This window comes from Mytilus edulis, chromosome 5, assembly GCF_963676685.1.
Source record: "Mytilus edulis chromosome 5, xbMytEdul2.2, whole genome shotgun sequence".
In the NCBI taxonomy this organism is placed as follows: Eukaryota; Metazoa; Mollusca; class Bivalvia; order Mytilida; family Mytilidae; genus Mytilus; species Mytilus edulis.
The window spans coordinates 16,650,505-16,770,120 of record NC_092348.1 but is presented as its reverse complement, the minus strand read 5'-3'; the positions used below and the strand labels follow the sequence as shown (position 1 = coordinate 16,770,120).

General features: G+C 33.2%; 7 protein-coding genes across 7 annotated transcripts; 1 reads left to right on the top strand and 6 right to left on the bottom strand.

Annotated features, from left to right (window-relative positions):
• Nucleotides 1-7,799: 7,799 nt before the first annotated feature.
• Nucleotides 7,800-24,759, top strand: LOC139523100 (uncharacterized). The gene is made up of 6 exons (XM_071316865.1): nt 7,800-8,124; nt 15,264-15,554; nt 20,627-20,956; nt 21,826-21,939; nt 23,687-23,763; nt 24,636-24,759. The coding sequence occupies exons 1-6, from the start codon at nt 7,836-7,838 to the stop codon at nt 24,732-24,734; spliced, it is 1,200 nt and encodes a 399-aa protein (XP_071172966.1). The 5' UTR covers nt 7,800-7,835; the 3' UTR covers nt 24,735-24,759.
• Nucleotides 24,760-42,109: 17,350 nt separating this feature from the next.
• On the bottom strand, nt 42,110-46,940 carry LOC139523099 (uncharacterized). The gene is made up of 3 exons (XM_071316864.1): nt 46,025-46,940; nt 43,867-44,050; nt 42,110-42,372 (listed from the first exon to the last, which is right to left on the bottom strand). The coding sequence occupies exon 1, from the start codon at nt 46,803-46,805 to the stop codon at nt 46,056-46,058; it is 750 nt and encodes a 249-aa protein (XP_071172965.1). The 5' UTR covers nt 46,806-46,940; the 3' UTR covers nt 42,110-42,372; nt 43,867-44,050; nt 46,025-46,055.
• LOC139524963 (integrase/recombinase xerD homolog) lies at nt 42,813-43,757 on the bottom strand. The gene has a single exon (XM_071320137.1). It carries the CDS (start codon nt 43,755-43,757, stop codon nt 42,813-42,815), a length of 945 nt encoding a protein of 314 aa, XP_071176238.1.
• LOC139524962 (uncharacterized) lies at nt 43,995-44,828 on the bottom strand. The gene is made up of 2 exons (XM_071320136.1): nt 44,330-44,828; nt 43,995-44,050 (listed from the first exon to the last, which is right to left on the bottom strand). Exons 1-2 carry the CDS (start codon nt 44,826-44,828, stop codon nt 43,995-43,997), a joined length of 555 nt encoding a protein of 184 aa, XP_071176237.1.
• A 30,443-nt stretch (nt 46,941-77,383) lies between the features above and the next one.
• On the bottom strand, nt 77,384-82,916 carry LOC139523098 (putative tyrosinase-like protein tyr-1). The gene is made up of 4 exons (XM_071316863.1): nt 82,831-82,916; nt 82,046-82,465; nt 80,270-80,388; nt 77,384-78,295 (listed from the first exon to the last, which is right to left on the bottom strand). Exons 2-4 carry the CDS (start codon nt 82,451-82,453, stop codon nt 77,419-77,421), a joined length of 1,404 nt encoding a protein of 467 aa, XP_071172964.1. The 5' UTR covers nt 82,454-82,465; nt 82,831-82,916; the 3' UTR covers nt 77,384-77,418.
• A 15,548-nt stretch (nt 82,917-98,464) lies between these two features.
• LOC139523113 (toll-like receptor 4) lies at nt 98,465-101,282 on the bottom strand. Its single transcript, XM_071316894.1, has one exon. The coding sequence runs from the start codon at nt 101,203-101,205 to the stop codon at nt 98,623-98,625; it is 2,583 nt and encodes an 860-aa protein (XP_071172995.1). The 5' UTR covers nt 101,206-101,282; the 3' UTR covers nt 98,465-98,622.
• Nucleotides 101,283-108,979: 7,697 nt separating this feature from the next.
• Nucleotides 108,980-118,738, bottom strand: LOC139523112 (perlucin-like protein). The gene is made up of 5 exons (XM_071316893.1): nt 118,633-118,738; nt 116,562-116,653; nt 111,418-111,511; nt 109,953-110,157; nt 108,980-109,464 (listed from the first exon to the last, which is right to left on the bottom strand). The coding sequence occupies exons 1-5, from the start codon at nt 118,688-118,690 to the stop codon at nt 109,425-109,427; spliced, it is 489 nt and encodes a 162-aa protein (XP_071172994.1). The 5' UTR covers nt 118,691-118,738; the 3' UTR covers nt 108,980-109,424.
• Nucleotides 118,739-119,616: the final 878 nt, after the last annotated feature.

Genomic DNA, 119,616 nt, shown 5'->3' with positions numbered 1-119,616 from the left:
GGTTTGAGAACTTCCCCACAGGTAAAAATTAAAGTGAGCATTTTTAATTGACATAGACATTAGATGGACAATAGATACATGACAATAATTGGTTATTTAAACTGTGTACCTGAGTGGACCATATCAAGGTAAACTCAACTGTTTGTTAATTTTATCATCTTCTGCAGAGACGAAAAAAAAGTGTACGGCAAAATCCAGTTAAGTTATGAATTTTCTAAATCATACAATGCATTTGAATTCTATTTATCTAGGGCATGCTATGCCTTAAAACTTTTCCAGATGCACAGGTTTGCCTGTACTCAGAAACAATTTTAAGGTGAAAATACGGCCATTTTAGCCATAAGGTCCACATGAACCTTAACTGTTGATTTGGCGGTTTATAGTAGTAAAACGAGAGAAAACATGCTTGTATAAAGATGTTCAAGAATTCAACACATTATTATTCAGATTATCTATAACTTAAATCAAACAGGCATTACATCAGTTTGGTTCTTGTTACCTTATTTTTCTGGGTGTGTAATATAAAGTACACACACACGACACATGTATCTTTGCTTCAGTTTTGTTTATCTTTTTTAAATCACAGTGTTTGTCTTGTTAGAATAGAAATAATTCATGTAAGCCAAAGATTTGTTTTAATACTTTTTCACATGGCCAGGAACATTAATTTTTATGCAATAATATCAAACTATACTATTTTCACTGCTTCAAAAGTGCATTTTGACAAATAGAAGATCTTGGATAATTCTTGAGATCATTATATTGGTATATTCAAAATATGAATTATCGAACAAAAAAAGCCAAACTCAGACAAGAAATCAGAGCTATGAATAGGAAGATCTTTTCTCAGTCTCAAATTATTCTTTTGTTTATTCTCTGCAAACATACACCTAGTCAGGAGCCTCTGAGCTTTGTTAGTCTTTTATGTTTTTTTTTAAATTGAAGTTCATTTATATTTTTAGGAGTTGAGTGTGACGTCCATTTTCACTGAACTAATATAAATTTATGTTGAGGAGCCAGCTCCGCCTCAGGATGTAGGATTTTCTAGCTGTGTTGGTGACCCATTGATGACATTCGGCTTTGTTTTAACTGTTTGGTCGAGTTGTTGACTTTTAGACACACTACCCATTCCATTCTGTATTTATCAAAACAATATTTATATTTGCAAGCCAGTGTTTATATTTAATCTGTATCTTTACTTGAATTGCTTGCATTATTTTAATGGCTTATAAAACATTTAAAAAAACTATTGCCTCAATTTTTTTTAAAGAAAAATTTCTAAAGAATAAATATAGAAACACAAACACAAAAAAGGAAAAGCTCACGTTGCTACAGTCTAAGTGAAGTGAACTTAATAGAAGCATTTCATATATCAGACTATGCGTTATGCATATGCAGTGTGGGATTTGCCCATTGTTATTGGTTACTATAGTTGCTTACATCCACGTCATTTGAAGTCTGGTAAAACGTTATCCTATTGGCTATCATACCCAATCTTCTTATTTTAAAATATACCTTTACATAATAGAATAAAATGCTTCTCTGAGCGCAGCCTGATACGACAGCAGAGGTCATACTCTCAATAGTTGGGGCAAATTTGGACACACTATTCATGCTTGATACTGTCTGAATTTGGACTGTGATCAAATTTTTAACATAATTGTTTCTGACAAAAAATAAATGTGGTCAAAGATCTTATAAATCTATTGCACAAACTGTGCAATTGAAGATTTTCAAATATTTGAAACATTTTCAAAACAAATATAAATACCTTCAATAAATTGCCCCCCCCCCCCACTACCACCCCCATCCCCCCCCAAAAAAAATATTGAAATTCCGGTGAAGCAATAACCCCAAAACTCGAAGATTGCTTGTTTTTGGCCCCATTTGGACCCTTAATTCCTAATTTTTACCCCAATTACCCCTATAAAGAATTCCAACCTTCTACTTGTAGTATTAAAAATTGTGGTACAATTTCAGAGCAATCGAAATAGTTATACACAAGTTTTTATCCTGAAACTAGAAAAAACGCCTGTTTGGGCCCTATTTGGGCCCTTATTCCCAAAATCAATCCCAGTCTTCCATTTGTGGTATTGAACCTTCTTAAAAAATGTTCATAGAGATCCTTTCACTTAAACTAAAGTTATTTTCCGGAAACCAATGTGTCTTCGGACGACGACGCAGACGACGACGACATCATACCATTATACGATCCCTAAAAGAAATTTGCGGTCGTATAAAAATGTTTTTAATCAATATCTAATTCTACGAAATTGAATGCATTTCGTTAAGCTGTTCACTTGTTTTGTACTAGATCAATCCGCATGGTTAAATTTATTCAGTTTTTCCTATAATATTGTTATATTTTCGGAAGATTTGCAGTGTTATTCCTGAACATTTGAGCAATAGTCAAAATATTACAAAATGCTTTAAGCGATTTTCAAATGCGTTTCTGAATAGTTACGTTTTATTCTGTAATATAAAGATAAGAAGTATATCATTTGATTGCTTATGAGACAACTATCCCTGATACCAAAAGAAGTAGATGTTAGCAACTTTAGTTTACCTTCAGCTATAAGAAAACTCCAAAATGTATGAAAAGCTATGAAACAACGACATGAAAAAATTAATGTAACAATTCAATCGAGAAACCTTTCCGCCTTCTTTATGTACAATAAAATAAACGACAAGCAACTATGAGAGATAGCGACAAGCGACAACAACAGAAAACAGGCTCCTGGTATGGGTTAAGAACATACAAAATGTAGCGTGGTAAAACATGGTAGGGAGTGATCAACCCTAGTTCGAACCTAGGACAGAATAGTACCTGCTCAACATAAGGACAAAATATAATAATGCGTTAAAAAAGATGGTTTTAAGCAAAGGGTATAAAGAGTGCATCTAAGTTTAAATAGTAACAAAGTGTTCAATATTTTTTAAGATTTGTTTCTGAATAGTTCAGTAGCAAATTGTCGTTCTGTTAAGACAGCTATATACATTATGTTTAAACAGTAAAGCAGTGTTCAAAAAGTAATAAAGATATTGGTATTATATTTTCACATTTTGTTTAAAATGTTTCCAGCTTCAAGTCTAAACTGTTCAGCACTGTCTTAACTTTACAGATTTGAAAATATGATTAGAACTTGTAGTAAGGTAACAAATAAATGAGAAGAAGAATAGACAATGACAATCATTTTCATGTTGCTAATTTTCTTAAATTATTGATATTGATTGGAAGAGAAAAAACGGTACAATCACAAAACGTTATTAACACGGACAGGCATTTTAAGATAAGTTAACTTCAAATTCTAACGTCCTTCAAACGCTTTGAGTACACACCCGTGTTAAAATATAAATATATTCTCTTGGCTGTTCCGATTGTACTCCCATGTCATATGATTTTTTATGAATGAGCTACTCGACGTCATGAAACCATGACGTCAGAACATCAGCATTTTACGGGAAAATACATGCTTGTAAAACCGAAAATCATCACAAACAAGAAAACGTAAACAAATGATGATAAAATATGTTATATAAGCCATTTGTGTATACCTATAAGACACATAAAGTACAATTGTCATTTAGATTCATCCAAACCTATCTAAATAATTACTGTAAATAGTTTAAGCATGTCATTTATTCAGTTTGTTCCGTTCTTTTACGTCAATTTAATAGTGCGTTTATTTATGGGAACGGCTAATAATGCCTTCACCCAGAGCTCTTCGATTCAAAACAATTGCCGTATTTGTCCTATTAGAATCGAAAAAAATTACTCCGGGTAAAATATTTGTCATAAAGGGCAAACCCGTGGTAAAATCACGCTATATTCAAGCCCCCATTAATTATTTCTTAGGTAAACAACTATTGCATATAACTGATCTATTAAAAACAAGTGTCATGCTTGTTTAAAACGTAAAATATTTAGTGTCAAATTTATTTCTCTACTTTCCAACACTGACAGTGAAAACTAAAACAAAAAAAAAGTAACTTTTTCATGTATTATCTAAGAGTTTGAATAAAAATGTTCGTTTAACATGCGGATCTTTGGATTTGATCTTTTTATTAAACTAAAAACATATGATATCAAACATTAGGGCAGTGATCACATGCTGTATCAATATTATGTTTGTGAACTAATTAAATGAAAGCAGCACATGAATACAAAATGTGTTCTCCGATTTTTGAATGGTTTTTATTTCTACATGATATTTTGTATTAAAACAAGAAAATAGCATTCAATTACAAGTGTTGTTCCAGTAAATGTTTGTTAAGCAATAGTTGTTTACCATTGTTCATAAATTGATTAAGAATATACACGAGGAACAAACAAAGAGAATAACAAATTCATTACAACAAATTATAGCAACGAAGAAATGGTTACATGCTGTTATAAAATATCTTTCGCGATAACAACAAATTATCGGGCTATTGAAAATAATTCTTGATTTAGGTCTGATCTCTTTCTGTTATTTTGCATAAACAAATGTAGTTTCGAGTTTGGTAAACTCAAAATTAGGTATTAAAGTTCATAGAGAGGAATCAAGTGTATGGAATATTCAAAACCTAATTAATTCCGCACTCACATATCATCAAAATGACTGAAATACGGAAGAGTTCTGCGTGCAATAACACTTTATTAGTTTCCACTTTAATGTTATTTTCATATTTGCAAGACTCCACTCAGTGTTATGAATATTTCATCTCGTTTTCGTACTATAAAGTTCTAAACATAACAAATACCAATAAGAATACCAATAGATAAAATTCCTCTTGACTACGAAAGAACTACCGTAACACTTAATAAACCACTACATATGGAGATGTATGTTGGTTTGTTAGTTAAGGGGTTCGAAAGGTGTCTTTTTCATTCATCTTAAGAACTTTAATAAATTGATTCAATAGCTTGAACTAATTTATTTCAAGGTCAGTACTTGTGTAAAAACGTGAGAATAAATATAGTTCGTTCGTTTTTCATTCATTGATTTCAAGTATTGTTTGATTATAAAACAATTGGTATGTAATTTAGAATCAATACCCTTTCATTTACAGGATTATTAACATGATAATGCAATGTAATTTGCTGGACATGTAAGAAGAAAATAGATACGATGGGCGGATTAAAAACACAGAAGTTAAGGAAAAAGCACATTCGTGTCCAAAAGGAAAAAGACAAAACGAAAAAAACAACAATATACTGGAAACGAATTAGACAAAACCATACCCGCTAAAACGGATGTTAAATCAAATGCACTGGATGATAACTCAAGAGTAATTTTTTAAGATTCAGAAATAAAAGCTTTTATTGGTCGAAAAGACCTCATAGAAATAATCTATGTTAAAATCTTGAAATCAAGAGCATCGAATTTTTTTTATTTTTTTTTAAAGACGCTAATATTTACTTAGTCAGTGGTATATCACGCTCTCATATGATTTTTATGAACTTTGGAAACTTTCACTCTTGCATGAAAGGTTCGATACATCAATAGTATTTCCACAATGTATTTACAAAGTAGTCGACCATTCGTTGTTTGCTTTCATTTACTTGCACACCTTCCTTTACATCAGCAATGAATGATATACTTGTTTCATATTTCTTTTTTTTTTTTAAATCATTCTGTCAATTTACCATTTGTTTTCATTTGTTTCCATTTTAGATTAGTATTCAGTGTCAAATCTTTACATGAGAAATTGTTAAGTGCCTATATTTTATACTTCAATAAAGATCCCAATGGGCATTCAAACTCATAAGTCGAAAAGAAACTGACAACGTCATGCATGAAAAAAAAGACCAACAGACAAACAAGAGTACACAAAACACAACATAGAAAATTAAAGACTGAGTAAGACGAACCCAACAATAAACTTGGAGTGATCCCATGTACTCCGGAAGGTCCAGCAGTTCCTGCTCCACTTATGGCAAACGTGATGCTCGTGGTAATACAAACCCGGTGATCGTTCTAATTCGGTAAGTCACTTTCGTGGAAAGGTGGTTACTAGAAGTTACGTTAACTGGAACATATTCGTTTTTATCTGCGAAAAAGTCAAACCACTCGTGATGGCGTTCCTCAAACTTGCAAAGGGATAATTTCAATTTCACCACTTGGAACTATTGGTTTGAAATCTTTCATGGAAGCAGTAACTCTTAATCAAGGAAATTATGATAGGAAGTACAAGCCCGAGAAAATCGTATCAACTTGGAGATATATACTCCATATACAGATGCTGCTGGAATGTTGCTACATAGAAATAGAGAGTTCATTATTTGGAAGCTGAAATAATCTCTTTTGTCGTAAAGTTTAGTTGTCCACCAACCCTCATTGTCAATTCATAGATGTAAGTCAATATATGAGGCAAACTTATCTGTATCTGTTGTATCCCTTATCTCTAGTTCAACATAGTCACCAAATTTTGAATTATTTAGTGAGAGAACATCGTCTATATAGCGGAAATTAAATTTAAATGACATTGTTAACTTCTTAATGTCCTACGTTTATAAACATTATAGAAAAAAACTCCGTTGGTGCTTACATAACATCCAGAATAATTTAAAATTGTTGAATTGCTTGAATTTAGATTTATTCATCGTAGTCTAGAAAATCTGAAAAGCTTTTCTTTCCCAATGCAGGGTACACGTGAATGAAATAACTTTTGAAGAATCTACTTTTGAATAATTTATCGTTAATTCTATGAAATATCGCAATTACTTAGGGACGTTGTTATTTTTGTATTATAAATGGTTTTTTTCTTCAATATTTACAATGGTAACTATGTTTATTTTGTTCATGTTGTTTTCAACCGACCCTCATTGGTAATTTTTAGATGTAAGTGAAGATATGAAGCAAACATGTACATTATCTACTATGTCCTTTAATCAAACTCAATGGAACAGCATAACAATCACACTACAGAAAATTAATAGCAAGTTTTCCAATTCGTGATAAATGCAGATAAATCGTAAAAAGAAACTTCCTAACCAAAGCTTTAAACTAAAGTCATTTTTTTAATAGTGTTAACATTTATAATGAAAACCCGAGGAACTATTTGACAGAAATTGCAGCCCAGACTCCTACGCATTGTGTATTGATGTAAAAATGTACCGCTTCAACGTACTGGTGAAATACATGCAATTGTCTTAAAGTATAATTTTCAAACAGGTTACATAACTCTAGTGCTTAGGTATTATCATCATACTAGTTTAGAATGTAATGTCATTATTCTTATCTCCAAGAAGTTATTAAAATCCTTGAGAGAGAAATACTAATTTGATTTAATTATTATCGGTCAATTAGTTCTTTCAAACGTAAACTATTCAGGCATTTTCGAATAATTCCACATATTTCTGGTTTTTTAGGGGTGTCATATATACGCAATCGACAGGAAATGAAAAATACTTGCGGAAGAAATTAAAAAAATTTATACACTTTATTTGAAAATCAATTAGTCATTTACATTCTATTGAGGTCATTTTTTTTATGTTCCTTATATAAGTAACTTTTATGTATACAGTTCATAACATTGTTTAATATTTACAATGCAGGCGATTATTCTACTTATATGTTTGTGTAAAGGTTTGTAGAATTTGTCAATCTTGTGTAGGTAAAAGAGACAAAACTAAGTATGCTTTTCAATTTTTATTTTTTTTTACAATTTACAAGTTAAATGTTTAATTTCTCCTTTCAGGCTTTTTTTTTTCCTCGTTTGTTATGGTAGCATTTGAAAATTGAACTCTGTGAAATAATTTTGTTTTCTTGATACAAAGAGTTAAAACGAATTGTATGTATTCTTTTGTAGTATCAGCAATATGTGCAAACGATAACACACAGTGCAAGAAGATGAATAAAACAATTAAGTCATTGGTTTCAAAAGTTCGATCCACAATAGTTTTAAAATGTCCTGTCAGCCAACAGCATGAACAGTTGACGTACCTTTGGGAAAATGGAGAAACTGCTATAGCAGACGGAGAAACAATAAACCCAAAGTTTAAAAACTTGAAAAAGTTTACTGTTACTCGCACCCTTCGAGAATACAATTTAAAAATATCTAATATCTCGACAGCTGATGGTGGGGAATACTGTTGCGAAAAAAAATGTTCCCAGTATTGCGTACAGTTATCTGTAAAAGGTAATGATATTATATATCTTTGTTCTTTGTTCTTCTATTTTGTTTGCTTGTGGATTTTTTTATTTTTTTAGGGAACATGATCTATAGAAAATCTCGTTTTACCAACAGTAAACATTGCAAGTCATTTTTTGAATAAATTAAAAACTGTTTCCAACTTTAAAATAATTAAAGGTGGACATCTGTATTCATTTGTTTCATAAAAAGGATGTATTTTGAACCTTGAATATATTTCACTTTTATATCTTTCGGTTGTTATATAATTGTTTTAAACCCTCAATCATTTTTACATCTATGGCATTTTATATTTTTCATGCAGCCTATATAGCTAATGAATGTAAATACAAATTCCCACACAAAGATTTTATAAAAATAAAAGATGCGGTATGATTGCAAATGAGACAACTCGCAACAAGTGACCAACTGACATAGAAATAAATTAAAGGTCACCGTATAGCCTTCAAGAATGAGCAACACTCATTTCGCATAGTCGGCTATAAAAGGCCTCAAATGACAAATTTAAAACAATTCAAACGAGAAAACTAATAGTCTGATTGAAGTACAAAAGAATAAACGAAAAATAAATACAGTTACAAACGACAACCACTAACAGACTCCCGAATTGGGACAGGCACATAATTTGTACTTCTCTTTGTGTGGTCTTTTGTGTACTTGTGTCTACTATTTTCCTTCTACCGAACGAATTGTGTTTCTATTTTAGAAGAATAGGAATATGTGAAATGATTGACAATGCGTTTAATCAAAAATATGATAAGCTATCCAACGTATATTAGCATAAAAAAAACATTTTATATTTGACTCCCTTTACATGCAATATCATGAGAATGAGTTAGATTTTCTCAATGACTCGGGAACAAAAAAACTGTAAATTTGACCATTTATATCATTTTTTTAATATATCTTAGTTTGTAACACACTGAGACATTATTGTTATCTTGGTCTTTTTAGGTTTGTTTTAGCTTTAATTTTCAGAAAATGTTTTGATAAGATTATCAAAATATTAACAAAATATGCTTCCATACAATTCATTTGAAGAACAGATATTGGTAAAAATATATCTACATAAAACCACGTACACGTTTAAAGTGATATGCATTCTCAACCTGTCTATTATTGACAGAAGATAAAAAGATACCAAATTGTCAAAAAAAACATTGGTCGAATAAAAAATCCCCGTCAGAAATTTCATGAAAACAAGAAATGCCCCGAAAACACTATCCAGATAACTAAAGATTGAGCAATACGAACTCCAGCAATAACCGGCTATAGAATAAGATGCCGCCAAATTATAAGCAGTCCAAGTCCACTAATGGTGTCTGTCTTGTTACTTATGACATTTCAAAATTCTTTAACGACATTCTTCTTTTCATTTAAAAATAAAACCATTTTCAATCTCCAATAAGTCATAGAATAAACCTGATTGAACTGAAATTGCAACGTCATTTTATTTGTTCGTGCTGCTCGCTAAGAAATGAAATGAAATCACTCTTAAAGTAAATTAACATGTCTCTAAAAAAAAAGATGTGGTATGATTGCCAATGAGACAATTCTCCACAAGAGACCAAATGACACAGAAATTAACAACTATAGGTCACCGTACGGCCTTCAATAATGAACAAAGCCCATACCGCATAATCAGCTATAAAAGGCCACGAAATGACAATGTATAACAATTCAAACGAGAAATCTAATGGCTTACTTTTTTTCAAAAAATGAACGAAAAACAATAATGTAACACATAAACAAACAACAAACACTGAATTACAGGGTCCTAAGTTGGGACAGGCACATACACACAGAATGTGGCGGTGTTAAACATGTTAGCGGGATCCCAACCCTCCCCATAACCTGGGACAGTGGTGTAATAGTACAACATAAGAACGAACAATAAAAATCAGTTGAAAAAGGCTTAACTCATCAGATGAATACAAATACAAATACTATACAGAGTAGAGTGGCCGGGTACTTTTACACCCCAACAACAATAAGACACTAAGTACTCGCTGTTACTGACAGCTAGTTCAAAGCCATTAACAATTAGTAAGAAAACATGCATCTAAGACTAAATCATCAATCAGTACACAACCAACGTCCAATGGATTTAGTGTAAAGACGTCATAAAAAGTCAGAGACAAACATGACCTTGTTCAATATCAAGATACAGGTATCGACATATTGTAGATCCATGAATGTGTCTATGTATATTACAATAATATTTAGTTTACTTTAAATTTACTGATAAAAAAGTCAATAGTAATACCCACAAAAAAAACTATTCAATGATCCAATTACAGTGTTGAACTGGTAACCTTTAAAAATAAGTTTATTTAAATAATCTTTAGAAAATAGTAAAACACAAAAATACTGAACTCAGAGGAAAATGAAATCGGAAAGTCCCTAATCAAATGGCAAATTCAAATGACAAAACACATCAAAAACGAATGGACAAAAACTGTCATATTCCCGACTTGGAACAGGCATTTTCAAATGTAGAAAATGGTGGATAAAACTTGGTTTTATAGCGCTAAACCTCTTACTTTGTACAACAGTCTGGTCAAATTTAAATAAGTTAACCACGATCGTTTCTAAATTTCCCGGCATGGTTATCAACATTTCTGTTATAATGAGGATGTGCTATCCCGTTTGAAAAAAGTTTTCTACAGGTTCAACCAAACTTCAAAACCAATGAAGAATTTAGTAAAGGTTTTATATAATTTGTGTTTCTTAATCGTGAAACGGTCAATTTTCTATGCGATTCACCACATCTAAATGGATGTCTTAGATCTACTACAAACTGCAAAAGATCCAAATATTTCTTTCAGAATCGAAATAATTCTTTCATGTCAGGCTATACTAATTCTAACATGATTAAGCATTTCATTTAGCAACATTTTACAACTCTCCTTGATGCTTCTGCATAATTTGGATACCCACTTTAGGGGGAAATTTAAACAAGTACGGTAAGCTTAAGGTAACATATGTTTTACTTTTACGTTTTTTTTTTCAACTGTGACTGTTTTTTATTGACGTTCTACGTACATTCAGGTCACTAGATACACGAATTTGAGCTGAAGCGGTAAGTTTGTTCTACACAGCTCAAAAAGCTCAACAGTGAATTATTAAGTAATTTAAGTCTTTCAGTTACATTTCAGCCTTATCCACTTCGGTAAATGCAGCATGGTTCACACTCTGTCTGAAATGCTATTGAACTATACTGAATTGACTGTTAGCTATTTGTCGGAACAGTACTGAATTGACTGCTAGCTATTTGTCGGAACAGTACTGAATTGACGGCTAGCGACTTGTCGGAACAGTACTGAATTGACTCCTAGCCATTTGTCGGAACAGTACTGAATTGACTCCTAGCTATTTGTTGGAACGGTACTGAATTGACTGCTAGCTATTTGTCGGAACAGTGCTGAATTGACTGCTAGCGATGTGTCACAACAGTACTGAATTGACGGCTAGCGATGTGTCGGAACAGTACTGAATTGACTGCTAGCGATGCGTCCGAACAGTACTGAATTGACGGCTAGCGATGTGTCGTAACAGTTCTGAATTGACGGCTAGCGATGTGTCGGAACAGTACTGAATTGACGGCTAGCGATGTGTCGGAACAGTACTGAATTGACTGCTAGCGATGTGTCGAAACAGTACTGAATTGACTCCTAGCCATTTGTCGGAACAGTACTGAATTGACGGCTAGCGATGTGTCGGAACAGTACTGAACTGACTTCTAGCAATTTATCGAAACAGTACTGAATTGACTGCTAGCGATTTATCGGAACAGTACTGAATTGACTGCTAGCGATTTATCGGAACAGTGCTGAATTGACTGCTAGCGATGTGTCGGAACAGTACTGAATTGACGGCTAGCGATGTGTCGGAACAGTACTGAATTGACGGCTAGCGATGTGTCGGAACAGTACTGAATTGACGGCTAACGATGTGTCGGAACAGTACTGAATTGACTGCTAGCGATGTGTCGGAACAGTACTGAATTATTCCTAGTCATTTGTCGGAACAGTACTGAATTGACAGCTAGTGATGTGTCGGAACAGTACTGAACTGACTGCTAGCGATTTATCGGAACAGTACTGAATTGACTGCTAGCAATTTATCAAAACAGTACTGAAATGACGGCTAGCGATGTGTCGGAACAGTACTGAACTGACTGCTAGCGATTTATCGGAACAGTACTGAATTGACTGCTAGCAATTTATCGAAACAGTACTGAATTGACTGCTAGCGATTTATCGGAACAGTACTGAATTGACTGCTAGCGATTTATTGGAACAGTGCTGAATTGACTGCTAGCGATGTGTCGGAACAGTACTGAATTGACGGCTAGCGATGTGTCGGAACAGTACTGAATTGACGGCTAACGATGTGTCGGAACAGTACTGAATTGACTGCTAGCGATGTGTCGGAACAGTACTGAATTGACTCCTAGTCATTTGTCGGAACAGTACTGAATTGACAGCTAGCGATGTGTCGGAACAGTACTGAACTGACTGCTAGCGATTTATCGGAACAGTACTAAATTGACTGCTAGCAATTTATCGAAACAGTACTGAAATGACTGCTAGCGATTTATCAGAACAGTGCTGAATTGACTGCTAGCGATTTATCGGAACAGTACTGAATTGACTGCTAGCAATTTATCGAAACAGTACTGAAATGACTGCTAGCGATTTATCGGAACAGTACTGAATTGACTGCTAGCAATTTATCGAAACAGTACTGAAATGACTGCTAGCGATTTATCGGAACAGTACTGAATTGACTGCTAGCGATTTATCGGAACAGTGCTGAATTGACTGCTAGCGATGTGTCGGAACAGTACTGAATTGGATGCTAGCAATTTGTCTGAAACATTGCAGAATTTACCGCAGTGACTAAGAGTCTGAACATAATAAATAATTCGTGGATCAGACTTTAAGATTTAAATTCATTAAAAGCGGTTTCAAATTGGTATTTTCGTATTGTTAAAACCCAATGATATATATAGGAAAAAAATCATGTTTTCACTTATAACTAAGGAAACAAAAAATGTAATTTTTTTTGTGTGGTATTATCATTAGAGGAAATGATTAATGCTTTCAATAATTGTATAATTTAGCCAATTTGATTTCTCTCATACATAATGTGTCGACTTCCAAAACGAAATTGCAGAGTCTCCTTAACTAGACCTGATAAAATACTGAGATTAAGATTTCCTATTCGCGCTGTTAGGTGTATTCTTGTCTTTCTTTTTTGCTTACGTACTTGTTCGGGAGAGTCAGATTTCGACAATTTTTCTATATATATATATATTTATTGATTATAGTGATTTTTTATTTTAATGGTGAATTTTTTTGACTTGTATGTTTTTTACGGGATATATTTGAAATTTTTATAGAATTTTAAGCTTTTAAGTGTCTCATAAGTCGTTATTATGGCTGGATATTGATTGTTTTATGTGTATATATTTTGTATAATTTTTGTAATGTTGCTTATATTTATGTCAATCAATATGTGACACTTTAATAAACTATTTACTTACTTACTTTAAATGCCATTTTGTTTTTCTTTGTTGATATACATTTGTTGTTTTATAACGATTTTTCTATAACATAATGTTGATTGCTGTATCAAAGTTTTGGATAATTTTACCAATTATGTTTGTTTTGTTCACACATTGTTATACCCCATGCCATATTTGCGTCGGTATAATGTTTTTGATCAGTCCGTCAGTCCTGTTTTTGTCATCACAACTCCTCTGAAACTACACAACTAGATTTCATGCAACTTTGTAGATAATAAGGACCTAATATGGAGGTGTGCATATCCACAAGAAATTATTATTAGTTGACTTTTGGAGGACATAGAAATCTAATGCGGGGTTGTTTTTTTTTTTTGCCATTTGATTTGGGACTTTTCAATTTGAGTTTTCATTTGAGTAGGGTATTTTTGTGATTTTTCTTTTTTCAATCAAAGATTGGTGAAGAAGCCTGATCTTGAATTTCATACCTTCAAAATTACCAACCCAAAACACGAAACCAGTACTTTTAAATTTAACAATTTGAAAATTACACTTAACATAACTGGAGAGTATTTGTTAGCAGAAATAGAAAAAACTGTTCAAGAAGGGTTTTTCAGAAAACTGTATTATCAATTTTCACTAAAATTTCTACACATAGTTTACGCTAGCATGTCGTGTTTACGAAATTATATCTTCCTGCTCAATCTTACTTGCAAAAAGAAAACAGCTCGCATTCGGTCCTTTTTTGTAATACCACTTCCGAGAAACCGAGTATCCTAATTTTACTAGTATAATCTTGAAAGAGGTACTCTCAAGACCTACTCTATTCATTATCGTAGAAATCACGTACTAATTATTGCAAAATTCAAAACGGATTTTTTTTGCCACAAAAGCGTTAAACCCAACAGCACTGAAGGAATAGTACTCAAAACGTTTGTTTGTACTTTCATTGTATTTAAATTATCAAATCTGTTTAATGTCTTTGCTTTTGATATAAGCTAATCAACCGTTAAGGATCGAAGTGTCTACCAAGAGGGAAACAGAAAACCTCTATCTATATAGATAGACCCTTTCACTGCCATAACTATTAAATACCTTGTCTAAAACAATGTATGCATACAATGCTTTAAAGGTAGAAGGCAAAGTTATACCGGTCATTTATATCTTGTTTCCAACGAAATATTCAATGAGCCATATATCTAAATACTCATATAATATAAAGGTAAACTAGGAGATAACCGAAATGTATTTTAAGCTTAAACATAGACCAGGCTCATAATAAAATTCAATTGTCCCATTCTAATGCATTATCACAGTCATTACTTTGATGTAAAAAAAAAATCATATATCAAAAGTTCCGAGAAACCGAGTAGCTTAATTTTACTAGTATAATCTTGAAAGAGGTGCTCTCAAGAACTATTCTATTCATTATCGTAGAAATCACGTACTAATTATTGCAGAATTCAAAATGACAGCTGCCTTAGTTACAGTGAAGTAAAACGGGTAGTGTACACCTTTAAAATATATGATGTTATTGAATAAAAAAAAAAGTTCTCACAAACGAATTTCATTAGAATATACTTTATTTTTTATGCAGAGGTACCAGTAGTTTCTGTTATTCAGCTTGATGATGGCTCCTTGTTGTGCAATGCAAGTGGTTTTCCAGATAATTATAGCTTTTCTAGATGGGAGCACAAATCGCTAACGGGGAAACACTTGAGATATCTAAAGGGCACCAAAAATGCAATCCTAAACTTTGACACTTTGGAGGGAAACAATGGACTTATGTACAATTTGGACGGGATATATGTTTGCCAAATTGGTAATCGAATGAATGACCATGATGAAGGCAACTTTCAAAGTGGGTTTGCAAGTGTCATGTTTAAAGGTAAAAACAGGCCGTTAAGATAAGCATTTTTTGTTTGCATTTGTTCTAACATTTTTTTAAACTTTTACTAAAATAATCATTTGAAAGTTCAAAAATAGATCTTTGCACTTGTTTGACTTCAGCTGGATGTCATTCGTCAATTTTTCAGTGATACCCATGGAACGCCATAGCTGTCTTTAGTTGTTCATATTTAGTATATGCTGTGATCATTTAATTATTTTCAGCGGTTTTTCTCGATTATGAGTGCCCATTTCATTATGTTCAGTAGTATAAAAATTATGTTGAGCAGTATTAAACATCATGATGATCAATAGAATAATCATTATATTGTGCAGATCTGGTATTATATTCAGCACTTTAATCAATATACTTAGCAGTTTAGGCTTTATGTTCAGTAGGTAAATTATTTTATTGAGTAGATTTGTCTTTATATTCAGTACTTTTGAAAATATCTTCTGTCAACATATTTTTATATTATGTAGATTTCTCATTATGTTTACTACAGAAACCGAAATATTCAGTGGTCAAACACACTTTATAATCAGTACTGTTATCATTATGTCGAGTGAAATAAATATTATGTTCTGTACTCATCATTATGTTCTGTAAAATAAATATTATGTTCAGTACAAAAAACTTTATGATCAGTGGTCAAAATGTTTTATGTTTCGTTCAAAAAATATTATACTAGGTGGTTAATTAATTATATTCAGTACTTTTTTCATTATGTGGTGGTGGTAGACTTCCGAAAATAACCGAAAACATATGAAGCCGGACAATTTTTTCGGATTTATTTTCATACTGTCAACATGTCGTCTGCTATACAACGTGCTCCTGCAGAACTTAATCTGCAAATCTTTCAAAAGTTTACAGATGAGAGGATAGAGGATGACACTTTTCAGCACCTGACTGATCAAGACTTGATCAGACTAGGTGTTGAAACTATTGGTGATAGAATAAAATTGAGGGAAGCGATGAAAAAGACTCTGTGACTAAATGACACAGAAATTAACAACTATAGGTCATCATAATGCCCCCAATAATTAGAAAAGCCCCCGCATAGTCAGCTATACAAGAGGATGGAAAGATACCAAAGGGAGAGTCCCCGAAATACTGTGTGGCAGACAGTGGTATTAATTAACTATTAGCTCCATTGGTAACACTTCATATTTAATGTATTTCATTGTTAAATAATTTACATGAAGGGTAATAAGTATATATTTGTTAATTGCATAGCTTTTGCTATTTGAATTCATTGGTTAAAGATATTTATTTATATTGTAAAGTTTAATATTTGCATCGTCGCAAAATCTTTGGTTACCCTCTTTGGATATATTCAGTGAGAAACTTATATATTTTATAGATCCCAACTTAGATTAATAAGATACCGGCCGTGGAAGGGCTGAACAGTCAGACAAGGTTGATATAAACTTCTATTTGTTGGAAGAATAAAATGTGGAATTATATGAGGACTGACATTGCAAGCCAATCACTCCATCTCCCATGAAATAAGCGCAAACTACATGGCTTGTAATAAGGGTGAATTGAAGTATGGACTGCTCTATTTCTACTTTCAAACGTTGGCCACGATGTTCTTACATCACGGCGTTACACTTAAAATGCGGCGTCGAAGAGGGTGTTTGATTTCGATTAATTTTTGCAAGTTTTATTCGGTTTTTTATATTGTTGGTTGATTCTGGTTCTGTTCGTTTTGTGATGTCATTTTATCAAAAATTACGTCGAGTTGTGGAAATCGATTTAATAATGTTTACCCTAACACTGATCATAAAGTTGTTTGTACTGACCATAATATTTATTTTACAGATGAGAACATAATGATCAGTCTACAGAACATAATATTTATTTCGCTCAACATAATAATAACAGTACTGATTATAAAGTGTGTAATTATTGGGGGCATTATGATGACCTATAGTTGTTAATTTCTGTGTCATTTAGTCACAGAGTCTTTTTCATCGCTTCCCTCAATTTTATTCTATCGCCAATAGTTTCAACACCTAGTCTGATCAAGTCTTGATCAGTCAGGTGCTGAAAAGTGTCATCCTCTATCCTCTCATCTTTAAACTTTTGAAAGATTTGCAGATTAAGTTCTGCAGGAGCACGTTGTATAGCAGACGACATGTTGACAGTATGAAAATAAACCCGAAAAAATTGTCCGGCTTCGTATGTTTTCAGTTATTTTCGGAAGTCTACCACCACCACATAATGAAAAAAGTACTGAATATAATTGATTAACCACCTAGTATAATAGTTTTTGAACCAAACATAAAACATTTTGACCACTGATCATAAAGTTTTTTGTACTGAGCATAATATTTATTTTACAGAACATAATGATCAGTACAGAACATAATATTTATTTCACTCGACATAATGATACCAGTACTGATTATAAAGTGTGTTTGACCACTGAATATTTCGGTTTCTGTAGTAAACATGATGAGAAATCTATATAATATCAAAATGTGTTGACAGATGATATTTTCAAAAGTATATAAAGACAAAGTATATAAAGACAAATCTGCTCAATAGAATAATTTACCTACTGAACATAAAGCCAAAACTGCTAAGTATATTGATTAAAGTGCTGAATATAATACCAGATCTGCACAATATAATGATTATTCTACTGATCATTATGATGTTACTGCTCAACATAATTGTTATACTACTGAACATAATGAAAAGGGCACTCATAATCGAGAAAACAAACCGCTTAAAATAATAAAAATGATCACAGCATATACTAAATATGAACAACGGAAGACAGCTATGGCGTTCATTAGATACCGTTTCCAAACAATATGTAATGAATGTATTATTATGACTGAATACATATTGACATTCCCTTTTGATGGTATCAGTTGGTTCAGTTATCCAAGTGAATGTTACTAACTACTCATAAGGTACACATTGTTTTTTTTAATCCACACAAAAAGGAGCTTTAAAATTGACTAGAAACCATGATTGTTGCCGAACACTGACAGAATTACAAACCTGAATCACCTTAAACATATCGAGAAAGTGAATATAGTGTATAAGCTACAAATTATCGATAAGTTCGGCGAAATAACAGTAAGCTTTGAGGAATTATATTTTTTTGTCTTTACATATAGACCAGAGTCTATTTTAACTGATACATAATTATGTTTACTAAAATAGAATCTTTTTTAGAACACATCCAACAGCTTAAAAAGTATTGATAAACACGTCGATGATTCAAAAAAATATATAATATAAAGCAAAAACGACAATAAACGAAGTACATGATCCTGACTTGGGACAGACACATGCAGAATGTATTGCATTGATACAGTAGAAAAGGATCGAGAAATCTTACACTATCGGCACTGGTTTTACAGTCACATTTCAAATCCTAAATCGAACTCAAAGTTAGGATGCCCGATGTTTTCGATTTTTTTCATTGGAACTAGTCTTTTGTCAAAAAAATATGTTCTTAAATCCTAACATTAACTTTGTGTCAGTGCTATGTTGACGACAGAAGTATGTTGTCATGAAAATATGAAAGTGATAAGCCAGTGACTGGGCTTGTGCTTGACTTTTCGCTTGAGCCGGATGATCAATGATAATCTGTTTATCGCTAATTTACCTTTACTATGAAGACGTTGTTGATGTCAATGACAACGCACGTGCTCTCTTAGTTTCTACGCTCAGAAAGGAAATTATCAGTCAGTAAGATAAAAGGAAAATTTCGTAAAATAGCGATAACGTAAAATATAACGATTCCTACACAACATATGTAGTGACATTATGCGTTTGTTAATCGATTTGTAAACACTTTCTTTACGGATTAATCAAAGGTTTTGATTTTTACAGTACAATTTGTAGCAAAAGAAAACAAAAGAACGACCAAACAAAATTAAACAAAGTAAAGCCGAAATACTCATCTGAATTAGACTACTGGTAGTATCCGTGTGCTATACAATAGTGAACATGCTTTAGGTTTATTTCGAGTTAAACTTCAGTGTATCGATGGATCACGTTGCTATTGTAAAAGGTTTAGATATAAAATTCATTTGCTTCTTTTGATGCAGAACGCTAAAATTAATATTGGTTTTCCCACAATTAAAGTAGTATAGAATGATTTTGATAGAAAAAAAGGTCATTGTTCAATGAATTAGCCATTTAACAAATTAAGATAAAGTTAAGTTTCTTTAACAAATTTCTCATTATAACTTTAAATTAAAGAAATAGTATAAATGACACGTGGCTCTGCAGTAAATTTTGAACTTAAGATCAAAGTTATATCTTCGAACTTTAAAGATCTTTAAATTTTGACAAAAAAATAGGTATTTCCCATGACCATAACAATATCGTTGTGAGTACAGCAGACTTCAAACCTTTTTAAACAAACACAAGCATGGTTTCTTTGTTTGCTTATTTGTTAGGGTCTACTTCGAATACGTTACAAAACTCTTGTCCGTAATTTCATGTGTGGAGTGAAATTTTTGTTGAATATTATATATTTTATCTGTGCTGGAAATGTGTTTCGGATTTCCTTATTAGTTTTTACCATGTAATTTCTATTAAAATAAAACCTATAATCTAAAATTACAAAGTGACAGCAACAATAGTCATTTAATAAAGTGGAAAATGACTCCCACAATACAAAAATGTGCAAGTAATCTCAGTTATAGTTGGTTCAACGTACAATACGCAATACATTTTTGCAGCAGATTAAAATGAATGATGTTTGTTTTATTCAATTTCTTAATGATCGTCAACATTTTAGCCTCAGCATAACACAAACTTTGTAAACCCTCGCTCAAATTGTTTCAATTTGATGTTATCATAATATCAAGGTAAACATTTACCCTCGTTGGGTCAGTTTGATTACTTTTGTGATAATTGTAGATCTATTGTAGAATTCTATGTAAAATTCATTCGTAACTTTTATAGATTCGGAACAATCAAAATACCTTGACATAATTCATGGAAAATTTACTATTTGAACTGCAATCAAAATATGATTATAATCAATTGTAAACTTATTTTTCTAAATATATATTGTCAAATTTCATTCAAAATAGGAAAGCCAGAATGTCTTGGTAAAACTGTAGAAACTACTCAAACAGATGGTTCTATCAAATTACAAGTCGATGTTTACAGTTCAAGCAAGATAACTTGCAACTTGATGGATTCGGAAGAGGACTTGCCTGTAAAACAGTCACCAAAACACAAAGTAACAATAACTGAAAGTCAAACAATGGTAGAAATGTATAATCATCATGTACGCCTGAATTCAACCAAAATCATTTTGGAGATTTCTGACGTTGGTCAGCAAGAGGCGAGAAGCTATAGATTTGAAGTGTCTAATAAACATGGGACAAGTTACTGTACAGTAGTATTACCAGAAAGACGTAAGTGCATTCATATAGACATAAAATGATAATCTCAACAATCATTTAAGATTTCTTTCCTGCAATGTCTTATACGGATTACGCTCTGATTGAATATATTACAATTACTTTACTGATCCACTTAAACGAGTCACCATTGAACTTCAGTAAAGACAGTTATTAAGAGAGGTTGAAATACAAACATTAATTTCCGCATATAAAATTTTAATGTTAATTGAAACTAATCGTCATGTTACAATGATTAGTTAACACTTGAAACGATGTATTTTTACGTGAGCATGACTATAATATTATTCTTCCGCTGTATTGATTATCAGCTTTGTGTGTGGTAAATCAATTTGTAAATATTCTTACGCATGAAAACCAAAGGAACATATATAAAATGACATTATTACAGTTATAAAAAGGTTTTAAACGTCAAGGTTGTTTAAAGACAATAAAGGTTATCTTTTCCGAACAAAAGATTAAGCTAGTACCAACCTCCACTTGTATTTTAAGAGAAAAAAAACTGATCTACAATTGACAGATTTGTTTAATTCTTTTATCTTACAAACTGTCGGAAAAGATTATTTCTATGTTTATTGTCGATTGGTTTATATGTCAAGCCTTTTCGAACTAATTTTTATAGGTCGCTCTTATGATGTGCTGTAATATCAACTGAAACTACAGTGCCAAAAGTACCAAACTTTCATTAAATGTTTTTATGGACTGTACGCAGGGATGAAATTGCAGTCTGTGGCATATGTCTAAAAACTAAAGCTGCACAAAACACCAAAAACATTTCATCTAATACTAATCGATCAAAAATGATTACTTATATATGATAAATTTTTCCATAAACTTTTATAATTTATGATATATTTTTAAAGGAAAAGGAAGTTGGAACCTCAACACAGTTAAATTAGCTATACTATCATGTGGAAGTGCTGGTTTTTTATTGTTGATTATTGCTATTGTTTTGATGAAAATTGGAAAACACAGAGGTAGGTGGTATCCATAAGCATTCATTTGTATTCTCATTTAGCATTACAAGCATTTATTTGTTGTTTTTTGTTACAATTATTTGTCCGTTGAAGCATATGTGCACTAAAAGACATAAAAAAAAACTTAGAACTAGATGTATTGATAGAAAAACTTATAAAACAATGGTTGTATTTTGTGTTCCCGACATTCATCTGTTTCTTTTATTAGACTGTGTATAGAATACCCCGGCAAAAACTGTTTAAATTTGAATGTATTCAATATCAAGTGCTTGATTTGAGCCCGATTTGAACAACGTAGTAAACAACAGCTGTATAACTTCGGAAGACCGGATAGATATTCCAGCATCAAGAATGACCTTTTAAATGTTTTAAGTTCAATTTAACCCGTTGAAATACAAAATGAACACAAAAAGACCCATTGAAAACCAATGTCTCTTAAAATACATATTTAATCGTCTAGATTTTTAGGATTGATTTAGTTATATTATTTATTTGTAATATATAATTATAGCCCTGATCGCCAATAGAAAACGTAAACGAATATGACACGATGACCGATAACCGTAAACGGAGATATGATCCATTATCAATCTTCACTGATTCGAACATAAAGGACTGTAAAAACCAAGACGCATTATCTAATTTTACTGAATCTCAATCATTGAATGCAAACAAATTCTATTTAATCAGATCGTAAAAGTAAAATCATCCGTTCAAGTTTGACAGTTGTCCATTTAGACAATATTCAAAGTAACAGACATGTGTTACCCTATACCATAATTATTTTCCTAATTATATAGACAGCCCCACATATCTCTATTTATTTAAACTCAAATTAGTTGTCAGTGTATCATTTACATGTATATAGAATGATTGTAATGTTTAAACATGTGTGCATTCACACTTTGATAACGTTGAAACATTAATTCACCTACTACAAAGAGCTTATAGTTTGAAGCAATTCAAAAATGTGTCTGTATATAGTGTGAACATATTAAATTGAGAATGGAAGTGGGTAAAATGTCAAAGAGACAACAACCCGACCAAAGAGCAGATAACAACCGAAGGCCAACAATGGGTCTTTAACGCAGCGAGAACATCCCGCACCCAAAGCTGGGCCACTGAATTAAAAAGGTGTACTAGTCATACTAAACTCTTAAACATAAAAATGAACTAAAATTAAAAAACATACAAGACTTACAAAGGCCAGAGTACGTCTGAGATATTGCAGACAATCTCTGTGCCCTGTAATTTTATGAATTTGATGTTCGAATTTTTGTTTTTAACATAGCTATCGATATTTAAGTGAAGGGACGGGAGTTCGAAAAAAGACTGGCTTTCAATAAATGTCCACGGTCAGGACACTCGTCATTTTTTGTTTCAGTCATTCCTCTATGTTTTTGTTATTGGGAGGATTTTATATTGATCGTAAATTTTTGATTTTTTTTTCCTGTTTAATTTATTCATATCTTTTATAAACTCGCTTTGTAAGTTTTTGGACACTTGTCTTTGATTGCAAACTGTAATTTGTAATCCCCTCTAGTTACTTTTTTAGATAGTTTAGTTACCAGGTGTGTACCTTACATTCCCCTCTATTTATATTTGTTACATGTGCTCCTGTCAAAACGTCATAATACCGATAATAAAAATTATTTAAGACAATTGTTTTACAATGAAGAAAAAAATCCTCCTATATCTTATGATAGTGTCTATCAATTTAATTAATTAAACAATTATCTTTTTTAAGTTTCAAAGAAAACACAAAAGAGAGAAAACATATGCTACCACAGACATGAGAAACAGTTCAATACATATTCCATGGCGGTACGTACTAAAGTTTTATTAAAAGCATATCAATATAATAACTGTTGACTTCGCATTTGAAGAAGTGTGATTATACATATACATGTATGAAGAATATAATATCATAATGTTAAACAAGATTTTTTTAAGCAGTATTTAAGCAAGGTTGAAAAATAGGCAGAGAAGACACCGAGCGCGTATAAAAACCCATAATATAAATTAAAAAAACAGACAACAGCATAGCCAAATGCAAAACGTCCTTCAAAACAACGGTCAATAAAACACTTAGACCATAGTTCTAATTCCACAAACAATTACAAAACTTTGATTTTTTTATACTACTGATGATGTTCTACTCAGGAATAGATAACCTTAGCTGTATTTGGCAAAACCTTTAGGAGTTTTTTACTCCTCAATGCTTTTCAACTTCGTACTTTATTTTGCCTTTCAACAATTTTTTATTCGAGCGTCACTAATGAGTCTTTTGTAGAGGAAACGTGTGTCTGGCGCAATTATAAATTTATAATCGTGAGTTTATTTAGACCCGTCGTCTTACCGACAAGTAAAAATCTAATGCTAATTCGGAAGTAAAATAATAAAAATACCGACCTCTGAGGAAAATTCAAACCGGAAAGTCCCTAATCAAATAGCAAAATCAAAAGATCACACTTATCAAACGAATGGATAGCAACTGTCATATTCCTGACTCGGTACAGTCATTTTCTTATGTAGACAATTATTGATTAAACCCTTACCGATCGGGATTACAAACCAGTCAAGGTAGTTGAACACCACTAGTTGGGATTAAATCTGGTGTTATAGCTAGCTGGACCTCTCCCTTGTTTGACAAAGAATGTCAGTTTTTTTTAAATATCAACATTATTTATTTTCAGAGAATGAGAAATGAGGTATTCGAAGAGGTGACACTCAACATGGATGAACGTGACAAGGGAAAACGATTTACAGTATGTTCTGTAATACAAGACGTTTAGCAGTGACACATAATAGACTTAAAACTTACTTTAAATAAAGCTAATGATAACAATGACCACTGCCCTTTCCTCGATCTTGATATCTATATCATAAACGGGAAGCTTAATACAAAAATTTATGATAAAAGAGATGATTTTTCATTTCCTATTGTTAATTATCCATTTTTAGATGGTGACGTTCCCTTGTCACCATCTTATGGTGTTTATATATCTCAACTTGTACGATTCGCTCGTGTATGTAACAATGTATTAGATTTTAGCGAGAGAAATTTATGTATTACTGAAAAATTATTACACCAGGGTTTTCGATATCACAAACTGGTCAAAACATTTACTAAATTTTATCACCGGTATAAGGAAATAATTCGTAAATATAACTCAACATGCAGACATCTTATACGTTCAGGTATTTCACATCCAAAATTTTATGGAAATATTCTTTATAAAGCACAAAAATGTCAGTATTCTCCTCAGAAACTAACAAAACCTTTAAATAGACTTATTAAAAGGGGATATAGTTACGATACTGTTGTCAGGTCATTAAAGATTGCATATTTTGGCTTTAACATTGATTCACTGATAGGGTCTTTGCATCGGAACTAAACACATTTATTTCTAAAAAAACAGTTGTTGGCATGACACGGGTTATGTTCTTCTCATATATTTTATGATAGTATGATACTAAACCCCTAACGGGAGGGATTGTACCTGATATTCATATGATGAAGACATAATCTTTCAATCAGTTTAATTGAGGTCTGGAGCTGGCATGTCAGTTAACTGCTAGTAGTCTGTTGTTATTTATGTATTATTGTCATTTTATTTATTTTCTTTTGTTACATCTTTTGACATCAGACTCGGACTTCTCTTGAACTGAATTTTAATGTGCGTATTGTTATTGTTTTACTTTTCTACATTGGCTAGAGGTATAGGGGGAGGGTTGAGATCTCATAAACATGTTTAACCCCGCCGCAATTTTGCGCCTGTCCCAAGTCAGGAGCCTCTGGCCTTTGTTAGTCTTGTATGATTTTAAATTTTAGTTTCTTGTGTATAATTCGGAGTTTAGTATGACGTCCATTATCACTGTACTATTATGCATATTTTAGGGGCCAGCTGAAGGACACCTACGGGTGCGGGAATTCTCGCTACATTGAAGACCCATTGGTTGCCTTCGGCTGTTGTTTGCTCTATGGTCGGGTGGTTGTCGCTTTGACATATTCACCATTTCCTTTCTCAATTTTATTAAAACAACTCAAACTTCGTTTGGTTTTCACCAGATTCAAGGATATAAATATTGTTTTATCTTAATTCAAGGATATTATTTTTATTTTTATCTTTATTCAATTCTTCAACATATATATACAACAGATATATTACATATTACACAAAAATATCACAAGGCAATGTTTTTAAGTATAATGACATATATAATCAGCACAATAATCAGAAATTAAATGTTATGACACCTTCGGTTTCTTGTACCAGAATATATTATTCTTTAAAAAGTGTTTCTCAAAAACATTTCTCATACATCTTGCATCACACAAATATTCATACAGGTAAGTTATATAATGTTTTACAGTGTATTTAAATAGTCTAATAAGATCAACATTACTGTTTAAATTTTTTAGTAAATTCCTTTTTCTGAAGATACAATATCTCGCTATAGACAACATGAAATTGACAAATTTTTGGATTACAAAATAAGGGTTGATCGTATACATTTGCAGTGCTAAGATCAAATTCAATATCATCTCTTAAGAGATCTAAACCTTTAAACATTTCTTTGTAACATTAGGAACACACTTCAAGTTTTACATGAATAATATTTCTTCTGATAAGTTCATATTTAAAATTTTTGAAATAAAATATTTAAATGTAGACTTCCATAGCACTTTATAATACTGTCCAAAAACCTGGCCAAAAACTTCAATCTAAATGCATACATATTTGATTGAATATCAGGTAACTGTAAACCTCCATTTCACTTTGTTGTTTCTCCATTAAGCAACATATTCAGGTATATATGGAAGTTTTTAACGACCTTGACTGGCTATACAGCCCTTGCACGGTCGGTAATATTCAGGTATATATATATGGAAGTTTTTAACGACCTTGACTGGCTATACAGCCCTTGCACGGTCGGTATATTCAGGTATATATATATCTGGTGGTGTTTAACGACCTTGACTGGCTATACAGCCCTCGCACGGTCCGGTAGATAGGATGTCTTCCTTTATATTGGATTTAGAAATACCAGAAAACATGGTCTACATCTTTAATAGAATGTGCAAATTTTGAGAGTAGTAGGAAATTCATGTGTAAGAACTTTCATTTCAATATAGAAAATGACATGTTTTATAATATCCATGGTTGTATTTTACAAAAAACAGAAACTTTTGTTTGATTATTTGTTTTCCAATTTTGCTACATAAGGGGAGGCAACTCAAATGCAAGGGCAGATAATTCAGATAAAAGTATTTTTTACAATGGAATGTGTGATGAACATACCTATTTTATTATGTAGCAAAAAAAAACGGGTCCAGTGACCCTATTTTTTTCTTTTTCTTAACCGAAAGTATACTATTAAAGCTATCTTCACATATTTTATCTCAAAATTATATGGTGTAGTTTATTTTTATTATAGTTTATCATTTCCTATCATGATTTTCTTGATAGAGGTTTGCTGCTCACAAGGAAGCTATTAAACCAAGAGTTCCAAATGGTGAAGTTGAAATCATCCCTTCGTAAATTTTACGGACGCCATCACGAGTTGGTTGACCGTTATGGAATAACCGTTTCACAAATGATATCGGATATGTTCCTTACGTCGTAACTACAATCCCCTTCCCTTTCATGAATATGACCTACCGAATTAGACTATTTACCGGATTTGTAATCACTTAAGCAACACGACGGGTGCCACATGTGGAGCAGGATCTGCTTACCCTTCCGGAGCACCTGAGATCACCCCTAGTTTTTGGTGGGGTTCGTGTTGTTTATTCTTTAGTTTTCTATGTTGTGTCGTGTGTACTATTGTTTTTCTGTTTGTCTTTTTTATTTTTAGCCATGGCGTTGTCAGTTTGTTTTAGATTTATGAGTTTGACTGTCCCTTTGGTATCTTTCGTCCCTCTTTTATGCTTTATTGCAGAAAATGGGGTTTTCCATGCATAATCTATACAAAATTTGGCAATTTGTAACACTGTGTAGCGTGAAAATAAGCCCCGTGACACATTCTTTTTATTATTTATTTTTAAAAAGCATGAAATTAACTACATTTTACATTTTTGCAAATTATTAAAAACAAAATCTACGGATTATAATTTAGATACCCTATAAATCTTTAAAAAAAAAAAAAAAAAAAAAAAAAAAAAAGAAAAGGATATTACATCAATAACTCAGATGTGGCAGCAAGTTTCATATTCATCTTTACCTGCAGTTATCTTGTTGTACAAATTAATAACTTGGTTCAGTATTCAAATAGTTCCTCATGTTTATAAATTCATTCACAGTCCATCCTGTACAGATGTGTATACTTTATGACCATAGCAGTTATTGAATTGTCACTTAAAGTTCATTTATTTATTTTCTAATAAAAATAAAAATGATTCAGTTGACAATAATGAAATTTTTGGACCCGCCCATAGTAGAGAGATAGAACCACTTTGTTTTCCCCGTCAGTGAGTCTCTCGGTGTTGTAGTTAACAATAAGTATAAATGTATTTATTAAAGAGAATGAAAACGGTGAATATGTCAACCCGACCAAAGAGCAAAAGCAGCCTAAGGCCACAAATGGGTCTTCACTGCAGCGAGAAATTCCAACTCTTCAAGAGTGGCTTCAGCTGGACCGAGAACACAAATGTATGCTACATGTAGTTCGGTGAAATTGACACCACACTAATCTCGAAAACATACAAAGAAAAAAATCATTTCAACTATGTTGAACAAAGCGGAATAACTCATAGCTTACACAATACCGTATCCTTATTTATCCTGCAATTGGGTGTCCTACTATACAGATACAGCCCTACAGATATCGCTATATACTATACAGATATCGCTTTAAAGCTCCATCCACTGTCGGACTGAGTATTGTTTGAACCTGTATGACCTCAGAATGTGTATTCAAGTTGCATTCCAATGACGATGACAATTGTCGACTTCAAAACTTGAATGTGTATGATTGTTACAAAATCAACCATGTCAATATCAGCATGCATGTCAAGAATGTCAAATCTGAAGCGTAGGACAATTCGTACACTTCTGTTTCAAATTTGACAATGTTTTGTTATTTGTTTTTACTGTTGAAATTAGTTGTTATGTTAAAATTGAGAATGGAAATGGGGAATGTGTCAAAGAGACAACAACCCGACCAAATAAAAAACAACAGCAGAGGGTCACCAACAGGTCTTCAATGTAGCGAGAAATTCCCGCACCCGGAGGCGTCCCTCAGCTGGCCCTTAAACAAATATATACTAGTACAGTGATAATGAACGCCATACTAATTTCCAAATTGTACACAAGAAACTAAAATTAAAATAATACAAGACTAACAAAGGCCAGAGGCTCCTGACTTGGGACAGGCGCAAAAATGCGGCGGGGTTAAACATGTTTGTGAGATCTCAACCCCCCCCCCTTATACCTCTAACCAATGTAGAAAAGTAAACGCATAACAATACGCACATTAGAATTCAGTTCAAGAGAAGTCCGAGTCTGATGTCAGAAGATGTAACCAAAGAAAATAAACAAAATGACAATAATACATAAATAACAACAGACTACTAGCAGTTAACTGACATGCCAGCTCCAGACTTCAATTAAACTGACTGAAAGATTATGATTTCATCATATGAACATCAGGCACAATTCTTCCCGTTGGGGGTTTAGTATCATACCATCATAACATATATGAGAAGAACATAACCCGTGTCATGCAAATAACTGTTTTTAGAATAAATGTGTTTAGTTCCGATGCAAAGACCTTATCAGTGACTCAATATTAACGCCAAAATATGCAATCTTTAATGACTTGACAACAGTATCGTAATTATATCCCTTCTTAATAAGTCTATTCAAAGGTTTTAAAATAGATCATTATTCACCTTGAGCGATGTATTATTGTTAACCATTCGAGATTCTTTTATTGCGAACCCGTCTTCAGCGTAATGTGTGATTTTGATATTACTACGCGGGCCTCAAGGGATTACAAATCGAAAATAAATGCTAAATATGTTAGTTTTTGTGTCTTTCAAAACACAAACAATATACAGAATTAATTGCAGGATAAAGACAATAACTGTTTAGCGTCTTTAAATATCAGCTGTATTTGTACTCGGCTCGAAACAGGTGTATAGTAGCTCGCTAAAAGCTCGCATACACCTTGTTTCCTAGCCTCGTACAAATACAGCTGATATTTAAAGACACTAAACAGTTATTGTCTATGTGCATGTAGTAAATCTTTACTTTAAATAGTGATGCGTCAATGCACTTTTTCAATTTAGCTTCATCAGGAATGCTCAAAACTGAAAAAGTTGGTAAACGTATGATAATTAAAAATTTTAGGAACTATATATACCAAAATGTCATATTTATCTTAGCCAGAGCGATTGTTTTAATAATTTCGAAATTTATCTAACGAAAATCAATGAAATATATATAAGAATTTTTGCTAATGGCACAGGCACTTGTCTCAGAAAAAAATTCCTTTACATACCTACAAATACTCGGATAAATTAATACTACTAGTAGCTTTGGTACAAGCAGTAAACCAGCAGGGTACCTGTCCAGTCAAGGTCAATTTCTTTGGGGTTTTATTTAACTTGTGTGGAACGTATACTTATTAGAAGCTTTTTATACATTAAAGACTTATTTCCTGTATAAGTGAAGATACTTTTAACAAATGTCAACCTTTTTGCCCTTTAAAGGTCACGTTTTCAACATGTTCATGATAGATGTTGACATATTGATATGGTTTTGACCTATTCAATAATATGTTCGTTTAAGTGTGACATCATTATTTTAATTTTGTACTTATCAGTGTGTGTCACAGGACATGCATCTTGTTGGTTTTTAATTGCAGGTTACATCACACTGAAATGTTGTGACAGATTGTGTCTGGTCCCAAATGAATTAAAACCAATATCATAGTGCAGCTGTGCTATGTCTTCAAAAGATAATGATATTATCAAAATGATTAGTTTACAACAAATGGAAGTGTTTAACGACCTTGACTGGCCATACAGCCCTCGCACGGTCGGCTCGGTGCCCGAAGGCGTTTGTTGAGCGTTTCAATATGTTTTGCCATCGGTCAGGAACGAGTGATGGTCGCCATTTTGGAGGTCGCCATCTTGGTTTTGTGAGTTGTTATGATTTGGTTTGTTGACTATTTTGGTGTTATTTCTTCACAACGGCTGCTTTCATGGCCAGTTTGGTCAGCTTGGCAGCCCGCTAATCTCGATAATGGAGTACTGGTAGATGACTCGTGGACGTAGTTCTAAAGATGACAGGAAGCGTTATCAGGACCAAAGCCTTGAGGCAGTGAAATGAAGGTCAATCTTCTAACACCTAGGCCTCGGACGTTAATCGGCATAACACTCCCCATGATACAATGGGTTTTGGAGTGCATGTTAACGCGGGAACGCCAACTACTACGTCTACTGTACGGCGTTGGATTGGTTTCTGTCATCTAAAGTAGTAAGTCGTTGATCATCTAACTGTAAACCCTCATCGAAGATATCGGGTAAAGGAGAGCTGGCCCAGCACGTCCGTTCAGCTGTAATGACTGAGACGTGACTGTGGATTGATTGAATGGGATTAGTTTATCACAGTGTTTATTTAATAAGTATAAAGAAATTTACTTATTAGTAGAATTAGAGTTCAGTCACCGGTAATTCGTCCGTCCGGCTTTAGACAAGCGACAAAATCCCATTGGTGTTATTCGCAATGGTCCTTGAATTGGAAATCGGTAGCGGTTTATCATCTCGGCATCTATATACATATATAGTGGGTTTGTACGGTCTCTACATATGCTTTCTCTAAGTAAGTGGCGTATAAAGAATAAAATTGGCAATGCTGCAATCATTTTATAAATACTTAAGATAATCGTAAGAGTGGTCGTAAGTATTTTTTGGACACTTAAGTGTGGATAGAGGCACTCTTAACTTAACAAAGTTGGTCGTAAGTTTTGACGTAAGTTCTTTTGTGAAATTGGTTTTTGACTTAAGACTTGACTTAAGTGTAATCTTAAACTTACGATGTTTTGTGAAATTGGCTCCTGATTTCTTACTTTTGGTCGGGTTGTTGTCTATTTGTCACATTCCCCATTTCTATTCTCAATTTTAAAATAAAACTAGAAATAGAGTAAAGGAGTAACAGTGGCTTTCATTTGTGATCATTAATGTTGATCATACGAACTTCTTAATAAAAAATAACCATATATATATATTTTTTTAATGATTTAAATAATCACCGACTTCGTTTAATTTTAATTACCTTAAAAATAGTGAAAAACGTTAAAAACCGACGTTTTACGTCTTGCAGCTGTATGACAAATATGCGTTTTCGACGTTTTATGATACTTTCAAACCTAGTAACACCTCCTAGCAAAGATTTTACAGTAAACACAAAGTCGGTGATCCTACTATCATGCTATTATTTGACATCATCTATATGGGAATGTACGTGTCAACAACATGATTTCTAAAGAAAGACAATGGATTTCAAAATGGAAATTGATGTTTCTAAGACAAATTTTAAAACGTTTTACATGAAAACATTCAAATCATTAATATTTCAGAAAAGAAAGAGTTTAATGCATGGTGGCGACCCATTTTAGTGTGCTTTATCAATTTGCTCAAGAGTCAACTTGTGTTAGCCCTCAAAAATCAATAAGAATTTATACTGAATTTTATGTTAAGAAAGATATTTATTCAATTGTTAGATTAAATTTTGCCATTCACGTATTTTACAAAACACAAAGAAAGCAAATTGCACTTACCTTTTAAGGGAATAACAATATAAGAATCACTAAAATATAATATAAGTCTCGTGAATCATCGATCAAATCTTTAAGATAAAAACCTCACCATCTTGACCATAAAATGATGACATATTATAAAAATAGAATGGATTTTCCATCTTACATAAAACGTCAATGACAATACTGCATTGTTTTTCTTAATGAATTTAGCACATGACTGTATGAAAAAAGTTAATTTGTGGTAAATGTCAATAGAAAGTAGCAATTCAATAACAATGATTAATATGTCACAGATCATCCTTACTATATGACATACCCGTTTGTGTGTACTGGGGTTTACATAATCATGATTTTTTATTTAGCTGTTGTTGAGGTGTCAATCCTTTCAATCTTTCAAATCTTGTTCATTCATTTGGACAAAAAAAATGTATAAATAAAAGAAAAACCGATATAAATCAGTATAGAAATTAAATTTACCTTTTAAGTTGTATGACACTAATATGTTATAGATAGTAAAAACAAAGTAACCCACAATATGAACTTAAAAATGAAAACTGAGTTTTATTTTGAAAAAAAGTTTAGGTACATAAGCTACTGATTTGAAATAGAGCCAAAATACACTCTATTTTTCTGGAATTGTCTGGAGGTTTTTGTAAAAAAATACTTTTGTCAGCAGCACCAATACAGTACAAGCAGACATGATAACCTTATGCCTGCACAGGGTATTCTGTACTGAATGTCCGTATAAACCAACAACAAAAGAATGGTTTTATTATTCAAAAAAGAAATTATCGAATTGTGGTGTTGAACTTCAACTGAAAATCGGGTTAACACACTTATTAATCTCTTTTATGTTCTGAAATATAACTGGGTAAATTCGTTCAAAAAGATTAACAAGTGTAGAGAAAGCATATACATACGGCGAAAAAACGTTCTTAATTTTTTTCTAAAAATAAAAAAATCCCTAATTTCTGACGAAGTGTATAAGGGATATAGTAAGTAGGATTGACATTGAGATTTTTCTTTCAAAGTTGAAATTTTGACCGGTTTGATACTCAACATTTCGACTTCACGACACTGTCTTAGAATCGTCTGATCTCAGGACATTTAGCATCCAAAAATTTATGTTTGCTTTAAAAGATTTAAAGCAAGTTTTGTTTCCTCAAAAGCAAATCACTGATTTATCCATGTTAAACAAGTGTATTGATGAAAAATATGTAAATGTCGTCCAAATATATTAATGTTTATTAATGTTAAGAAAGTAATGAATTTAAACAAAAATCTAAATTGAGAAAGCTGTGTATTTTCATTCGATTTATAAATTCTCATGTGTGCCCTCCTGGCTAAATACTAACCGTATAATTGTAAATAGTGTACATATTTTGCTCTGTTTATTCATGTATAGTGTCTGTTTTATTTGCAAAGGTTTGACAGAATAGAGATATATATAAACAATTCTAAATTAAGTATGTTATGCATAATCAGGACGACTTATGAGCTGTTCAGTTTTCCAGTTTTGAATTTATAAATGTTGGTTCGTATTTCTTAACATTGCTTAAAGTTGTACACCTCTGAGAAGCCAAAAATTTCTAGAATTAACTTTTTTCTAAACTTGATTTTTGGGTTCATATGACTGTAAAAAAAAATTGGTGAAGAAAAATCATATGGTGGTGCACTTTTTTTTCTACGACTCGTTGGAAGTACCCAATTTTGATGATTTTCCCATTTATTATCAACTTTTACCTATTTTTTAGCTGTTATCGTGAAAAAAAAATCCCATTTCTACAAATAAACTTCGGTTTTCATACTTCAATAAAGATGACGTGTACCGATCTGAATAAATTTGAATTAAATTAAATATAAACTATAGGTAGGTGTTAATATAAGAAAGTTTTACCATATGTTGATGCTTTTTGGGTGAAATTTACCATGCTGTCAATTTTATAAATATGTGATTTTTCTCTGTTTTAAGAACAAAATGCATATTTTTCAACTTCTGTGTTATAAATGATTGAAAAAATACAGATCTAAGAAATTTGAAAACAAAAAGGGGATATTTGATATACATGATTCTGGTAAAATCATTTCTTGTATCACGCACCAATTTATCAGAGACATGTCACTGTTGTATCTTACAAGATTGGTGAATGCAACGACATCTATTTGAAGGAGTTAAGAGTTGTCGTTAATTATCTACTGTCCAATATAAACAGATTGGGTTATCTCGCTTGGAAATGTGACAGATTCTTGCACATGATTGGTAATGAAATTTGAAATAATGATTACTCAAAAACTGCTTTTTGTAAATACACAATTTGTTGAGAGTTTAGTTTGATTATAACATTGATATTTTTCACCTGCATCCTTTATTTTGGAAATAAATCCAGAACGAGATTTCAACAAGACTGAAACGTCAGAAGAACACATCCTTGAAATCTACCAGGTGACTTTCTTTTTTTATAATCTACTGTGTAACACGACACATAACCTTTGTCGTTAAATATACGAGACTATTGAATAAAATGTTGGTGTAATAAAGGTTTGTCTGTATAACGGGGTTGTCTTGATACACGTGTCTTACTATATTATCCAGACTTGAAATATATATTTGTACGTGAAACATAGTCCCTTTGATCTTCCGCCAAAAAAGATTTCTATCTAAAAACAACCTCTTTAAAATGATTTAGTTTATCAAAAATGCTTATCAAGAATATGATGTATATGGTTCTCAACTTACTGATATACATAACTGTGAATGTGATAATTGCAAGCGTTTAAATACTGAAGAAAAGTTAAAATTTCCTGTTTTTAAAAAAGTCGAAACTTGGAGTTTAAAGTCAAAATTTTCGAAATTTCAATATTTTTGAAAGCCAAACTTTTGAAGATCACAAAAAAATTTTGAAAATTTTATGCAAAATTGGGCCTTCTTTTACTGTAGGGGCCCCAACCCATAAAGAGCTATACTAAACTAGTCTTCACCCCAAACCTTACCCTAACCCATACCTAAACATAACACTAGCCCTAACCCTAAAACCTAACCCTAATCTAAAACATCCCCTAATCTAACCATAACCATGAATGAAACTTAACTCTAAAGTATAGGGACCCTTAAAGTAAAATAAGGCTCAAAATTGAACCAAAATAAGTAGTAATAAAAAGACGAAACAGATTTAGTCATTTTTTATGACAAATATTAAAGAAGGGGCTTACGATTTTGGGCATAGATATAAGATGTGGCATGTGTGCCAATAAGACAACTCTTCATTTAAATCGCAATTTGTAAGAAGTAAACCATTTGAAGGCCGTACATTGACCTAGTATAATGGTTTACTTTTTTAAATTGTTATTTGGATTGATAGTGGTCTCATTGGCACTCACATCTTCCTATATCCATTATAGGCCAAAGTACGGTCTTAACATGGAGCCTTGGCTCACACCAAATAGCAAGCTATATAAAGAACACCACAAAATTATTAGCGTAAAACCATTCAAACAGGACAATCAACGGTATAATATGTTAATTATATAAAAAAAAAAAAAAAAATGAGGAGAAACCAGTCATAAAAACATGAGAAATGAATGCATCTTTTTATACTTTAAGTGGGTTGTCAAAGTGTGGGCCGTGTTCAATTGTTTTTAATATGCGCATCAAATAAAATGTGCTTTGTTAAACGTTTTACACCCCATTAAAAGTATAAAAAGAAGTATTCATTCAATTTTTATCTAGTTTTTAAAAGTTCTAATCTGTAGGTATACATTTGCAGTTTAATTTATAATCTTAATATCATTTGGTTACTCACCAGGTAGTGAAGTATGTGTATCCAATTTCAGCTACAGTTCACAATTGAAAGTTGTCACAATGTGTACACCATATAATAGGGTCATTCCATATTGAACCATATCCCCTGTGTTTGACTAGACGTTGATTGTTGGTCTTTTTGGAAACAATGTTTTTATTGTGTTTTTTATGTAAGCACTCTGTGAAATTCTTAATGATCAAATCATGATTTTATTCATATTTAAAAAGGCATTATGAATTTCAAAAAATAAAATATATATCTTTTTTAGATATTATTTTATCAAAATAAATTTTACATATTTACATTTTATTATTTTGAATAAATGCAGCTGCACAAAAGTGTTTTAGTGATCTGTTCTTAGGTGAGGATAGGAATGTCCGATTCTGTTATAGGATAGAACTTCCAAAACTATTTTGTTTGTTATTTAGGAAAACTGTACACAACTGTTCTAGGGTAGAACTGTCAAGAATAAAATAAGTTTCAAGTGAAGAATACTCTTTAATACTATTTCCAATGGAACAAATATTACGTATATATATACAGTTTTTGTTCCTAATGGAATAAAGGGTAAAATATAAGTTTGTTCAATATTGAAGATATATTGTGGTATTGGTTATAACAAAGGTTCCAGGGGAAATACTGTTTGGCGGAACAAATACACCGTTGACAGAACAGCAGCTGCATATGTCAGAACCGGTTATAAAGGTTTCAGATCTGGGGAGCTATTTCAGAGATTGTACTAGAAAAGTTCTCCTGAAAGTTATGTCAGATTTAAGAAAAGTAAAAACTGATCGCAACAGCAAAATAGAAATATAAGATCTGCCATTGACAACAAATCTTACTTGAGGGATGTTCGAACTATTTATTTAGATCGCAGTTACCTCTGTTTAAATCATGTGTGTGTTAACGTGTTAAATCAACCCCTGATAATTAACGGTTAACCAGTGTATGTTATGTCGCATGAGCTAGCGATCTGTCAAAACAGTTTTTATACAAGGTCACGACAATAAAATCTTTGTGACAAACACAGAAAAATTATGAACATATATTTAACTGGAACAAAAATAAGCAAAATAAGCAAAATTAAGTCCCGGTTTTTTTCTCGCTTGGTTCATAATCATTCATCGCTTGAATGTACACGATAAAACTAGTGCAAACAATTCGTTAGTGAAAGTATTAACGTATAAAACATAAAAATATGACATTTTTATTAGAAATGGAAAGCAAGTGTTTTAAGGCAGCAACCATTTGATTTTTTTTTGGGGGGGGGGGGCTATGGTTTTTTTTTCTGTGCAAACTTTTTTTTTCGCCTTCGGCGAAGAACAATCTATTTTTTTAGCGACAAACCGAAGACAATTTTTTTCTTTCAATTTTAGCATTACATATAGTGGCAGCTGAGGGTGAAACAAACATTTTTTTTTACTCAGGGTCCAAAACAAATTATTTTTTTCACCAAAACCTGGAAACAAACTTTTTTTTCCAAAAAAAACCATAGCCCCCCCCCCCCCCCCCCCCCCCAGAAAATCAAATGGTTGCTGCCTAATTACTTTTTCACTTTAACAAATTCCTCTCCCATATGGTAACTTTTCTTATATACACCAGGGCCCGGTTGTTCTAAAGGCTGGATAAAGTTATCCACTGGATAAGCTTGTCCATTGGATAAATGTTTATCCAGTGGATTGCTATCCAGAGGTTAAATTGTGTTGTTCAAAAACTGGGCCCGGTTGTTCAAAAGGCTGGATAAAGTTATCCACAGGATAAAGTCTGTATCCACTGGATAACTTTTGTCCGCTGGACAAATCCGGTTGTTCAAAAATTGTCCAGTGGATAAAATAGCTTAACCACGGACAAAATTTGTCCAGTGTCTGGGGGTTCGGATAAGTTTTTATCCAGTGGCTATAAATATGGCTGCCGTTGTGTTGTATGATGTGTAGTAGACATATAAACCACGCATACATAGTGAATTTCACGGTGAACAATATATAGAATTTCAGGCTAGGTAAAGATTTTCTGAATTAAGCTAGCATAGAAGTTTAAACAATTTTGCTTTATGATGATTTGAAAAGACCTAACCAGAGAAATTATGCCATTCTGGACAGTTGCCACACAGATCCATACAGATTAAAATTACTCTTATATGTTTTTTACAGTTGCATTGCTTGTTATTGTGTGAAATTGAAGTGAAAAAAAATCAGTTCGGACAAATTTTAAGAACGCCTTTTACTTCTTATTACATGACGTCACAAAAGTTCTGACGTAAGAGATGCTTTGCCAACGCGCCTGTTGATGAACAATACGATACAAGTTGTTTTTCATATCGCATAAATTTTCTAACTGCGATTCGGAAAGCACATTAGAATAATCAGAAATACTGGTCAGTTCTCTTAAATTAAAGGACAAGGTACGATAAGCATCAGAGAACGACCCCCTTATTTCGTTCAAATTAAAAGTTACCAAGCAAATACAGGAATTGAACTACAAAATCTACCAACTCAACAGTAAACTTAATAAAACATCAGTCAAAGTCAGTAAGTACTTCTTTAGAGGACGAAAGAGAAGGAAAGGACAAATACGCAAATCAGTAAACCTCTCAATAAACAACAAGGACGGTATACATCCAGGACGCCTTCTCAGTCTAGCTATCACCAAATCCATCCTACTAGACACATACATTGAATGTTTCAACATTGATCCGAAATCTGAACTATTACAAATCAGAGTGGAACAAGACGAACTGAACACACTATTCTAGAACCAGCGCTTTCATCCGCTTTAGAGAACAGAGTTGCCAGTGAACAGTCGAGACGAGTAGTAAAATTCTAGGTTAGTTTATCTTATCAGGTTTTACTACTTACCTTTCGTATTGAATCGCTACCAAGTAACAACACTCAAACACATACTTTCTCTTCCAGAAGTGGATAACAGCTGATTGGTTTGGAACACGAAGACCCAGTCTGGAGCTTCCTTCATCCAGTAAGTACCAGTAGTATAAACCTCTTAACAACAAAATGTTCTACTATGCTATCTTTACACTTACACTTACCATCTTGACTAGACAGGCTTTCATGGTACATCATATAAAATTGAATCCTAGCCATAAATACCAACATTCTCACCAGGACTCTATTTACTCGCATAACACCATTGAAGGAGTGAATATATACTTAACAGAATGCCTTAGTAACCCAATTACAGCAACAGCACAAACTTACTATTGGATCAAGAACGCCAAAAAACACATTCAACTGACACAGTCAAAATACTCGATCGCCAGAGATTGGAGCTCACAAAGACTCTTGCTACTCTTACTTAGTGGCATAGAAACAAACCCAGGCCCCAGACGACCAAGATTTTCATGCACAATCTGTCAAAAAGCATGCAAATTAGAATCAATAGCCTGTGACGACTGTGACAAATGGACACACAGAAATTGCATTGGAATGTCTACAACAGAATTCAGCAATCTAGGCAAGAGCGAAGACACATGGACATGTCCATCTTGCTCAAAACCCAACAACTCTTCGACAAAAGTATTCTTTATACCAAGTGGAGATGACAGCAAACATACCTCCCTTAATATATCTACTAATCCGTTATTGCTAGACAGTATATCAGATTCATCCATACCATCAACATCAGGATCAAGCATTAACTCACCATCTTTCAACACAACATCATTCAGTACAGATATACCAATCATGACATCATCGCCTAAACCAGCCAAAACAAAACCAACCCCTAAGAAACAACTAAGACTGCTGAACATCAACTTCCAGAGTCTAAGAAAAAAGGGTAAACTTCTGGAGGCAATTATAGAGTCAACTGATCCGGACATAATAATAGGCACAGAAACATGGCTAGATCCAAACATTAAATCAAGTGAAATTTTTCCTGATTACCTTAAATATGATATTGAACGAAGGGATCGTCCCAAAGACCCACATGGGGGAGTTTTGATAGCAGCCAAACAAACATTACAACTAGGGAACATAACAAAAAGCGGTGAGATAGAACTATTAACTGGTACAATCGCCTAAGAAGGAAAAAAGAAAATGCTTATTGGTGCATTTTATCGCCCTCCAGATAAAACGGATGACACCTACCTTAATACAGTTAAAGAGGAAATAAGTACCATCAAATCAAAACATCAAAAAAAAACATCTTCTTGATTGGAGGTGACTTCAACCTACCAGATATAAATTGGCAAGAACAGACCATCACACATAGACAGTACCCCACAAGAACCAGTTAAGCGTTTTTAGACACCGTAGCTGATAATGGTTTAGAACAAATCGTAGATTTCCCAACATGTAAAGAAAACACCTTGGATTTAATACTTACCTCTCATCCATCATTCAAACTAAGATGTAAACCATTACCATCAATAGGAAACAGCGACCATGACATCGTCTTACTTGATATAGCATGTAAACCTTTAAAACCCAAACCAGTTAAAAGAAAGATGACGTCACAAAAGTTCTGACGTAAGAGATGCTTTGCAGATATATATAAGATAAAGGAAGATCTCGAAACATTCAAGACATCCTTTAAAAACACCTGCAACAGAACTGTAGAATCCATGTAGCAAAATTCAAATCAGAAATTCAAAAAACCATTGAGAAGCGAGTACCAACAAAAATGACTCAAGGTAGACACACCCACCCATGGATGAACACAGCAATAAGACGCAAAATCAACCAAAAACAAAAAGCGCACAAGAAAGCTAGGAAAACCAAAAAGAAAAGAGACCAAGACAGATACAAGAGACTACGACAAGAAGTACAATGGGAAATACGACAAGCCAATAAGAAATACATGGAAGAAGTCAGCTCCAACTACAAGGACAACTCCAAGAAATTCTGGTCCTATATTAAAAGCAAAGGTCAGGAATGGACAGGAGTAGCACCATTGAAGAACAAAATGGGATTCCTCCAAAGCGACAACAAAAGCAAAGCTAATATCCTTAACGATCAATTCCAGTCCGTATTTACAAAAGAGAACCTGAACAACTTCCCAAATAAAGGGAAAAGTCCATATACCACCATGGCTGACATACAAATCAATGTAAAAGGAGTTCATCAATTATTGAAGAACCTGAAACCACATAAGGCTACTGGACCAGATGCTATACCATCCTGTATACTAAAGACAGCAGCAGACCAACTTGCTCCAATTCTTACAGAACTGTACCAAGCATCCCTCAACACCGGAGAAGTCCCTCAAGATTGGAAAGATGCAAATGTAGTCCCACTCTTCAAAAAGGATGAAAGACACTTGGCATCAAATTACAGGCCTGTATCACTTACCTCCATTACATGCAAAGTCCTAGAACACATTGTACACAGCAGCGTAATGGACCATTTCGACAAATACAAAATTCTCACAAATGCACAGCATGGATTCCGCAAACGACGATCTTGCGAATCCCAACTCATCATCACCATTCATGATATTGCATCGAAATTAAAAGGTAACAGCCAGGTAGATATCATACTACTAGATTTTGCTAAAGCGTTTGATAAAGTGCCACACCATCGCCTACTACATAAACTTGATTATTTTCTAAATTCTCTTCGTTCAAACGAACATAAATTATTTATGTACTAGACTATATAATTTCTATATCCCTCGGCCCAATCTGTTTCTTATCTCATTCATAATATAAATAACTAAAACACTAGTTTTAGAACTTGTCAGGCACGATGACCATTCTCTTTTATCTAATACCAAATCATTACAATACATGTTTATCAAATGAACAACGAATTACAAATGTTTGTAATTTTGCAAATACAGTCCACATCACAGAATATATATACGTCCTCTGTTTAAATAAACTTAAAAAGGTTGTCTCAACAATCTACAAAAAACAAACAAAAAATGTTACAAAAAGTACATTTAATACTGTTTTCGAATCTATATGTGCTTAAGTTTAACTAACAAAAACTACGTGTGTACATGCGAATGGTCAACGCCCTTATCGATAATTTCAATTCGAGTCCACCGTATTTAAATACACTCGGGTTCATAAAACCTGTTACAATTCTATTGTTATATTAATAGAATTATCATACGATAAAATTCTTCCGCCACGTACATAAATATATTTATTTTCTAAATTCTCTTCGTTCAAACGAACATAAATTATTTATGTACTAGACTATATAATTTCTATATCCCTCGGCCCAATCTGTTTCTTATCTCATTCATAATATAAATAACTAAAACACTAGTTTTAGAACTTGTCAGACACGATGACCATTCTCGATTGTACAAAGAAAGAAATTGCAGTAATAAATCTTATAAACCTAAAGATTTTGAAACTAATAAGCGTTTTTTCAAATTGTCGCTTATGTAACTGTCTTTCGCAATATCAGATTTCCACCTTCCGTGAATCTTTAATAATCTGTCCGATACACCAGAGTTACTAGCGGCTGAGCAACCGCCTGCCCTAAAACTATGTGTACCAAAAATTCTTGCGTTTAAACCTAACTCCGACAGAGCCCCTTTTAAAATCTCTCTAGTCCTAGTATAAGATAGTTGTATATTCTTTTTTCTCAGCTTACAGTTGTTTGTACTTTTACAATACGATAAAGCTCTGAACACAAAATCATCTGAGGACTTGTCTATTTTAGCTTTATCTAAATAATCACTTAAAATTTTAACAGGACAGTGAGCTTGATCAAGTTTAGCTATCAAAACGTTTTTTCCCTTTCTATAACAATCTGTTTTGCTACTCTCAATATATATGTCAATATGATCGTTTCCAAATGTAATGTTCTTAGCTCTAATCTGGCATAGTTCACTGTACCTTAAAAATCCTGAATAAGCCAGAAAACACATAGCTAATAATCTAAGATTTTTTAACGAACTATTAGCACCGCCAAATTTCTTAAAAAGACTAAGCATGATGTTTGCATTCATCGGTTCTTTTTTCTGAATAGGCCTATTAAGCTTTCTTTTAGATGCCTCAACAATACATTTAACTATATCCGAGGCACATGGGTCTTCAAACCCAGCTAAACTGTGAGCCCACTTTATAGCGTAACATGCAGCTTCTATAGTACTGTAATGTTTAGCACTTTGCATTAAATATTGAAGATATAAACTGACATAGATTTCGTCAGCAGGAAGGACAGACTTGATTTCTGTATACTTTTCAGACCACACTACAAAACGCTTAAAACTGTATGCGTATTTAACAGTTGTATTTCTGGCTTTTGAGTCAATAACTGAATTCTTCATCTTTCTGAACAAAATCTTAAGTTCTGTGTGCTTTACTTGTGTGTCATTTTTCCAAAATCCCGTTGAAAATATTTTCTGTAAAATAATTATAAATTAAATAAATATTTACCTTGAAATATGCGTAACTGCTCAGCTTACAACAAACAGAAAAAACAGGTCCAGTGACCATAACTATACCCAGTGGTATCTACAGACCATGTGGCCCCAAAAATATCGTCAAGTGACACAACATACACATTAATCAGCTTCTGTAAGCCGACATCTCTGAATAGAGAACCTCCAGTCAGTAAAATCTGCAAAAAATAATAAAAATTTTCACAAATATCAATCAGAAGCTTTCAATCTAACAGCTAAAATTCTACCTTTGAATTTTCCGTTCGCGAAAATATAATTTAAATTGTTTCCAGAAACTAAAATTCTGTCTACCTCGTTAAATTCGAGCACATCTAACACGTAAGATCTGTGTTCTGTGTTTTCATCAAAAATTAATGGCCAGTAAGGAGACGACGGCCAACTCGGAACTATCAGTGTTCCTTCTGCTTTGCATTTAACCAAGTGGTTTATGCACTTACAAACTAAAGACACAGGTGGTACTAATAAATTGTTTTCTTGTGCCCAGTGGCACGAGAAAGCGTCTACTGCCGAGGAACCAGGGTTCCAGTACAACGAACTAAATTTATCTACTTTGTTATTGTCCATATTAGCAAACCTATCAAAGGTATGAGGACCCCAGAGGTCGTCTAAAAACTGAAAGTACTCTGGAGAAATACCCCAGTCATCAATATCTATAATCCGACTTAAAAAATCAGCCTGCTCGTTCTCTTTTCTGGGTAACCATATAATGTGTAATGTAATGTTTTCAAGTAAACAACACCTATAAATTTCTAAGGACAACTGTTGTAATTCTTGTACTTTGCTACCTTTATTTATGATGCTAACAGCATTCTTGTTATCTGTGTGAAAAGTCACGATACTATTTTGTAAGAGTTTTGAAAAGGCACTGACACATAACTGAATTGCTTTTACTTCTCGCCAAGTAGAACTCCTACCTCGCTCAGTTTCTAACCACATTTTGTGCAAAATGTTTGTTGAATTTTGTATGAAACCAGCAGCACCCGTATCGCTAGCATCTGTGAAAACATGAAAATTTGAAATGTTCTTTACCAGATCAACCGCCTTTAATAAAGGCAAATTATCTCTCCAGAAAATAAGCTCATTGATACAACCTGGATACTTGCCGATGTTTACATATTGATCCCAATAGTCTCTTATATTAATGACTGAAAAAATGTTTCTCGTCATTATCTGGGTAACATTACCTACTGCTGGTGTTAAAGCAATTAACTTACCACATATTTTGGCCAACTGTCGTACCTTTACCCTGTAACTAGAATTTAGTATAAAATCTACCAAATTCAATATATCATCTATTTTTCTTTGAGGAATTTGCAATTTGCAAGAAATTAAATTCCATGAAAAACTTACCACTCTACGTGCTGTGCAGGTAACCATACACACTTGTCTTTGTTTGGCACAAAACCAGAAGCAATCAAGTCTGCTTTGATTCTTCGAGCGTGCTTTTCACATAGTTCATAACTAACTTCGACCCCAAAACCGTCGTCTAAATAAACAGCTACCTTTATGCTAGATTTACGCCAGTGCTTTACCAATTGTCTCACCGTTTTAGTAAATATATACCCGCTTGAACTTAAACCAAATGGCAACACAGTAAAAACATAAAATTCTCCTTCCCACGAAAACCCTAAATACTTTTGATGTTGTTCAAAAATGTTTAAGTGGTGATATCCCGCCTTCAAATCAAAGACATATCCATAACAATTCAAAGTAACATATTGTGCTAAAGTTTTCCAATCTTCGAATTTGACTTTGTTTACAATCACTTGTTTATTTACATGTCTTAAATCTAAAATCAATCTGTGTTTACCTTTACCGTTAACTGAAACAGTTAAAGGGTTCACAACGTGTGGCATAATTGATACACGTTTTACTAAACCGCCCGACACAAGCTCTTTAATTGCACTTGAAACAAAATCTGAATGCTCTAACGCAGATTTATTATTTTTAGAAAACATATTTTCAGGCTCTTTTAACAAAGGTATTTTGTAACCATTTTCAATAATATCAACAATAAAACTAGAAGCGTTAATACTTTTCCAAAAGTTTACAGAATTTTTAAGCCTGTCTTTAACAAAAATATCTGAACGACCCTTTTCATATTCAAAATAAGTTTCATAAACATCTTGTACCTGTAAAGTGTCCGTATGAGCGCTGAAATCCTTATGAATTTCCTCTGGGAGCTCCAAATCCAGTCTTGGTGTCTTTTTTGCAATCGGATGCCCAATGTCCAAATAATCCACACCTGAAACACATATCTCCTTCCCTGGACCTTTTGACCTGGTTTCCGTAACCAGGTCTGCTCCCGCGAAAGGGCGGCATGCTGACAGAAACTGGAATTGCATTATGCGCTGTCTGCGATGTAGAACCGGATGCTTCAGCTGGTCTTTTTCGAACGTTCTGCTTCTTGTCTGCAGATTTAACGGACTTTAACTTTTTCACCGCCCGGGTATCAGCTGCCCTTATCTTCTTTTCATCCTCGGAGTCGCTGGCTAAATCATCAGACAAATATTCTTGTACGGTCTTCCACCCTCCCTCCGACTTGTCGGCAATTCTTATGAGCTTGTTTCTTTTCTTTAGCGTGTTAAGAGCCTCATTCAGAATAGTTACCGCTTTATCCGACTTATTTCTCCCTAGATAATCCAACGCCCTCTGTACCAAATCCTGTAAATCTACGTTCAGCTCGTACTGGACCTGATGACCCTTGAATTTGAACGAATTTTCAGCATTTTTAACCTTTTTCTCCAAAGTATGCGTAGTATCTGTGAAAGATGTTTCAATACCCGACAGTCTAGTATCCATATACGTCTTGAGAAGTGAAAATAAGTCTGCATTAGACATTTCATGCGGATTTCTAGTAGACGTACCTTGTTCACTCGGTAAATCCAAGATTTCCTCCTCCATATCTGACATTGTCAACGTAAGTCTACGGCAATACAGGTTTAACTAACAAAAACTACGTGTGTACATGCGAATGGTCAACGCCCTTATCGATAATTTCAATTCGAGTCCACCGTATTTAAATACACTCGGGTTCATAAAACCTGTTACAATTCTATTGTTATATTAATAGAATTATCATACGATAAATTCTTCCGCCATGTACATAAATATATGTACTACGGAGTAAATCCTAAAGCAAACAGGTGGATAAGATCATTCCTACAAAACAGAATGCAAAGCGTTATTCTAGAAGGAGCTGTCTCTGAACAAGTACCTGTACTCTCTGGTGTTCCTCAAGGAACAGTCCTTGGACCCCTACTGTTCCTGGCCTACATAAACGACATGCCAGAAACAGCAACATCATCAGAGACCAAACTTTTTGCAGACGACAGCCTCCTCTATCGAACTATCAGTAACCAAGCAGAAAGTGACCTACTACAAAAAGATCTCACATCATTAGAGGATTGGGAAGATAAGTGGCAGATGAGCTTCAATGCAAAAAAAATGCATTGTAATTAGAATATACAACCCAAGAACCGTCCTGTAATACCAACTAATTACAAATTACACGGACACACACTGGACACCGTTGAAGCTAGTAAATACCTGGGAGTTACTATCAGCAATAATCTAACCTGGGACAGACACATCGACAACATAGTGGGAAAAGGAAACAAAACACTAGGCTTCATACGACGTAACCTAAAAGATTGCACTAAACCGGTCAAAGCAGCAGCATATTCAACAATAGTAAGACCTTCAGTTGAGTATGCTAGCACAGTATGGGATCCTACGAAACAGGCTAAAATAAAAGCAATCGAGCAGGTACAGAAAAGAGCAGCTAGATTTGTTAACAACAACTACACAGACCGCACACCTGGCTGTGTAACAAAAATGGTAACATCTTTGAAATGGGAAAGCCTTGAAGACCGCAGGACACAATATAGGCTATGCATGCTATTCAAAATCCAACATGATCTGATAGACATAGATAGGCACCAATATCTAACGCCAAACGATAGCCGGACCAGAGGTAAAAACCGCTTCTTCCAAGAAAGGGCCACAACAGACGCCTTCGGACAATCATTTTTTCCAAGGACCATTAGAGACTGGAACCAACTGCCAACATCCGCAACATCAGCTGACACAGTTGATGGATTTAGAGCTGCCCTGAAGGCATGCTCTGTTAAAATTTAGACAGTAACATCCTGTAAATAGTTTTATTTGTATATATATAGAGAACGTTTTATCCTGTAAATAGCCAAGAGAAAACTTTCTGTGTTGTCCGACATTGCGTTAGTTTTCGCGGAACCTCATACATTCAAGATTTGAATTCGGTTCCTTACCTGGAAGAAGAAGAAGAAGAAAAGTGAATTGCCATTAATTATAAAACTATATTTAAAAAAAAAAAAATCCTGTATTTTTGTAAACATCAATAGATTTTCCCACTCCCGTTGATATAATTCATGCTCTGTTGCTGTAAACACCTCAATATTCGCGAAAGGCAGAAAAATTGCAGTTTCAAAACCTTTTCTGCATTTTAAACTATGAGCGTACCTACGGCCCACGATCATATTTATACCAGACATTTCTTGGACATAAATGTTGATGCACAGGGGCGGATCCAGGAATTTATTAGGGGGTGGTCACCTTTTGAAATCTTAAATTAAAATTCATTTTTTTTATTGGTATCATAAAAATAGTTACAACTATAGAAGACAAAAGTTACACATTATTTATAAAATTGATTCCAATTTCATTTTTCTTGGATGCCTGCGTGCAAATATGTCAACTATATAACATCAAGTTATAACTCTAAATTGTAATGCACGTGCATCAGTGCCAGTCCATTTAGTCGGTCCTGGCCCATTGTTGCACGTAAAAATGTTTTCAGTAACCCGAGCTCACTATTCGAACGCTCACATTCACAACTTGTTACACTCATTGCGCAAACAATTTTGAAAACAACACGCTCATGTAATACTCGAGAAACTTAAACCGTTTCTTGATTTTTATCACTCTGACTTGCCTAGTCCATTTGGAGTTTCTTCGGAAGTAGATAGGTGGTTGCATTTCTGGAAACATACCACAGATACATTGCCAAAGTCAGCTGCTGAAACCATTAAAAAAATGCAACAAACTTGATTATCCCAATATATATATGCAATTCTCAAAATTGTTTGCACAATGAATGTAACAAGTTGTGAATGTGACCGTTCGAACATTTAATGTTTATTTATGTGACTTTAAAACTTTAAAATTATTTTTGAATTTTGGCATCACAGTAAAAAAATATTATTGGTCGAGAAAAGTTATTATACAAACTTTAAAAATTTAGATAAACGTAATGTAAAAAAAGTATAAATTACCTGCTAAAAAAATCTAAGATTGAGGACTGTCTCTTCATTTTTACACCTTAACATCAAAGAAATCGACCAAGTAATTAGCGATTGTTGATTACATGTTCATTGTGTAAACATACCTGTCAAGGTACATGTATTTAGCCTTAAGGTAAGTAATGACAACTTTATGACTGGTGATTACGATAGACAAATTGATTTGATCGACGAATTTATTTTTCAAAATGTTCAAGGTGCAACATTTTTTGGTACATGGTGCACCATTTTTGCAAACCCAGGGGGGGGGGGGGTCACCGGCACCGGATGACCACCCCCTGGATCCGCCTCTGATGCAGTTCAAATATTTTAGTGGGCCGTAGGTACGCTCATAGTTAAAAAAAAAAAAAAAAATTAAAATGACAAATATCGTCGTAGTTTTCATTGAATCATCGAATTTTTTAAACGAACTGCGGACCGGAGATGATTTCCGGTATTCACTGGATCCGACGACATACTTATATTCGTGATTCGCGATAATAGCTACTTTCTTTTGGACGAACATTATACATATTTGAGACAGGAAAACAGATATTCCTGTATTTATTAATCATGAATTTAAAGTGACATTTTAGCAGACCGTCGAATTTTGACCCAAAATTAGACGGAACTGGGACAAACTTCAGAGAAAATTCTGGGAACGTAATTATAAATGAATATAGTTAGACTGATAACTGGATCAAAAGCTGCCTATACGGATTTTGTTTCATTATGGACGAAATCGTCGCATCGGAATGTTTTAATCTTCGTTAGCACTTTTGTGAAAAGTGCTTTCTTTCACGTCCGCATTTCTATCAAGTATGGCATGCCAAGTTTACATTTTAAGGCAATCTTTTAATATAAATACAGATGGTGAATATAAATTACAGAACTGTGAATAACAACATACATTGTAATTCATATGACATAAGAAGACACCATGTGACAATTTTAATTATTTAATTGTGTAAGTGTAAATCCAACACTTTTATGATATAAATTATGCATCTTGAGTAATTTTTTGGTTATGGTGTTGAATTTATTTATTGGACTTATGATAAGTAATTGTACCCCGCTTTCTCGTTGTTCTTTTTCAACGACAACGCATGCTACCTCGTATTTCTTGTTTTCAAATTATTCTCTACATAACTTTCCGTTTTAAATATGCATGCATAAAGTATTTGTCACTGGATGGTCAGAAAATCGTTTATTTTTAATCAGATATTCACACGTCAAAGAAAATAAAATAAATATTGAACATTAAAGGAAAAAACTGCATCATAGTCAAAGATGTCTTGCTTTTTAATTTTGTACACTAGACATGTGTTTCGTAGCTTAAGGTGTTAACAGCAACAGAGCATGAATAATTTCAGCAGAAGTTGAAAAACTCATCAGTGACGGTTGAATAAAAAAATGTCAAAAGACCATAACAGTCTCCAAAATTCTGATTTTTTGTTTGCCAAATACAGCTAAGGTTTATTTATTCCTGAAAAGATTATCCGTAGTTTTTCAAACAATTCAAAGTTTTGTTAACAGTTAATTCATAAAATTACGAAAGCCTAATTAATAGGGTCACAATTTTTTTTATCTCGTAATTACGGGTAAATATCTCGTAATTACGAGAAAACTGTCGCGTAATTACACAATAATTATCTCGTAATTAAGCGATAATTCTCGCGTAATTACGAGATAATCATTGTTTTATCTCGTATTTACGAGATATACGAGATACTAATGACGTAGTTACGAGATAATTATGGCGTAATTACGAGAACATTATCGCGTAATTACGAGATAATTATCGCGTAATTACGAGATAATTATCGCGTAATTACGAGATAATTTCGCGTAATTACGAGAAACTATCGCGTATATACTTCAGAGGAAGCTGTTTTATCGCGTATTTACAAGATAATTATCGCGTAATCACGAGAAAACTATCGCGTCATTACGAGATCAGTAGTTTGTTATCTCTTTAGTACGAGATAAGTATCGCGTAATAACAGGGAAACTATCTCGTTATTACGAGATAAAAATGAAACCGTTGGTTTTCACGTTTGAATGGTTTTAAACTATTAATTTAGGTCCCTTTATAGCTTATAGTTCGGTGTGAGCCAATGATCCGTGTTGAAAGCCGTACATTGACCTATAATTGTTTACTTTTATAACTTGTTATTTGGATGTAGAGTTGTCTCATTGGCACTCACACCACATCTTCCTAAATCTATAAGAGGAGAAAGAAATGCATAAATAAAAGAGTAAAAAAAACAACCCAGTAATATTTACAAATGGTTAAAAACAGTTTAATTTGGATAGTCCATGTATTTCTCTGATTAGCAAATGGAGACCCAATGATATGATAATGTTTTGAAAATAATCACCACATTTTTCCTATGGTAAGTTCTGGACAAGCATATTTTACAACCGTAAACCAAAACTTTTAAATACGCATTTTTTTCGTGTTTTAGATTGTCAGTCGCAATCCATTGACGCACAGCATATGTCTTTCACACAGAAAAATCCAAAGATACCCTTTAAGAATGATAGAGATTTTAAATTGTATAAATTGTTATTTTCTGCTAGCTGCAACCATGCTGGCCCTAACAATTTCGTATCAACGCAAATTTATTTCTACTGTTTGAAAAATGATTGATTTGCTTTTTATATGCAATATTCGTTTGTTTTTTTGACAAAATAATATCTGATCAAATGAATAAATTAGTTTTTTTCATTTATTTCAATATTTTAACAAGTCATTTTAATACTGCAATTAAAGAGAAGGTATTATTGATTGAATGTCGATATTTGACCATCCAGTGGCACATACTTCATGAATATTTTTGACAAAAGGTGATATAAAATAAATATAAGTTTCTCCCTGCTCCCGCCCGCTCTTCTCTTTTCTCCCGCCTCTATTCTCCCTCCCTTTTCTCTCTCCATTACCTTTTCAGACATACATTTCATTAAAATCAATTAAACATTCAGGAAGAGTTTCGCTTAGAAGATTAGTAATGCCATATATTAAAGTAAAGAGTATCTCCCCTGTAACATTTAGAACTTTCTCGTGTAAATATTTCTTCAATATCCATCCAGTTGTTCAGGAGGAGATGCGCTTAACAGAAATACATTGATAGACAGATAGGGTGCAATATATATGCCTGCAACGTGATCAGACGCATACAAATTCCCATCTAGGATGGACATTTTAAAGTAACCTCCCATATTTTCGATTTTTGACAAATTTTAATCGGGAATAGTCCTGTCAAGGACTCGTGGATGTGTGACCCCAGCTTAACTCTGATGCACGCCGTTTCCCGATGATTTTTTTTTACTATAAACGCAGCATATAATGTGTAAAAATACGGGGAATTTTTGTGACACTTTCAGTGCAATTTCGCAAGAAACCAATTCGTTTTAAAATTGTTGCCGAAAAACGCTGCTAGCAAAAAATAAAAATAAAATTCTTTTGGAAAATAATACAGGATATAATTCATCGAAAATACATAGTACAAACAGTCGTTGAAAATCAGGCAGTAAATGATGTTTGGAATGGATTTAACAACGAAGAAGAATAAAATTGTCCTTGAACTTGGTTATTTTGGCGCACAACTTTCCCTGTATGTCCCAAGTGTAACAAGTTTTGGAATATTATTGGCATGATTGGTCTGTACAGAAAATATGGTTGCGGAAGCTTGTAAGAATAGATTGCCAATACTGTTAACATATAAGCGCAGTTTACACAGGACAGCAACATCAGAATGAGGAAAAAGTTAACAAAGGCCTGTCATTTTGGGATGTCAACACCTAATGCGCACCCGTTGGGACAAGCTAAAATTAGATCATTCAGACCCTGTTACATAATTTTTCTTTCAATTCCGTATTTTAAAAATTATTTCTTGAAATTTACAATCACACGATTCATTAAATAAAATCCAGTGGTCAAGAATAAAGGAATAATCGGAATTTTGATTAAGGTAAACCCAGAAAAGCGCTCCGAACGCCAAAAAAATATGAAGAGATATGTTTGTTTGCCTATATTTCTTCAAATGCAGAAACAAACAGAAAACACTTACATTTAAATATCATTTTGGTACACGTTAATTTACACTTGGGTGTACAGGAATGGGTGTGTTTTGTTGTTGAGTTGGACTTGATGTACAGTTGAGATTTCCCAACTATATTCCACTATGAACTGCTTATTCAAAAATAAATGTTGTCACCAAATGCTTTGTAAAATAGAACACAATCATAAACGCTTATTATATATTTTGGTCCCTCGACAAAATGCCGCGAACATACTGTTTTACCCGTGTCCATTTGACCACCCGTCCCTCACGTAATCGGTATATAGGATGTAGCTTTGGGTTTATACAACTTATTTCGAAGTGCTACATTTTCTTTATGTCAACTTTAAAAATATATATATATACCAAAAGTGCGCATTTTCAGTCAATATTAAAAAGAAGATGTGGTACGATTGCCAATGAGACAACTATCAACAAAAGACCAAAATGACACAGACATTAACAACTATAGGTCACCGTACGGCCTTCAACAATGAGTAAAGCCCATACCGCATAGTCAGCTATAAAAGGCCCCGATAAGACAATGTGAAACAATTCAAACGAGAAAACTAACGGCCTTATTTATGTAAAAAAATGAACGAAAAACAAATATGTAACACATAAACAAACGACAATCACTGAATTACAGCCTGACTTGGGACAGGCACATACATAAATAATGTAGCGGGGTTAAACATGTTAGCGGGATCCCAACCCTCCCCCTAACCTGGGACAGTGGTATAACAGTACCTTTTATAAACAAGACTTTTTCAAATGACAGTTTGCTAAATTTGGTATTTTGAAAATATATAAAGACACGCAGAGCACATTGTCCGACTTCCTCCTTCTACAGTGTACAATTTCAAGGTGGACATTTTATAATGTACCGAGTGTTTTACTTATAGAGGATGCATGTATGTTCTCAGATTTTTTTATTGTATTTTTTTTCACGAATGACAGAATGTTGAACTTACATTTAATACAGTTTGCAAGGTTTGTCTGCAACTATGCACACTACCCAAACGTTTACATCATACAGAGAATATACTATATTAAAACATGTATTATTTATCTTTCACTTTTACAACTGACGGAATGTTTTTATTAGTAACCTTTTTTGGTGGCTGCATTAGAAATGCGTCTTTTAGACACAACAAATTGTATTGTATCGTCCTGAACATGCCTGAAATATTTGCCACTGGACATTTGCAACCTCAAATCAATCAATTCAAATTGTATTTGAAAATCACTATTCACTCAATAACATTTTGAAGTAGAATGTGCACCCTGTTAGTTGGAAATAAAACTAAATCAGTAAAATTAATAAGTAATGTCATCCTTTTTCTGCCAAATTGTATGCATATCGGTTTACTTTGAAGCAATTTATCTATTAAAAAAAACCAAGGATGGTGACATGTGTATCTATACATTCACGGGCTCACAAAAAAAACCTTGAAATTGTTAGTTTTTAGTCTTTCTCCATATGTAAGAGATCGTAATGAATTAGTGACGAGGTTCGGAATATTTTTTTCGTTAGTATGCCATTTTGGGGAATTTTCTGCAACTGTCATACAAGTGAAAGGTTTGACTAGCCATAAAACCAGGTCCAATCCACCATTTTCTACATAAGAAAATGCCTGTACCAATTCGTAATATAACAGTTGTTATTCATTTGTTTGATTTTGCAGTTATATTAAGGACTTTCCGTTTCAATATTTCCTTGGGGTCGTTTTTTTTTTTTTTTTTTTTTTACTTTTCATTAGCACTTTCTTGAATCTTTTGATTAACTCATTTATTAGATAATTGTTTTCTTGCTAAATTTTAATAATTTTAATATACATTTTTGTCTCCTTTTTACCCCTTTTCTCCTTTCTCCTTTCTCCCGCCCCCTCTGTCCCTTCTCTCCAATGCTCCCAATGCCCTGTCCAGGCCCTCATTAATATATAATATTATTCAATGAATTTCTAGTATATATCATCGTGGGCCGTAGGTACGCTCATAGTTTAATATACAGAAAAAGGTACATGTATGGAAAATGCCATTTTCTGACTTTTCGCGAATCTTGATGTACTTTTGAAACAGAGCTTAGTAATATCATTAAGAGTTCTCTGGTTATGGGAGTTGTCCTCCGGATAGCATTTTGTCCAGTGGATAGCTGGACAATCCTTAACCAGTTTTTGAACAACACAATTTAACCTCTGGATAGCAATCCACTGGATAAACATTTATCCAATGGACAAGCTTATCCAGTATAAAAGGCCCCGATAAGACAATGTGAAACAATTCAAACGAGAAAACTAACGGCCTTATTTATGTAAGCTGGACAATCCTTAACCAGGGCCCGGTTGTTCAAAAGGATGCGGTATGGGCTTTACTCATTGTTGAAGGCCGTACGGTGACCTATAGTTGTTAATGTCTGTGTCATTTTGGTCTTTTGTTGATAGTTGTCTCATTGGCAATCATACCACATCTTCTTTTTAATATTGACTGAAAATGCGCACTTTTTTGTACCCCGCTTTCTCGTTGTTCTTTTTCAACGACAACGCATGCTACCTCGTATTTCTTGTTTTCAAATTATTCTCTACATAACTTTCCGTTTTAAATATGCATGCATAAAGTATTTGTCACTGGATGGTCAGAAAATCGTTTATTTTTAATCAGATATTCACACGTCAAAGAAAATAAAATAAATATTGAACATTAAAGGAAAAAACTGCATCATAGTCAAAGATGTCTTGCTTTTTAATTTTGTACACTAGACATGTGTTTCGTAGCTTAAGGTGTTAACAGCAACAGAGCATGAATAATTTCAGCAGAAGTTGAAAAACTCATCAGTGACGGTTGAATAAAAAAATGTCAAAAGACCATAACAGTCTCCAAAATTCTGATTTTTTGTTTGCCAAATACAGCTAAGGTTTATTTATTCCTGAAAAGATTATCCGTAGTTTTTCAAACAATTCAAAGTTTTGTTAACAGTTAATTCATAAAATTACGAAAGCCTAATTAATAGGGTCACAATTTTTTTTATCTCGTAATTACGGGTAAATATCTCGTAATTACGAGAAAACTGTCGCGTAATTACACAATAATTATCTCGTAATTAAGCGATAATTCTCGCGTAATTACGAGATAATCATTGTTTTATCTCGTATTTACGAGATATACGAGATACTAATGACGTAGTTACGAGATAATTATGGCGTAATTACGAGAACATTATCGCGTAATTACGAGATAATTATCGCGTAATTACGAGATAATTATCGCGTAATTACGAGATAATTTCGCGTAATTACGAGAAACTATCGCGTATATACTTCAGAGGAAGCTGGTTTATCGCGTATTTACAAGATAATTATCGCGTAATCACGAGAAAACTATCGCGTCATTACGAGATCAGTAGTTTGTTATCTCTTTAGTACGAGATAAGTATCGCGTAATAACAGGGAAACTATCTCGTTATTACGAGATAAAAATGAAACCGTTGGTTTTCACGTTTGAATGGTTTTAAACTATTAATTTAGGTCCCTTTATAGCTTATAGTTCGGTGTGAGCCAATGATCCGTGTTGAAAGCCGTACATTGACCTATAATTGTTTACTTTTATAACTTGTTATTTGGATGTAGAGTTGTCTCATTGGCACTCACACCACATCTTCCTAAATCTATAAGAGGAGAAAGAAATGCATAAATAAAAGAGTAAAAAAAACAACCCAGTAATATTTACAAATGGTTAAAAACAGTTTAATTTGGATAGTCCATGTATTTCTCTGATTAGCAAATGGAGACCCAATGATATGATAATGTTTTGAAAATAATCACCACATTTTTCCTATGGTAAGTTCTGGACAAGCATATTTTACAACCGTAAACCAAAACTTTTAAATACGCATTTTTTTCGTGTTTTAGATTGTCAGTCGCAATCCATTGACGCACAGCATATGTCTTTCACACAGAAAAATCCAAAGATACCCTTTAAGAATGATAGAGATTTTAAATTGTATAAATTGTTATTTTCTGCTAGCTGCAACCATGCTGGCCCTAACAATTTCGTATCAACGCAAATTTATTTCTACTGTTTGAAAAATGATTGATTTGCTTTTTATATGCAATATTCGTTTGTTTTTTTGACAAAATAATATCTGATCAAATGAATAAATTAGTTTTTTTCATTTATTTCAATATTTTAACAAGTCATTTTAATACTGCAATTAAAGAGAAGGTATTATTGATTGAATGTCGATATTTGACCATCCAGTGGCACATACTTCATGAATATTTTTGACAAAAGGTGATATAAAATAAATATAAGTTTCTCCCTGCTCCCGCCCGCTCTTCTCTTTTCTCCCGCCTCTATTCTCCCTCCCTTTTCTCTCTCCATTACCTTTTCAGACATACATTTCATTAAAATCAATTAAACATTCAGGAAGAGTTTCGCTTAGAAGATTAGTAATGCCATATATTAAAGTAAAGAGTATCTCCCCTGTAACATTTAGAACTTTCTCGTGTAAATATTTCTTCAATATCCATCCAGTTGTTCAGGAGGAGATGCGCTTAACAGAAATACATTGATAGACAGATAGGGTGCAATATATATCCCTGCAACGTAATCAGACGCATACACATTCCCATCTAGGATGGACATTTTAAAGTAACCTCCCATATTTTCGATTTTTGACAAATTTTAATCGGGAATAGTCCTGTCAAGGACTCGTGGATGTGTGACCCCAGCTTAACTCTGATGCACGCCGTTTCCCGATGATTTTTTTTTACTATAAACGCAGCATATAATGTGTAAAAATACGGGGAATTTTTGTGACACTTTCAGTGCAATTTCGCAAGAAACCAATTCGTTTTAAAATTGTTGCCGAAAAACGCTGCTAGCAAAAAATAAAAATAAAATTCTTTTGGAAAATAATACAGGATATAATTCATCGAAAATACATAGTACAAACAGTCGTTGAAAATCAGGCAGTAAATGATGTTTGGAATGGAATTAACAACGAAGAAGAATAAAATTGTCCTTGAACTTGGTTATTTTGGCGCACAACTTTCCCTGTATGTCCCAAGTGTAACAAGTTTTGGAATATTATTGGCATGATTGGACTGTACAGAAAATATGGTTGCGGAAGCTTGTAAGAATAGATTGCCAATACTGTTAACATATAAGCGCAGTTTACACAGGACAGCAACATCAGAATGAGGAAAAAGTTAACAAAGGCCTGTCATTTTGGGATGTCAACACCTAATGCGCACCCGTTGGGACAAGCTAAAATTAGATCATTCAGACCCTGTTACATAATTTTTCTTTCAATTCCGTATTTTAAAAATTATTTCTTGAAATTTACAATCACACGATTCATTAAATAAAATCCAGTGGTCAAGAATAAAGGAATAATCGGAATTTTGATTAAGGTAAACCCAGAAAAGCGCTCTGAACGCCAAAAAAATATGAAGAGATATGTTTGTTTGCCTATATTTCTTCAAATGCAGAAACAAACAGAAAACACTTACATTTAAATAACATTTTGGTACACGTTAATTTACACTTGGGTGTACAGGAATGGGTGTGTTTTGTTGTTGAGTTGGACTTGATGTACAGTTGAGATTTCCCAACTATATTCCACTATGAACTGCTTATTCAAAAATAAATGTTGTCACCAAATGCTTTGTAAAATAGAACACAATCATAAACGCTTATTATATATTTTGGTCCCTCGACAAAATGCCGCGAACGTACTGTTTTACCCGTGTCCATTTGACCACCCGTCCCTCACGTAATCGGTATATAGGATGTAGCTTTGGGTTTATACAACTTATTTCGAAGTGCTACATTTTCTTTATGTCAACTTTAAAAAAATATATATATACCAAAAGTGCGCATTTTCAGTCAATATTAAAAAGAAGATGTGGTATGATTGCCAATGAGACAACTATCAACAAAAGACCAAAATGACACAGACATTAACAACTATAGGTCACCGTACGGCCTTCAACAATGAGTAAAGCCCATACCGCATAGTCAGCTATAAAAGGCCCCGATAAGACAATGTGAAACAATTCAAACGAGAAAACTAACGGCCTTATTTATGTAAGCTGGACAATCCTTAACCAGGGCCCGGTTGTTCAAAAGGCTGGATAAGCTTGTCCATTAGATAAATGTTTATCCAGTGGATTGCTATCCAGAGGTTAAATTGTGTTGTTCAAAAACTGGTTAAGGATTGTCCAGCTATCCACTGGACAAAATGCTATCCGGAGGACAACTCCCATAACCAGAGAACTCTTAATGATATTACTAAGCTCTGTTTCAAAAGTACATCAAGATTCGCGAAAAGTCAGAAAATGGCATTTTCCATACATGTACCTTTTTCTGTATATTAAACTATGAGCGTACCTACGGCCCACGATGATATATACTAGAAATTCATTGAATAATATTATATATTAATGAGGGCCTGGACAGGGCATTGGGAGCATTGGAGAGAAGGGACAGAGGGGGCGGGAGAAAGGAGAAAGGAGAAAAGGGGTAAAAAGGAGACAAAAATGTATATTAAAATTATTAAAATTTAGCAAGAAAACAATTATCTAATAAATGAGTTAATCAAAAGATTCAAGAAAGTGCTAATGAAAAGTAAAAAAAAAACAAAAAAAAAAACGACCCCAAGGAAATATTGAAACGGAAAGTCCTTAATATAACTGCAAAATCAAACAAATGAATAACAACTGTTATATTACGAATTGGTACAGGCATTTTCTTATGTAGAAAATGGTGGATTGGACCTGGTTTTATGGCTAGTCAAACCTTTCACTTGTATGACAGTTGCAGAAAATTCCCCAAAATGGCATACTAACGAAAAAAATATTCCGAACCTCGTCACTAATTCATTACGATCTCTTACATATGGAGAAAGACTAAAAACTAACAATTTCAAGGTTTTTTTTGTGAGCCCGTGAATGTATAGATACACATGTCACCATCCTTGGTTTTTTTTAATAGATAAATTGCTTCAAAGTAAACCGATATGCATACAATTTGGCAGAAAAAGGATGACATTACTTATTAATTTTACTGATTTAGTTTTATTTCCAACTAACAGGGTGCACATTCTACTTCAAAATGTTATTGAGTGAATAGTGATTTTCAAATACAATTTGAATTGATTGATTTGAGGTTGCAAATGTCCAGTGGCAAATATTTCAGGCATGTTCAGGACGATACAATACAATTTGTTGTGTCTAAAAGACGCATTTCTAATGCAGCCACCAAAAAAGGTTACTAATAAAAACATTCCGTCAGTTGTAAAAGTGAAAGATAAATAATACATGTTTTAATATAGTATATTCTCTGTATGATGTAAACGTTTGGGTAGTGTGCATAGTTGCAGACAAACCTTGCAAACTGTATTAAATGTAAGTTCAACATTCTGTCATTCGTGAAAAAAAATACAATAAAAAAATCTGAGAACATACATGCATCCTCTATAAGTAAAACACTCGGTACATTATAAAATGTCCACCTTGAAATTGTACACTGTAGAAGGAGGAAGTCGGACAATGTGCTCTGCGTGTCTTTATATATTTTCAAAATACCAAATTTAGCAAACTGTCATTTGAAAAAGTCTTGTTTATAAAAGGTACTGTTATACCACTGTCCCAGGTTAGGGGGAGGGTTGGGATCCCGCTAACATGTTTAACCCCGCTACATTATTTATGTATGTGCCTGTCCCAAGTCAGGCTGTAATTCAGTGATTGTCGTTTGTTTATGTGTTACATATTTGTTTTTCGTTCATTTTTTTACATAAATAAGGCCGTTAGTTTTCTCGTTTGAATTGTTTCACATTGTCTTATCGGGGCCTTTTATAGCTGACTATGCGGTATGGGCTTTACTCATTGTTGAAGGCCGTACGGTGACCTATAGTTGTTAATGTCTGTGTCATTTTGGTCTTTTGTTGATAGTTGTCTCATTGGCAATCGTACCACATCTTCTTTTTAATATTGACTGAAAATGCGCACTTTTGGTATATATATATATTTTTAAAGTTGACATAAAGAAAATGTAGCACTTCGAAATAAGTTGTATAAACCCAAAGCTACATCCTATATACCGATTACGTGAGGGACGGGTGGTCAAATGGACACGGGTAAAACAGTATGTTCGCGGCATTTTGTCGAGGGACCAAAATATATAATAAGCGTTTATGATTGTGTTCTATTTTACAAAGCATTTGGTGACAACATTTATTTTTGAATAAGCAGTTCATAGTGGAATATAGTTGGGAAATCTCAACTGTACATCAAGTCCAACTCAACAACAAAACACACCCATTCCTGTACACCCAAGTGTAAATTAACGTGTACCAAAATGATATTTAAATGTAAGTGTTTTCTGTTTGTTTCTGCATTTGAAGAAATATAGGCAAACAAACATATCTCTTCATATTTTTTTTGGCGTTCGGAGCGCTTTTCTGGGTTTACCTTAATCAAAATTCCGATTATTCCTTTATTCTTGACCACTGGATTTTATTTAATGAATCGTGTGATTGTAAATTTCAAGAAATAATTTTTAAAATACGGAATTGAAAGAAAAATTATGTAACAGGGTCTGAATGATCTAATTTTAGCTTGTCCCAACGGGTGCGCATTAGGTGTTGACATCCCAAAATGACAGGCCTTTGTTAACTTTTTCCTCATTCTGATGTTGCTGTCCTGTGTAAACTGCGCTTATATGTTAACAGTATTGGCAATCTATTCTTACAAGCTTCCGCAACCATATTTTCTGTACAGACCAATCATGCCAATAATATTCCAAAACTTGTTACACTTGGGACATACAGGGAAAGTTGTGCGCCAAAATAACCAAGTTCAAGGACAATTTTATTCTTCTTCGTTGTTAAATCCATTCCAAACATCATTTACTGCCTGATTTTCAACGACTGTTTGTACTATGTATTTTCGATGAATTATATCCTGTATTATTTTCCAAAAGAATTTTATTTTTATTTTTTGCTAGCAGCGTTTTTCGGCAACAATTTTAAAACGAATTGGTTTCTTGCGAAATTGCACTGAAAGTGTCACAAAAATTCCCCGTATTTTTACACATTATATGCTGCGTTTATAGTAAAAAAAAATCATCGGGAAACGGCGTGCATCAGAGTTAAGCTGGGGTCACACATCCACGAGTCCTTGACAGGACTATTCCCGATTAAAATTTGTCAAAAATCGAAAATATGGGAGGTTACTTTAAAATGTCCATCCTAGATGGGAATTTGTATGCGTCTGATCACGTTGCAGGCATATATATTGCACCCTATCTGTCTATCAATGTATTTCTGTTAAGCGCATCTCCTCCTGAACAACTGGATGGATATTGAAGAAATATTTACACGAGAAAGTTCTAAATGTTACAGGGGAGATACTCTTTACTTTAATATATGGCATTACTAATCTTCTAAGCGAAACTCTTCCTGAATGTTTAATTGATTTTAATGAAATGTATGTCTGAAAAGGTAATGGAGAGAGAAAAGGGAGGGAGAATAGAGGCGGGAGAAAAGAGAAGAGCGGGCGGGAGCAGGGAGAAACTTATATTTATTTTATATCACCTTTTGTCAAAAATATTCATGAAGTATGTGCCACTGGATGGTCAAATATCGACATTCAATCAATAATACCTTCTCTTTAATTGCAGTATTAAAATGACTTGTTAAAATATTGAAATAAATGAAAAAAACTAATTTATTCATTTGATCAGATATTATTTTGTCAAAAAAACAAACGAATATTGCATATAAAAAGCAAATCAATCATTTTTCAAACAGTAGAAATAAATTTGCGTTGATACGAAATTGTTAGGGCCAGCATGGTTGCAGCTAGCAGAAAATAACAATTTATACAATTTAAAATCTCTATCATTCTTAAAGGGTATCTTTGGATTTTTCTGTGTGAAAGACATATGCTGTGCGTCAATGGATTGCGACTGACAATCTAAAACACGAAAAAAATGCGTATTTAAAAGTTTTGGTTTACGGTTGTAAAATATGCTTGTCCAGAACTTACCATAGGAAAAATGTGGTGATTATTTTCAAAACATTATCATATCATTGGGTCTCCATTTGCTAATCAGAGAAATACATGGACTATCCAAATTAAACTGTTTTTAACCATTTGTAAATATTACTGGGTTGTTTTTTTTACTCTTTTATTTATGCATTTCTTTCTCCTCTTATAGATTTAGGAAGATGTGGTGTGAGTGCCAATGAGACAACTCTACATCCAAATAACAAGTTATAAAAGTAAACAATTATAGGTCAATGTACGGCTTTCAACACGGATCATTGGCTCACACCGAACTATAAGCTATAAAGGGACCTAAATTAATAGTTTAAAACCATTCAAACGTGAAAACCAACGGTTTCATTTTTATCTCGTAATAACGAGATAGTTTCCCTGTTATTACGCGATACTTATCTCGTACTAAAGAGATAACAAACTACTGATCTCGTAATGACGCGATAGTTTTCTCGTGATTACGCGATAATTATCTTGTAAATACGCGATAAAACAGCTTCCTCTGAAGTATATACGCGATAGTTTCTCGTAATTACGCGAAATTATCTCGTAATTACGCGATAATTATCTCGTAATTACGCGATAATTATCTCGTAATTACGCGATAATGTTCTCGTAATTACGCCATAATTATCTCGTAACTACGTCATTAGTATCTCGTATATCTCGTAAATACGAGATAAAACAATGATTATCTCGTAATTACGCGAGAATTATCGCTTAATTACGAGATAATTATTGTGTAATTACGCGACAGTTTTCTCGTAATTACGAGATATTTACCCGTAATTACGAGATAAAAAAAATTGTGACCCTATTAATTAGGCTTTCGTAATTTTATGAATTAACTGTTAACAAAACTTTCAATTGTTTGAAAAACTACGGATAATCTTTTCAGGAATAAATAAACCTTAGCTGTATTTGGCAAACAAAAAATCAGAATTTTGGAGACTGTTATGGTCTTTTGACATTTTTTTATTCAACCGTCACTGATGAGTTTTTCAACTTCTGCTGAAATTATTCATGCTCTGTTGCTGTTAACACCTTAAGCTACGAAACACATGTCTAGTGTACAAAATTAAAAAGCAAGACATCTTTGACTATGATGCAGTTTTTTCCTTTAATGTTCAATATTTATTTTATTTTCTTTGACGTGTGAATATCTGATTAAAAATAAACGATTTTCTGACCATCCAGTGACAAATACTTTATGCATGCATATTTAAAACGGAAAGTTATGTAGAGAATAATTTGAAAACAAGAAATACGAGGTAGCATGCGTTGTCGTTGAAAAAGAACAACGAGAAAGCGGGGTACAATTACTTATCATAAGTCCAATAAATAAATTCAACACCATAACCAAAAAATTACTCAAGATGCATAATTTATATCATAAAAGTGTTGGATTTACACTTACACAATTAAATAATTAAAATTGTCACATGGTGTCTTCTTATGTCATATGAATTACAATGTATGTTGTTATTCACAGTTCTGTAATTTATATTCACCATCTGTATTTATATTAAAAGATTGCCTTAAAATGTAAACTTGGCATGCCATACTTGATAGAAATGCGGACGTGAAAGAAAGCACTTTTCACAAAAGTGCTAACGAAGATTAAAACATTCCGATGCGACGATTTCGTCCATAATGAAACAAAATCCGTATAGGCAGCTTTTGACCCAGTTATCAGTCTAACTATATTCATTTATAATTACGTTCCCAGAATTTTCTCTGAAGTTTGTCCCAGTTCCGTCTAATTTTGGGTCAAAATTCGACGGTCTGCTAAAATGTCACTTTAAATTCATGATTAATAAATACAGGAATATCTGTTTTCCTGTCTCAAATATGTATAATGTTCGTCCAAAAGAAAGTAGCTATTATCGCGAATCACGAATATAAGTATGTCGTCGGATCCAGTGAATACCGGAAATCATCTCCGGTCCGCAGTTCGTTTAAAAAATTCGATGATTCAATGAAAACTACGACGATATTTGTCATTTTAATTTTTTTTTTTTTTTTTTAACTATGAGCGTACCTACGGCCCACTAAAATATTTGAACTGCATCAGAGGCGGATCCAGGGGGTGGTCATCCGGTGCCGGTGACCCCCCCCCCCCCCCCCCTGGGTTTGCAAAAATGGTGCACCATGTACCAAAAAATGTTGCACCTTGAACATTTTGAAAAATAAATTCGTCGATCAAATCAATTTGTCTATCGTAATCACCAGTCATAAAGTTGTCATTACTTACCTTAAGGCTAAATACATGTACCTTGACAGGTATGTTTACACAATGAACATGTAATCAACAATCGCTAATTACTTGGTCGATTTCTTTGATGTTAAGGTGTAAAAATGAAGAGACAGTCCTCAATCTTAGATTTTTTTAGCAGGTAATTTATACTTTTTTTACATTACGTTTATCTAAATTTTTAAAGTTTGTATAATAACTTTTCTCGACCAATAATATTTTTTTACTGTGATGCCAAAATTCAAAAATAATTTTAAAGTTTTAAAGTCACATAAATAAACATTAAATGTTCGAACGGTCACATTCACAACTTGTTACATTCATTGTGCAAACAATTTTGAGAATTGCATATATATATTGGGATAATCAAGTTTGTTGCATTTTTTTAATGGTTTCAGCAGCTGACTTTGGCAATGTATCTGTGGTATGTTTCCAGAAATGCAACCACCTATCTACTTCCGAAGAAACTCCAAATGGACTAGGCAAGTCAGAGTGATAAAAATCAAGAAACGGTTTAAGTTTCTCGAGTATTACATGAGCGTGTTGTTTTCAAAATTGTTTGCGCAATGAGTGTAACAAGTTGTGAATGTGAGCGTTCGAATAGTGAGCTCGGGTTACTGAAAACATTTTTACGTGCAACAATGGGCCAGGACCGACTAAATGGACTGGCACTGATGCACGTGCATTACAATTTAGAGTTAGAACTTGATGTTATATAGTTGACATATTTGCACGCAGGCATCCAAGAAAAATGAAATTGGAATCAATTTTATAAATAATGTGTAACTTTTGTCTTCTATAGTTGTAACTATTTTCATGATACCAATAAAAAAAATGAATTTTAATTTAAGATTTCAAAAGGTGACCACCCCCTAATAAATTCCTGGATCCGCCCCTGTGCATCAACATTTATGTCCAAGAAATGTCTGGTATAAATATGATCGTGGGCCGTAGGTACGCTCATAGTTTAAAATGCAGAAAAAGGTTTTGAAACTGCAATTTTTCTGCCTTTCGCGAATATTGAGGTGTTTACAGCAACAGAGCATGAATTATATCAGCGGGAGTGGGAAAATCTATTGATGTTTACAAAAATACAGGATTTTTTTTTTTTTAAATATAGTTTTATAATTAATGGCAATTCACTTTTCTTCTTCTTCTTCTTCCAGGTAAGGAACCGAATTCAAATCTTGAATGTATGAGGTTCCGCGAAAACTAACGCAATGTCGGACAACACAGAAAGTTTTCTCTTGGCTATTTACAGGATAAAACGTTCTCTATATATATACAAATAAAACTATTTACAGGATGTTACTGTCTAAATTTTAACAGAGCATGCCTTCAGGGCAGCTCTAAATCCATCAACTGTGTCAGCTGATGTTGCGGATGTTGGCAGTTGGTTCCAGTCTCTAATGGTCCTTGGAAAAAATGATTGTCCGAAGGCGTCTGTTGTGGCCCTTTCTTGGAAGAAGCGGTTTTTACCTCTGGTCCGGCTATCGTTTGGCGTTAGATATTGGTGCCTATCTATGTCTATCAGATCATATTGGATTTTGAATAGCATGCATAGCCTATATTGTGTCCTGCGGTCTTCAAGGCTTTCCCATTTCAAAGATGTTACCATTTTTGTTACACAGCCAGGTGTGCGGTCTGTGTAGTTGTTGTTAACAAATCTAGCTGCTCTTTTCTGTACCTGCTCGATTGCTTTTATTTTAGCCTGTTTCGTAGGATCCCATACTGTGCTAGCATACTCAACTGAAGGTCTTACTATTGTTGAATATGCTGCTGCTTTGACCGGTTTAGTGCAATCTTTTAGGTTACGTCGTATGAAGCCTAGTGTTTTGTTTCCTTTTCCCACTATGTTGTCGATGTGTCTGTCCCAGGTTAGATTATTGCTGATAGTAACTCCCAGGTATTTACTAGCTTCAACGGTGTCCAGTGTGTGTCCGTGTAATTTGTAATTAGTTGGTATTACAGGACGGTTCTTGGGTTGTATATTCTAATTACAATGCATTTTTTTGCATTGAAGCTCATCTGCCACTTATCTTCCCAATCCTCTAATGATGTGAGATCTTTTTGTAGTAGGTCACTTTCTGCTTGGTTACTGATAGTTCGATAGAGGAGGCTGTCGTCTGCAAAAAGTTTGGTCTCTGATGATGTTGCTGTTTCTGGCATGTCGTTTATGTAGGCCAGGAACAGTAGGGGTCCAAGGACTGTTCCTTGAGAAACACCAGAGAGTACTGGTACTTGTTCAGAGACAGCTCCTTCTAGAATAACGCTTTGCATTCTGTTTTGTAGGAATGATCTTATCCACCTGTTTGCTTTAGGATTTACTCCGTAGTACTCAAGTTTATGTAGTAGGCGATGGTGTGGCACTTTATCAAACGCTTTAGCAAAATCTAGTAGTATGATATCTACCTGGCTGTTACCTTTTAATTTCGATGCAATATCATGAATGGTGATGATGAGTTGGGATTCGCAAGATCGTCGTTTGCGGAATCCATGCTGTGCATTTGTGAGAATTTTGTATTTGTCGAAATGGTCCATTACGCTGCTGTGTACAATGTGTTCTAGGACTTTGCATGTAATGGAGGTAAGTGATACAGGCCTGTAATTTGATGCCAAGTGTCTTTCATCCTTTTTGAAGAGTGGGACTACATTTGCATCTTTCCAATCTTGAGGGACTTCTCCGGTGTTGAGGGATGCTTGGTACAGTTCTGTAAGAATTGGAGCAAGTTGGTCTGCTGCTGTCTTTAGTATACAGGATGGTATAGCATCTGGTCCAGTAGCCTTATGTGGTTTCAGGTTCTTCAATAATTGATGAACTCCTTTTACATTGATTTGTATGTCAGCCATGGTGGTATATGGACTTTTCCCTTTATTTGGGAAGTTGTTCAGGTTCTCTTTTGTAAATACGGACTGGAATTGATCGTTAAGGATATTAGCTTTGCTTTTGTTGTCGCTTTGGAGGAATCCCATTTTGTTCTTCAATGGTGCTACTCCTGTCCATTCCTGACCTTTGCTTTTAATATAGGACCAGAATTTCTTGGAGTTGTCCTTGTAGTTGGAGCTGACTTCTTCCATGTATTTCTTATTGGCTTGTCGTATTTCCCATTGTACTTCTTGTCGTAGTCTCTTGTATCTGTCTTGGTCTCTTTTCTTTTTGGTTTTCCTAGCTTTCTTGTGCGCTTTTTGTTTTTGGTTGATTTTGCGTCTTATTGCTGTGTTCATCCATGGGTGGGTGTGTCTACCTTGAGTCATTTTTGTTGGTACTCGCTTCTCAATGGTTTTTTGAATTTCTGATTTGAATTTTGCTACATGGATTCTACAGTTCTGTTGCAGGTGTTTTTAAAGGATGTCTTGAATGTTTCGAGATCTTCCTTTATCTTATATATATCTGCTTTTTTCCACAGGTATATCTTTCTTTTAACTGGTTTGGGTTTTTAAGGTTTACATGCTATATCAAGTAAGACGATGTCATGGTCGCTGTTTCCTATTGATGGTAATGGTTTACATCTTAGTTTGAATGATGGATGAGAGGTAAGTATTAAATCCAAGGTGTTTTCTTTACATGTTGGGAAATCTACGATTTGTTCTAAACCATTATCAGCTACGGTGTCTAAAAAAGCTTAACTGGTTCTTGTGGGGTACTGTCTATGTGTGATGGTCTGTTCTTGCCAATTTATATCTGGTAGGTTGAAGTCACCTCCAATCAAGAAGATGTTTTTTTTTGATGTTTTGATTTGATGGTACTTATTTCCTCTTTAACTGTATTAAGGTAGGTGTCATCCGTTTTATCTGGAGGGCGATAAAATGCACCAATAAGCATTTTCTTTTTTCCTTCTTAGGCGATTGTACCAGTTAATAGTTCTATCTCACCGCTTTTTGTTATGTTCCCTAGTTGTAATGTTTGTTTGGCTGCTATCAAAACTCCCCCATGTGGGTCTTTGGGACGATCCCTTCGTTCAATATCATATTTAAGGTAATCAGGAAAAATTTCACTTGATTTAATGTTTGGATCTAGCCATGTTTCTGTGCCTATTATTATGTCCGGATCAGTTGACTCTATAATTGCCTCCAGAAGTTTACCCTTTTTTCTTAGACTCTGGAAGTTGATGTTCAGCAGTCTTAGTTGTTTCTTAGGGGTTGGTTTTGTTTTGGCTGGTTTAGGCGATGATGTCATGATTGGTATATCTGTACTGAATGATGTTGTGTTGAAAGATGGTGAGTTAATACTTGATCCTGATGTTGATGGTATGGATGAATCTGATATACTGTCTAGCAATAACGGATTAGTAGATATATTAAGGGAGGTATGTTTGCTGTCATCTCCACTTGGTATAAAGTATACTTTTGTCGAAGAGTTGTTGGGTTTTGAGCAAGATGGACATGTCCATGTGTCTTCGCTCTTGCCTAGATTGCTGAATTCTGTTGTAGACATTCCAATGCAATTTCTGTGTGTCCATTTGTCACAGTCGTCACAGGCTATTGATTCTAATTTGCATGCTTTTTGACAGATTGTGCATGAAAATCTTGGTCGTCTGGGGCCTGGGTTTGTTTCTATGCCACTAAGTAAGAGTAGCAAGAGTCTTTGTGAGCTCCAATCTCTGGCGATCGAGTATTTTGACTGTGTCAGTTGAATGTGTTTTTTGGCGTTCTTGATCCAATAGTAAGTTTGTGCTGTTGCTGTAATTGGGTTACTAAGGCATTCTGTTAAGTATATATTCACTCCTTCAATGGTGTTATGCGAGTAAATTGAGTCCTGGTGAGAATGTTGGTATTTATGGCTAGGATTCAATTTTATATGATGTACCATGAAAGCCTGTCTAGTCAAGATGGTAAGTGTAAGTGTAAAGATAGCATAGTAGAACATTTTGTTGTTAAGAGGTTTATACTACTGGTACTTACTGGATGAAGGAAGCTCCAGACTGGGTCTTCGTGTTCCAAACCAATCAGCTGTTATCCACTTCTGGAAGAGAAAGTATGTGTTTGAGTGTTGTTACTTGGTAGCGATTCAATACGAAAGGTAAGTAGTAAAACCTGATAAGATAAACTAACCTAGAATTTTACTACTCGTCTCGACTGTTCACTGGCAACTCTGTTCTCTAAAGCGGATGAAAGCGCTGGTTCTAGAATAGTGTGTTCAGTTCGTCTTGTTCCACTCTGATTTGTAATAGTTCAGATTTCTGATCAATGTTGAAACATTCAATGTATGTGTCTAGTAGGATGGATTTGGTGATAGCTAGACTGAGAAGGCGTCCTGGATGTATACCGTCCTTGTTGTTTATTGAGAGGTTTACTGATTTGCGTATTTGTCCTTTCCTTCTCTTTCGTCCTCTAAAGAAGTACTTACTGACTTTGACTGATGTTTTATTAAGTTTACTGTTGAGTTGGTAGATTTTGTAGTTCAATTCCTGTATTTGCTTGGTAACTTTTAATTTGAACGAAATAAGGGGGTCGTTCTCTGATGCTTATCGTACCTTGTCCTTTAATTTAAGAGAACTGACCAGTATTTCTGATTATTCTAATGTGCTTTCCGAATCGCAGTTAGAAAATTTATGCGATATGAAAAACAACTTGTATCGTATTGTTCATCAACAGGCGCGTTGGCAAAGCATCTCTTACGTCAGAACTTTTGTGACGTCATGTAATAAGAAGTAAAAGGCGTTCTTAAAATTTGTCCGAACTGATTTTTTTTCACTTCAATTTCACACAATAACAAGCAATGCAACTGTAAAAAACATATAAGAGTAATTTTAATCTGTATGGATCTGTGTGGCAACTGTCCAGAATGGCATAATTTCTCTGGTTAGGTCTTTTCAAATCATCATAAAGCAAAATTGTTTAAACTTCTATGCTAGCTTAATTCAGAAAATCTTTACCTAGCCTGAAATTCTATATATTGTTCACCGTGAAATTCACTATGTATGCGTGGTTTATATGTCTACTACACATCATACAACACAACGGCAGCCATATTTATAGCCACTGGATAAAAACTTATCCGAACCCCCAGACACTGGACAAATTTTGTCCGTGGTTAAGCTATTTTATCCACTGGACAATTTTTGAACAACCGGATTTGTCCAGCGGACAAAAGTTATCCAGTGGATACAGACTTTATCCTGTGGATAACTTTATCCAGCCTTTTGAACAACCGGGCCCAGTTTTTGAACAACACAATTTAACCTCTGGATAGCAATTCACTGGATAAACATTTATCCAATGGACAAGCTTATCCAGTGGATAACTTTATCCAGCCTTTAGAACAACCGGGCCCTGGTGTATATAAGAAAAGTTACCAGTATTCTTAATGTCTGGTATCAAATGAATACCCTACACAGTGTATGTAAAGTGCGGATCCTAAAATATCATTTTCACTGTATATGCCAGAAATTTTTGATGTAGAATGATAAATAAACAGACGACTTTTTTTTAATTTTTGAAGAAAATGAAGAAAATTAGTTAAAAAGTATATGTTAAGAAAGACATAATACTAATAAAACAAAGTAAGAGATGCGAACGGGGTTTTTTTCGCGCCTAAATCCAAATAGCTGTGAAATATATAGCAAAATAGGTGAATATTTAGGACATTTCACGAACAGATCGTGCAGGTGTTTTATTACTAACAGGCAAGATGTTGTTGCAGAAAAAAATATTCATTTCAACACAATTATTAAAGTTGTATAACGTAGAATAGGTTTTGTCATTCATGATCAGTTCCTTCATATTGAACTGAATTCCACTATGATGCTTTCTTTATGCGAGTCATGTTTACTGTCGAATAATGATACTATTCTTTCATTTTCACCGTAGAGCGATTCATTAGTATTGTATATGCGGCGCATTTTCACTGTATGATATATTTATTTTTTTATCTATTACAGCGTATTTTTTTAAGCATGTAAAGCAAGACTTTAGTTAGCGTGCTTGCTTTGTTTTTTGTTTTTTGTACAATCATTATGATAACACCCAATTTAATTCAAATATAATAATTATATAAATACAGGTTAAACTATGCCGATACATATTGTTTAAAGATGTCAATCTTATTTACAAAGTATGTATAAACAATTTTACAAACTAAGCAATCAAGTCAACCAAAGTTTTGCTTTACATGCATTAGGAAATTAGCTGTAAAACCTTAATTTAGCCGACTTGCTCAAACAATAGATAAAGTAAGAGACGGATTTGATAAAATTTAACTTACGGAGGAAAGTTTGGTTTTAAAACACTCTAAATAAATTCAATAGAAATAACATTTATTTCAAATGTATTCCATTTTTAAAATTTCTTATGAATCGTATAGGGATCTTTATCCTTGCTTTTTTTTTATCCATTTCCATATCCTTGTGTTTTTTTTTTATCCATTTCCATGACACTTCACCACTAATTACGTACATCTTGATAAAGATTGAATCGTTGGTTTTCCCGTTTAAAAGGTTTTACACTGGAGCCCTTTGTAACTTGCTGTTCGGTGTGAGCCAAGACTCCATGTTGAAGACCGTATTTTGATGTATAAAGGTATACTTTTATAAATTGTGACTCGTTTTGAGAGTTGTCTCATTGTCACATATGACATCTTATCTATCTGTGGCTCAACCCGAAACGAGACGGGATAAAAAGGGATAAAAAACACACTTTTTTAATATATTTATAATGGGCTTAATATGAGTCAGAAAAGAGTAGAATAGTGGGTCGCGTTGGGATATAAGCGTGACGCGGAATTGCCGATTTTTTTGTAAGCGTGACACGTGATAGTCACATGATTGTGTCGTGAATACGAGAAATAAAGCATAGCGGGACACGGAAAATTTCAAAAAATGAGAACTGCATAGTAGAAGTGGGATACGGGAATTTGATGAAGCAGTAAGCGGGTTCTTAATTAAAAAAAAATCAGTACGGCCCCAATAACACTCCCCTCTTCCTTTCCCCCATTTTACTTTTCAAAAGAGAAATGTTCGTTCCAGCAAAATTAATCAGAACATTCTGACTGACACTGTTTTTTTCAGAAATCTGTACAATGGGACAGTTTGGCCGATTTAGCTTGCCATAACCGTTTGCCGAGCAAAACAATAAAGTCGCTGACTCTTCCAGTCAACATAACTATAACAACAAGAAAATATTTTAAAAAAAAAGACATTCGGATACAACAATGGTCACTTGGACATCAGATAAAAAACCAAAGCAACGAAGGAAGTACTTTGGGTTGGGAATTATGTTAAGATATAATGCCATGGTCGATCTAATTGGAGACAAACATCAGATTCCTGAGTATGCAACAATATTTGCCACTTGATGTTTAGTAAACAGAAATCAATCAAATGCTAATGACTTCAAGTTTTCTGATAGGATTATGTTCACGGTTCTTATAGAAATTATAAATTGTTGAAAAGGGAGGCGTAAGATACCAAAGGGACATTCAAACTCATAATATGAAGACAAACTGACACGTCATAGCAAAAAATGAAAAACCTGAAGACAAGCAACAATCTACAAAGCACCGTAGAAAACTAAAGACTGATCAACACGAAACATTCCAAAAATCTCAAGAGAATGTCGCATAAAATCTAATCAACAACAAACAAAGCAGTTATACTAACCTTCGTTTTGCACAACAATGGCTAAGGTAAGTTTAGCTGTCTTAGAATAATGACATCATTTGTAGCCTATAAATAGAATGGATTTCCAATCTTTTTGTTTGATTAGTTAGCAATATGGTGGAATTTTTATTTGTTCAAATACAATTCATTAATCAGTAAATTGATGGAGTTAATAATTTAGCAGACGCATTTGTCACGTGCTCACAATTGTTTTTCTTTTGTATTTTTATCATGTATTGTCGTGCTACAAAAATCGCATATTGCTTTTCTATATAATCTCATGGGTTTTTAATGTACAGTATAAGTACAAAAAAATATAAAAAATCTAGAAAAATTGCAGTAAATTATAGTCCAGTGTTTATACTCATCCATAGTGTATATATCTCTATATTAATATAAATGTGATTTACTCTCTGTACCAAATCAGCAAAACTAGCAAACGTTACCCAATGAAATGTGTCTCATGCCGTGGTTCTTGATCTTCTAAAACTGCAAGCTCTCAGAAGATTGATTGTTAGTATTAAAAAACCGTATAAAACCCACTTTCAACACTATTGGCTATAATACCGTTGCTGCCTGTTTTTATTGAGGGACGAAAGCATATGGCCCGGAGATCACAACAAAGACTGACAATCCGAGTCAATTAAGATTAGAGTTTAACGAACCTGCCAGGTCCGGTATTCAAACTCACAGTCTTGGTGTTCACAGGACGATGACACAGTAGATGAGAACTACTAAGACTACTCTGCTGCTATGACCACTAGCTCTCAAATTAATATCGCTATTAGAATAGACAACACAGGTAGCAACGAAGAACACATGGTTCAGAATTCAGATAACTTGATTTGGATCAGGCATGTCAAGGGATTCAACCAGTATTACATTCACAACCCCCCCCCCCCCCCCCCCTTTTTCCCCTTATTATACAATCTAGACCTGTTCCTACAGGAAAAATATTTATAGAGTCGCACATGAAGATATGATCCATATAAAATTATTCGTTCTTTAAATGATCTTATTCTTTTAAGGTTAACGTTAAAGTTATTGACCAAGCAAGTCGGTATCCAACATTTAATATACACCGTTCGGGTGACCCTTATTAACCCGAACGACATAGGAGTTCGGGTGAAAGGGTCATCCCGAGACGTGCAGATTAAATGGTAAATACCGATTTGATTGGCCAATAACTGTTTTATCACATGACGCCATCAATTTACATGAGCATTTTTGAAATATGCGGACTTTTCCGCAATACACGGCTCCTAAGAAAGTATCTTGTATGATTGAGAAAGGGTGAAATACGCTTTCATGCAGTTAAAGGTTGGTAAGTATTAATAATTTTTTTTATATTTGGTTTTTTTTTCCTAAATAGTTACTTTCCATTTATATGTAGCAACATTCCAGCAACGCCTGCATACGGAGTACTAGTATATATCTCCCAATTGATACGACCTTCCAGGGCTTGTATGTCCTATCATGATTTCTTTGAAAGAGGGTTGCTGCTCACACGGCAGCTAATAAACCTAGAGTTCCAAATGGTGAAGTTGAAATCATTCCTTCGTAAATTATACGGACGCCAACGAGTTGGTTGACCGTTGTATATGGAATAACCGTTTCACAGATGATATCTGATATGTTCCTTATGTCGTACCTACAATCCCCTTCACTTTTCACAAATATGACCTACCGAGTTTGTAATAACATGAGCAACACCACGGGTGCCACATGTAAAACAGGATCTGCTTACCCTTCCGGGGCACCTGAAATCAACCCCAGTTTTGTGTTGGGTTCGTGTTGCTTAGTCTTTAGTTTTCTATGTTGTGTTTTACGTACTATTATTTGTCTGTTTGTCATTTTCCTTTTTAGCCGTGTCGTATTTATTTTTTATCTATGAGTTTGACTGTCCCTCTGGTTTCTTTTGTCCCTTTTTGACATCATTTAGAGAATTTCAATTGAACGGTAGATTTATTTAGTCGTTCCTCTTAAATTTATACACAATTTTTGTATTAACTAATGACATGAATGATATTGTGTAGACATCTTTTGTTAAAACTTTTTGTTGTTTGATTGCTGTCTTATTGACGTATAAGCTACATCGTCTACAGATTTAGTTCTGTTTGTTGTAATTTTCAATCAGAGCTGAAAGGGTTATTGAGTATAGAATAATTGCCTTCCTTTCACTTAATAATTTGCTAAGAAGAAGATAAACCGAGAAGAGATGTACCTAAATTTAAAATATTAAGTAAACAGAAAAAAGAAATGTTTCACTTTTCAATCTTTAACTTCCTCCTCCCCCTCTAAGTTTCTACTGTATTATTTTTTTAAGACATGTGGCATCTTAACAATACAAACTTAAATTTTATATAATCCTCATTAAATTCGATCCAAAAATAATCACTAAAATGGCATACATATCTAAATCGTAGTATTACATTGAGCATAAAACTAATTCAAATCTGGTTTTATTTATTTGGATATTCTTATCTTTTCTGGGGCAGGAATAACAAAAAATAATTATTATCTGGTTTGACTGTATGCAAAATATTACAAAATATTTTAGGTCCCACCTTTTGATTGGAAAACATATCGAGTTTTAGCATAAAATCGTCAAAAATTGCTGATAGTCTCGTACACTCGGTCATATTTTTTAAATTTTATGGAATAACACCCTTTTCAAAATCCAGGATCCGCCGCTAAAAGTAAGATTACTTTTGAACTATGTACTATGCAGTTTATCTTAGGTATTAAATGCACACCTTTGCTTTCTTTATAGCTGTCTTTCCAGATTATAGCACAGTCAGAACACAGAGATTTTACCCATGTCATGTGTTAACAATTAAATGTTGAACAATTAAATCTTCCGATAGTCCCCTAGCTATACTGATTATTATTGTGGTCTTCGAGAACATTGGTTACAACTTATAAGTTGATACTGTGATTTGAACTAGCTATCCGAAACTACAATACCTCATATAAGTACTTTTTTCTTTTGCTTTGATTGATTTTATTTATTTATTTATTTTATTTTTTTTTTGGGGGGGGGATGTCTTTGTCTTTGGTCTGTAATGGATACTGTTCTCGCTGGCGATCATATCACATCTCATTACTTAACTAAATCGACATTAACGTATATATATGAAATGGAAGAAATATTCGGTGCTGTAAAAAAGGGCATATCATAGAGTATTGGTATATTTTCAAAGTACCATTACATCATTTATTCAGTTATTTACATAAATCTCATGGACATGCCTGTCGTTCGTCTGTCTCTCATTCCCACTGGTCCAAACATTGGCCCACGAATTGGTAATGCACCAAAGCGGTTCATGATTCTCTGAACACGAACAGGACTATCGGGCTCCATCATTTCAGCAGTTTCAATACCATCATTTGTGCGCATGGGTACTCGGTTTACAGCCATATTTTGGGGTCCTTGTCTTGTCCTTGAGACGCAAATGTTTTGTGTTGTATCACAATATAGGTCATCACTTCCGGCACAATTTGGGCATGACGGAGTAGAGGTATAGCTAACTAGCTGATCCAGATTCTCACCATATCCATCTTCGTGTGTTAAAGATTCTATACCAGGAAAAGTGTTATAAAATAACATCCGGTCCCTTGGTGCATGCCCAGTTATCTGTTTATCGGGATACACTGCATTTCCTTCTTGTATCATTCTCCTTCTAAATAATCCAAATATTTTATCAACAAAAGCATGTAAGGGATAAAATATTGGATCAAAAGAAGCTGTGGCAGTTGGCTCAGCAGTGCCACCAAGCCAGACATGCGTACCATCGTGTAAACATTCCATACTATAAGAATAGCGATTTCCATTGTAACAAGGTGATGGTTCAGTGAATTCGAAATAACTGGGTTTAGAAAGTGCCATTTGAATATCTTGTCTAGACATTAACCAACCGGCACTATTTATATTTCTTATGGGTTGCAATACTCCAGGTAAATTAGCAAAAGGACCGGACGTAATCGCACCATAACCATTACCAAAAAATTTAGGAGACCAGACAATGGACTGAGTGGGGTCGGCCATAGGAAAGTCTAATGTAGTATCCCAGTAAGGTAATGGACAACCAATTGCAAATTCCATTCTGAAAACAAAAATCATTGCTAAATGTTAAGACAAAAATCATTGCTTAATGTTAAGGCAAAATAAGAAGTTCATTAAGTGTTGTTTTACTTGTTTGCATCTCGATTTTTTTCATTCGAGTGCCATTGACGAGTCTTGGATAGACGACACGCACGTCCGGTGTAATATAATGCCTCGTTCACACGGACATTTAATTCGAATTGAATTCGAATCGAATGCGAATCGAATTCGCTTATAGCGTTCACACACTCTCCCTTTTTAATTCGAATTGTTTCGAATTAGCTAATTCGAATTATCTAATTCGCATTAGAAATACGCAAAATGTGAATACGAGTTTTAAAAAGTTAACGTCGTTTGGACAGTAAAGCGAATTTGACGCGCAATTGTAATTCGAATTAGAATTGACGTTAGGACGTAAAACGTTTCGAATGCGAATTAAACTAATTCGAATTAGTTAGTGCTAATCGAATTCGAATTACGTGTGAACTCAGCATTAGTATCATCTTTGATGTGTTTATCATACTTTTAAATTCTCTGAATTTTCACTCGATCTAAATAGCTGTTTTCTATTTATCTTATGACAGAGGAAGTTGCGTTTATCTGACTGAATCATCTTAAAGAAAAGCAATTTATACAATACAAAACTGTCTGTATTCATTATCACCAATAAACAAAGGTAAAGTCAATGAATGCACAAATGACATACTAATTTCGTTATACGTTAGTTAGAATAAGACTGCAATAGTTCGCAAATAAGGACATTTCAACAATTTATCAACTTCAAGGTTAAAAAAAGAGGGGTAAACATTCACGCTTGAACTTGACGATTGCTCGCGTTATCTTCACTTCTGTGTGCTTATCAATCATTCCGCTACATATCCTTATGGATCATGAAAAATCTTAATGTTTATATGTATTTACCTTTTACAAAAAGATCTTAAAACTGTTTTTATTTTTTATCTGACTTCTTTGCAGAATGTTCCTAAATTAAATTTTAGTGGCTATTTTACTATTTAATGTCATTTGCGATAAATTGACCATAGTTAACTAAAGTAAAAAAAAAGAGGGCTCATATATTCAATTCTCAAAAGACTTCTCTTGAACTGAATTTTAATGTGCGTATTGTTATGCGTTTACTTTTCTACATTGGCTAGAGGTATAGGGGGAGGGTTGAGATCTCATCAACATGTTTTACCCCGCCGCAACTTTGCGCCTGTCCCAAGTCAGGAGCCTCTGGCCTTTGTTAGTCTTGTATGATTTTTAATTTTAGTTTCTTGTGTATATATCGGAGTTTAGTATGACGTCCGTTATAACTGTACTAGTATACATATTTTTTAAGGGGCCACCTGAAGGACTCCTACGGGTGCGGAAGTTTCTCGTTACATTGAAGACCCATTGGTGGCCTTCGGCTGTTTTCTGCTCTATGGTCGGGTTGTTGTTGCTTTGACACATTCACCATTTCCTTTCTCCATTTTATTTTATTAATTTCTTGCTTTGCTGTTTCGTTTGCGTTTTTAATTTTATTTTTTCGTCGTGAAGGTAATCCATCAAAATCACCAAAAAATTATTTAAAATAGTTTTTCAATTACGTACATGCGTAGAAAAACCAATATGATATATGCGCAATGTAAGTACAAGTAAATGTAGCTTTATTGTTTTTTTATCCTGCAATTTACAACCGACACTTGAAACCTCAGTTGTTAAAATTCAAATCAGTGTCTCTTATTTTTCGAGGAAATCGACATAGTTAATCAGCGCGGACCGCAAGGAAGACCCCAAATGAATTGTTGAGCAATAAGAATTATCAACATCACCGGTTGCTCAACATTAAAGCAGGATACCACAAAACTTTATTTGTACAAGTACAAATAAATCAAAAATGTATCTGTGTACCTGTTATTTTTACGATAGTTGGCTGATTGCATGATAAAATAAAACAAAGGTAAAAATCTATATATATGCTAAACTATCATACATGCGTAGAAAGGCTTTATGCCAGCTGAAGAATCCCGGTCCATCATGACCTACTGGTATTGCAACTCCAGTATGTAAAGATGCGATGACGTCAAAAGTATTCATTGTATTGCTCACATCCTTCAATAGAATATAACATTACTGCATACTTCAATAAAATATAACATTTCTGCATATTCAATAAAGTATAACATTACTGAATAACATCCTTCAACAAAATACAACGTAATAACATTACGGCATTACATCCTTCAATAAAATATAACATTACTTCATTCTTCAATTAAATATAACATTACTTCATACTTCAATAAAATGTAACATTACTTCATACTTCAATAAAATAAAACATTACTGCATAAGGTACATTCAATAAAATATAACATAACAGCATGCTTCAATAAAATATAACATAACAGCATGCTTCAATAGAATATAACATTACTGCATACTTCAATAAAGTATACCATTACTGAATAACATCCTTCAATAAAATACGACGTAATGGCATTATATTCTTCAATAAAATATAACATTACTGCATAAGGTACATTTTTATATTTGCTTTCTGAATTAGTTACTATTAGAATTTTATCAATAGAAAGCAACATTACATTAACCAAAGCTTTTTATGTGTTTCTGTTGTGTCGTGAATTGATATCCTATATCCTTTGTTTTATATTACAGAAATATTTTAGGTATTGTAACGTTGAAACAAGCTCTTAACATTACATTACAATTGGTTCATTCTGGACTATGTCCTACAGTAGTAAAACTTGAGTAAGATTACCGTACTTATACTCCTTAATCCATTAATCAAAACACTGAAATTTTCGTTTCGAACGCAGATTTAGTACTCCGCGTACTGAATATAAGTTTATTACTGTAGAACATGGGCATTATTTTACCACCCAACGCCTAAAACACCACCAATCATATTTTTTAAAGCACCGCCTACATGTAACCATTCAGAATCAAAATATTGTAAAATACAATCAACTATGGTAATTTTATATATCTTATCAAAATAGGAATAATAAATTGAAATGTGTATTGTGACACGCGTCTGGTTATGTGACGGTACAACGGTGTTTTTTACTTTGTGCATTAACCCAGATTAAAGAAGAAGAATGTGTCTTTTCAACATCATATTAACATTTAAATGTTCAAACCATGCATGAAATATTTGCCACTGAACGTAAATCAAATAATAATCAATCTTCATCTTTTAGATTGATTGTTGAATTGGTGTTTAATGTTACTTATAGCACTACTGTGCTGTTTCGTGGCTGTCACTTTTTATTGGTCGGGGAAGCCGGATAACACCATCGAACTACGATAGAAAAACTGACAATCCTGGGCAATTAAGATTGAATTCGACCTGCCACGAACGGGATTCGAACTCACAACCGCAATTTTGACAGGTTAATGGTACAGTAGTTCAACTACTAAGGGTCCCTTCCATCGTTAATATTATTAAGGTTATTGCCTGCCTAATATTATATTTTTACATGTGAAAATATCAGTTATGTGTAAGCGTTCGGTGATATTGTTTAGGCGTTTGGTCGTCTTCGAAGGTTAAAAATGAGTTAAACTTTTAAACCTTAGTTGTCATTGTGCTGTAACTATTACCGTAAACTATCTTTATAAAATAAATAAACACAATATTAAAATTTTTATATTTCAGCTTTGAGGATTGATAGTCCACGGCACTAAATTAATAGCGGTATCGACCCAGTGCTATAAAAAATGATAACAACCGTTATACTTTACTTACATAGCTATTCTTAAGTCTTCTGACTCCTCTTGCATAACATCCCCATACTTGATCATAAGGCGGCTCTCTGATTTCTCGTCGCAATACATTTCCAAATCTGAAAACACTTCTTTTCTGCCGAGAATTAACATTTTCTATCTCGGATATTATCCCTCTTGCGAGATGTTTGATATAATTTGTTATATTTGGATTTTTCATTTCAACAGCCATAGACTCCATCTGGTTTACCAACAAATCTTTACAAAATTTCTGCACTTCTATTTGTGAAATATTTTTAGCGTCTGCTATTATGAATTCATATTCCATACATTCTACAAAGTTGCTAGGGGTACCGTTTGGATCCTTCATTTGCAAGGTCAAACTCACAGAGCATATGAATATTACCAGCGATGTCAAGAAGGCCTTCATTTTGGTGATAGTCTAAGAGAGATAATGAAAAATATTTATTCATGTGTTAATAAATTATATTGAGTTTCCAATCATATTCTTTAAAAGTAGGCCTAAAAACACACTGAGAATAGTAATATCGAACTAACCAAAATACAGGCACAACAAAATGAAAATTACTGAAATGAAAAAAACTTTAAACATCAATTTAGTCGGTTATTTATATGTATTGTTATATCTATTATGCAATAAATTAACGTAGAACACGAGTTCAATTTCATTTATTAAGGCAAAACGATATAATTACAAAAAGCAGAAACAAAATAATTTTACAAGAAGATTATGTACATTTTCATTGAATTATGATGCAACATATACATTGTTAAATAAATTATCACCCTTTTAGAAAATGAAGCTCCTTCTGCTGCCGAAAAATTGAAGTAATAATACAAATCACGATTTGTGTTTCGACCATCCACTGAGATCAAAGCATTGTAATTACAAAGAAACTTAATTGTATTGCAATTCATCTTTTTTTTTGTAGATCACTTAATTGTTTTACGAGCTATTGCCTTTTATATGGATGTACATCAATTCGTGTAAATAACTTATTTTTAACAGGTTTATTAGAAAAGTACTTTATGTGCTACAGTTCACGTGTGATGTACCAATCTTTAAACGCCATAACTTACATGACAAAGATATATTGTGGATTAAATGTTTTCGTAGTTTAAGAGAACTAAGAATTAAAAAGGATTCATAGAAGATTCATATGATTTAGTCGAATGTATAAATTAACTGTGTAAATAATTTAACTTTGAATTGTACGAAATACTTATAGTTTACTTATATTGTATAGGCATGTGTTGGTCTTCAATGGTTAATATATTGTTTATATATAAAAATGTCATGGACCCATGGGAAGAATATATATGTTTGTGCAGATTATCTTAAAAGGAAAGACAAGCTAAATGAGAGATTCCTGAAATGTACTCCAAATTCATTTGTAGTCCTGTTGTAGTCAAGTTTTTGGTGTATTGGAGGCACCTATTTATTTCTCATTATCTCATTATTATGGTGGCCGGATGCGGCAATTTCAACATTTTGCGTTTTCGCGTTTTCTCCTTTCACTATGCAAACTCCAAATTGAGAAATCGGGAATCCGAAAATCGAAAGCGAAATCGCGAAATCAAGAAAGCAAAAACGCGAAAACTTAAAATCGTGAAATATATTTCGTTTCCCGTTTTATCCGGATGCCTTTGCGTTTTAGCGATTTTGCTTTCTTAATTTCTATATTTCTCATTTTCCCACTTTATGTTTTCGATTTCGTTCCGGATTTCTTGATTTCTCGATTTTGCGTGAAAGTTAAAGGAGAATGCGAAAACGCGAAAAGGCGAAATGGCCTCATCAGGGCATCATATACTATAGACGCTTGTGTTCTATACATTCATTAGAATAATTGTTTGTGTAATATCCCCTTTTAATGGTTTAGAATTAATAAAACATCACTACAGTAACAAGAAATCAAATGAATTGGTGGATTTTCATCCACATTTGTTAATTTCTCAAAATGAACAGTTGTAGTGAAGGAACGAACGTAGGACTCACAACTTAAAACATTAGTTTGTATACTGTTGTAAGTTTATTTTTGACTGGTAAGTTTGAATGTCCCTTTAGTATAATTATCCTCTCTTTTATGTATCAAACGTACTTAAAAATGTTCTGTCAGATAAAACGCATTTACTTGAACGACTTTTGGAATGAATAAAAAATAATTGAGTGATTGACAAAAACGAATACTAGACATTGTAATTTGTTTTAATTTAAGACTCTTGTTCTTATTTTCTTAAAGTACTAGTGTTATTACTATCCCGTACTTTTCCTGAATAAAAGTGGTAGCATTTTCTCAGATTTAACTCTGATGCTATACAAGTGGTAGGATTTTGTTATGTTAAGTCTGAGGCTATAAAAGTGGTAGCATTATGGTAGATTAATTAAACTCTGACGCTATATCAAGTGGTAGGATTTCGTAAAGTTATTTTCATAGACAGAAACCATTTATTTCTCTTCAATTTTCATAAAAAGTATAACATTAGAAATCTCTTTAGAGTAAGTCGGCAATTCTAAAAAAAAACTGACACTGAAATAAACTGAAGATAAACAACAACGAACAACGCATAGTTCATGCAAAAATTCATTTAAGTTCTTGAGTACGGACCATGCTGCTCCTATGTTTAGTTTTAGTTTTTTGATATCATCAACTATTCATTCATCCAATCACATTTCAGTGTAAATCAAATATATGATATCGAGTAATAATCCCCCACCCTTTGTTATCTCGATCTTTGATTACAGTTTAATAACGATGGTCCTTCTTAATATATCTTTTAAAGCTCATAACTATCATTAGTGGAGTGACGGATCAAGAAAAAGGTTCTTATTTTACAACTTTAATGGACCGGCATACCTGCAGGCTAAAAACGATTTTTTTGCAAAGCCAATACCTTAAGCTAACTTTATTGCCCGGTCGTAAACATTGAATGCGGTGTAGTTTTTTTATAAAATGGAAAGAAAAAAGACATTTGGATACTTTTTCAGATTTCAAGATTGGAAAAAAATTGAGTTTTGTTACTTTTTTTTAGTCTTTTGACATATGATTTTGCATTTTATACAGAGTTTAATTGTTTATTAATTATGTTAAAAAAGAATTCCTTATTTTTTTCTAAATTTTGTCCATTTTCACTCGGTTTAGCGAAAGCACACTATTATTTTAACGAAGTGGTTACAACATTTGTAGCTTTAGATTACATTGATAATTTCATGATTTTCCGAATTAAAATGTTTTAAACTTTCTATTCTAAAGTTTCGGAGCCATTCCAAGTCAGTAGTTCTTATAAATTAACTTTAATGAGGAATTTTAAATTTGCATTATAGTTCAATGAATATGATATGGACCTCCTCGTTATTCTGATGCTCATTGAAAGATTGTAGTAATGTTTTTAAACTTCCACTCGACAAACTGCGAAAAGTACTGACAATAACAGAATGCATACTTGCTTTAAACATAAACCTGTTAACCCCATATCATCTTGCATTGGCATTACGATTGAACCATGAAAATTATTTGAAAATCCAAACTCTTATGGTTTTTGTGCATCCTATTCTGAATTACGTAGACATCGGACTAGTTTAGCAAATTTGGAAATAGACAGAATCCAAGACATGTCCTATGTACCTAATGGTATTGTTGTATTGAGAAAAGGTGGTCGTATTATACAGGAGGGAGCAGAAAATATTGACTTAAATGCTGAAACGATCGATGGTAAAAAAAACATTTCACTAGAGTTGTATTTTAGTATCAAAACGAATCACGAAACGCCTACATGAGTTCCATAAAGGTAAAACGGGGACTAGAAAGATCTTTGACGTTGAATTATTCGAATACCAATCTTATGGCATGTTTACCTTTCGACGAGCGAACAGAACGGTATGGACCTCCTCGTTATTCTAATGTTGATGGGAAGATTATGTCGTGTTTCATCGAAAACCGAGATATATCTGTCCTGTCTTTGGTATTTCTGAGACTTCTTTCGAGACAAAAGTTAGATTCGATTCCATTTTCTGCAGAAATCACTAAACAAATTGTTCCATTTTGAACCGAGTCTTACAAAAGGCTAAATCTAAAATTTCGTCTGTAGCCTATGGAGCGAAATTTTAGATTTAGCCTTTTGTAAGACCCGGTTCAAAATGGAACATGGATGTCTAGCCTCGACATGGCAATAACATTTACTACTATGAAACAAAGTTTACATATGTCAAAACAAACCGGTCAACACAATGCTGTGCAAACATTTGATAATTAATTGTATGCTGTGGCCCAAATGTAAAATGGTCTATTCCAGACGTGTTCGAGGATGAACTTTGGTATATGAGACTAAAAAGAATTTCTCAATTGGTGTTAAGACGAAAATCGTTAATTAATATTGAACCAAATATGTCACAGTTCATTTGCTGAATCACCCAAAAGCGCTGAAGGTATTGCACAGTTTTTTTTCTAATTTTAAAAAACATATGTTGCCATTGTTTGAAGAATTCAGAACACACTCTTGTAAACTATCATCAACCTTCGCATTTTGGAATATGTTTTTTTCGTGCAGTTGATATATTGTAACAGAACATATTAGGGCTGAACTGAATAGTTAGTGGCTGTTACATTTGAAAATGTTAGCTGCAATGTTGCGATGCCTTTTCATTACCAATCGAACAAACTATGCTAGGTGGACACCAGCCTACATACTGGATATGTTAAATCTGTCTCAACGGTAAAATCTATCTTTATGTCAGATGAGTTTTCAATCAGACATAAACATGGAGCCTTAAATGGTATCTGGAGTGATATGGCTACAAAGAAAACTATTATCAAAGATTATAAAGGTTGTAGAGGCATCATAGGACTGACAAGGAAAAACGCTGTACTTCGATGGATGCTTACAAGACACATCCTTGCGCATTTAGGTTCTGAAATGAGACCAAGATCGGGATTAGCCACAGATGCAGAAATTGAACACAAAGAAAACAAGCCAACGGTAATAACATGAAACAAGAAGAATGTCTCTGATTTGATAGGGTTTATGCATTCAAATATGACCGATCCATTTAACGTTGCCGATCATCCTTAGCTATTGATAAATACTAGTATTTCTACAGAAATGAAAGCCTCAATAAATGTTCATGATTCTCTTCTTAAATCTATTGAACGTGGCAACACGATGGTTAAATCTTTTTCTGGAAGGCTGCTCTAATGAGTCTGAAACCCATGTCTTCTACAGTCCTATGTCGAGGTCTTCTCTCTATAATTTCGATGATAAGTATACGACCAAGACCTCAAACTCAAGTGTAAATTCGACGACTTTGTAAAGGCACATATAAACTCGATAAAATAATTTGTCGTGATTTAGTTCTTGCTAATGTTCGTGAGAATGAGACCGTAGTCAGAATATGGGCATATCCTATTGGTCCTATACCTTCAGCTCTGTTCCATGATTATGGTACCATGTGGAAATGTTGCAAATGTGATATAATTCATCTTCTTGAAGAGGAAATTTGCTCTTCTTTCAATCTTCCAAGTTATGATAATATTTATAAAAGGTACCAGGCTTATACATGTAACTTGAAATGCCAGACGCGCGTTTCGTCTACATACGACTCATCAGTGACGCTCAGATCTAAATATTTAGAACGCCAAACAAGTATAAAGATGAAGAGCATTCAGGACAAAAATTCCAACAAGTTGTGCCAAATCCGATAACTTTTCAAACGAGAGATAAGGAATCGCCGTTAACATTGAAAGTGCATTTATCGACTCATTGATTGTATGATCCGAAGGGAAAGTTCAGGTATCGTCATGATGATCTAAACGAGCTAAGGGTGGAGTTTGCCTCCACAAAGGATGCCAGTCATGCAAAAATTCCCCCATGTGAAATTGTTTTTACAGCACAGCCCATGGGCAATGCTTCAAACGCAAGTTTTGATAAACTCTCATATTGCTAAACCAGTGATCATACTTACCACTGGACTCTGGTTGGTAAGAGGGTAAAAACGGCTTGCTCTCGGTTTTCTTTGAGGGGCATATTTTAGTAGATTTCCTTCAAGACATTGTTTGTTCGTATACGGACAAGGGAAAACAGCTTACAATAATAATTGTGTATCCAACCAACAGAAATCCGCGTATATCAATGATATTTGTTCATGTGAAGGATCTGATGTGTTGTTGAGTTGGAAGAAGACGACGATGAAAACAATGACTGATGTCAGGTTTTCGAAAGATGTCGTGCCCTTTGTTTGTTAAAATACCTCATACGACCACTCTTTATATAAGGGGTCCATGTGTGCTTTTGTAAGGCAAAGGCACATAAAACCTAAAAACTTCATAGAGCTAGAATATACGCTGAAACTTTAGTCCAACATTAAACTCATTTGATTTAATTGCCTTTTGAAATATTTGTGACTTGCAATAAATCTACATCAAAGCAAAACCAAATTGACTTCGATTCTTTTTATAAATCCCGTACAATTCAGAAATATATCTTTAGAAGTACATGCGATGTTAAAAGTTTCATTATTTTCAAATTAAATTGAAAATGAAGTGTCACAGTTTATTTTATTATGAATTTCTTGTTTAGTAACAATTCAGATATTTTTGGGAGACTTTTTATAACCTCTTGTGAAATAAATTGATAATAGTGAAAAACTCAATCACTAACCTTTGACCTTATTTAAAAAAAAATGCAACATATTTCATATTTACGACCAGGCAAAATATAAAGAATAGTCATTTCTCTTTCCAAAAAGTCATAATTAAGCCTACGGGTAGGGTGGTCCATTAAAGTTGAAAATGTGTTGGCTTGGTCAATCCACTACATATTTGTTGTTTATAGATTATAACATTACATAAGAGGTAAGGAGTACATATTTATCTATTTAAAAGACCAATAAAAAAAAACAATAAGTTCCAAGAAGTTTTACATTATTACCTAGAAGTCTACTCCCGTATTTGAATGAAAAAGAAGATATATTATTTTTTATCTTACCTCCTATACATTTCTAGGAATGTGATTGGTTAAAAGCGCCCTCGTGGAGACTGTGTATATTTGATAATAGGTTAGTAGGGAGGCGGGGCTTATCTCATACACGGCTAGTAGTGGAGTTGCGTCCCTTTATATTCCATGTAAGGTAGTAGGGAGGCGGGGCTTATTTCATACACGGTTAGTAGTGGTGTTACGTCCCTTTATAAAAACAAAACGGTACTGAGAAAAAAATCGTAAAGGTTTCAACAGACGAAGAAATTGATGATCAAGATTGAAATAAATTCATATAACACATTTAAATCTCACAAGTTGTTATTGTTGGTACATTTGTATCTGTTTTTGTAGGGTCAATGGAAGTAGTTTCTTAATGCTAACAGTATTGAGGACTTGCTCATTTTGATAGGTCTAAATTTCACAAGTTAAGATAGTCGGTAAGATAAATTCGTTACATAGTGTACTAGTGACTAATACGGTAGTGACTAATACGCTAATTCGCTCTCACCCCATATGGAATTTACTGACCCCATATATACCGTATTAGGTCACTAGCACACTATGTAACTATTAGTATTTGCCTTTTCTAGACACTTATGATCTATCAAATACATTTTCCCCATTAGGTTGTTGCATGACAGATTTCAATGATTAATCTGTATACAAGTAGATAATGGGTTGATGGTGGACGAATTAATGAATATTTCATAGGCGGATCCAGGGGGGGGGGGGGGGCTGGGGGGCCCGGCCCCCCTTTCGTGGGAAAAATTTGGTTGATTATATAGGGAATCACTGAAGCATGACTGGAGCGGGTCCCCCCCCCCCTAATAGGTCAGTCAGCGCCCCCCCCCCCCCCCCCTTTAGGCAAAGTTCTGGATCCGCCACTGTATTTAACCTAATATGGTGTTCATAAATGAATATTTAACCTAGTATTGGATTTTAATTAATGAATATTAACCTTATATGGTGTTTTGATTGATGAATATTTACCTAATATGGTGTTTTATTAATGAATATTTAACCTAGTATGGGCTTTTAATTGATGAATACTAACCTAGTATTGGTTTTAATTGATCAATATTTAACCTAGTATGGAGCTTTAATTAATGAATTAATGAACCTTGTAATGAGGTTTGCAAGGTCAGACAATGTTTTTGTGAATTAAATATTGATCATGTTTTTATTCATTGAGCAGACTTGATGATTGGTATTTTTAACATGTCAGCACGAAATCACTCATTTTTTTAAAAACAATTTCATGCCCGTACCTCTAATTTTGACTTCGTGCAGCATCTTTGCACATGAATGTCGAGTGTTAGCTATAATGTGTCATATACCCATTTTAGAATTGTTGGTTTGAACCGGTTAGCTTGCAAGCATCATACCCTATATATTGCGACCACCGAGGTTGTTACAAAGTAATTATGGTCCATATAATAGCACTTATTGGACCGTACGTCCGACATTGGGATTTTCAAGAATTGTTCGCCCGAATTCTTAAACGAAATCAATCGTGTGTCATTTTGACATCTTCTCGACATTCTTTTCAGGAATTGAAGTATGCTATAGGATTTGCTCATTGTTGAACGCCGTGCGGAGTACTTAAGTTGTTAATGTCATTTGGTCTATTGTGCAGAGTTGTGTCACTGACAATCACATGTTCTTTTTTTTTATTGATTAGAATCAACAGTCTTATTTCTGTTTGTGTAAAGATGCTGTGAAAAACACATTTCAAAATATACAATCGGGAATTTAAAAAGAGGACGGAAAATAACAATGGGACATTCAAAGATCATAAGTCGGAGAGATACTAACAACACGAAAAACTAAAACGGTACACAGAAAGCTTCAGCAACACAAACCCCACCAACCAAAACTTGGAATGGTCTGAGTTTTGCTTTTGAAGAGTCAGCAGATCCTTATTCACCATTGGCACATTACATAAGGTATCATAATTATGAAACAAAAATATGCAAAATCTCTGGAGATAGGTGAGGAAAATCTGAAATGTCTCTTGGCATAGCCTTTATAGCACTATATGTATCAATCGTTTTGACCGTTTATTAACCAATCTATCTTTTTTCAACCATATTTCCCAATCTCTTTCTTTTTTAACCAAAGTGTAAGGAACACCATTATTGCAAATGATAAATTAATCTAGTTTAGGTTTACCAAATGACCTTAAGAAGGAAGTTACAATTATTTTTCAATTATGATGATCAATGATCTCTGAAACGACCACAAAGTTTTATTTGTCACAGTCTCTTTAACTTTTAGTTGTTCAAGATGATTGAGAGGTTTTTTTTTTATTGATCCTCAATCTAGTAACATCATCAGTCATGTTGTACACGGATTGCACCGGAACAGCTTTTTAGTGAGGTAAATCAATGTTCGTTTGATGTGTTTGAGCTTTATTTATAGAAAATTTACTTTTTTATAAATTGTCTAAAATCATAGTACCGGTATTGAGATATTTTGATCCAATATATCAAAATATTGTATTATGAATCTTCTGGAACTCGACAATTGAATAAGTCAGAATTTGATTATCATCAGTTTTCATTCTTTTTAAAATAACACAAAACACAAATAATGATCTTGAAGTTTGAGATTTGAAGACTTCACAACGGTATTTATGTGCATATTAAGTGGGAGTCAGTCTGTTGCGGGATGCATAAACATGCCGTGTCCTGACGGAATAGGAACGTTAGATCGGATGCATGGTTCCGGTAGTAAGTGTCACTTCCAACATCTCGGAGGGGTCAGGAGGTGACCTGCTGCAAGACGAAATGTCTGCCTATATCCAACATACGCTCTTTTTCCAATGGCAGTCCAAATTTTCCTTTATTTATCTATCCTTAGGCTTCGTTTTTACAACTCCAGTGTCTAGTACATAGATCGTCCTGAACTGGACGTTAAGCAACTAAAACTCAATCAATCTAGTACATGCAGCAAAATTTTTAAAAAAATATGTTCTAAATGATTGAAAATTTTTGTTGAATTAGAACATCTATCTGAATGTAAAAAAATGTTTCATAGCTTTTGGTGCATCATCAAAGGAAGGTGACAGGATATCATGTACATTAGAATTGGTTCAAACTGGTGTAAAAAGCAAACGGAAGTAGAAAAAATGGATTGTTTTCAAGTTGAATCACGCTTGTTCTTCAAGGTTTAAACAATTTTCGTCTTGTGGTGTTTTGATTCGGGGTAAAACATTTGCTGTTTCTCCTGCTCATCTAAGTACTATCTTCATAATTTATTTAGATATGTATTTACGAAATGAATTATAAACTGTCTAATAAAATGTTGTTATGTGTTATTCAAGATACCTGGGTGATACCTTCGGGGCCGAAACATCCACAAGCCTAGTAGAGTATGACGCATTATGTGTATAGGAACAAATATGGTTGATAGCAAACACCTTGAAGAATAAATACAACCATGCACTTAGGGAGCGTAACAGGGATAGCCGATAAGTTGGAGGGAAACTTGCTGGAATTTTACAAAAAATCAAGATTGCCCACATTGAGTCACTTTCATAATAATTTACTGTGTAAATTGGCAAAATAAGCTGTAAAGGTTTTGGTCTCAAATTCGCGCACAAACATCCTTATGTGTATAATCTAAAACCGACCAATCAGTAGAAAATTTGAAAAGTTATTGGATCGACAGGAAATATTGAAACTACGCACACAGGAAAAAATATGACTTAATCCGTGTGTACAATTCTTTGTTTGAATAAATTATAGTTTATACAGACTTTCTTTATGTAAAAATATAAGTATTCTGACTACCGCGTTCTTAAACTATGGTTACCAGGTGATACGAGCTTATCTTCAATAACTTATGAGAACACTACATAATTAGTGATTTTCGTGCGATTGTAAACTGACTTCTTCAAGTGAATCAGAATAGAAAGAAACGTTCAACATTGTCACGTTCGATTGTTCTAGTTTGTTATTTTATTTAAGAATTGAATGCTCTTTTTTGTAAATTTATTGGGGTGTAAAAGCGTTGACCGAAGTACATTTTGTATGAAGCGCTTCCACTAAAAATGTGCGCACGGTCAACGCTTTTACAACCCTATAAAGTTACAGAAAAGGCATTCAATACTTATAATTACATTTTTACTTATAGGATCATGAAAACGCGCCTTTTATCAAGTTTTTATTTCATTTACCTGTGCACTTTATTGTGGGACCTCGTGTCATCATGAATGAAAAGTTGCATTGTGTAATGCAATTGATTAAGGAATATCAAGAGATTGCTAGTTAGCCAATCAGAATAACGTATTATAATGAAACATACATCTAATGTAATTATTCCCGCGTGAAGAGATATTTTTTGTTTCACACTAAGAGTGTGATAAAAATGAGTGATACGAAAAATGTGGTAAGTAGGTTGCCCAATCCCTCAATGTGTTTCCATTGACTTTTCATTGATAATCAAACCTATTATCATGTTGTATATTACAACTAGCAGAAACTTGTATTATATGTTTCTGCTACTAGATACACACTTCAGGGCATCGTCCTCGTGGGTATATCTAATTTTTGGTTCGATTTTACAATAACCACTTCGGTAAAATATAATGACATATTTTTGGCACAGGTACACTGAGAAACATTGTGTAACAAATGTATATACATATATAAAAAAAAAGATGGTCTTTTCCCCGTTATTTACATATGATATCCATGTCCGGCGTCAATTTACGTCAAAGTTTTGGAAATTTGAAATTCTTTTCAAATAATTCTCAAGAAAATGTTTCAGTTGGTTTCAAAATTTATATTGTAAATATACACACCGTCATTATTCATGAATAAATTTTAAAAAAATATTTAACTTTGACATCCAATCACAGCGCTCCTAAGTTGACTTTTTTATGCCTTATGCCCCACCTACGATAGTAGAGGGGCATTATGTTTTCTGATCTGTGCGTCCGTTCGTTCGTCCGTCTGTCCCGCTTCAGGTTAAAGTTTTTGGTCAAGGTAGTTTTTGATGAAGTTGAAGTCAAATCGACTTCAAACTTAGTATACATGTTCCCTATGATATGATCTTTTTAATTTTAATGCTAAATTATAGGGTTTAGCCCAATTTCACGGTCCACTGAACATAGAAAATGATAGTGCGAGTCGGGTATTCGTGTACCTGGAACACATTCTTGTTTCAGCTGTTTTTGGATATACGTAAGGCCAACCTAAAGATTGGAAAATGTAATACTACTTTTTTCCATTTAGTGTTTCGAGAACATATTATGCACTACGAGCACAGAGTAAAGTTTAATGACCAAAAGCGCAGGTCTCACACAACTTGAAGGTCATATGATATTTATTGTTTTTACAATAATTTTTTTCTAACATATACCTTCATGCATACTACGGAGATAAAAATAAAGAAGAGACAGTAAGTAAGTAAAGCAAGTTAAACATTATTTTGATGCGGTATATTGACAGACAATTTAAACGTAAGAAGCTCTGTTCAGCTTTCACCGAATATAAAAAACATAATAAACAATAGCCAATAAAAAAGAGCATGTTCCATGCAGCATGCAAATAGATATTTAAAAAAAAAACGTAAAATATAGTTCAATACATTACCAAAGTGACTTTTAATTATTATTTTCGCATATTTTATTAACACTCCATGGAATCATCTTAGCCCAAAACATTGAATAGATATTTCTTTTTTTTAGTTATTTATGATCCAAAAAATATAATGATAAAGTGATGATGGTCATCTTATACAATAGTTATAATTTGACTGATTTAACCAAGAAAAAAAAACCAAATATATCATTTCACTAAACATAATACGTTTGTGTTAAATAAATTTCAACTACTACTAATGCTCGTGAAATTCCCTTAATATAAAAACCAAACGCGCCTAATTATATTTTTTCCTATTCTGAATGAAAAATGTCCATATAAAAATACTTTATATTCATACATTGTAACGTACACTTTTGCCATTGTTAACAAAATGGTAAATGAACATTGTTAAAAAGTATGATAAATAACATCATATATTTTCTGTGCATAAATGGAAATATTTGTTATCTTCGTGTTAAATTAACTTCATTAACAAGCTGGTACAGGAAATTGACTAACATTTATCACTGTTATCATTTTTAGTGAGAGGACTTAATTGCAATCGTACAACAGCCTCTTATTTTTATGTGTATAAGACTTTATGATGTTTTATCCTACAATAATCATAAATTAATTCTAAAAATAACATAATACCATGATGTATATATTATATATAACTAATAGTAGATAAACACTTCGGGTTTACTTCCGCAATCAGTATATATTATACTTGGATTTATTTTACAATAACCACTTCGATAAAATATTATGACATATTTATGGCACGATACATGAACCAAAGTGTAATCAGTATATATATATACATATATTTAAAAAAAAAATCTCGTTTGATACCTGCTATTTATGGCATAGTGTAAAATCAAATCCAAACTTGCATAAACATATTTTATCAAATACATACCATTAAAATAAGTATGATATCGTTTAAGTTTTCAAGATTGGGTTTTAGAGACCAAAACTAATTTTATCCTCAGTATACACATCTCCTTTCAGGATAATTTATCGTGATAATAATAACGTAATTTTGAATTTTTTCCCCAGCTGTTTCTTACTTTTCCATTCTTTAACTTTTTATGGAAGCCTTTTAGGGCCATGCTAATTGACTTTTTTACAAAATAGAGGAACTAGTCCCCAAAACTGTTTCAAATAAAGGAACAAGGGGAGGAGGGTTTGTTATATAATCATTGAACCTGTAAATTGAGGTTCGATATTTGTCACTGGACATCAGATAAACAATGAATTAATACACAAGTTGCACCAGTTTATCTTTTTATTTATCACTTTTCTGAAGAAAAAAATCATACTATTGGTAGAGAATTTCACAATTTGTTAAATCAAATTGATAATTTGTTATATCAAATAAATAATCTGTTATATCAAATAAATAATCTGTTATATCAAATTTAATAATTTGTTATACCAAATCAATAATTTCTTATATCAAATTAATAATGTGTTACATCAAATAAATAATTTGTTATATCAAATTAATAATTTGTTATAAATAATATGCTATATAAAATTGGAAAAAATAAATTAAGATGGCCCTAAAAGGCATCTGTAATTTCTCTTATGCACAGGTAAAGATACTCCCGCTTTCTTTTACCGAAACAGCATCCAAACTATTTTTATAACAGACAATTGTCTTTACAATACGTATAGATTGCCCAGAGTTTAGAAAAATCACTCGACTGCATTTGTTTACAGAAATATTTTTCAACAATTTTGAACAAATTAACAATTTTCAATTAAAATTGTTGCTGACGTTTTTCCTTTTTTATTATTTTCTAGTCATAAAGTGTTCATAAAGGTTGCTTTCTAGTAACACATTATTTCAAAGACTTATGTGACTTTTGTATTTCTTGAAATAAATGTGCTGTAGACAATTAACTTGTGGTTACAAGAAAAAGTTTTATCTTAAAACACATCAATATATTTGAGCTCCTATTTCAATAAATAAACTCATCACTCATTATAGATACCAGGATTAAATTTTGTAATTATACGCTTGACCCGCGTTTCGTACACAAAAGACTCATCCAAAAAAGTTAAAAAGGCCAAATAAAGTACGAGTCGAAGAGCATTTAGGACCTACATGATTGATCATGTTATGAGTTAAGAGTAGTTAAAGAGTTAAGCATTTTCATTATTCCCTAGGTAATGACTTGAAATAATAACCTTCTTATCATCTTATGTAATTTGAAAATGTACTTTTGTTAATATGATAGCTTGCTTGTCGGAGTAGCTGACTGAAAGGGTTTCGTTGGTCATATCTTATTTAAGTGGCACCATCACTTCGTCTATTTGTTGTTGTTATATTTTTTCTCCAGTCATTCTTTTCGTCTTTGTTTAAATGTTACGTTTTATATACTTTATTTATTATCAACTATTTGAAAGATTGATCTCTGTGAATATATGGTTGATTAATCTTTGATGGACGTTTTAAAGGAAATATGTGTACTAGATACACACATGAGGGCGTTAGCTTAAATACATTTATATATAATACTTTCATCAAGAAAGTAAATGTGACACAAAAGGATCGATTTCAAGTGTCTTTCAGCTATATGTATTTACGTTATGGAAAATCATGATCAGTGCAGGAAATCAACTTACATTTAATGATGTATTGGTGACATATATTTTCTTACGTGACCTTGGCTACATAAAAGATGAAATTTGTAAACCGAAGTGCGTATTATGGTTACTTCGTATATTCAGTAGAAAGTACAAGATTTTTTTTCAGTTGTGTACGTTGTCCACAAACATGTATTCATAGTTATTATACTGTTGTAGATAACAGTCATGATGTTTACATCATGATGCAATGCATCGTCTTTATAGTTTGTCAATTTCTGAAGTCAATAATGACATGTTTGGCTGCTGCATGGATCCCAATAATGAGACATACAAACCAATTATCTGTTTTGGTTGCTCACACACTTTTGTAAACATGACGGAACCATACGTAATTGTTACACAAATTGGAGGTATAGCTAGGTAAAAGGCAAAATCACAAAAATACTGAACTCCGAGGATAATTTAAAAAGGAAAGTTCTTAATCAAACGGCAAAATCAAAAGTTCAAACTCATCAAACAAATGGTTAACGACTGTCATATTTCTGACTTGGTACATGCATTTTCTTTTGTAAAAAATAAAATGGTGGATTAAACCTGGTTTCAAAGCTTACAGTATAACCGCACAATTTCCCTGGGAAATGCCTGTACCATGCCAGGAAATTGACAGTTGTTTATTTTATTCGGAACGGAACGTTGGTTGCGTTCGTCGAGCTTTACAATCCGCTCAGTCCCTAAATGCTTAAACAAATCTATTATCATCTTTAAAGTTAATCAGGATCCGAAAAATATCTTGGTAAGATTAATATAGTCATCAAATGTTAGTAATTTGAATGAAATAACTTAACTTTACAAAATTAAAAACAAAACAAAAAACAAATATTAAATGATTTGGATAGGAACAATACGTGTTAGTGGAACAACTTTCTTCAGTACCTGTTCGTGACCAAAACTTCCAAAAGGTCAAAAATTAAACAAAAATGTCTTAGAAAATAAAACAAAACGATTCTAAATATTTAATATTATTTTGTATTTTAGTGAAACAGGTACTGTGTATCTAATGAGTAAAAAAATTTATAAAAAAACGTGTATGGAATTTTACTAACAATTATAACAACAATCGCTTTTAGTAGTGGGAAGTACATACAAAGAAGGGTTGTTGTTTGGATACAAGTATCATTACATGCAATTTTAAAGGATTGCGATTTTTTTAGATATTATTTTATTCATTTTAAAATACAAATGATAGTTGTTATCAAAATGACTGTGGTGTATGCAAAATGTAAATATGCTAAAGATTATCTAAACAATTAATTATGATTTACATAACTTTATGATTTGCAAAATCGATTGACATTTCATAAGATAACACATTGATGTTTCCTTCTATAACAATACAATGAAGATTTATGCCACATAATTAATTTGAATGATTAAGAAATAACCACAATCTAAGCTTGTTCCAAACGTTTTCAAGATCTTTATCGTTGTCAATCGGCCATGCAATAAAGGCAAGGTCCTTCCATAAAACAGCTAAGTCGTGCGGAAGTTCCTCCATATCTATTCCTTTGGTTATGACGATAATCTTTTGTAGATTCTGTGAGAAGTGATGATATTTTGCCCGCTCAACTGCATATTGTCCCCATATATCATTCTTAAAGGAAGAAGTTACAATGAATATAATATGTCTGCTTTGTTCAATGCAGTCAGCGAATGTGTCAGCTATAGGCCTCCCTACAGGGAAATCTCTATGTTCTATGCACATTTTCAATCCCCATTTTCTCTCTAATTCAGGCATTAGTATATACTTTATCCATGCCAGTTCACTATCAGGATAATACACGAAAACATCATATTTGAATTTTACATCGATACCCTTTTCTAGAGTGTGTCTAAAGCGTTTGTATAAATAAAATGAAATTCGCCATCTAAAACTGTAAATCAGTGTAAAAGGAAAGAAAATAGCAATAAATGCTACAATAAGACCTATCCCTGCTTTAAGCCACACACCGCTGTCACATCCAGCAAAAAGTTCATTAAAATGTTCAGCAGCAGTACTAGTGTTAATTTCAGATGAATTGTGTAAAAGGCATTTATAGGTTTTATTGCCGTCAAATGTGATATTTGATCTATGAAGCCAACGGATGAAGTCGTAGTTTGTACAATCGCAAACAAATGCGTTGTTGCCCAAATGCAATGTGAAGGGTCCATTTCGTGTATGCAAAGCATCGAAAAATTCTTGAAATGTACGATTAATATTGGTAAGAAGGTTACTTGTCAAATCGAGCTCCATGAGATTTGGTATCCTTGTAATAGCAAGTGGAACTGCTCTTAAAAGGTTATTTGACATATTCAGGTTTGTCAGTCTAGTCATATTTTCAAATATATCTGAAGTCATATTCCACAAAAAGTTATATGAAATATCTAATTTTTCTGTCCCTGAAATAAACGTAAATATGTTTTTCTCGTGTTTGTTTGTAATGTACAAATTTGTGCTTTTCATTACAAGTGTTTTAAGTTGAAATAAAGGATACAGTTGTATCTTATCGAATACTACTCTTGAATCAACTCCCGTTACATCTAGATACTCTATTACAGAACCGTTTGATATGGTTGCCTGATCGACAGTTACACAGAAAGACACATCAAAACGATTTATAATCGCATTCGGGGGTATTTTCCACAAGACTGGTTGCCCGCTGTGTAAAACATGGCTCATATGCACTTCTTTTATTGAAGAGGGTAATGTAATTACTCGTTCTTCAGTGATATTAGTTAGATTACTCACTGCAATAGGTGAATAATTGATAAAACTCAAAGGTATATATGAGTACTCGAATTTCGTGAGGTTTTGAGTTCTATTGAAAAACTGTTTAATATTTTCCAGTCGATGTGCGTGAAATAATGAAAATCGGTTCTCAGATAGTGAAATATTAAGAAAACATTCAGGTCGATTGAATGTAAGGAGTGAACCATCTTCAAAATCTACTATGTTGTTTTTAGAGATATCAAAAACCTCTACGCAAATCGTTTGTAAATACGTCACCATTTCTTTCGTTATATTTACTTCAAAGCTGTATGTACTGTCATTTGTAATCGATTCATCATTCACGTGATGAAAGTTTATCATTTCCATAGAACTATTTACTAAGGGTTTTAGAAGCTGGAAAGCTTGGATTGGATGCACATAAGTATCCGACAAATCTAACACTTTGAGATATGGGAAAGGTTTAAGGGTGTCCTTCTCTACTTTAACAAACTGTTGACATCTATTGATATGCAAATATTCAATACTCCAGTTAAGATTTATGAATGTTGAATTATTCAATACCTCTACTTTACAATGATCAAATTCCAATACCTTCAGTTTATCCATCTTCTTGAACCCTTCTCCAAATACAGGTCTTGGTCCAAGATCAATAGCAAGGGTTTCTAAGTTTACAAGTACTCCAAGTGTTTTGTCCGGATAATAAGTCGGCAATTTTGAATTATTTGAAAATTTCATGTTCCTACTGATATCAAGCAATGATATATTAGCTATGAAGCTAAATAAAGTCGGTTTATATGCTAGAAAGTCCAAATTATTACCAGACATCTTTAGTGTCTTTAATGATGTTAATCCTGTAAAAGCTTTAGATTGTAAGCTTTTTAATTTATTGTTGTTAATTGTCAGGTCAATTAGTACATTCAAATTACTGAAGGCATAATTTTTTAACTCCTCTATTTCGTTATGGTCAATAATTAGAACGTTGATATTGTCCAATAGATTCTTTGGTACTTGTGTGAGGTTCGCATATGAACAATCTACAACGATAGATCCACTTGGTCTTTTGTGCTTTCGGCACTGGTTCTTAATTGCAATTACATAAATCCAACAAACGCATGAGAAAAATAACACAATACTTATCTTGAACATCATCTCACTGGTTATAAAGTCTTCTAAATAGTAGAGTAAACACTCAATTAACGTTGTAATGGACAAATGTGAAAACTTTAAACACATATATTTATATGTTTAAGTACCTCGCTTAAGTGATAACATGTCTAAATTTACAATATCCCATGTGTGTATTTAAATATTACAAATAAAGTAAAATCATACAGGGCAAACAGTTCTCAAGGTCAAATTTTATCACATCATTTAAATAACTATCTTAAGGTTATCAGTATTGGGAAAAAACGAATCCATGTAATTATTTCCTTATGTGAGATGCATAACAAAAAAGGAGTATTACTACTGATAGGCGATTATACTCATATCTTTTAACTTTGATACATTTTGTTAAAAAGACAAAAACAGTTGTATGTGCTAACGATATTTTATTTTTTAGTTTTGGAGATTTAATATAAATGACGAATTGAACATCTTCTTTTGGATTTGCCTGTAGTTTCCTTTGGGGATATCTATTTCAATCCTTCAACTATAAATATATTGCAGGGAAGATACTGTAGAGAATTAGTGCTCGATAAAATTGAAAGTGATATTAATTCTTGCGTTTTGGCAGCATCAATAATAAATTTACTTTGTTCTTTTAGATTTTGAATTTTTAAACAAAAGAAAATCAGTATGCACATTTTGCGTCGGTTACTTTGCTGATTGAAAATAAACCCTTTATCAATTGTTGTTCATTTAACGTTCAGCGGCAAATATTCCAGGAAATGATTTGGTAAGAATTCTTATATCTTATTGAAACAGTTCATTTGCTTGCCTGCAACTCTTCAATTACGAAACTCTCAATTCAACATATGCTTCGGCTGAGATGTAGCTGTTTATAGCAACACATGGAAAACCATACGGACACCCCACGTCAAAGCTCCTACTGATGTACAGGAAATTTCAGGTAACCACGTGTCTCTACATCAGTCAACTATTAACATGAAGGAAATAAAACCATTCGAAACATAAATGAATAAAGGTGATATGTAAAATAAGTCAATGATAATGTAGTGAAAATAACACAATTAATATTTGGAGGTCCATATAGTTTTAAACAAAACACGAGTGTCTATAAAGAGACCAGATAAATATTGAATAAAAACATGGTCAGTAAAATATACGAGCAGAATTTTTTAATCTTTATATCTTACCCTATAAATAGCTGAATTAGATTTCCTTGGTTATGAAAATAACAGCATACTGACTTCAAATTTAATATTACTGAATTCAGCTGTCTATATTATAGATTAGCCGTGTGATCCTGATCAAATCTGTGTTTCACGTCTTCAAAACCACTGAGAAGACGAGGAAACATTTATGGAAACATAAAACCATAATGGAACATTTCCAGCAATTAAAAGATAATATAGATAATGATCCATCTAATAACATTTTAGACGTAGATATCACTGCAGATGAAATAATTAAGTCTATCAAAGCTCTTAAAAATGGGAAAAGTACTGCAATGGATTTGGTATCAAATGAAATGCTTAAATATGGAGGTCAGGCTATATTAAATCCTCTCACAAAGCTGTTTAATTTTATTCTAAATATTGGCCAATTCCCATCTAAATGGAATGATAGTTTCCTAGTCCTTTTACACAAATCTGGAAGCAAAATGGACCCTAGCAATTATAGGGGCATTTCTATCACTTCTAACTTGGGAAAACTTTTTAATAGAGTCATTCATTCAAGATTACTGAAATTTGTTAATAACATATCTCTTATCAGTCAATATCAAATAGGATTTAAACAAAATTGTAGAACTGCTGATCACATATTTTCTTTAAAAAGCATTATTGATCACTATAAAAGTAAAAAGAAGAAAGTATTTGCTGCTTTCATAGACCTACGTAAAGCCTTTGATACCATATGGAGAGTAGGCTTATTTTATAAACTTTTGAAATCAGGTTTACCTAAAAAGCTTTTTAATATTTTTTCTGCAATGTATGAAAATACTACCACTAGAATTAAATTTTCAAATGGTCTTAGTACTGCATTCACTTCAGAGCGAGGTGTTAAACAAGGGGATGTTTTAAGCCCCACACTTTTTAATATTTTTATTGATGATGTTGTAAAAGATTTATTCAATGGTAGCTGTGAACCAGTTAGCGTTGGTGATTTGTCTGTAAATTGTTTATTATATGCTGATGATATTGTATTACTATCAGAAAGCAAAACTGGTTTGCAAGCCAGTCTCAATACTCTTAGTACATATTGCTCAAATTGGAAGCTACAGGTTAATGTTCAAAAATCAAAGGTTTTAGTATTTAACTCTAATGGTAAAACATATCTAAATGAGTTTTTCTATAATGATAATGTCATACAAACTGTCTCCAAATATTGCTACTTGGGAATAATGTTAAAGTGTAATGGCAACTTTAACTTGGCTGTATCCTTACTAATGGAAAAAGCTAGGAAAGCATGTTTTAAGATTAAGAAAACAATTGGATTGGATAATCCTTGTAAACTTTTAGAAAAATTATTTGATTCATTAGTAAGCCCCATATTGCTATATTGTAGTGAGATTTGGGGTGTTTTTGATAATTCGGGAGACAATTCCATTTTGGAAAAATTCCATATGAAATTCATAAAAGAAATTCTAGGTGTTCATTGTAAAGCAATTAATGCTGCTTGTAGAGCTGAACTTTGCAGGCTACCGTTATGCTCAAAAATATCATTTTCTTGTATTAAGTTTTATGATCATATTTTAAGGTCTGAAAACACACTTATATCCAAAGTTTTTCTGGCAACTGAAAAAAATAACCCCTGGACAAAGAAACTTTATTCTATTTTTAACAATCTAGGATTTTCAAACCTAGCTGGGGGAAACTTTTCTATTAAACAATATCTACCAAGTATTAAACAACGAGTGATTGATCAGTGCACACAGGATCAATCATCAAAAATTCATGATTCATCAAAACTAAAATTTTATCAACAATTTCATAATTCAAAGCAGCGTAGTTCTTATGTTGATGTTCTAAGTAATAGATTAGAAAGGTCATCTCTGTGTAAAATTAGATTGAGTGCACACAATCTTGCTATTGAAAAGGGGCGATATTTAGGTTTAGCCACTGACGAACGAGTTTGTAATGTATGTAAATCAGGTGAGGTAGAAGATGAAAATCACTTTTTACTGAAATGTGAAATTTTTTCAAACTATAGATTTAACTTTGAAAATAAGATATTAAATATACTTCCTACATGTTGTAGTGAAAATCAGCTAAATATTAATAGATGTATTAATAGTAATTCTTTAAAAGTCCTGAAAGTGACTAGTTCTTATATATATAAATGTCTGATGTATAGAAACGAGATTTTAGCTTCTTAATTATAACATATTTAAATACTAGTAACTGTATGCTGTATTCATTGTTGTAATGCACTGTAATATGGGCCTTTGCCAATTATTGTAATTGTGTTTGTGCCAATAAAATATTTGTATTTGTATTTGTATATGGAATCTATTTTATATTGAACAAGATTTCATGGCTGTGGGGAAATGTTCCCCGTGTGATTTATAGATGAGAAATTAAATTGTGTGTCCCGATGTGATATCGTGGTACGAAAAGTCAAATGTATCATTGAGTAAATGTCCTATACAGTCCAGCATCTACGTTCGAGAAAACACATCAAAATGATGTTGGCCTTATCATCTGCATCACTTAGGAAATACCATAAATACAAATTAAACTGTCATTTCAATTAAAATTTGTAAGTTAACAGAAACATGTTTTGTTAACCTGATTTTGATGTGATAATTGTTGGATAAATGATTTAATAGTAAATACACAATAAATACACAGCACTGATCCTTAAGTGTTGAGAGAGTATTGTGTCCTATTTGAATAATTATGTGTTTAGTTTATATAAAGAAAGGTATAATTGTTTGAAGCTGAAGAAGAAAATAGTCATTTAATAGAGAAGTTAACAACCACTTTCATGTTTGATTGAAATATTTTTTATATCTTTAATGTACATGTAAATTATAACTAGATATACAAATATATATTGCAACAGGAACAAACAATGTAATTGAATTATTATACATAATCTAATAAAGATATATATATATATATGGCATAAAAAGTTAACAATTATGATAAACCATATTTTTCTGTAAATAAAAAGGTCAAAATAAAAAATTGATTGATTGCGTAATTTAATGTCCTTATTGTCCAGCAACACATATTACATTCATATTAAGTATAAAAACATCTTAATGTAAATGAACAATTGAAATAAATACCCAACCAATACTAAAGATGTTTCCAAAGATTTAGAAATACCCTATTGCTGACAAAAATGCAAATTATTATATTGTAATAAAAAAAATTCTATGAAAAGGCAATACATAAGATTTCATTTTAACTTGTTGTTTTAGTTTAATTCTTCTATGTAGATCCACTAAATTAAAAAAAAAGTTTCTTATCTGTAACAATTATCCTTTAAGTATATAATGACAATTTGAAGTAAATATACGGTACATTACCAGTAATACTCTGTATCTATTGTTATTCTAATTGTTGTTCATGACTTATCATTCAATATAACTTATAACCAGATTTAATATGACCGCAAAACAATGCTGGAAAACCTTTGAGGAGGAGACATTGCTTACGCTCTAAGATCATGAAGATGTCTGATTTACTATTATTATTTTTAAGTGTTTTGTTTTTTGGTAAACCATAATTTGTTATTTGGTGTTTTGTTTTACGCCTAATCATGGTGTTGTTTGCATGTTATCCCTTATAATTGATGCTTGGCCCTTTTCAGTTTTTGTTTTCCTGTTATTGTTGTTGTTGTTGTTATTGTAGACATGGTAGATAAGATAATTTTCATATTTATTGTGTATTTCAGCTAATAGTATGTCTATTTGCAACAATGCTGCAACACATTAGCTACTGAAAGTCTTTCTATATTGCATTTGTTGTCTGTTTTGAAGAGGATCAAAAAGAAAATATATACAAAATAGAAAAGAAAATAACTTCATTGTTATCATGTTATCATTAGATATGTAAGAAGAGTAAAAAGAGATGAAAACATATTTCTGTTGAATCTGTTCATTTCTTTTTCATCTTTATTTGTAAAACATATGCTTACTTTCTCTAAGTCTTTTCCACAGTGAAATATACCCTGTAAGGACTTGACTAAACCTATCCCACACTTCTTTTTCGTCGGGTTTCGATGAAATCAGTGATAAATCAAAATCATTCTTTGTCAGTGTGGTTGTATTCTTGTAGAGACATCTGTCTGTTTGGTTGCAATTTTCAAGGTGCCATTTTTCAGTTATGACATTGTCTTTTGGAAGGCCTTGGAGAGTAAGTGGCAGGGTAAAAACTTGTCCTGTCCTATTTTCTCCAGGGATTGGGTCGGAATAGGTTATCAGTATTACTAAATTATCCATCATCAATATCAGATGACACTCCTGCAAAATGACTAAATTTTCAAGTTCACCGTCCTGTGTCTCATATCTTAGTGGATAACGCTTTAAATATGTATTGTAATAGCATAATTCGTTTACTGTTCTTTCCTTGATTTTTCGCTCTGCTTGAATCAGACTGGTAGATATACCTGTACTGTTTGTAATAGAAAATACGGAGGTGATACTTTTAAATGCATTGCCAGCTCGTCAGTGTTGGCTTGTTGTAAAATGCCAATATAAGTCCTGTTAAATGTATTTAGCATTGCATCATTCAGTCCGTGCCGTTGTCAATATTTCATCATTGTGTTTTGATTTTCGAACAGACATTTTATTGATGAAGGTTTGAAATAGAATTTGAACATCTAAAGGAACATCAAGATACCACTCTTGCACAATGGAGAATTCCTTAATACTGCGTGGTTTTGGCAGGGAAGTTGTGTGGCACACATCGCATTTGTAGGTGTTTGTTTCTATAACGTCCACTTGTACTGGTGTTTCTATGTGGAGAACAGATTCTGTAAGCTTTCCCATGAAAATATCATCTCTCAAATGAAAACGTGCTGTGTCATTGTTTTCTTGTGTATAATTTGGCAATGAATCTTGTGAAAGAAACACAATTTTACTGACATTGACATTGTGGCTTGTATTTAGGAATCGAGAAACATGCTTACTAATATCTTTTGGTTCAATAACTTCTATGCATGATAGTATAATTGTTAATGCATTTGATAGTTTGGACATGGATGTATCTACACATGCTACATTTATTACAGAATCTGGCCACAGAAAGTCCAAGTTTTTCATCAGCTGAGATTCAATTACAACTGGAAAATGACTTTGCCTCCCATGCACCTCTTTATTCTGTGTAATTTTAAATGCTTTCTGTCTGCTAATTCTATGCTTAATTGTAGCTCCTGTGTTGTTTGTCCATGTTTTACTGATTTCATATATTACTTTAAGATAGTCAAGCAATTCCCTTTTCCGTTTGACTTTGGTTTCAAAATTGTCTTTCTCTTTCGCCAAATAATTACAATAATGAGTTTTAAACAATATAATTTTATCCCATTCCTGATCAATAAACAGGAATCTGTAATTAATTGCTAGTGTAGGAACATATACATCTCTAAATTCTGGGTCATTAAAACAGTTGAGATCAACTTCAGCAACAGACTTGTACAAATCTAGCAGTGTTTTGGTGTTAATCTTTGTTTTTCTCAGAAAAGAAGCATTTGCTTGTATCAGTGCCAATTTCTTTGCATACCTTGTAGTCATCAAAATGATTAAAAATAAACTTAGATACTGATGTTGTTGTCACTGCTTTGCCATGAGTAAGGTCTTTGATTCCCTCTTTGTGACCTTTAAACTCCCTTAACACATTGTGCTTGTGCAGTTTTTTATCATCAGGTGTTTGTCTTTCCCTTATAAATTCATAAAAGTCGTCAAAATAAACCAAAGGTTCATCTATTTCTTCTTCTTTGAACTGGTAAAGATCTTTCATTTTTGAAATCTTGTTCCTGATAAAGGGGAAAATTGATGTCTAAGTTTAGAATGTACATAACTATGTATTTTGCAAAGAAAAGCATGAATTTTGATAGTGTAAATAGCTAGAGTAAATGAAAAATTTTCTGTAGTACCGGTACATAATAGATTAAAATTGTGAACAGAATTACAGAAATTTACTATTTTATGAAAGTATGATCTTAGTATTCTACTATAAATCCATATGTTTGTATTGATTTTTGATAACTTTACTGCTGTTTCCACAGTGTTAGTAAAATCCACTGAACAGTAAGCAAGCAAATAACAATCAATCAATCAATTAGACGATGGGGTTGAGCTCTCAAAATATTTTATTAACTACAACTTTTAAATATATCGGCAATGAGGTATGTGCTTTGCTCATTGTTGAAGGCCGTACGGTGCCCTATGTATAGTTGTTAATTTCTCTGTCATTTTGGTGTCTTGTGTAGAGTTTATTGTCTCATTGGCAATCATACCACATCGTCTTTTTTATATTTGTTAAGCTGTTGTATTTTACTATTATAATTAAAAATGTTCTAATACTACGGTGATGTTTTGATAAAAAAAGAAACTTCATCATTTAAGCTTTATTTTTTTCTGTAGTTTCAAGACCGTTTTCACATCTTTTGCAGAACTTTGAGAGCGGTGGATATTGAAAATGTGTCATTTTGTCAAAAATTAGTTAAGAATAAAAGTATCTGAATATCCAAATTAAATCTTATTACACTATCATGTCATTCTTATGCAGTAAAATATTCAATTGCCAGTTAAATATATATCACATCAGTATATCTTTGACATTGTATCATTAAGATTCAATTATCCTGATGATCTTAATTTCCAGTGCATATATATAAAATGCAACTACAGCTCCTATCAAAAATCATGACTTATTAAAACCTATAGTATTCTTAAAACATTGCGTTTTCTTTTTAATATTTCATAGGTTCATGTCAGATGATGTAAAAATTGAAAAAATAGTACTTACCATTTACCTGGTTATTTCTGTACTTGAGTGGTTATCAAAAATTTACACGCTCAGCTTTTGTTTTTAACATCTGTTTGTTAAGTAATATTATCTGTCCCTAATCAGTTGTTGATGACAGATTCATATATCTACTTAACCGTTTTATAATTGAGAGAAGATATGAAATTTACCCTATGTAGGGCTTAGATTGAAGACTGTATAACTCTATCAAAAACCGAAAAATAGTCCCGCTCTCAGACATAATGGTTAAAAAGGGTAAAATTTCTACCCATTGAATTTAAAATGTATGACCTTGTCAAAAATAAAATAAAATCAAGATGGAAGGCACAGTGTTTTTATTAAAAATTTCTATTTTCCAACGCCATGTCCTGGTCCCGATTCCGGATATCTAAAAAAAAAATGGTTAAAATTCATTCAAAAACAAATTCCTTGAAACATGAGTATATCACATTTCACTTTATAGAACAATTGATACCTACATTAACAAAAGTGAAGATAATGCAGTTTAAAAGTATAAAAGGTTTATTGTTGTACTGTAATGTGTGCAGAAAGTTTAGTACATTAACTTTCGCTCCATAGTGTGCATTTATAGGGCGACCTTGAAGTCGGCCCATTGTAAAAATTTAGTTTTAGAGATAACTGATTACTGTAGATGAACACTAACTATGAAATGTACGAAGATTAAATAAAAAATACTTAAATTGTTCTATTCCTGTTCACGTTTACTAATTTTGTAGATGGATCATTAAAACGTATTGGTTTTATGATCTATCAGATATACTGTAAACTCATCCTTTATATGTTTCATTAGCATTTTAATAAAAAAAAAATATATAAACCGACAATGTACGTACTATCAGTGCAGACAATACTTACGTTTTTTCGCAAATAAATCTAAGCGAATTGGTGCAATGAGCATCGACCCAATTAAAATTAACACTCGTATAAATCGCCATACAATTTTCTGCTCTTGCCCCCTCAGGTTCTCCTGGATACCAGCCATTATAAACTACAGGGGCGTCTGTGCCTACCCATGTCCATGATCCCTCAACAACTTCATCATTTCCACCTAACCAGTAATCTATACATAATCAAAGTATATGGAAATACATAAAACGAAAATTTATCTTAATTAATGTGGTGCATTCAAAGTGCTTTTCTAGATTTACATTTATCAGAAAGGCCAAGACATTGGCAATACAAGGACATGTGTTTTACTATTATAATTTGCTATCTAATAGTTCGTTATTATGTATGTTGCATTTTCGTTTGTTTTTGTTGCACTTCAGTGTTTCTGTTATTTCGTTGTTTTCCTCTTATAGTTGTTGTGTTTCCCTCGGTTTTAGTTTGTAACCCGGATATATTTTCCACCCTTAATCGATTTATGACTTCCGAACAGCGATATACTTCTGTTGCCCTTATTTACTATAAAGTATGTTTTTTAATTGTTGTTAAAGTCTGTTCTGTGACCTATAGTTAAGTACATCCTCGATATTTTGGTTCCTGGTTAATAGTTGTCTCATTGGCTTATCTCCTTATTTTCATATAAATACCTGTGTTCTTGGGGAACAATATGAACGAATGGAACATAAAACAAGAGGTATACAAAATAATAACAAATTCTCTTTAGACATGAAATACTGATAGGTATGACTTTGATATTGAACCTCCATTACATATTAATATTGACGCATAGATATATTAAGATTAAGTTTGGAGCGGAAATTTTCAACTTAAAATCAGTTGTTAAATTTTCAAAATACCGAGTTTACAGTCACATTTGATTCTCGATTTTGGTGATGTTCGTGTTGCTCAGCGCATTTTTGTTGTTGTAGAGCTTTGTATTTCAAATAAACACAGGAAAAAAAGAAAGAATTTGGGGCAACATCAAGTTCTAAATCATCAAATATAACATACAATGATTTTTTTTTAAATGTCCAAAGCATGATTGGTTTAGAACACAAGTCATCAAAAAAACAAACAAGTTTCCCGTTTTCATTCCCGTTATGTCCAGATTTTCCCCATACCGTTTAGTAGTCATCATTGAAAAAACACATACATTATTTATTGAAAACTGTTGATTTTAGATTGGAGTGCATTATTGTCAACCTAACTAGGATTTTATTGCCCCTTTAATATTTACGGTCAAATCTTGTTGTTGTTGGGAAAATTTTAAGAGAGTAACGAAACTCAAAAGGGTATCTGTATGAACGGAATAAACACACCAATCACTGTCTTCACTTCATAAGTTTAGTGAATGACAAAATGGATCAATTCATTTATTATTCATAATCACTTTTATATTATTTTAAAATACTCCTCCATAATTTAAAAGACTTACTGTGTCCAAAAACAGTTGCAAAATATTTGAGGTAGGTATTCTCTGTAGCAGTCTGAACTGAAGCTAATTCCGCTCCGTGGCCTCTACATGAACTCTTTTGTTTTTGTAAATGGAGAGATTGAAAGCATATTAAAAGAAATAAAATAAAAATACCTTGCACAATAGTGTATATCATAACACGCTGATAGTGAATGGAATAGGCGAAGATATTCAATTAAGAATTGAAAGCTCCCTTTTGTAAATTTATTTGGGTGTAAAAGCGTTGACAGAAATACATGTCGGAAGCGCATCATTCTAAAATGTACACACGATTAAAGCTTTAACAACCCTAAAAAATACTAAAAGAAGCAGTCAAAACTTTTAATTACAATTTTTTTGCTACGATCATGAAAACTCGATTTCTATAAAGTTTTTTTCTTTTATTAATCTGTGCACTCTATTGTGGAAGCTCGTGTCATCATAAATGGTATTTTCATTTTGAAATGAAGGATTATTTCAGAATAACTAAATATTGCAATTAGCCAATCAAACATGATGTATCTATTAATGACTTGCTGCCATTTATACAAAAGCCGTTAGGTATTCATCACATTCGCACAAAACTTTATTGATTACCCCTTTCAAAACTTCATTCTCTGTTCAATTTATGTTTGGAATCCACTGTTACAAACCCTCATTCAAACCAATACAAAATTACAGCTATAATTTCGGATATTGCAAGTCACAGACTTTTCAAGCCAGTCCGCATTGGCAAAGATGAAAAAGAGAAAATATTTTTTCTTAATCTTTGCTTTGCCAACAAAGGTATCGATGGCGTCAACTTAAGCAATATCCTTCATCATAAATTAGTTCAATCGAAAATATCTCCTTATTTCCAAGACCAGTCTGTACCAATCATTTCTTATACCTATACCAAACCTATTGCAACTAAAATTTTCAATTACAGACACGTTTTGCAGGATCTCGATATTGACGACTTCAAGTCTAAACCTCCTGATTGCACTTGTGCTAGTTCCCAATTCACATATAATCCTGCTGGCCACGTTATTACCGGTGACCTCAACATTGTTAATAACACTTCTCTACGAAATGTGTTATCGAAAGGTCCGAAATATCGTGAGCCTAAATCCATTAATTGGAAATACAACTTTAAAATTTTGAAAGACTCAGTTGAGGATTATGCCAGGCAATGGACTAAGCGCGATAAGGAAGACGTAGACACTCTTTCCGAATGGATTAAGGCAGTGAGGTCGTTAATACAAATCAGAATTACGAAACTGAATGGGTCTATCAATGCCCATGCTACGTCAATCTTTAAAGACCCAAATGTTGCTAAATACTTATCCGACCTCCATGATTAATATGTTGTTGTCCCCGCAGACAAAGCCCCAAATAACATCGATTTTGTCTGTAAAAGTCACTACATTAATTGCTTGATAAACGAATTAGGTATAGACAATTCACTTGGAAACTCAACATATACCCTCACGACACTTACCAAAGAGGAAATCCTGGATAATCATAGGTCTGTTCTTTGTTCCTTTGAAATTTCAACCAAAGATGAAGAACTGGATCTTCCATCACTGTATTGGATACCTAAACTACATAAGTGTCCTTACAAACAACGGTATATTGCTGGGTCTTCCAAGTGCTCCACGAAACCTCTTTCGAAATTATTAACATCTATTTTATCAGCAATCAAAGACGGGCTTCAAAGTTATTGTGAAACTGCCTATTCTAGAGGTGGCGCGAATCAGATGTGGATAAATAAAAATTCCAAAGATCTTTTAGAGTACATACAATCTAACTCTCTTTCATCTTGTAACAGTATTAAAACCTTTGACTTTTCTACTATGTACACAAGTATTCCACATTCCAAACTAAAAGACAAATTGAAAGAGTTGGTATTCCTTTGCTTCATGAAAAAGAATGGCCAACGTAGTTACAAGTATCTTGTCTTAGGGAGGGATAAATCATACTTTGTAAAGAATCACTCTGATTCAAACAAAAAATTCTCTGAAACCGATATTATCAAGATGCTTGATTTCTTGATTGACAACATATTTGTAACGTTCGGAGGACGTATTTTTCAACAGACTGTCGGCATCCCAATGGGAACAAACTGTGCCCCTCTACTTGCCGACTTGTTTCTTTATTATTATGAGGCTGACTTCATGCAGGAACTTCTTAGGAAGAAAGATAAGAAGTTAGCAATATCCTTTAACTCTACTTTCCGCTATATAGATGACGTTCTTTCACTAAACAATTCAAAATTTGGTGACTACGTGGAACGCATCTATCCCATCGAATTGGAGATAAAGGATACTACAGATACAGTTAAGTCGGCTTCATATCTTGACTTACATCTAGAAATTGACAATGAGGGTCGGTTGAAAACAAAACTTTACGACAAAAGAGATGATTTCAGCTTTCCAATTGTGAACTTTGCATTTCTAAGTAGCAACATTCCAGCAGCACCTGCATACGGGGTATATATCTCCCAATTGATACGATATTCCCGTGCTTGCATTTCCTATCATGATTTTCTTGATAGAGGGTTACTGCTCACAAGGAAGCTATTAAACCAAGAGTTCCAAATGGTGAAGTTGAAATCATCCCTTCGTAAATTTTACGGACGCCATCATGAGTTGGTTGACCGTTATGGAATAACCGTTTCACAAATGATATCAGATATGTTCTTTACGTCGTAACTACAATCCCCTTCCCTTTCATGAATGTGACCTACCGAATTAGACTATTTACCGGATTTGTAATCACATAAGCAACACGACGGGTGCCACATGTGGAACAGGATCTGCTTACCCTTCCGGAACACCTGAGATCACCCCTAGTTTTTGGTGGGGTTCGTGTTGTTTATTCTTTAGTTTTCTATGTTGTGTCATGTGTACTATTGTTTTTCTGTTTGTCTTTTTCATTTTTAGCCATGGCGTTGTCAGTTTGTTTTAGATTTATGAGTTTGATTGTCCCTTTGGTATCTTTCGTCCCTCTATTAACAAAGAGGAAATCCTGGATAAGCATAGGTCTGTTCTGTGTTCCTTTGAAATTTCAACCAAAGATGAAGAACTGGATCTGCCATCAATATATTGCATACCTAAACTACACAAGTGTCCTTACAAACAACGGTATATTGCTGGGTCTTCCAAGTGCTCCACGAAACCTCTTTCGAAATTATTAGCATCTATTTTATCAGCAATCAAAGACGGGCTTCAAAGTTATTGTGAAACTGCCTATTCTAGAGGGGGCGTGAATCAGATGTGGCTACTTTAAAATTCCAAAGATTTTTTAGAGTACATACAATCTAACTCTCTTTCATCGTGTAACAGTATTTAAACATTTGACTTTTCTACTCTTTACAATAGTATTCCACATTCCAAACTAAAAGACAAATTGAAAGAGTTGGTATTGCTTTGCTTCGTAAAAAAGAATGGCCAGCGTATCTTGTCTTAGGGAGGGATAAATCCTACTTTGTAAAGGATCTCTCTGATTCGAACAAAAAATTCTCTGAAACTGATATTATCAAGATGCTTGATTTCTTGATTGACAACATATTTGTTACGTTCGGAGGACGTGTTTTTCAACAGACTGTCGGCATTCCAATGGGAACAAACTGTGCCCCTCTACTTGCCGACTTGTTTCTTTATTATTATGAGGCTGACTTCATGCAGGAACTTCTTAGGAAGAAAGATAAGACGTTAGCAATATCCTATAACTCTACTTTTCGCTACATAGATGATGTTCATTCACTAAATAATTCAAAATTTGGTGACTATGTGGAACGCATCTATCCTATCGAGCTAGAGATAAAGGATAATACAGATACAGTTAAGTCGGCCTCATATCTTGACTTACATCTAGAAATTGTCAATGAGGGTCGGTTAAAAACAAAACTTTACGACAAAAGAGATGATTTCAGCTTTCCAATTGTGAACTTTCCATTTCTAAGTAGCAACATTCCAGCAGCACCTGCATACGGGGTATATATCTCCTAACTGATACGATATTCCCGTGCTTGCATTTCCTATCATGATTTTCTTGATAGAGGGTTGCTGCTCGCAAGGAAGCTTGGTTGACCGTTATGGGATAACCGTTTCACAAATGATATCGGATATGTTCCTTACGTCGTAACTACAATCCCCTTCCCTTTCATGAATGTGACCTACCGAATTAGACTATTTACCGGATTTGTTATCATATAAGCAACACGACGGGTGCCACATGTGGAGCAGGATCTACTTACCCTTCCGGAGCACCTGATATCACCCCTAGTTTTTTGGTGGGGTTCGTGTTGTTTATTCTTTAGTTTTCTATGTTGTGTCGTGTGTGCTGTTGTTTGTCCTTTTCATTTTTAGCCATGGCGTTGTCAGTTTGTTTTAGATTTATGAGTTTGACTGTCCCTTTGGTATCTTTCGTCCCTCCTCTTTTACGTATAATGAAACACACATGTACATGTACTGAACTGATTCGAAAATATAGATAAAGTCACAGATGTGGTATGATTGATAATGAGACGTAGCTATGACAGCCGCATCAAATTCAATTATATTTACCACGATGCGTGAACAAAGTTTAAATGACGTAATTATAAGCAATTATTTTATACTTATTGACGACTGTGTAAGCATGGATTAGTACAGTTTAGTCCTCCGAGATGCACATCAAGATGCATCGATGCAAATACACAACTGTAAATAGTTTGTCTAGTTTTGATGTAGATTCCTTCCTGGTAATATTTTATCCTAGACATATAGTAAAAGGATCCGAACTGTATCAGTTAGACGTCCAAAGAAGACGTACAAAATGAGAAAAAAGAGCCAGAAAATTATTGGAAGGACCTTCCAGATCTTACACAAAATTCCTCTTGAAGGGATCTGTTTGTAGACTATGTTTAATTTAGGCCCAACCACTTTTTCAACTTACTTTTGATCAGTTTTTTGTCCACAAACGAAATGAATGCATTCACCTAGGGGAAATATTAAGTTTTCTGACAAACATTGCATTTTCATAATTGATTGATGGAAATTAATTTTGTGATTTTAAAAATAATTGTGTGGTCTTTATCTCGTTAGATCAAATACTTTATTGTCAGCGTTTTTGCCATTTTTGTAATCAAATTTTTAACCTACCCTTGCTGAATGCCAATTTAATCCTGTAGTACTAAACCAGTAACAAGTTTTCTCATAATGCTGCCATCCGAGTTGACACTCACTTGAAACTTCTAAATATTGAGTAAAAGAGAAGTTAATTATTTACAACAGACTTCATACAACGCAGGAAATACTAGAAGTACAAAATTTAAAGCACTGTGATTTATAGACCGAACGTTATATTGGTCAAATATTATTCAATTTTTCACTTATTAAAAAATTGTAAAAACATCGCTGAAAATTCAAAATCTACTATTGCCATTAGTTTTTTATGCATTGTATCTTACATATTGTTCCTTGAATTCAATTGACAATGAAATCTTTTTTATGGAATCGCATTCAAACAGCGTCGACAAGTAATGCTAGATCCTGGTTAAAAAGTTGAAATTTTTTTAATCTTAAAAATCAACATACAAAAAACAAATTTATTTTGCTTCTTTCAAGTACTATAGTTATCATGATTGATAATTTAGTCTTAAATGTATGCTTTTTTATTAGTTGCTATTTGTTTTAAAGTAAAGGTCAATATCTGTTCTAATGTGGGTTCATTTATTGTCGTGGGAAATGATTGAGGAAAACTTGCATTTTCGTGGATTTTTGATTTCGTGGTTTGGCCTATCTCTGCATACAAAGCCTATATGAAATTTGTTATTCGTTGAACATTTTATTTCGTGGTTTACCTGTACCCAGGAAAACAATGAAAATTTGTATCCAACGAATAATAATGAATCCACAGTATGTGTCTTTTATATAAAATGTAGAACAGTATTTTATCAGAAATCTTTTCTTCCATCAGTTATTGGATCCTCGAACATCCAAACCAAACCAAGCCGAAGTTAACCCCCACCGCCTTCTGTATGTGCCGGTCCCAAGTCAGGAGCCTGTTATTCAGTGGTTGTCTTTGTTGCTATGTCACATATTTATTTTTCGTTCATTATTATGTACATACATTAGGCTATAAGTTTTTTCTCGTTTGAACTGTTTTAGATTTGTCATTTCGGGCCTTTTATAGCTGGCTATGAGGTATTGGCTGTGCTCATTGTTGTAGTCCGTGCTTTGACCTATGATTGTTTACTTTTTTCACATTGTGACTTGAGTGGAGAGTTGTCTCATTAACATATATATATATGTAAAGATATATGTCACAATGTGACTTTAAATTTGTTAAACATATTTTAGAAAAAGAAAAAAAAACTGTTATAGTCAATTCCCTCTCATTAGTAGCATTGCCGTTCCTTTATTCATGTCTATTTACAGACATTTTATGTAATATATCCTATGCGATGCAATGATTGGTTTAATAAAGTATGCGTATACGTATTGTTAGGACTAATTTTAGCATGCCAAAAATTCTCCATAGATTTATTTTTTATGAATAAGGAAACATAATGCATTTTTCTTTGTTTATTTATATTACAAAACAAATGTAGTCAATTTGTCCGTCTAGATTGGAGACTCAGATTACACTCAATGCAGTTGTAGAATCTACATGCAAATGTGTTTTCCGAGTAAAACCAAATCAAAACAAAGCATGAAGATATAAAATACTTAATGAACTAAACAAAAGCTATATTAAGGGTAGTACAATTACCTCTGCTTTACTCTTTGGTAGCCCCAAATATATTCTATCAAAAATAGTTTTACAGTGATGATATCAATGATCATTTTTTTTATCAATATTGGGTAGTGGAAAAAAATACATCATATAGGCGCAACTCTGATTTGTCAAGGAAGCATGCTGACTTTATAATATTTGTTTCTTTGAGCTTATTTATTACAATGAACATCGGGTGAAACATGCAGGACAGTTGAATTTACAAACGGTCAGGCAGACAGATGGACTAACAGAATGACCTTACAAACCGAAAATTGGGTGTAAGAATCAAAAACATACCCGCTTTCCATAAAATGTAATTTCGTCAAAAACTTATCAATCGTAAGAAGAAGAAAAAACGATGTGAACAATCACAGAGAATAACGAAGGGATCAAAGTTTAAGAAATAAAACACAAGAGAAAACTGATCTACAAAATAATTCATATCAGCCTTACCTGAAAAAAGGAAGAAAACCCAAAACAGTACGGCGAAATACATGACAGAAGTCGACATACGTAACTGAACGATAAGACTACATTGATAGATAAACCTGTTTGACCTGTGCATTAAATATACTGAGCAAAAAAAGTTTAGCACTTTTTTAAAACTTTTTTGTTGTTGTTGTTTCTGGAAAAAATATATTTAAACATCATTAATATAATCCTTAGTTTTACCTGTAATTTAAAAAAGACGTACTTTTTTCCTGGTGATTGATTTCGCGCCATTTTAGCTTTGCACGTGTAATTGACGTTTTACCTTCTGTTCCTGTACTTTTAAAACGATATTTAAAATTTCTTTTTCACTAAAGTTCAGAAGCATACCATTGATAAGAAAAACACATACACCTTTGAAAAAGTTGCATGGGGTGTCAACCAGGGCTCCCCGAACATGACCGTCAGAAAGGTCTTGGAATGGTTGATGCCGGAATGAGCGTTGCTGACATCGTGGCTCGATTTAATGTGCATACAGCAACAGTTTAGAGACAAACAAACAGATATCGACAAATTGCAACTGCACAGGATAGGTCGATATCTCGTAGACCAAAAAAAACTATTGTCAAGGGAGGAGCGCTACCGTTGCTTTTCGTTAACACGTGACAAGGTTTTTCCGGCCACAAAGGTAGTGCATTGACTAAGGGCAGCTGTTGGTGTGCCTGCCTATCCTTCTTTGGTGCACTTAGGGCATGGCTGAGAAATTGATATTGAATAACACTATATTCATTATCGCATTTTGACCCTCCCGCGCTCCATACAAAGAAAATCCTAATGAATGTGAGTGATACACATCCATGTTGCTTCTGACATGTCATAATCCCTTTTTTTTATTATTAACATTATACGTTTTTATGATTTTGTAATAAAATAGAATTTCACATTTTTGTTGCTAAACTTTTTGGCTCAGTATATATACATATAAGGCTGTGTTTGATTTTTGAACTC

Coding starts and splice junctions, on each gene's coding strand:
- LOC139524962 (XM_071320136.1), bottom strand. CDS start 44,828: ATGTGGTTAGAAACTGAGCGAGGTAGGAGTTCTACTTGGCGAGAAGTA. Junction 44,051..44,329: donor ACCACCTGTGTCTTTAGTTT/GTAAGTGCATAA, acceptor TATTTTTTGCAG/ATTTTACTGACTGGAGGTTC.
- LOC139523099 (XM_071316864.1), bottom strand. CDS start 46,805: ATGTCAGATATGGAGGAGGAAATCTTGGATTTACCGAGTGAACAAGGT.
- LOC139523113 (XM_071316894.1), bottom strand. CDS start 101,205: ATGTGTTTAAAGTTTTCACATTTGTCCATTACAACGTTAATTGAGTGT.
- LOC139523112 (XM_071316893.1), bottom strand. CDS start 118,690: ATGTCGACTTCTGTCATGTATTTCGCCGTACTGTTTTGGGTTTTCTTC. Junction 111,512..116,561: donor TAAATTGGCATTCAGCAAGG/GTAGGTTAAAAA, acceptor CAAAAACAAAAG/AGTTCATGTAGAGGCCACGG. Junction 110,158..111,417: donor TGCAACTGTTTTTGGACACA/GTAAGTCTTTTA, acceptor GATTATGTATAG/ATTACTGGTTAGGTGGAAAT.
- LOC139523100 (XM_071316865.1), top strand. CDS start 7,836: ATGAATAAAACAATTAAGTCATTGGTTTCAAAAGTTCGATCCACAATA. Junction 20,957..21,825: donor AGTAGTATTACCAGAAAGAC/GTAAGTGCATTC, acceptor ATATTTTTAAAG/GAAAAGGAAGTTGGAACCTC. Junction 23,764..24,635: donor TCAATACATATTCCATGGCG/GTACGTACTAAA, acceptor ATTTATTTTCAG/AGAATGAGAAATGAGGTATT.
- LOC139523098 (XM_071316863.1), bottom strand. CDS start 82,453: ATGAAGGCCTTCTTGACATCGCTGGTAATATTCATATGCTCTGTGAGT. Junction 80,389..82,045: donor GAAGACTTAAGAATAGCTAT/GTAAGTAAAGTA, acceptor ATTCTATTGAAG/GATGTGAGCAATACAATGAA. Junction 78,296..80,269: donor CATAAAGCCTTTCTACGCAT/GTATGATAGTTT, acceptor TTTTGTTTTCAG/AATGGAATTTGCAATTGGTT.
- LOC139524963 (XM_071320137.1), bottom strand. CDS start 43,757: ATGAAGAATTCAGTTATTGACTCAAAAGCCAGAAATACAACTGTTAAA.